This window comes from Helianthus annuus, chromosome 15 (genome assembly GCF_002127325.2).
Source record: "Helianthus annuus cultivar XRQ/B chromosome 15, HanXRQr2.0-SUNRISE, whole genome shotgun sequence".
Lineage (NCBI taxonomy): Eukaryota > Viridiplantae > Streptophyta > Magnoliopsida > Asterales > Asteraceae > Helianthus > Helianthus annuus.
Genome location: NC_035447.2, coordinates 174,294,569 through 174,437,380, shown reverse-complemented (window position 1 = coordinate 174,437,380; position 142,812 = coordinate 174,294,569). Strand labels below are relative to the sequence as shown.

Genomic DNA, 142,812 nt, shown 5'->3' with positions numbered 1-142,812 from the left:
AAGAGAGCAGAGAGTTGAAGAGGGGAACTGTTGGTATGTGTGGTTGATTGTATTTGAGAAGATGAAGTTATAGTTGAGATGAGTTTTATGTGTGTTGAGGGATCTTCTCAATTGCAGACAACAGAAGGTAGGATAAAATGATGTTAGCGGCTGAAAGAATGAAGGAATTCAAGGGTTTGTGCCATTAAATAGGTAGGGTTTCTAGTGGGCTTTGGGCTTGGACCCAAGGCCCACAAGCCCAATCCCCGAGTTTAGTGGCCCGTCAACTTATACTAACCTGTTTCTCCAAACATTATCATAACTTATAATATTAAGTCGAGAATACTAAAAATTACGTTGTAACTCGATATTCGACGTGCATGTTGTCGGTTGAATTAAAACGCGTAAAATTTGACTCGGTCGCCGTCTTAACTCGTTTTTCGATCCGTTTTCAACTACGAACATTAAAATTCGAAAACAAAGCTAATTATATCGTAATATTTCAGTTTTGAGTTAATACATATGTCAGATGCTTCGTTTTATTGCCAGTGCGTATCTGATTTCCGCGTTTTTCGTTCTCGTTTGTGTTTTGTGATATTCGAAAGCGTGTTATTTTCACAAAACCACATTCAAATGTAAAGTTATATATGTAGAGCTCGTATTTGTCGGAGTTGTCAGTATTTGTACAATGTCAGTTCGTTTTCGTTTATCGTTCAGCAGAATTACCCAAAATCACCGTACGCGCACTGTGACGTCTGATAGGCGTTCCTAGGCATTCAACAAGCCTAATTAAGTTAATTCCTGTCTTAAAACACTATTTATTATTGCCTTAAACGTTTGTTAATCGCGTAATTAGGAACCGTTAATTACCGGTTGTCACAGCAGAAGCCTGCAGATGTGGTTCGCAGACTACAGACATTTACATCTGAAAAAACAAACAGCACCTAACTAACTAACTACGACACAATATTAGGGCAAACAAGCTTAATGAATCAAGATGTCTGTACAAAATAAACAAAAAAAATTGGGACACTTGGCACAATATTAGGGCTTCCTAGATTCACTTTTGGCGGGAAAATCATGGGTCGCTTTTCAGTGATGCGGGATCCGAATCCAACTTTTCGAAAAGTGGATCCTTTATATTCCATTTTCTCATAAACTCATCATCCTCTCCATCCTATACCAAACCCTAGACGCCACATCTCCACATCTTCATATTTCTCAATCAATCTTGGTGTTACTAGATGATTTTGTTGTCGAAGAAACCTTAATTGGAATCAACTTCCTGATCTTGCCGCTGCAACTCTTCTTGCCTCTCAAGTCGCCAATGTTGAAATTTCTACTTGGAATCGCACGTCCCTGATTTGATTTCAGATGGTTGGTGTTGTGTTTCAGTAATTGGTTTCAATACTTTGATTTTTAGTTCTTTGTATTTTTTTACTGATTGATTTCGACACATTCATGCCAAAGATTAGGGTTTTTGTTCATCGACATGTGGTATTTGTTCTTTGTCTTAAGGTAATTTGATTCCGTTCGTTCCTATATGTTTGAAAACTTAGGTTGGATTCTCCCTTATGCTTATATTCCTCAATATTGCAACCCATTTTCAGGTTATGCAGCAAATAGGTAAGAATTACAATCCATTTATCATTTTGTGGGTGTAAATATTTATGATTTGAATTGAAATCGCTAATTTTTGTGTGTAGCAGGATACATTAGTGGAATGGCTTCTTCGTGAGGTGATTAATGAGAAGTTTTGGCAGCATCTAGATCTGAAACATTATACTACCTTACACTTAATTCTGAATAAATAGATTATATAACTTTATATTGGCATAACTTCTTGATTCTTGACTAAAGTTCTGGGCGATAAACAAATTTTTATTAAAAAGAACAATATTTAGAGATGTTGACAGCCCGGATTGTGCGATTTTGTAAAGAGAATGATGGGCTGGCATATATACATGTTGACGATGAAGCGGAGCACGGTGGCGGAGTACAACGGAGACATGGGTAGTTTAGGGTTTTCATGGAAGTTGAAGTCAATGAAGAGTTTTGGTCAGCAGAAGAAAAAGAACGATGATTATTATTATGATGATGATGTTCATGATGATGATTCAGGTGTATCACCTTATGGTGATGATGGTGGTGTTTATGATAGGAAGATGACATCATCTTATGGTTCTGTTGAAATGTTTCTAACTATTTCAAGGGAGTTGAAGCCTTCTACACCTGCTAGGGTTAGTAAGGTGTATTATATATGTTGTTATCTTTAATTTCAGTTTTCAGAATTAATTTATGTTTAATGATGTATCTGAAATTGAAGTTATTGTTATGTTCTAAATGTGCTTAGGTTATATGTGTGGTGTTTGATGTATTTAGGGGGGAAAATATTGGCTAAATGTTCGCCGTATGTATACGTGTGTATAGAAGTGTGGCGCTTTGATGCGTTTTGATCCCAAAAGCTGATGTGTGATATGTATATGAGGATTTTGTTATCAAAAAATATACTAATATTATGCGTTCTGATCCCATCGCACATTTTGCGTTTTGGTAGGCACCTCATGTGAGTACATTTCTCGGGAAAGCTGGTAACTTAGGTCTTGAAGTGTTAGGCACACTGGGCAACAGTATGACAAATTTAAACGCTAATAGTGGATCTGTATCCAATACGGCTTCAAGAGGAGATAAAGTATCGGTTTTAGCATTTGAAGTAACTAATACCATTGTTTAAGGGTCCAATTTGATGCAATCCCTTACCGAAGAAAGCATCCACATCCTTAAAAAGGAGAGTTTGCATTCAGATCCAGAGAGTTTGTTCGGGTTGGAAATATGTGGGCTGGCATATATACCTATTGACGCACATTATGACAACAATAGAGGTAAAAAGTCACACATTTGATGACAATTTACAAGGGTTATCAGGTTCTTTTATCCATCAATTTCTTTTTTTAAATGGTTAGAAGAAAGTTCTTAAACTAATTTTGATGTCTCTATGTTCTGTACTGGCCCTTGGTAATTTTTTCTATTATTCAGGTGATTTAAGAGAAAACACACTGCTCTAGAGGCTGGAACTTCAGGTATTTTACTACATGCCCTGTTATATCTAGACACGATCGTCGTTCTTTAAGTTTGAAGATCTAAAACAATCATGTTTTTTTTTTTGGAAATAAGGTTGTATTATATTATGTTCTTACAAGTTTTATGGTTATCAGCAAACGGTTGCGGGCATCAGTCACATTTCATTTGGTGGAGAAGAATCAGTATCTCCTAAGAAGACACTTTCTGAGGCTAAGCAGCGGGAGTTAAGTGGTACATTAGATAAGGAGTCAGATTCAACGTTGAAAAAAACCGTTTTCAAATGCAAAGAACAAGAAACTTAGTGGACATAACATATTTGCACCACCTCATTCAACTTCGCCCGTTGGCTGCGTGCGCATTGGTGTTGAGAGAAAGCATAACGATCAGTGAATCTACTCCAAACAATGTACATAATTCTTGCATATTCACTTACATGCTTAGATTTATTATCATATAAAGCACACACAAATAGCGTGAATAACATTGGCACATTAATCACATTAAGTTTTACTTTAGACAACTGGAATTGAGGCTGCAAGATGAGTGAGGCAATCAGGCAAGGCAGAGTGAGTAACAGAGTAACATATCAAATAGCATGGTTTATTAATCGTATAACACAGACAGCCCTAATTGACTCATTCATTAATAAATGAGTCAATGCTATCATCTTTAATATCTAATGTAAATAAATTGTAATGTGATATGACCCTAGGCCTTACACATGAAGACCATTAACAGTCTTTAAAAACAGTAAGCTGAATGTCCTACCTTTTTTAATTATTTTTACGAGTATTAATATCTGGCTTCTGAAGTGGTTCTTCAATCATCAAGTAAAGAATTGTCTGTCACCTTTCGTGAATATTAAGCATTCTATTTACATTAAAATCTGTACTGTTACAGATAGCATGTTACACACCAGCATTACTTAATTTTTTTTAAATGGACTTTTAAAAGTATAAAACTATCTGTCATGCTTTTGCATCCTTGCACCACAACCACTTCTTTAACTCTAATATATTGACTAGATCTTTACCATTATTTCACCGTATTTTTATGTAAGTGGGATTATTGTTAATAATAAATAGGCTTTGTTTTGTCAGACAAATGCTGCAGAACCGGTGAAGACGGCAAAAAAGATCCCGAGCCAGAAATTCACAGAGCTTTCTGGAAACAATATTTTCAAAGGTGACGACGAGGTGCCAGCATCGACAGAAAAACCTCTGAGCTCAGCAAAGCTTTGAGAAATGAGTGGAAGTAACATCTTTGCTGACGGGAAAGCGGAATCTAGAGACTATCTAGGGGCTCGCTAGCCGCCAGGTGGAGATAGTAGCATTGCTTTGGTTTAGGTTCTAACACATTTGTTTTTAGTATCATTGTTTCTTTTTCATGTCTTTGGTAGTTGGTACTTGGTGGTGCTATTCATATGGATTTGACTGTGGGTTTGTGGCTCTTTATCATCTGTTTTTCTTAGCGTATATGATAGTTTATGGACCCAGTATGTGTTCTTTTGGCTAATTGGTGCGATTATGTTCATAATTATGTCTATCTTCCGCATGGTTTACTTTTTTTTTTTTGTTCTTTTTTAAGGATTTTTTTCATCACTCATTTTGTATATTCTTTAGTTTTACTTTTTAGGGTTATTAGTTTGTTTTAACATATTCCTTTTTCAGTAATGTGTTGTTTTAAGATGAATTGTAGGTAGAGTTGGGTTGCTGATGAATTATGAAAAAGATATGGGGTTTGTGAAACTGTTATTGTCTTTTTGATTTAATGTCTAACTATTAACTTAATCAAGCACTTACTTTAATTGTATATTTGTGGATGTTTTATAATTTGTTTTGCTTTTTGTGCTTTTGCCATGTTCTGTTACTGCTTTCTGTTTGGTAAACTGGTTCTTGTGGAAGAATTCTTAAGCATATCGCTGGCAATAGAGACGAGTTCCCTGCTGTAGTTGGTGGTCGAGCTAGGTTCCGACATTCGAGGTATGTGTTTGCTCTAAATCGTGACTTCATCAAGAACATGATTAAGAACATGATTACTGGTAACTAACATTTAGCAAGTGGCAAGAAGATATGTTTTCCAATTTATAGCAAGTGCTCATGTATCCTTAAGTTTGATAGCGCTACAAAAAGCAACATCACCCCAAACTTATGTGCCACTCGATGATATCAATGCACGGATCATCAAACTGTTGGATACTCATCTCTAAATACACTATTGGTCCATTGCAACGTGTTATTTTTATCTTTGTTTAGACCAATCTGTTATAATGTGCACGTGCCGTGTATATCTCTGTATATGTTTTGGTGTAGTTTCTATTAGAATAATTTGGCTTTCATATACAATGACATTATGAATTGTGTGTTTTTAGTGTTTACATTATATTAATCGAAATCGTTTAAATTTTTACGCACCATTTTCATGTTGTTGGTTGGGTCGATTTGACAAAATCGTTTTAATACTGTTTTATCTTTATTTAATTTAAAAATTCTATTAACAATTATTCAATGTCGTGTAAAAGTTAAATGAAATAATATGTTACATTTTAATAAAAGTACATGTTTATTAACTAATAAAATTAAACTACCCGGGAAACAGTCCCGGATGATAACCTAGTGATCACATAAACTTTAAACTCCAATTAAGAAAAACTTTAAACTCCAATTAAGAAAAAGAAAATTTAAACTGCATTTGAAAAAAGGAAAAAAGCTAACTGGAAAAAAGGAAATAACTCCATTTAGAGGAGGAAGGGTCGAACTTTTGACTCCTTCACCTTGAGACGCAACAACCACCAAACCAAACTCAAATTTGATTTTCTTTAGCTCAAACAATGTATATATATAAAAGTAAAGGTGGTGGTTGTAATGTGACAAACACCGACTTTTTGTTTTAAGATATAAGGTAATAAGGAGGTTGGGGAAAGTTTGGCATATGATACACCTATACACGTAACACGATCATCATGAGTTGAAAGGTTGTTTCTGAGTTTAAAATACGAATATCTTTTAGGTAGAAAATACCGTAATTAGACAAAGAAAGCATAAAGCTCCCAATTATATATTACACACATATCTATATTCTTTAATATAGTAGTAATATTAGACCAAGTGGAGAAATATATTAACAAGAGATCAAATGACATTGTGTATTCATGAGAGATGAAATTAAGGAGTGGGTGATGAAAATAATTATCTTTTGGGTAAATTACTTTTTTAGTCCCTGTGTTTTAACTACTTAAGTTCAAAAACAAAAAGTTTAACGACCTGAGTCTCTATAAGCATTTTCTTTAACCATTTGAGTCCAAATTTCTAACACTGTTAGAATTTTTTATTAAGTATTGTTAAATGACCAAAATACCCTTATATTTAAAAAATAAAAAAATCTCTCGCTCTCTTTAGCGATGGACATGTGGCATCTTATATTCGTTTTCAGATCTTCTGTCAATGGCAGATGTTGGCGATGGAGGTGAAGAGGCCTGTAGCCCTAACTCTCTCTCTCTCTCTAGGAAGAAGAAGAAAAGGAAAGAAGAAGTGGAAGAGAGAAAGAAAGAAAGAACAGAGATATAAAGGTGAAAAAAGAGAGAGATGTTTTCTTATTTTTTAAATATAAGGGTATTTTTGTCATTTAATAATACTTAACCAAAAAAATTTAACAGTGTTAAAAATTTGGACTCAAATGGTTAAAGAAAATGTTTATAGTGACTCAGGTCGTTAAACTTTTTGCCTTTGGACTCAAGTAGTTAAAACACAGGGACTCAAAAAGTAATTTACCACATCACAATTAAATTTCTTACTCTATCTCTTTAATTACACTAAAAAACACCATCTTTTTTCTCTACTTTTCAATTAAATAATATTTTTTATACTTTTATCATTACATTTTCACTTACAACCACTTTAAAAAAATATTAAAAAATTACAGAGGTAAACTGTATCTTCTCCAAATTTACTGATGAATAGTGACTTTTTCTCTATTTTTCTCTCTTATCCACTCACAACAATTTACCACCCTCACAAATACAGATCACACGAATGTAAAAAATCCATAAATAGATCACCATGAGATTAAAGAAATACTCCAACAATGTATAATTCTATTTTCCCTTTTAAGTATTAATTAACATTGTGATTATTATCATGTATAACTAACCTAATAATAGTTGCAAAATAGCAACCAAATTTCAAATTGTTCCACTAAGGTAACTCAACTTTCATTTGTTGTTCCAATCTTGGGTAAATAACATGTCAACAAGTTACCACTAGATGTGTCATGTAACTTTTTCCCATATTTTTTATGCTTACAAATGAGGTTGATTTTCTAAAACAAAGACACCATAATAATAAGAATGCCAAACCATAGAATTTCCCAAAAACTTCATCCTTGAATAATGAAAAACAAAGCAGGGTTGGTTGCTGTCTATCATCATACTTCAACCTTAAAAGTCATGAAATAGCATAATGGCATCATCAAGAATCATAAAAGAAGCTTCTAGAACCTTCCATTTGTCCTGCACTTTTTTGCGCATTTTCGCCGCTTCATCCCCTTCCTTTAAGCTTTTTCCTTTAAGCACCCGAAGCAACTGCAAACACATTTTAAAGAAAGCGTAGCTTATTATCAATACCACCATTGTTATTTTTACAAATCAACAAAAACAAAGGGGAAAATGAAGTTGGAATACATACATCTTGTGCATGATCAAGCTCATGTACAAGGCGAAGTTTTAAGTTGAGCGCAGCATGATACATGTCGTCTAAAACTTGTTCCCAAACGGAACGTTTATTCAAATCCCACAACATAATCTCCATTTTCTGAGCTTCGTTTCCAACTCTCTGAAACAAATCAACAAAAGATCTTGAGGGCAGCATTATACTTTAGTGTTTTTTCTATATTTATATTTTTAATAAGATTATACCATAGTTGTTAATGGCGAATAGCGATAAATAGCGTGCGTCTATTTTATAAATAGCGATACACTAGAAAAAAAAAGTTAAAAATTTATATGTATATTATATCAAAATTCCCTGATATATATATATACTATTTTGCATGTATATTTAACAAAAACCTAAAATCCGGCTATTTTATAGCTATACTTAATTGCTATTTGTATTAAAAATAAATAAATAAATAAATAAACTGTTGCTATTATCGCTATCTATCGCTATAACCCTAATAGCGAGCCTAGACGGCTAGACCTATGCGTTATAGCGATCGAGACGCTCGCTATTGACAACTATAGATTATACAAACAATATTCTTATATATTAATAATAAAATAATAGTAATAATAATAATATATTATTATTATTACTACTACTCCTCTTATTATTATTATTATTATTATTTATAAAGCTGTATAAGGGGTTTTAAGCGTCTGAAAACACTTTGGGTGACATTCAACCGGACTAATTTAGGCCAAGTTTCAAAATTTTACAAATAGATAGAATACAACCCGAAATGACAACGCTTTAAGACAGTACCTCAAGATTCAAATAATCATCTTTCCATAGCTGAAAAAGAATCTTCAGTGCATCTTTCTTTTCAACGAATGTAGTGCTGGATATCTTTCAAAAGGTAAACATAAGATTATTTACGAACGAAAAAGAAACATCATTAAACAAAAGATTCGACTACCTTATCTGTCTCAATACGCCGTTCACGTTCAGATAGCAACCTGAATATCCTATAAGCCTCCCTTCCATATTTTTTCAGCACAATGGATTCAACCTGCAAAACAAGAAATGCGTAGGACATTAAAAAGTATATTTTCTTTCCTCCATTATAAAATAATATTTTAGAGAGAGCAAACCTCCTGGGCTTGAGCCTGATAAATGATTTTCTTCAAGTCTGCAAATAACAAATATAGTCAAATCCAAATATATTAAAATAGTTAGTTTTTTTTTTAAAAAAAACAGGTGGCATTTTCAACCGGTTTACTTAAAATGAGTCAAAAGTTACTGGGTCAAACTGAAAGTCAACTAAAAGGGGAACGGGTCAAACAAATGTAAAATGGGTCAAACTGTACCTATGCTATATGTTTCATCAATCCCGATCGTTGGAAGTTCGCAGCCCAATTGGACAAGGGCGGCCCGAACACGCTCTAAAGTCAAACTTCGACCTTCTTCAGTCTTCATTGCTTCCTCATAGATGGTTTCCAAGAGAAGCGGAACTGTAAATCGCACAAATATATTACAACAACCACCACAACCGTATCCGTCAAAAACCGTAAAAGGCAACCAACCTGTTTTTTCTGTTTTCACTCTAGTTTCGTCTTTTCTACTTGCCTCAAATATTGCACTTAGAACGATGCCAGCTACACTATCCACACGTTCCGTCACATGGGAAACACATGACTGTAGACCACATATAATAAAAGAGTTAAAGACAATATATATACACACACAAAATTTACGAAGATATGTGGGAGGAGAAAAACCTTATGGCGTAGACGCCGTATGAATTCCTCAAAATTGACACGCCAAAGTATTTCTTTACGTTCATTTGTTTCCCAACTCTCTGTTTCAGCTTCTAGCTTACGCTGTAAAACACCGTATGTGTCAGGTGTTGATAAACTTAAAAAGATAACGATACACGTTTTTTTTTATAAAAAAAATTATAGAGATGATGACGGACCTTTTCCCCAACAATGTCTGTAATGGAAGATTTTTTGCTATCTTCATCGTCAAGGACCCCACCGATCAATGTATCTGCCTCAACTAAAAATCGCTGTGATTCCATGGGAGCTGCGGCAGCTAACGCACGCGCCTCTAAGGTTTGTGTAGCATCAGCTATCTGAAAGAAGCAAATTCACAAGTATGGCGAATGATGACACAAATAAAAAATAGAGAAATGCCATTTTCGTCCATGAGGTTTGGCCAGTATTGCGGCTTTCGTCCAAAGGTTTGTTTTTCCGCATCTCGATCCAAAAGGTTTGAAATCTTGTCATTTTTACATGTTAAGTCAGAGGTATTTTCGTCTTTTTTGTAAACTTAAAGGGCAATTCGGTCTTTTTGACTTTATGTACTAGCATTTAGCATAATGTACAAGTATTCGAAACCCTTTAAATTAACAAAAAAAAAAAAAAAGACTTGACTTAACGTCGAAAAATGGATGGAGTTAACGAGCTGGATGAAAATGGCAAGATTTCGAATCTTCTGCATCCAGATGCGGAAAAGCAAACCTAAGAGACAAAAATGGCATTAAAAAAAGCCCTTTTAGTATGGCTAATTATAGATAGTGAACCAGTTGTTACCTTAGACTTAGCTCGTTTCTTTGCACCTTCCTCTAGTGGTTCAAGAAACGGTTCATGTGCAGGGCACCTTTCAATATAACGGGCCTGAGCAAGTTTACTGAAGTTTTCATGTACCACATTCGTAGCACTGCTATTTTCTGCACGGTAATGAAAAGTTTTAGCGTGTGTTAAAACTATTGGAAATCTTGAAAAAAAGATTACAACGGGACTAACCTCCGCTTGCCTTATGTTTATCCTTATATCTATCCATAGTTTGATTCAACGATAACCTACCGTGTTGAAGCAACCCTTCGAAAATCTCCGCACACTGTCGGAAACAAATAAGTGAGGATGTACAGAAAGGACGAAAAGAAGGAAGCCTGACTACTTACATCTTGACCGAATTCATCTGAGACGATGGATAAGAACTTAGGGAACCTCATGTGGTGGATGATATTGTCGGGCAATGCCATATACTTAGTCATAATCTTTGGCGGTTCCCCGAATCCACCTGTATAGACATAACTATCATCCATTCATTTTACTAAATGATTTTTTTATTTTTTATTTTTTAAAAAAAAGAGTACCTGGTTGTTGAATAGTGAAGGCTTGAACACAATTATGGTGAATTAACACAAGTAAAGCGTCGGTAACTTTCTGTTTAGTGAGTTCCGTGAAGCGTGTGACTTCAAGTTGCGATAATGGTCCTCTACGTAGTAGACATTCACACACTTTCTGCAAGCATCCGTGATTATATCATTACTCAACGATGAAAAACGTAATGAAAAGTTAAAGGTAATAGGTTTGATATGAACTTACACAGACGATATCACCGAAATAAGTGGAGATGATGTGCGCCGCAAGTTTGAGCCCATGTGGTGACAACATGTCCGACAAAGAAATTTGGACTAGAGTCTAGTAGTCTGTCTAACCACCACACAGAATTCTATTCATATAAGTTTGATTACCAGTATCATAATACAAACATATCGAACGATTACGAAACCAGAGCCTAAAACAACAAACAGATAAAACCTGCAGTAACTAACAACAATGTTCTCATACAAGGTACAAGTCCTGAAATCTTAATGGTGCTTTTGGTTCTTTTTGCAAGTGTAATAATTTTTTGTACGTGTTTGTTTAAAATTTTCCAGGTTTTAATTTTTTTTAGTACTATTTCATTTATCATTTATTAATGAGAAAAATGCAATTTGCGTCCCTGTGGTATGTCCCAAACATCAACCTGAGCCCCTAAATTAAATTTTTGGATGTTTGAGCCCCTGACCTTATAAATTCATAACACTTTGAGTCCCTGCCGTCAGTTTGACTGTTAGAGGCAGGGGTAAGACCGTCTTTTGACATATATTAATAACACTTTGCGTCCCTATGGTATGAGTGAAATATCAACCTGAGCCCCTAAATTCATTTTTTGTTTTTTTTTCTTAAGAAATCTAATAATTCAAATTAAATTAACTCTTTTATTTTTTTAAAAATGCAATCTAATAATCAACTCTTTTTAAATAAATGCAATATAATAATTAAATGTATCCTATATATATCAAAGATCCACAAGCAATTGAGTTATATTCATTCATAATAAAATTCTCGATAACAAAAGACCGTAACTTACAGACTCGATAACAAAAAACCGAAACATACAATACAGAGACGACTCGATAACAAAAGACTCGTAGTTGGTGTTTTGCGTAGTATCTTTACGTCCGCAGCCATTCAATCCAAAATTGATCCGAAACAACAAAAACATTCAAACCAGAATCAAAACCAAAACACATTCAAACAAGGAACACATTCAATCCGAAACTGATTCGATACAACAAAAACATTCAAAACACATTCAAACAAGGAACACATTCAATCCTAAACCCACAAGAATTAAAATCCACAAGAATCAAAAACCAAAACACATTCAAAACCAAAATACCCAAATAACTCTAACTGTTATAATCGAATCAAACAAAAAACAAAAATCAAATGAGGAACACATTCAAACCAACATCAAAACCAAAACACATTCAAATGAGGATACCCTAAACCCACAAGAATCAAAATCCACAAGAATCAAAAACTAAAACACATTCAAAATCAAAATCCACTGCACCCTGAAAAGTTCCAAACTTTGATATCAGAAAACAACATGCACACCCTCTAAAGTTTAATAATCACTAATGATGGTGTTGAGTGGATGACAAATTCTGATTATTTAACGAAGTAATAGTTAAAACTAGTTAGCTAACCTCTAAATAAATCACTAACGGGATAAACCAAATTAACCCCAAAAGAACAATCATACCAATAAATCACTAACAGGATAAACCAAATTAACCCCAAAAGAACAATCATTCCAATCTTTAACTGAAACATTCAAATCAATCCCCCAAAAAAGTCAACGTCCACCAAAGAACACACAATATACTAAATTATAAATCAAGAAAACAAATACCCACTAAATCAAATGTAAAAGAATCAACATTCTGGTGGAATCTTTTAACTGGATCTCCAAATTTGATTGAAAAAGAAGTCAACATAATATACCCCGGCCCATATGATGATGAAAGAAATAGATTAAAAGGGGTGAAGATTTTGAGGGAATTGTGCTTACCCCAACACTGATGAATCCGGTGAAGAACAGAGATGATTGGTATGCTTTGTCGATGAATTCGATTGAATACACAAGTTGTATATGAATCGTGTGAAGAGGAAGAAACGAAAGGATGAAGGTTCGTATAAATAAAACTATAATAAATATTTTTTGATATTATTAAATTAAATTTAAGGGTAGATATTAAAGGGTGGAGGGTATTATGGACTTTTCACAACGGTCAAACGGTCAAACTGACGGCAGGGACTCATACTGTTATGAAATTAATACCACAGGGGCTCAAACATCCAAAAATTTAATTTAGGGGCTCAAGTTGATGTTTGGGACATACCACAGGGACGCAAATTGCATTTTTCTCTTTATTAATATTATAAATACTTTTAAATTACAAATTACGTATATGTTATTTGTATTTGTTTTAACCTTTTTTAACAATTAATTTAGCGTTCTTTAATCTTTTTAAAAAAAATTGAATATGGAGTTCTGTTTAATTTTTTTGTTTACATAAGCTATACGAGTGCCGGTATCATACCTCGACCATGACGAACCGAACCCATTCCTACAGAACATTGGTACTGGTATCGGTATTATCGGAACCTATATTCATTTTTATGGTTTTTTGATCGTCGTAAAATAAATGGTGATATCTAGGGGTGGCAAAATGGGTGGGTTGGGCAGGTTTGGGTAATGGGTTAGGATGGGTTTAGGTCAAGATGGGTTTTTGTCAAGATGGATTTGAGCATGATAGGCTAAAAAAATAAATAAATCAAAAAAATCAAAAATAAAATTAAAATAAAAAAAATTATAAAAAAATTAAAAAGATCAAAAAAATCAAAAAAAATTCAAAAATAATAATAATAATAATAATAACTTATAGCAGCCTATTATCTTCTTTGCAAAATACAATTAGCATAATGATCCAATTATAACCTTAAAACTTGAAAAAACATGACATACAACCTATGCAGTTAATGCGGTAAAATATCGGATATCGGTCAAGGACCGATATTTGAAATATAGGTTATCTCGGTGAGATATCGGTGGGATATCGGTAATTTTAATATAATGCAGAATTTATATATATAGCAATTTAACACCAATAATTCAGTGATATATCGGTTATATCGGTGATATATCGGTTATATCGGTCAAATATCGGTCAATATCGCCGATAATATTTTGACCGATACTTGACGCCGATATTTTACTAAGGGATATGACCGATATATCACTGATATTAACTGCATAACATACAACAAATCAGAAAATGAAAAATGAAACAAGCAACTTAACTGCTGTGTTCTTTATAATACAAACATTAAAAAACTTGACACAACTATAAACAAAAAATAAAACTCACTCAAACTCAAGAACTGCAAGAGTGCAAGACTATGACACACTAAAACAACCAAAATCATATCTTCTTTTTCTTGAATATTTAAAAAAAAAATATCAATATCTTTTCAAGTTAAATTTATTTAACCACATTCAAAAATTACTAGTTGTGATAATGAGATACAACTTTTATGCTCTTTCCCCTAACAACAAGCATAAATCATAAATGTATGAATATAAGTCAGATTATCAGATTATGTTTAAACCACCAAATATTAACTTCATAATTCACTACGCAAATTAATTTTGTAATATCAAAATAAAATTATCCACTGAACAGCTAAATCGCCATAAACGAGACAAATTAAAGCTAAACTTCACCAAACAAAACTCAATTATATCACAAACATAACAAACAACAATGAATCAAACAAGTATGTACTCATTGAAGTATACAGTTCTAAGTTAACAAACTCAAAATATAATAATCTGCTCAATCACTAGCTAAAGTTCAGCAAACACGAATCGCAAATAAAAGCAAACACATAAGCAATTACAGAACTGATTTCAGATTAATAGATTTAACAAAAAAAAGGCTGCTAAAATTAGAAAAATGAAATAAAAATGTGATCGATTATACCTTTCCAGATCGTTTGAGGTGAGCGGCGGGCTGGCGGCGATGGTCATGAGCAGGAGCGGTGGTTCATGGTCGGAATATGGTGATTTAGGCGTGCTCCGAATACGGTGTTGGTTGAGAGGCCGGAGTTGTGTTGGTCGAAGATGGTGGAATGGAGGTTGTAGGATGGTGGTGATTTGGGCGTGGGAGATGAGACAAAAGAAGAATGCGCTGGTTTTAGGGTTTACCCAGAGAAACCCATCCTGACCCACGATGTTATTTTGTTATTTTTTAAAGTTACCCATCTTGACCCTCTTAACAATTCTTGTTAACCAACCCAACTACTACAAAAATAATACCCATCTTAACCCAAAGTTGAATGTATGGTTGATTTTGCCTTTTTTTGGATTTTCTCTTTCAGTTGATGCAACCTAATGACCCAGAGAGGGGTTTAAGATTCATTAGTATACCTATAAACAAAATTTATTTAATAATTTCATTATGCGACCCAAAAAATAATTTCTTTCTATTAGAATTGGATACCAGCAGCAATATGAATAGGGTTTGAATATTTCTCACTGGAAGCGGTTAATGATCCCAATTTGGGGCGATTTATTTGTAAATTTTGTTGGTTGAATTAAAAGCTCAACTTAAGACAAACATGAAACAGGTGAATCATTATTATCCTACAAAAGGGCTTGTTTACTGATCCATAAGTTTCGTGGGATCAAGTTGTTTGACTGTTTGCAAATTACAATGAAGACTTTTAGGGTTTATGAACCGGATTAACAAATTAGGGCATGTTTGGCTTAGCTTATTTAACTCAAAAAGGACTTTTTTTAAAAAAAAAATGATTTATTGACTTATGACTTTTTGAAACGGAGTTTTTTAAAAAGTGTTTAGATTAGCTTATGGGAGTTTGGCTTAGTTTATTCATGTAAAATGACTAAAAAGGACACATATATATTAAAATGACAAGTTAATGAACAGTAATAATAATAATAAATAAATATTAAAAATTTCCTATATAAAAAGAGAAAATATAAATGAATGAATAGTATTGGGTACCAGTACCGGTATCAACTTTATCAAACTCAGTGTATTTTCGGTATCCGTTCGGCACTGGTATTCATCGGGTTTTACTCTCAAATACCGGTGCCGTACCAATACCAACTGTATCAAGCCATACTGTACCAGATATTTTCGGTACCGGTACCCATTTTTGGGGATTTCGGTAACCGTATTTTCAGTACCGGTTGGTACTGAGCTCATCAAATCCAGTAGCAACGTAGCAATGCAAGTAATTGCACAGTTGTAAGCTGTTGTATGCAAATAAGAAAATTTGTAAGCTAAAACTAAGGCATAGTTGTTAAAAGCCATCGCCTCTTGCGCCTAGGCCCAATTTCCTAGCAAGGCGAGGCAATTGCGCCTTAAGTCAAGACAATTGCGTTTTAATTCTCCGAGTGATGGTTCATGCGCATATTCCAACGAGAATCCTAGATTCTGGAGAGTTTCCGGCCAAATTTTGGCAAGATTCCAGCTAGATTTCTACTTTTATCTAACGAAAACTAATTTTTCTACAGTAATCAACTAGCATTTTATAACTTTTGGTACTAAATAGACGATATTAAATGTTATATGATAGCTTTATTTTTATTTTTATTTTTATTTTATTTGAAGAATAGTATTAGTTTTCTAATATATAAAAATATATATTTTTTTTGTTGTGCGATTTTTTATTCACAGGCCCGAGGCGAGACCTATGCGCCTTGAGTGCGCCATAATCTAATCAAATCAAACAAACCTGACCTTGTGTGGTAAATGCCATAATAACATAAATCAAACAACCAAGAACAAAACAAACAGAATCAGCCGGAAACAAGTCTGACCTTGTGTGTGGAAGGAACGAAATCAGCAGCAGCAAAAGAACGGAATCAGCAGCGTCGCCGGCCGGAACTGTTGTTAGGGTTTATGAACTGGATTAAGAAATTAGGGTTTTTACAAAAAAAAAAAAAAAAAAAAACTAGTAATAAAAAATAATAAAAATAAAAACGCAAACCTGGTGGGTGGTGCAGCAGCAGCGGACAGCCGGAGATGGTGAGTTGGCGTTAACACTGCGGTGGCAAACGTCGATGATACTACCAGGCATTGGCAAGCACATCTTATTTGGGCTGTTTTTTTTTAATCATTGGGATTTTTTTGGGCCGGAAAGGATGTCTCGGCCCACTCCATTCTTTCCTTTCTAAATATTAGGGTTTAACTAAGGGGCTGTTTGTTTTTGCTTAAAAGGTCTGCAAGGACCTTATGTCTGCAGGCGGGCAGACATAATACATTGAAGACTGTTTGTTTAAAAAAAAATAAGATCTGAAAAGGGCTTATATTAGCTTAAAAAAAGCACATGTACAACATCTTCACAAGACCTATCAGATCTTCAAACATATCACCTCCCCAAAATCAGACTTCATCCCAATCGTTCTCCTCCGGCCTCCAAATTTCCGCCGCCACAGCTCCTCCACCTTCTCCGGCGCAGCTCCTCCACCTCTCTCTTCCTCTGTTGTCGTCTCTCTCTCTCTTCAATGTCTGCCACCATGTATATTGGCCGGTCGGAGTTTCAATGTCTGCGATTGATTCCGATCAAGTTTCAACCTGATTCGGTGAATTTTTACATTGTTTCGGTTGTGTTATGATGTGTTTCAAACACTTTTAGATCTGATTAGGCTTGTTTCAGTTTGAAGATGAATATAGGGTTTTGCAAAGAGATGAAGCTCTGTGCTTCTTTTGTGTTTTGCAAAGAGATGAAGCTCTGTGCTTCTTTTGTGCTTCATGGCGGTGGTGTGATGGCGGAGGTGGTGCGGTGGTGGTGGCAGAGATAGAAAGAGTTTCTAGAGAGAGAGAGAGCAGAGAGAGCTTGTGTGGTTGAAGTTGTTTTTGAAGAAAAAAACAAACCCCTTATCCTTGCAGACTGCAGACATTTGGGCCACATCTTCTCTCGCAGAAGCCTGCAGATGTGGTTCGCAGACTACAGACATTTACATCTGAAAAAACAAACAGCACCTAACTAACTAACTACGACACAATATTAGGGCAAACAAGCTTAATGAATCAAGATGTCTGTACAGAATATAAGGGGTGGTGGTGTAGTGGTGGTGCGGTGGGGATGGTGGCGGTGCGATGGGTGGTGGTGGTGCGGTGGGGATGTTAATGGAGGGGGAAGAGGTGGCGGTGGTGAGAAGGGGGAGAGAGTGCAAAGTTTATAGAGAGAGAGTGGAGTTTATAGAGAAGGTGGCAAATGACCATTTTGCCCCTGAGGAAAAGGACAAAATAACAGGCTTTTTTTGAAAAATTTGAGTTGATTTTGTTTTTGGACCAAAATGGCACAAAATTGAAACCACATGGACCAAAATGAAAGTTTTGGACTAAAGTGGAAAAACTGCCCAAACCTCAGGGACTAAAATGGCAGTTTACTCAAAAAATAATGTAAGAATGTTTTATACGGCAATAACTTTTTTATACATGATTATTTTTCGAGAAAAATTACACCATAAAACTTAGCGTTTTTTTTATCTTTCCAACGAGTATACTGTTGACATACTTTTCGAAAAAAAAAATTAACTGGGTTTTATGGAGTTTTTATAGAACTGGGTGTTTTATGGCGTTTTAGACTATGTATTTTCATGGCGTTTTTCTGAACTAGGTGTTTTTATGGCGTTTTAACTAGGTATTTTCATGGCGTTTTTCTGAACTGAGTGTTATGGCGTTTTCAACTGAGTTTTTCCATGACGTTTTTCTGAACTAGGTGTTTTATGGCGTTTTTAACCGGGTATTTTGGCGTTTTATTTGAACACCCATTTCATGTGAGTGAGTTTTTTGACAATATTACCCCTTGGTGTAATTTAGCATCAATGCCACATGTCACCACCAAAATCGTTCTCACCGTTCTCACACTTTTCACCGTTCTCTCTAAATCCTGACCCTATATATATATATATATATATATATATATATATATATATATATATATATATATATATATAGAGAGAGAGAGAGAGAGAGAGAGAGAGAGAGATAGAGAGAAAGTATAATGTACTTTAAGGCTTAACCTACATTAACATACATGAAAAAAAATATAACGTGCGTTATTATCATAGAACGTGCGTGATTATAGTCCCATGCGTGATTATGTGGTCCCATGCGTGATTATACCCCTGATCCAACGGTTACCATTGTCTCCTACATGATGTATGATAAGGCTTTTTGTATGTTAAACTTACTCTCTCTCTCTATATATATATTAAACAACGAAGATAGTATATATAAAAATTAAAAGCGGACTATTCAATCAAGATGATAGAATATTACAACCACAAAGTTACAAGCACAAATCAAAATTACACAAAGTAGTCCATGATATTGTGTTGAATTTTGCTCCATATTTAATCCAAGCAAACTAGCTCACCTAAAAGATGTCGGATACACACACCAATTAACCCAATCTATCAAGTTGAACTTCACCCTATTTCGAATCCAAACAAAAGTGCTCACCTTGATTTCTTCAAAGATATTCTCCAGGTTATTTTTGAGGTTATTGAAGATGAAGTCATTTCTCGCTTTCCAAATAAAACCACAACGTCACTAAGATAATGCATGACCCATTTCTTTGAACATTTTGTTGCCTCGAACTCCATCCTTCAGATTGAAGTCTTTCTTTAACCGATATCCTCTGGATCCACACCTAGGTTACACCACTCATTTTACTGGTCTTCAAGTCTCCATCGCAAATTTGCAATTAATATGCGATTAGAATATTTCAACGCCGACTCACATGCATCACAAACCTTGGTTTGACATGTAAATGTTCCTCTTCACCAATGTCACTTTTGATAAGATACTTGAGAATTTGATAATGGTTAACTTGTTTTTCATTGAGCACATTCCATACAATATATACACACGGTTTACAATCCTTCCTAAATATAGGAGATATGATTTAAATCATTTACAATAATTTACTAAACTAAATTCCTTAAATCATGGAAGTCTATCACCCCCCCCCCCGGTCAATCGCACAGGTGGGGGACCAAAGCGTAGCATGGAACGGAACCGATCAAAGAACGGACGTGGAAAGCTCTTGGTAAAAATTTCAGCCACCTGAAGATTGGATGGAACGAACTTTGTATGAAGACGACCCGATGAAACTATCTCTCGAACAAAGTGGTAATCAATGTCGATGTGCTTAACACGCTTGTGAGACACGGGTTTTGACTGAGAAATATAGCACTTTTATTATCACACATGAGTGTTGGACGATCTGTTGGCAGTGCATAAAGTTCTTGAAGAAGATGAGTTAACCAGATGATCTCTGCTGTAGTATTTGCCATGGCACGGTATTCGGATTCACAACTCGAGTGAGAAACAGTCGGTTGTTTCTTTGCACTCCAAGAAACTAAATTCCCTCCTAAGTAGATTGAGTAGCCATAGGTGGAGCGCCGTGTTTCAACACACCTTGCCCAGTCGGCGTCTGAGTAACCAACTAGTTGTGTAGTGGCCGGTTTGGAGAAAGAAAGTCCAAACGTAATGGTCCCCTTAACATATCGTAGAATACGTTTAACTGATTGAAAATAGAGACGGTAGGGGCCTGAAGATGCTGACTTGCCTGATTTACTGCATAGGATATGTCTGGGCGGGTAATAGTGAGGTATTGTAGAGCTCTAACCAAGGACCGATATAGAGTAGCATCATGAAAGGGAACTCCTGTGGATGTGAAGGTTTCAGATGTGGATAGGGGAGTGGCAGCTGGTTTGGAGTCCAATAATCCTGCTCAGGCTAAGATGTCATGTGCATATTTCGCTTGGCTTAGAAAGAGACCTGAAGATTGGTGTGTAACCTCAAGACCCAGAAAGTAACCCAACGAACCAAGATCCTTTAGAGAGAATTCCTTGTTTAGACGAGAGATGAAGGCTTGGATGGAGCCGATATCATTTCCTGTGATGATTATATCGTCGACATAAACTAAAAGATAAATTAGCATATGATCTTTCTTGAAGATGAAAAATGATGTATCAGACTTACGAAACCATGTTGTAATAGGAAGGAACTGAGCCTTTGAAACCACGCACGTGGTGCCTGCTTAAGGCCGTAAAGGGCCTTTTTGCAGTCGACACACATGATGCGGATGGGCGGAGTCAACGAACCCTGGTGGTTGCTCCATGTATACTGTTTCGGTAAGAGTGCCATTTAAAAAGGCATTTCGGATATCTAACTGACGCAATGGCCAGTCATAAATAGTGGCAAGAGCAAGAACAACCCGAACAGTTGAAGGTTTAACGACCGGATTAAAGGTGTGAAAATAATCAAGTCCGGTAATTTGAGTGAAGCCTTGGGCCACCAACCGGGCTTTGTAGGGATCCACAGAACCATCACTTTTAAATTTTGTACGAAAGATCCATTTGGAACCGACAACGTTTGTGGCAGGAAGTCGAGGTACCAAGCTCCAAGTTTGATTCTGTTGAAGAGCAGTGAGTTCCTCTTCCATAGCCTTGACCCATTGATGTTTGGAGGCAGATTTGAAACCTTTGGGATTGTGTTCGGAAAATAGAGCATGGTGTAGAGTGTCAAGAGTGGTAAGATCGGCATGATGTTTGGTTTTAAAGATGTCGTGTTTGGAGCAAGTCATCATCGGATGAGAGGGTTGCGGAATGGGAGGTGGTGGTGTAGGATGTTGTGGTGAGGGAGGAGAGTTGTTGAGATGATGAGCGGATAAAGGTGGGGAGGAGTTGTAGTGATTTGGTGAGGCTGGAGTTGATGGAATAGGAGAAGGTGGTGGATTAGGTTGGTGTGTAGGTGGGTTAGGGATATGATTAGAAGGTAAGGAACATAAATTGCATGGGATGGAGATGTTATGTGTGCATGGGGTAGGTGTGGGTGGAAGAGGGTTTTGGTGAGCAAAGGGGATGGCAGGCAATGATTCATCATAATTGGAAAACACCAAAGTTGCCTCATTGACAGGAGGAATTTTTCCACTAAAAGGAAACACATCTTCATCAAATTGTGCATGGCGGGTGATATAAACATGGTTTGCAAGAGGATCCAAACATCGATATCCCTTGTATTTTGGGCTATAACCGATGAAGATACATGGGGCGCTTCGTGTAGATAGCTTGTGCTTGGCATAATCCCTTAAGTAGGGAAGCACACGACAACCGAAAACTCGAAAGTTCACATAAGTAGGTGGGTCTCCATATAGCATTTCAAAAGGAGACTTGTACTTTAAGATGGACGTTGGTAGGCGATTTTACATGCTAGTTGATTTTGAACAAAGAGTACAAAGGTTAATAAAACATTGCAAATTTCCGATTTATGAGTGAGTGGATACATCCATGTGAACCTAGAATAATCGTCTATAAAAACTGCATAATAATGATATCCATCGGTTGGCACAACGGGAGCGGGTCCCTAAAGATCACAATGTATTAAATCAAGAGCATGCAAACTACGTTTATTATTCAACTCAAATGGTAAACGATGTGTCACATCCCAACCGATGGCGGAATCATCGGGGCATGGAACTGAGCGAAACAGATTGTCCAGAAGTTTCCACAATAACTATCATTACTATTTAGTTTAATTAATACGTCCCATACCGTATCCCAAATAATAAAACAAGTTATTACAGATAACGACCAGTCAAATATTCTGTTCCGACAACTCAGATTTAAATATAAATAACAAAATTGTTTGTTTGCTCCTAAAGACCCCTATATTGACCAAGACAGACAACTATTTGTTGGGGGGCTCTAGAGCTTTATTCTAGCCTCGCTTTCCTAGCAAGCAACATCTTAAACACCTGTCACATACGTTAAAATAAAGTCAATACATATAATGTAAATGTGAGCATACAAGTTTGATAATAGCATATAGAGTTCGAAATAGTTTACGCATAACCAGCACGTACACAAAGGAAAACGAAGCATGTTAATTATCGACATGGACCTATCGATACCAGTGACGGCGGGTTGACTGTCTGAGACAGTTTGCAATACATCTTTACCACCGTAACACATGCAAGTAATTGTCCTTAACAACCCCCGTGTGAACGGGTGCTGAGTCCAAACTATAGTACTACGTCGTTAAGGCAGGTAGACAACATTCCACATGTAAACATAACAACAAGCATTCATTTAGTCACGTAATACATGCATAAAGGTTAGCGTATAAAGCAATTGAGTAGTGTGTTCGATTGTGATTTTAGATAAGTAACGTATGTAACACCCAAAAGTGCTAAAGCAAAAAAAGGCTTCGAGTATACTCACAGCGATTGATTGATGGATTGAAGGGAGCGCTTGAGAGTAGGGTTAGCTTGAATAGTCCGATAGCATAGCAATGGGTAACGTGTTAAATGGAAACAAGTGATAAGGGGTCAAACAGTCTGGTCGATCGAACTGTAGGTTCGATCGAACGGGTTGTTCGTTCGGTTGGACAGTCCGTTCGGATAGCCTATTCGATCGGTTGGTCTGTTCGAGTGGATTGTTTCTTCCTTTGAGTAGGATGTGTTTGTGTATGATGGCTTGTCCTTTTGAAGTTTTCGTTGTAGTATTTGAGAACACTGAAGTGTCCTTACTTTTCAGGTCGATCGATCGAACGACCTGTTCGATCGGCCGACTTAACCGATCTGTTAGGAACTTCAGAAATGGGTTCTCAGTGGGATGTCACCTGACCGGACAACATGTTCGATCGGGTGGCACTCCAATACGTCGAACGAGTTGAAAATCGATTAAGTGTTGAAGCATAGTATCTCATGATCCGATGAGTAATGTTATCAAACAGCTCGTTCGATCGAACATCACCTCGTTCAATACTATACTTCATGAATTTGTCCAAGTGTGGGGCCATATGGTAGTCGATCGGCTGGCCTGGTCGATCGGTTGACATGTCCGATCGGCTGGGCTGTTTGATCGAACGGCCTATTCGATCGGTCAACATTCTGACCTGGTCGGCCTGTTCGTCTAGCACTTTGGCTGTTTCTGATTGTTTGACGTTATATCGAGGCATTTTGACAACGAGCTGAACCATGGCACTTTCATTCTTACTTGTTTCCCCTGCTCGGACAGGAATGACCCAAGTCCGACCGGTGAACGGTTCGGAACGGTAGTTTAACGTTTAACCCGGAATCGGTGAACCTCGTAGATAGAATCCGAATCTTGGACCACACAACCATTAGAATGATTGGTGAGTTGGCTCAAGCTCCGTTTCTTCCGGTTTGAAGGCGTTTAGTGTAAAAGAGTTGAAAGAAAGTTGGAAATCCTTCTTTCAATCCTTCACACCCTGTAAATGTTCAGATCTGTGATAGATCTTAGTTTGTTTATGTGGAAATCGGCTAGATCCAAGTGATTCTTGGTGGATTGAGACCAAAACATGAAGTTCCTGTAGAACACCATGATGACATCATCCTAGAATGCTTAGATCTTGATGATTTCACGGTTAGAAACCAAGATTTGAAAGATAGAATGGTGTAGGAGTGTGTATTGATCAAGAAAGTACAAGATTTAGGATGAAAACTTCCCGAAATCGGAAGAAATCTGAGAAATAGTGGAGAGCACGAGTTGGTCGATCAGAGGGTTTCCAAAAGTGGAAAGAATGACAATGACAGGCCTATTTATAGGCTTCCAAAAGGGGAAAGGGCTGGCCGATTGGCCAGGCTTCCCGATCGGACAGCCTGCTCGATCAAACAACCTGTTCGATTGGCTGGGCTGTTCGATCGGCTAGGAGCCTGATCGATCCACAGCCTGTTTCGAGTGTTCGGTGCGACGATTTCTGATATTTTGATTTTGATTGAAGACGATACGAATACGATAGAGTTTCCTATTCAAATTACTTTTAATTCCAACTACTATATCTACATACAAGCATCTATATTCCATATTCGATTTCGATTGAGTTCGATTGAGTTTCGAGTTTCGATTCGATTGATCACCACACGTAACATAAAGTACACATGCACAAGTAACACATAAGGCACACACACACGTATAATAACACCAATTTCACATAATTCGAGTTTCGAGTTTGATTGATGATTCAATTAGCTTGATTATTGATTGATTAACTTTATCGCATTGTTACTTCCTACTATTCACAGTCGTAAAGCGTTTCGCATCGATTAAACATTCGATTACTTCGATTTCCTTGATTAACACCACTTACTCCACATAATACAAATAAAACATAAAATAGACTAACTATAGTCAAAGAAGTCAAACTTGACTTTGACTTTGACTTTCGGGAACACGGGGTGTTATAGCCTCCCCTTGTTTAGGGAATTTCGTCCCGAAATTAGGCTCGAAGCTACACAACACCATGAATGATATTACCAATTTCTCACTTCAGATCTTCATTTAAACAACTGCGGGTACTTAGCCTTCATGTCGCTTTCGAGTTCCCAAGTGAACTCCGCGCCTCGTTTGCCTTCCCATCGGACTTTCACGATAGGGATGCGCGAGCGTCTGAGTTGCTTGGTTTGGTGATCCCAGATTTCGACAGGCTTTTCCACGAAGTGTAGCGTTTCGTAGACCTGAAGGTCGTCGAGAGGTACAATCAGATCGTGATCAGCTAGGCATTTTCCGAGGTTTGACACATGGAAAGTCGGGTGAACGTTACTAAGTTCCTCCGGTAGTTCGAGTCTGTAGGCGACTTTTTCGATCCTTTCAAGAATCTTAAAAGGTCCAACATATCGAGGCACTAGTTTCCCTTTCTTGCCGAATCGGACCACACCCTTCCAAGGTGATACCTTTAGGAGTACGTAGTCGCCAACGTCAAATTCAAGGGGTTTGCATCTTCTATCGGCGTAACTTTTCTGTCTATTCCTGGCTTTCGAAAAATTCTCTCGAATCTGGAGGATTTTGTCAGTCGTTTCTTGTAGTATCTCGGGACCGGTTAGTTGCGAATGACTGATCTCGTGCCATACGATAGGCGATCGACATCTTCTTCCATATAAAGCCTCGAATGGTTCCATTTGGATGCTGGCATGATAGCTGTTGTTGTACGAGAATTCGACTAACGGTAGGTATTTGTTCCAACTACCACCGAAGTCTATGACACACGCACGAAGCATGTCTTCAAGTGTTCGGATCGTTCTTTCACTCTGTCCATCGGCTTGAGGATGAAATGCGGTACTTAAGTTAAGCGACGTACCGAGAGCTACTTGAAACATTTCCCACAATCGCGAAGTAAACCGAGCGTCACGGTCTGAAATGATGTCACGAGGCGTACCATGATTACAAATGATCTCGTCGTTGTAGATTCGGGCTAGTCGTTCTACCTTGTAGTCTTCCCGTATTGGCAAAAAGTGGGCTGATTTGGTCAGACGATCAACTATAACCCAAATGCTGTCGCGACCTGATGGCGTGGGCGGAAGTTTGGTTATGAAATCCATAGCTATACTCTCCCACTTCCATATGGGGATTGGAGGTTGTTCGAGTAAGCCATAAGATCGTTGATGTCCAGCCTTAACTCTTGCACAAGTCAGACAACTTCCAACATAAAGAGCGATATCTCGTTTCATGCCCGGCCACAGTACTTGTAGCGAAGGTCCTGGTACATCTTATCGGCACCGGGATGAATAGAGTATCGGGACTTGTGGGCTTCGTCCATTATAACCTTTGGCAAAACGGTTCGCTTAGGGATCCAAATTCGGTCCAGATAATAGAAAATCCCATTTGCAAAGCTGAGCTCCATCGTGATAGATTCTCTTCTTCTTCAAGGTGCGTTCGTTAAAATAAGCATGCTGGGCTTCTCGGATGAGGGTTTCGAGATCATGCGGGGCTTGGGTATTGCGAATACTGAGCAAATAACTCCGTCTGCTGAGCGCGTCGGCAACAACATTTGCCTTGCCTGGGTGATAACGAATCTCACAGTCGTAATCATTAAGAAGTTCTACCCATCGGCGTTGACGCATGTTAAGTTCTTTCTGATTAAAGATGTGTTGTAAACTCCCGTGATCGGTGAAGATCGTACACTTGGTGCCATACAGGTAGTGTCACCAAATCTTCAATGCAAAAACAACTGTGCCTAGCTCGAGATCGTGGGTTGTATAGTTCTTCTCGTGGATTTTAAGCTGACGAGATGCGTAGGCTATAACCTTGTCCTGTTGCATGAGAACACAGCCAAGACCAAGGTTGGAAGCATCACAATAAACAATGAAATCGTTGTTTCCGTCGGGCAACGTGAGGACAGGAGCATTGCAGAGCATATTCTTGAGGGCTTGAAAGGCAGACTCTTGTTCAGTTCCCCAAACAAAAGGCTTGTCTTTATGGGTAAGGGCGGTAAGTGGCACAACAATTTTAGAAAATCCTTCGATAAATCGTCGATAATAGCCCGCTAGTCCGAGAAAAGAACAAACTTCAGACGGGTTCTTAGGCGTCATCCAACTCTTAACTGCTTCAATCTTCGCGGGATCGACATGGATACCTTGACTATTAACGATGTGACCTAGAAATTGAACCTCCTCCAGCCAGAATTCGCACTTGGAGAACTTGGCGTAGAGTTTATTCCCCTGGAGTAGCTCGATAACCAAACGTAGATGTTGCGCGTGTTCGGTCTTCGACTTAGAATAGATCAAGACATCATCGATGAACACGATGACGAAACGGTCTAGAAATGGCTTACACACGCGATTCATCAGATCCATGAAAACCGTGGGTGCGTTAGTTAAACCAAAACGCATAACAACGAATTCATAATGGACGTATCGAGTTCGAAAAGCGGTTTTGGGGATGTCCTCTTCTTGAATGCGCAATTTATGATAGCCTGAACGTAGATCGATCTTCGAGAAACACTTGGCACCTTGCAACTGAACAAATAAGTCATCGATGCGAGGTAGAGGGTAACGGTTCTTGATGGTTAACTTATTCAACTCCCGATAGTCGATGCACATCCTGAACGACCCATCCTTCTTTTTGACGAAAAGGACTGGCGCGCCCCAAGTAGAGGTGCTCGGGCGAATAAAGCCTTTTTCAAGCAATTCCTGAAGTTGGTTCGAGAGTTCCCTCATTTCGGATGGCGCGAGTCGATAAGGTGCTTTAGCAACATGGTTAGCTCTAGGAATAAGGTCGATTCGAAAGTCGATATCACGACTTGGCGGTAGTCCAGGAAGATCGTCAGGGAACACCTGAGGAAATTCGCGGACCATTGGGACGTCTTTGACTTCGGCCTTCTTTTTCTTTTCCTTCTCCGCTACTATAATGTTAGCCAAGAAAGCTCTGTATTCCTTGCGGAGATACTTGCTAGCTTGGATACATGACATGAGCTTGAGACCTTTCGAAGCTGTTTCACCATACACACATAATCGATCACCATTCGCGAGCGAGAATCGAATCATCTTATCAAAACACACAACTTCAGCATGATTTTCGCGAAGAAAGTCCATGCCTACTATGATGTCGAAACTTCCGAGTTGCATTGGAATAAGGTCGATTGGGAAGATGTGGTTGTTGAGCTCGAGGGTACAATCACGAAGAACAGAGTTAACGGCGACAGTTCTTCTAGTAGCGACTTCGACTTCGAATGACGAAGGGAGATAAGAGCGTTTACGACTAAGGAGCTTCTCGAATTCAAACGACACAAAGTAGTTATCGGCTCCAGTATCAAACAAACATGATGCATAAATACCATTCACAGGGAATATACCATTAACCACGTTGTTGTCAGCTTGGGCTTGACGGGCGTTGATGTTGAAGGTTCTGGCACGGGCTGCTTGTTGCTGCTGCTGAGGCTGCTGCTGCTGGGGCTCTTGTTTCACAACCCTGTTTTGGCACATGTTTGCAAAATGGTTAGGATCACCACATGCAAAGCAGACTCGAGTATTGACCGCGGGTGCTTGAGCTGCAGGTTGGCCTTGAGGGGCTGGGAGTAGAGCTTGATGAGCGGCGTCTTGAACTGGGGCTTGATGGGGACCATAGCGACAATTAGAAGTGAAATGACCGTAGAGGTTGCAGTGAGCGCAGAAACGACAGGCGATTCCCACCGGATGATGATATGAGCATGTCGGGCAGAGCGGGTGGGGACCTGTGTAAGCACGCTTTGCTGGCAGTGCATTGGTCACTAGAGCTGGTCGGTGATGAGATTGCTGCTGAGCCGGTACGGCTTGCAGTAGGGCAGCAATTGTTGTGACAGCACAGTTCTTGTTGCTGGAGCTGTTGTTGTTGTGCTTCTTCTTTCGGCGTGATGAGTTGGAGGGTTAAGCAGTGGAGTCGGTGGTTGGTGCAGTAGTAGCTTGATGCAGAGACTTGGATGGCTTATCCCAGAAACTAGCTTTTACCCGCTTGTCATTGATCTCGGCGGCAAACAAGTAAGTCTCTTCAATTGATGATGTCTTGGCGGCATGAACAAAGTCGGCAACACAATCAGGTAGAGCTCGAATGTACTTCTTGATGGCCATGTCTGGCGTCTTGACTTGATCGGGACAGATAATGCTGAGCTGCTTGAAGCGAGCAGTTAAAGCAGCGTTGTCTCTGTTCTTCTGCTTGATGTTCCAAAACTCGTCCTCCAGCTTTTGGCGTTCATGGGGAGGGCAGAATTCGTCCATCATGATGGCCTTCAGCTCTTCCCAAGTCAGCTCATAAGCTGCGTAATTTCCGTGTTTGTTTCGCTCGGACGTCCACCAGTCTAGAGCTCGGGACTGGAAAACGCCGGTCGCATTGTGGGTACGGAGATTTTCGGGACAGCCGCTTTGGCGCAGAGTGACTTCAACTGAATCAAACCTTTGAAACATGGCGGTAGGGCCATCTTCTCTGGTAAACTCTTTGGGTCCGCATGCCTTAAACTGTTTGAAGCTGAAAACGGTCTTGTTAGCGTCCTTAGGAACTTCAGTTCGCGACTCCTCAGACGATTTTCTGACATTTTCATACACCTCGCTCACAGCTTTTGCCACTTGCTTGGCAATGATAGCAGCGAGACGCTTGTCTCTCTTTTCCTGGCGGGTAAGTGGGGTTCGGTGTCCGGATGACGACATGGTCTGCAACAGACATCGTCGTAGGTCTCAGACACAACAAATCGAATCTCACCTCACACGTCTACTACTTACTAAAGCTTAGGAACACGTCGAAACAAGTACCACATAAACACATAGGCACATAACCACAGATTCATGTAAACACAGAAGCACAGAAGCACATAGCGCACAGATTCATAGAAGCAGATTGGGCACAGAATCACAAAAGCACATAAGCACATAGGCATTTAATAACCGATGCTGTCAGAATACAGAAACCTATCATTCAAGTTCGCGTGTCGTTCGTGTGTTCGGTCGCGATTAGCATATCGAGTAGCATCGTATAGTCGTATAGCATGTCGAGTAGTATAGTATAATCGTATATCGTAGCGTGATATTGTCTAGAACTGTAGCAACTTGTTACCGTCTTGAGATAGAAGGGCAATGCGAGTCGTGTGTGCCGGTCGAAGTAATGACAATAATCGAATAAATCTCAAAAATTTAAACACATAAACAGGTAATTACATATAAAACACATAAAATCGACGAATCATCAGAGTAAGCAGTTGCGGGCTCAGAATCGAAACACATAAAATCGAGAGGTAGATTGTTTGCGGCTAATAGACATTGACTACCCAAAGTGGTTCGACTATTCACATTAGACTTGTCGTCACATTTCGACCTTCAGGTTCGTGTTTCTGCCTCGATTCTTGGGCATTCAACACGCATTCCTTAGGTCATACTCGTGAGTTCAGGTCGTTGGAGTCCGTCGAGGCTTTGGTGAGATAAATAAAATCCGAAACAAGTTGTCAAGGTTAGGGTTTCACCCCTCGCTTAGCAACTTCTTCCTTGTTTTTGTAAAATATGAGGAGATTATTCATCAAAATACGGATTTCACTCCTGATTTGGTATAATTCTCCTCGTTGGTTCTGAAAAATGGGTGAAGAAATCATTGATGAATTGATAAAATCAGCATTGGTCAAGTAATTTAGTCGAGAGTTTGCGGTTTTCACACCTAATCCTGACTAAATCGCTTGACTCTATTTGAAAATTCGAGTGTAGTGATAGCGAAGAATAACAGGATATAGCACATACGCTTGGTCTATTGGTTCCTGACTATAGTCTAGGTCTCTAAGACAGCGACCCGGACTAGGTCGTGTCTTGCCTAATTCCCTATAGTTATGGATCTGATACCAATCTGTCACACCCCAACCGATGGCGGAATCATCGGGGCATGGCACTGAGCGAAACAGATTTTCCAGAAGTTTCCACAACAACTATCATTACTATTTAGTTTAATTAATACGTCCCATACCGTATCCCAAATAATAAAACAAGTTATTACAGATAACAACCAGTCAAATATTATGTTCCGACAACTCAGATTTAAATATAAATAACAAGATTGTTTGTTTGCTCCTAAAGACCTCTATCTTGACCAAGACAGACAACTATTTGTTGGCGGGCTCTAGAGCTTTATTCTAGCCTCGCTTTCCTAGTAAGCAACATCTTAAACACCTGTCACATACGTTAAAATAAAGTCAATACATATAATGTAAATGTGAGCATACAAGTTTGATAATAGCATATAGAGTTCGAAATAGTTTACGCATAACCAGCACGTACACAGAGGAAAACGAAGCATGTTAATTATCGACATGGACCTATCGATACCAGTGACTGCGGGTTGACTGTCCGAGACAGTTCGCAATACATGATTACCACCGTAACCCATGCAAGTAATTGTCCTTAACAACCCCCGTGTGAACGGGTGCTGAGTCCAAACTATAGTACTACGTCGTTAAGGCAGGTAGACAACATTCCACATGTAAACATAACAACAAGCATTCATTTAGTCACGTAATACATGCATAACGGTTAGCGTATAAAGCAATTGAGTAGTGTGTTCGATTCTGATTTTAGATAAGTAACGTATGTAACACCCAAAAGTGCTAAAGCAAAAAAAGGGTTCGAGTATACTCACAACGATTGATTGATGGATTGAAGCGAGCGCTTGAGAGTAGGGTTAGCCTGAATAGTTCGATAACATAGCGATGAGTAACGTGTTAAATGGAAACAAGTGATGATGTAACACCTCGAAAAATTTCGTCCAATAGTGTCTTGACACGTGTCATAAGGGTCCGGTATGTGAAAACATACTTTAAAGGGACTAAAAGTGACAAACAGTGAAAACTATGGAACGTAAGGGTCCAAAGTGTCAACAATGGATAAATAGACTCTATGATAACCCTACATAATGTTCATAACCTTAAACGGATGGTTCATGGATCATACGACGCGGAAATTGCACAAAAGTGAGGTATTGCAAACTATAGGGGCCAAAAGTGTCAACATGTTTAATTTATACCTCTGAGTGAACTTTTGGCAGACCCGAAGCTTTATAATGCTAAAATATACTCACTAGAATATGTGGTAAAAATTTCATGAAGTTTCGTCAACGTATGAGAAAGTTATGGCCAAAACCGTACTTGAGGGACTAAAAGCATCAACGTCGAATTTCATGGCTTTTCGGTTGAGCGCAAAGTTATCCGAGGACATTACCATGTTGGTAAATGTCCTAAGGTTCTTAAAAACCAAGATTTAGGGTTTACGCGTCAAGATAAGCAGCCAAAACCTCGCGTGCGAAGACAGGGACTTAAACTGCCAACGTTTGAAAGTTTTGGGCCTGCAGAACCCCAGGCGGCCCGCCTGGGATACCTTAAGCGGGCCGCGTGACCCCATCAGAAGCAGAAATTCGCGAATATTGTTGTTTGGGTCCGAATTTTGAATGGGAAACACCTCATACCACCTCTAAAATGCACCAATGGATGGTCTTGCATGCCTAGGCTACTGGGGACTCTCTACAACCTCTGATTTCCTCTTTAAAACAGATCAAAGATCATTTCTTGGGCATTTCCTTTGTGATCAAGAACTCTCAAATTGCAAGGACAACTCTCAAGACTTTCTGGAGCATTTCTGAACATCAAGGCCACCTCCTAGAGTTAGATAAGCTTCAATAGGACCTTTGTAAGCTTCTAATTCAGTCTCTAATTCGTTCTTGCATCGATTATTAGTAAAAGTCAAACTGTTGTTCTTATACTTTGACTTTCTGATTAAACGAGTTTTACTCAGTCATTTCTCAAATTGAAACCACAAATATGTTGGTGTTTATGTGGGAAACAAACCCTCAAAAGGGTATTCTCTGATTCCCACTCTATGCATGCTAATTGTCGAGTCAAAGTTGTTTCTAAAAAGTCAACAGAAATGGTTTTTTTTGTGAAAAATAGCTTAGATGGTAATGTAAAGGACATGCAATCTGTTTGATCATCATAAATAACTCACAATGAGTATAAGAATGTGTTTTATCATAATCAACTCGACAATCTTTGATATAAATACGAATCGGAACCGAAAGTCTTGTAAAACGACTTTTTCGTAGACTATCGATTCGGATTCGTACATGCATGTTGGAGATCTGTTTTGGAGAGAATTTTAGACCATTTACATTTTGGTTAAACTTTCTGGAATTTTTGTATCTTGAGTCTATGCTTAGCCGATTCATTTGCATGTTTCCGATTTATGCTTAAAGTTGACTATTTTGCCCTTTTTGATATAAAACGTGATTTTTGGAAAAATGAAAGAGTAAAAATCTTTATTTCTAATATATAAACTTGCACCGAAAATTTGAGACCAGTTGGTGGTCCAGATTTTGAGTTATGGCCATTAGCGTAAAACTATGTTCTTAAGTTACATAAACGGCCCTTTTCGCGTATAACCTATTTCTGGCCACGTTTTGATATAATACTTGTTACCCACTGATGTTATATAATATTTTTGGATTTTTGGTGATTTTTATTTTATTTTTGGCTGATCGGTTCATACATCGCTTAGTCGATTCGGTAATTGCCGGTTTTGACCGTTTAAGCCATAAAATGAGTTTTACACATCCTTTTGACCCGAAACCTTTTTCTACTGATTGTATACGTTAAATAAATTGTTTTGAGCATTCTGGAAATATAAAAATCTCAGCTTTTCTGTAAAAACCCGGAACGGCTCTAAAATCGTATTTTTAGCGTTTTTTAACGCATAGTAAGCGTTATACCCATTTTATATATATAAGACTTATACCTACTGATGTGTTTAGAGTATTTTTATAAAATTTCAGTAAGTATAAATATTTGATCTCATATTTCCAGTTTTGACGTTTTTAGCCCTTGTGAAATTACCAAAATACCCCTAAGGTGCATAGTTTGACTTTAAATGATAATTTTCATAAACGGGTCATACCCCACTGTTATAACATGACAAATTAAGTATATTTACTGTATAATTAGACCCGTAACTCAGATTTCCAAATCGACTCTTTTATAATCTTTTAAATGACCAAAATGCCCTTATGAGGCGTAAATTGAGTTTAAATCCATTCGGGGCATAATAGAACATAACTTACTGATATTAGATCATATTTAAAGCATATTATCTCAGGGAACTTGCATTTGACTCTTTTGGCTACCCGTAACGCCCTTTTAGCGTTCGGTTCGGTTTACGTAACTAGTTTGCGCAAATTGACCGAAACGGGTCAAACGTTATCATTTTTGTCTCAAAATCCAGAATGTATTTAGTATACCCATATTATACAAGTATTCAAACTTGTCGGGTCAAAATCACATTCTATCCGGTCTTTCGCTTCATCGTGCGCTTGAACCGTATATTTCCTTAAAACTAACCGGTCTAAGCTTAGGCTTAAATAAAGATCCGTTAGTATTCTAATTGGTCATTTATACCATCATTCCAGACTAGAGCCGTCCGGTAAATTGTACCTACGCTTACTTAAGTGAATACGGCTGAGTTATTATAATTCTTGTTATTTAAGACAGGAGCTAGCTCAGGTAAATACTCTTAACTTATTTTCCCTATTACGGGCTTGGGATACGGTAATAATTACCGCATGGTCAGGTATGGGATTCGAAGACCAATGTGTCGGGAAATCCAAATAACCTGTTTTAATTCGTATTGCTTGACTGAAACATTGGGGGTTAATGCGACCGTGTCCTGGATATCCTTGACTCATTAAATGCAATGGCCACGACTTAAGCACGGGCTGTAGGCATACACCTGACAGATGCTTTATGCTATTAATTGATTATACCCAATAAGGGATTCCCAATAAGGGAATAGTGGTGTGTCGGTTAATCTTGAACCGGCATAGGACCGGGCCCCGTATGTAGAGCAAGTTATGTAAAACTGATAACATGAGATATAGTTTGTCCCAAGTATAAAAGATTAATGTTGCCTTGTGCATCTTAATCAAGTGTCAAAATAGTTTTGTGCCTTGTGCGCCTAAACCAATTTTCATAAACTCTTTTCAAATGAGTCAGTTGAGTGTATTTACCAGTGAAAACTGACATATTTTCCAAAGTCTAAGTGACAGGTACAAGTACGTAATAGGCTGGAAGCTGCTCAGGGCGTTAATAAGGAATCTTGCAAGTTCTAGGCGCCTAAAGTCTGTTGAATAATATTTAAGTTTTAAGATCCGCCTGTGGATCCTCTACTTTCCGTTGTAATACTTGATATTACTTTATATTCGGATTGTAATATATTTATCTTTTGCTTCCGCTGTGCATTTATATATTGTGTTGTTTGTCTATGATGATGCCAACTACGTCACTATACTCCCCACCGGGCCCACCGGTGACACGTGGAAAATTGGGGTGTGACAGGTTGGTATCAGAGCCAACATTGAGTGAATTAAACACTAGCTTTCGTGTTTGATCTCAATGACACAATTGCACATTCCTAAATCTTCTGAGTCTAGACTTAACATAGGAATACTCCCGATTCTAATCTGGATAGAATCTACTGCTTCCGATTTTTTTTTATATTGGATATGTCGCCAAACGAAGAAGCCGTAATAGGAGTTCTTCACACCGGAGCCCGAGATGCTGAGTCTCGTACCGCGGCTAAAATGGAACGAACATACAAGGAGAAAGCATTCAGAAATGAGATGAAGAAGAAACTCCTTTTACTGAAAATCGTTTTCCTTATTAGTCCTTATAAGGACATAATTGTGTTTTAATGCCTACGGGCCAAACTTATTTAAAACATCCATTAGTGATGTAGTGCCTACGGGCCAAACTTATTTAAAACATCCATTAGTGATGTAGTGCCTACGGGCCAAACTTATTTAAGACATCCATTAGTGATGTAGTGCCTACGGGCCAAACTTATTTAAAACATCCATTAGTGATGTAGTGCCTACGGGCCAAACTTATTAAACATCCATTTGTGATGTAGTGCCTGCGGGCCAAACTTATTAAACATCCAATAGTGATGTAGCGCCTACGGGCCATACTAATTGTCATATAAGACGGAAGGCAGTGGTGGTCTATGACTCCCTGTCAAGAAAAGGTAATGAACTTTGATTCACACCTAAATGCCTCGATCCCAGACGATCATGGCTTATAAATTAAACTTATCCGCGTGACTAAGCCTTTTGTGCTATTACTAAATGCCTTGATCCCAGACGATCATGGCTTATAAATTAAACTTGTCCGCGTGACTAAGCCTTTTGTGCTATTACTAAATGCCTTGATCCCAGACGATCATGGCTTATAAATTAAACTTGTCCGCGTGACTAAGCCTTTTGTGCTATTACTAAATGCCTTGATCCCAGACGATCATGGCTTATAAATTAAACTTGTCCACGTGACTAAGCCTTTTGTGCTATTACTAAATGCCTCGATCCCAGACGATCATGGCTTATAAATTAACTTGTCTACGCGACTAGGCCATTTGTGCTATTATTAACTTATAAATTAGGATTTATGATAAAATCCTGAATAAAATAAATATCCTTCCTTCCCTGCCAGTAGGCATTTTTAAAAAGAATCTTAAAGGTGAAATCTAGCCTACGCGGCCAAGATGGTGAAACCTACCCAAGGGATCCAGATCCTTGTTAACGCCTAAGAACGTGTTAGCACTCCTGACAAATGTGATTCGATAAATCACAACAATCAAACTTATATTGGATTCTTCCAATTTTCTTATCTAGCCCAGTGATATAGAAATCATGGCTTGTGTCATCCTATAGTATGATCACATTATAAACATCCGATAGTGATGAAGTGCCTCCGGGCTAAACTTGTTGTCCGATAAGACAACGACAGTGGTGGTCTTTGACCTCTTGTCTAAAAGTGTTGGACCAGGTCCAAGCATAATAGTCGGTAGGATCCATGCGATCTAGACTAATAGCATCTGAGAAGATGATCATATTATAACCATCCCTCACGAGGGGAACGCCCACGGGCTATGCCTATTGTCCTAAAGGACAAAAGACAGTTGAAGTCTACAACTCCCTGTCAATAGAAGGTAATGAACGTGATTCGAACCTTAAATGCCTCAATTCTCTAGAATCATGGCTTACAAAAATTTAGAACTGTCCTTGTGACTAGGCCTTATGCGCCACTTTAATATCCTCAATGTTTTATAACTAGGATAAATTATAATGGAAAATACTAATTAAATATAACCAACAAGTTAACCAATATGGTTTATATTACCATGGTTGATAAATCGTCAAAGATGATGATTCCATAATAATCTCTGAATAAATCATTGTTAATAATTATGTAGCAATCAAGCTACATGGCTGGATTAGATGAAGTTAACAGTCGTTTGAAGGAGAGCAATGATACTACCAGAATTAGTGTAACTGGAGCAGAACTGCAGGCAATGATAGATTATGCTGTTACTCGAGCTCTTGATCGACAGAATGATGAATCAAATGATACCCACTCCAAGACTCTATCTATGGCTCGTAGTAAGCCCCCTCCTGAAACGCATGAGTCCAGGAAGGACGATGATCATGACTTGTCAAATCAAAGGAGTATTCCGTCTAGTCAAGTTGTGTTTCATCAAGAGGCACCAGTTAAGACCTGTTCATATAAATATTTTGTCTCCTGCAAGCCCAGAGACTTTACAGGAGAAAATGGGGCCATCGATTGCATGACATGGCTCGATGAGATGGACGCTGTTGTTGACATCAGCAGTTGTGCGGAGCAAGATATTGTGAAATTTGTTTCACAATCATTTAAAGGAGAAGCGTTGGCATGGTGGAGATCATTGCTCCAAGCCACGGGGAAAGCTTTACTCTACAACTTATCTTGGGGCCAATTTGTTGCTTTAGTCAAGGAAAACTATTGCCCTCAGCATGAAGTAGAAAAGATAGAATCAGACTTCTTGACTTTGGTCATGGAAAATTTGAATTGTCCGGCATATGTGACAAGTTTCAACACTATGTCCTGCCTAGTTCCTTATCTAGTCACCCCTGAACCTAAACGCATAACGCGTTTCATTGGAGGCCTAGCACCAGGGATAAAAGGAAATGTTAAAGCATCTAGGCCAACCACATATAGGTCCGCGGTGGACTTATCCTTATCTCTCACCTTAGATGCAATCAAACTTAAGTCTGTTAAGGCTTCTGGCGAGAGAAGAAGAGAGAGAGAGGAGGAAAACTCTCATCAAACTAACAAGAAGAAGAAGGGAAGCTCGGAGCATGGGAAAGATTCCGAGTTTAGGAAGAACTCGAGTCAGTCTGATAACAGACCCAAATGCAATAACTGCAAAAAGCAACATTGTGGAAGATGTACAATAGACCCACGCGCTAAATTGTGTGGAATTTGCAAGACCAAAGGCCACAAAACCTTAGATTGCAAGGGGTTAAAGAACGCCACATGCTACAACTGTAACGAGGAAGGGCACATCAAAACCAACTGCCCAAAGCTTATAAAGAAGCCTGAGAGGCCAGGAAAACAAATGCATGAGTCTTCCGGATGAATGCCAGGAAGGATAACTATATAGCAGGTACTTTTCCTTGTCAAGCAGTTTATGCAGAAATTTAATTGATGCTAACACATGTGATTCAATAATGAACGATCACTGTTGAGAACTGTTGTCTCCGTCTTAGTAGGGCTTCGGTCATTTTATACGAAGAAGGAACTGGCCGATGATACTTTAGAAAATGCTCCAACAAACCTTAGATGGATATTTTATATCTAAATAGGAATCACTCTTTTCTGATATTCCTATGGCAAGCTTTCAAGCTACCTAAATTCTTTAATATAATAAAGACAGATGTGACGTTTTGATTCTCTGTCAGAAAAGTAATGGACTAGGTCCAAATCTTTAATGCCATTGATGGTCTTTTGCGACCTAGGCTAAGTAGTATTAATATATTTTAAATAACGTTCATTAATAATGTTAGTGCTATAATAGCATGTATAGGTGATTGACACCATGGTTAGTATATATTAAGGCCATCAGAGTGAAAAATAGCAGTTGTTGGATTTCAACTAAGAAATTGTTTTATTGGTATTAGGAACCAATATCGAGTATGGCAAACTCGGGTAAGATAACAGTCAATCGCGCCATTGATGACGCGACACATGCTAATGATGCTGGAATTGTAAACCTTAGAATTTCCAAAGATGTTCTTCAAAATATGATAGACGCAGCCGTTGGAAAAGCTGTGAAGAAGGCTGTGAAAAAGTTAAAGGAGCCCCATGCTGCTCGGTCCAAGTTTTATCTAGGACCACATTTCCTTGCTCTTAAGGAGGATCTCGTTCATGCCTCGGATGCAAAGGATGAACTAAAAAGGAAAAGGGAGGTAGATAACTCCCAGAGTTCTAAGAAAAAGAACAAACAAAAGTCTGACAAGAAACCAATATGTAAGACCTGCAAGAAGCGCCATTATGGGAAATGCAGGTTCGAACCAAGATCCAAATCACAGCCTAAGGCTTGTGGGATCTGCAAGTCTAAGGGACATAAAGCATTGGACTGTAAGGACATGAAGAATGCAGTTTGTTTTGGCTGTAATGAGAAAGGCCACATCAAGACTACGTGCCCTAAATATGTCAAAGGAAATGCGGCGGAGGAAGTAAAGCCAAAAATTGAAAGCGCCTAAAATGCCTAAGCTGGCCCATAAATAATGACATCAGGTACAATTCCTTGTCGTTTTATCCGTAATTTAAATGCTAAGAGTTTTATTTTGGTTCGGATACCAGTAAATCCTTCATAAACCATAAGCTTAGGAAACTTTATATTAGCCACAAGGTATAAATTACCAAGGAAACCTTAGTAACCGATTCTCCTCGTATCGGCAAGGGATCATTCCGAAAGATCTAAGAGTACTCTTTCTTCGCATAGAATACGACAATATATGTTATTTTAATTATTATTTTTCCTTTTTTTTCTTCTCATTGTTTTATATCGCCTGCGAATGCCAAACTATGTTTGATAAAAGTGCCATATGGGGATTTGCGTATCCTAGTGTGTCCCATAGATTGCTTCCATGCCTGATCAGTATGGAGGTTTAATGCATGGGATCCCCGAAGATATCCCAATAGTCATATTGTACTAAAGTCGACTAGTAGTATTCAAAGAAGATATCATATATAAAAATGTCCTTATAAGTATCTCTACTTAGGGCATCTTTGCAATGGTAAAAGGAATGTGTCATTTATCTGACACCGACAGCGATAGATGAGCCAAAGCCTGAGAGTACGGAAATCTCTGACATCTTTATGTGTCATAATTAGCTTCCTTATAAGAATTACCATGTTCATCTCTTGAGAGGCAAGTAGAGTTAAGACCTATATCCCATTTCGGGTTATTCTATTATGAAACCTTCAAGGTAGCTAGTACCATCTTTGGAAGAATCGAAACCCCGAATAAGTAGGTGTTAAAATAAAGGATTCATATAGCCTAACTCGATATCCTGAAGAAATCGGTATTGTTAATTAAGAAAGAAGGTTCATTCTGCTTATGCATTGAATACCACAACCCAAATTAGGCAACGATTAAGAATTTCCATCAGCTGCCCAGGATCGTCGATTGTTCGACTAACTGAGAGAATTAACTATCCCTTAAGATTAGTTTTACGTAATGGTTGGAAGAACCATTTCACATTAAGATAAGCATTTCTATAATAGTGATGTATAAGTATCAAGGCTACTCCTTTGGAGACCTTGCTTAGATGGAATGTTAATTATCTATTGCTAAATAGAAGATTGGTAAAGTCCAATCATCCGGTCTGATAGTTGCCTTGGAAACAACGAATAAGATCAGGCAAATCCATGATCATCTGTAAGATTGCCGGTTTTGGCAGAAAAATCAAAGAGTTGTGAAAATAGCAACCCTCCTAAGTCCTTGTTAAGAAATAAGGTTCATCAAAGACATCACTCTGGAAGGATATGCCAAATTAATAAGTATCAGGCTAGTTAAACTCTGATTATATATAAAAATCATTCGAAGGAATCGAATGTATCATAGATCATATAACTTATGAGCTAAAAGCTTATTTAAGGAGCTTGGTGGAACTCGCAATGTATTACACCCTAAGGATTAAGGGTTATGTTTCACCAATAAGTCAAGAAGCACTATCACATAACGGTTGGAAGACTTGTGATATAATGATAAACCCGTGTCGAATGCGGATCCAAGGCGCAAAGATTTCCACTTAGAAGTAGGTGATAAAGTGTTACTTAAAGTATCGCCCTGGAAGGGGGTGATGTGATTTGGTAAGAAAGGCAAGCTAAGACCGAGATACAAAGGACCTTTCGAGATTTGTCGAATGTGTCGGGTCAGTCGCTTATAAGTTGAACTTGCCTGAAGAACTTAGCGCTATTCATAATGTGTTCCACATCGGTAAATTGAAGAGTGTTTCGCGGACGAATCACTGGATATACCGCACACAGATATGCACATAGATGAGAGTTTGAAGTTCGTGGAAGAACCATTGTCGATTGAGGATCGACAGGTGAAGAAGCTTCGAAGGAAGCACGTGCCTATCGTTAAAGTCAAATGGGATGCCCGTAGAGGTCCCGAAAATACGTGGGAAGTGGAATCCACGATGAAAGAGAAATATCCTCATTTATTTCAGTAAATCTCGAGGTCGAGATTTCTTTTAAGGGGGTGAGGATGTAACACCTCGAAAAATTTCATCCAATAGTGTCTTGACACGTGTCATAAGGGTCCGGTATGTGAAAACATACTTTAAAGGGACTAAAAGTGACAAACAGTGAAAACTATGGAACGTAAGGGTCCAAAGTGTCAACAATGGATAAATAGACTCTATGATAACCCTACATAATGTTCATAACCTTAAACGGATGGTTCATGGATCATACGACGCGGAAATTGCACAAAAGTGAGGTATTGCAAACTATAGGGGCCAAAAGTGTCAACATGTTTAATTTATACCTCTGAGTGAACTTTTGGCAGACCCGAAGCTTTATAATGCTAAAATATACTCACTAGAATATGTGGTAAAAATTTCATGAAGTTTCGTCAACGTATGAGAAAGTTATGGCCAAAACCGTACTTGAGGGACTAAAAGCGTCAACGTCGAATTTCATGGCTTTTCGGTTGAGCGCAAAGTTATCCGAGGACATTACCATGTTGGTAAATGTCCTAAGGTTCTTAAAAACCAAGATCTAGGGTTTACGAGTCAAGATAAGCAGCCAAAACCTCGCGTGCGAAGACAGGGACCTAAACTGCCAACGTTTGAAAGTTTTGGGTCTGCAGAACCCCAGGCGGCCCGCCTGGGATACCTTAAGCGGGCCGCGTGACCCCATCAGAAGCAGAAATTCGCGAATATTGCTGTTTGGGTCCGAATTTTGAATGGGAAACAGCTCATACCACCTCTAAAATGCACCAATGGATGGTCTTGCATGCCTAGGCTACTGGGGACTCTTTACAACCTCTGATTTCCTCTTTAAAACAGATCAAAGATCATTTCTTGGGCATTTCCTTTGTGATCAAGAACTCTCAAATTGCAAGGACAACTCTCAAGACTTTCTGGAGCATTTCTGAACATCAAGGCCACCTCCTAGAGTTAGATAAGCTTCAATAGGACCTTTGTAAGCTTCTAATTCAGTCTCTAATTCGTTCTTGCATCGATTATTAGTAAAAGTCAAACTGTTGTTCTTATACTTTGACTTTCTGATTAAACGAGTTTTACTCAGTCATTTCTCAAATTGAAACCACACATATGTTGGTGTTTATGTGGGAAACAAACCCTCAAAAGGGTATTCTCTGATTCCCACTCTATGCATGCTAATTGTCGAGTCAAAGTTGTTTCTAAAAAGTCAACAGAAATGTTTTTTTTGTGAAAAATAGCTTAGATGGTAATGTAAAGGACATGCAATCTGTTTGATCATCATAAATAACTCACAATGAGTATAAGAATGTGTTTTATCATAATCAACTCGACAATCTTTGATATAAATACGAATCGGAACCGAAAGTCTTGTAAAACGACTTTTTCGTAGACTATCAATTCGGATTCGTACATGCATGTTGGAGATCTGTTTTGGAGAGCATTTTAGACCATTTACATTTTGGTTAAACTTTCTGGAATTTTTGTATCTTGAGTCTATGCTTAGCCGATTCATTTGCATCTTTCCGATTTATGCTTAAAGTTGACTATTTTGCCCTTTTTGATATAAAACGTGATTTTTGGAAAAATGAAAGAGTAGAAATCTTTATTTCTAATATATAAACTTGCACCGAAAATTTGAGACCAGTTGGTGGTCCAAATTTTGAGTTATGGCCATTAGCGTAAAACTATGTTCTTAAGTTACATAAACGGCCCTTTTCGCGTATAACCTATTTCTGGCCACGTTTTGATATAAAACTTGTTACCCACTGATGTTATATAATATTTTGGGATTTTTGGTGATTTTTATTTGATTTTTGGTTGATCGGTTCATACATCGCTTAGTCGATTCGGTAATTGCCGGTTTTGACCGTTTAAGCCATAAAATGAGTTTTACACATCCTTTTGACCCGAAACCTTTTTCTACTGATTGTATACGTTAAATAAATTGTTTTGAGCATTCTGGAAATATAAAAATCTCAGCATTTCTGTAAAAACCCGGAACGGCTCTAAAATCGTATTTTTAGCGTTTTTAACGCATAGTAAGCGTTATACCCATTTTATATGTATAAGACTTATACCTACTGATGTGTTTAGAGTATTTTTATAAAATTTCAGTAAGTATAAATATTTGATCTCAGATTTCCAGTTTTGACGTTTTTAGCCCTTGTGAAATTACCAAAATACCCCTAAGGTGCATAGTTTGACTTTAAATGAAAATTTTCATAAACGGGTCATACCCCACTGTTATAACATGACAAATTAAGTATATTTACTGTATAATTCAGACCCGTAACTCAGATTTCCAAATCGACTCTTTTATAATCTTTTAAATGACCAAAATGCCCTTATGAGGCGTAAATTGAGTTTAAATCCATTCGGGGCATAATAGAACATAACTTACTGATATTAGATCATATTTAAAGCATATTATCTCAGGGAACTTGCATTTGACTCTTTTGGCTACCCGTAACGCCCTTTTAGCGTTCAGTTCGGTTTACGTAACTAGTTTGCGCGAATTGACCGAAACGGGTCAAACGTTATCATTTTTGTCTCAAAATCCAGAATGTATTTAGTATACCCATATTATACAAGTATTCAAACTTGTCGGGTCAAAATCACATTCTATCCGGTCTTTCGCTTCATCGTGCGCTTGAACCGTATATTTCCTTAAAACTAACCGGTCTAAGCTTAGGCTTAAATAAAGATCCGTTAGTATTCTAATTGGTCATTTATACCATCATTCCAGACTAGAGCCTTCCGGTAAATTGTACCTACGCTTACTTAAGTGAATACGGCTGAGTTATTATAATCCTTGCTATTTAAGACAGGAGCTAGCTCAGGTAAATACTCTTAACTTATTTTCCCTATTACGGGCTTGGGATACGGTAATAATTACCGCATGGTCAGGTATGGGATTAGAAGACCAATGTGTCGGGAAATCCAAATAACTTGTTTTAATTCGTATTGCTTGACTGAAACATTGGGGGTTAATGCGACCGTGTCCTGGATATCCTTGACTCATTAAATGCAATGGCCACGACTTAAGCACGGGCTGTAGGCATACACCTGACAGATGCTTTATGCTATTAATTGATTATACCCAATAAGGGATTCCCAATAAGGGAATAGTGGTGTGTCGGTTAATCTTGAACCGGCATAGGACCGGGCCCCGTATGTAGAGCAAGTTATGTAAAACTGATAACATGAGATATAGTTTGTCCCAAGTATAAAAGATTAATGTTGCCTTGTGCATCTTAATCAAGTGTCAAAATAGTTTTGTGCCTTGTGCGCCTAAACCAATGTCACACCCCGATTTCCACGTGTATCACCGGTGGGCCCGGTGGGGATTACCGTGACGTAGTTGGAGACATCATAGTCAAACCACACAATATATTAATGCACAGCGGAAGCATAAAGATAATTATATTCAACTATTGTTCGTAATATCAAATGTATTACAAATAGTCGAAAGGTATCCACAGGGGATCAAATAATAATATCGAAAAGTATTGTTCAACAGACTTTGACATCTAAAGCTTGCAAGACTTGAATAATGATGCCTGGAGTAGCCAGCCTATTACGTATAGCACCTGCACTAAATCTTTTGGAAAAATACGTTAGTTTACACTGGTAAATACACTCAACTGACTCATTTTGGAAAATGATTGAAAATTTATTTGAATGCACCAGGCACAAATTCTTTGACACTTTGATTAAAATGAACAGAGGCAAAATTAATCTTTTTATAACTTGAGACAATCATAATTATGATCTTGTATACAGATTTACATGTTCGTTGTACGTTCAGGGCCCGATATAGAAACCGAGTCATGATTAATAGACACATCACAAGTATAGGCCCACTGAGCGTGAGATACCGTTTCCCTTATGCAACTGGCAGGTGTATGCCTACACCCCGTGCACAAGACGTGACCATTTTATAATACAATGATGTCAAGGATATCCGGGACATGGTCATTAACCCCTAAAGGCTTTTATTTCAAACAATACAGATCAAACCGGGTTACCTCAATAACTTAATCACAATCCGATTAAATATTCAATACCCGACCAAGCGGTATTATTATACCGTATCCCAAGCCCGTATAGGGAAATAAGTTAAGAGTATTTACCTGAGCTAGCTCCTGTCTTAAATAGCAAGAATAATAACTCAGCCGTATATTCTAATCAGTAGTCGCAAGTACTTTTACTGGGCTCCTAATCTGGAACGAAGGTTTTATCAACCTATTAGAATCCTAACGGGTCCTTATAATAGCCGTAGCTTAGACCGGTCAGTTTCAAGGAATAGTTATGGTTTAATCGCTTGAAAGGCGAAAACCGGGAACGAGAGGTGATTTCGCCCCAACAAGTTCAAAGACTTGTTTTATATGGGTCTTACATTCACACTCTGGATTTTGGGGTCAAAACAATATAGTTTGACCCGTATCGGCTAATTCATGTAAACTAGTTACACGCGCCGAACCGTACGCGCAAAAGGCGCAACGGGTAACCGTAGGAGTCTTACGCTTGTTTCCTAAGTTAATATGCCTTAAATAGGTTGTGGTATCAGTAGGATACCTTCCGTAATGCCCGTAACGAGTTTTAGTCATTTATACACCCCGAAGGGGTTTTTCGGTTATTTTAAAGATTCTTAAAGGGGTTTATGAGTTCTACAGGGAATCTGAGTTTCCCGACCAGTTTATAAAGTCTAAAATACTTTATTTATTATTTAAAATCAGTAGCAACTGGAATCGGGTCAAAAGACCTTATAGAACTCAAGTTACGGCCCAAAAGGGTATATTCGGTATTTACCGAACCATAGCCATAACCGTAGGTTATGAGCAGGGTAAAAATGATTAAAAATCTTTAAAAATCCCCAAATATTATTTTACAACAGTAGGTAAAAGTTTTGGTGACAAAAACTTGGCTTAGATGGGCGTTACGCTAATTGCGCCGTTTATTACTAAAGTTTATTTACTTTGCGCATTTTAGCATAACTCTCATTCTAGACCTCGGATTGACGTGAAACTTTAGGGACATGCTTATAATTTAGTAAGCAAGGTTATGGTCCGTTCGCGCATCCGAAATACTCGTTTTATTTTTAAAAGGCCGTTACGGTCAACTTTTAGGCGTTTAACGGAAACGCGTAAAAGACTCGGACAATCAACGAACCGGTTACAGAGGTTTATTCCTACATGTAACCCGGTCTTAATAGTGTCCAAAGGCATATTTACATTACTCTAAAACGGGTCAGAACTGAAGTCAAAGCAAAAGTCAAACTTTTGCGACATTCGGCTCCGAACCGGTTCAATATAGCAAATGGTCGATTAAAACGAGCGCAAACAAGTTTATATACTTATTATCATGTTTTATGAGTGTCTAAACAGGTTTCATAACATGTACATTACAGATTACGCAAGATTCATCAAAACGACATTCTGTTGACTTTTTATATGCACGTTTGACTCGACATTTGACATGGTTAGAGTGGTGATCAGGGGAAACCCTTTTAGGGGTTTATTACCCACATAAATACCAACTCATAACTACCTTCGATTCGATTTGCGACTGAGTTATCACGGATTTATCTTAAAGTCAAACCGTAGTTACGACGGTTCGCCTTTAAGCTAATAACTAAGCGAAAATCAAACTACAAAGGAAATAAACGACTTACAGAAGTGGGTTCTTGCTTAGGGGACTCAGAGAAGTCTTGAAAGCTTAGAGAGTGCTCAGATGATTGAGTTTGAGTTGTGATGAAGTTATGAGCACAAGGAGTGCTATTTATAATCAAACATGGCCCTTAGGATCATCACAACTTGGTCTAAGGTGATCATGGATCATGGGCAGGTGTCCCTACATGTTATGGGTCGAGTAGGGAACGTTCATAACGCATTAAATACCTCCCTACCGTACCATGGCCCTTAAGACAACCAACAGCCCATTTTCTGTCGCTGGGCACCGCTTACGGACCGTAAAGGTCAGTCCTTGCGGTCCGTAAGACCTGGGCGGAACAAGCCAAATGACCGCATACCCTTGCGGTCCATAAGGGTTACCCCTTGCGGTCCGTAAGGGCTGACTGAGAATCAAAAATACAATCTTTTTAAATCTAAAAATCATGATTACGAAATCTTCGTAATTAATTATCTGACCTTTCGGGTTTTGAAGGGGCAACTTGAATCTTTTATAATCATGATCAGAATCTTTGTAATTAATAACTTGACCTTTCGGAACCGAAGGGGCAACTTGAATCTTTTATAATCATGATTAGAATCTTTGTAATTAATAACTTGACCTTTCGGAACTGAAGGGGTAACTTTGCGAATTGGCCCTCGGTTATTTACGATAAAGGGCCTCGCGTTATTTATATGAATTATTAAGTCCCCTGGTTATTTTCAATATTATCTAAAAGGTCTTAACCTTTATTATTGACGCTTTTAACCCCTCGTATACGAATTTGATCATAACTTTCTCGTTTTAAAACGGAACTTTGCGAAATTTATATATCATATTCTAGTGAGCGTATTTTACTGTTACGAAGCCTCGGGTTCGTTAAATGGTCACTCAAAGGTATAATTAAACATGTTGACACGTTTAACCCCTGTAGCTTGTAATCTCTCACTTTCTTTCGCGTTTCGTTTCCGTACGATCCATGATTTATCCGTTTGAAGGTACGAGCATCATTTAGGGATACTATAAAGTATATTACCCTTGATTGACATTTATAACCCTCGAATTTACATACTTTCAAGGTTTGTCAACTTTAGTCCTTCAATGCCACGTGTAAACTTATGACACGTGTCGGCACATTATTGGACGCAAAAATTTCGAGGTGTTACAACCAATTTTCATAAACTCTTTTCAAATGAGTCAGTTGAGTGTATTTACCAGTGAAAACTGACGTATTTTCCAAAGTCTAAGTGACAGGTACAAGTACGTAATAGGCTGGAAGCTGCTCAGGGCGTTAATAAGGAATCTTGCAAGTTCTAGGCGCCTAAAGTCTGTTGAATAATATTTAAGTTTTAAGATCCGCCTGTGGATCCTCTACTTTCCGTTGTAATACTTGATATTACTTTATATTCGGATTGTAATATATTTATCTTTTGCTTCCGCTGTGCATTTATATATTGTGTTGTTTGTCTATGATGATACCAACTACGTCACTATACTCCCCACCGGGCCCACCGGTGACACGTGGAAAATTGGGGTGTGACAGATGAGGGGTCGAACAGCCTAGTCGATCGAACTGTAGGTTCGATCGAACGGGTTGTTCGTTCGGTTGGACAGTCCGTTCGGACAGCCTATTCAATCGGCCGGTAGGCTCGATCGGTTGGTCTGTTTGAGTGGATTGTTTCTTCCTTTGAGTAGGATGTGTTTGTGTATGATGGCTTGTCATTTTGAAGTTTTCGTTGTAGTATTTGAGAACACTGAAGTGTCCTTCCTTTTCAGGTCGATTGATCGAACGGCCTGTTCGATCGGTTAGGAACTTCAGAAATGGGTTCTCAGTGGGATGTCACCTGATCGGACAACATGTTCGATTGGGTGGCACTCCAATACGTCGAACGAGTTGAAAATTGATTAAGTGTTAAAGCATAGTATCTTATGATCCGATGAGTAATGTTATCAAACAGCTCGTTCGATCGAACATCACCTCGTTCAATACTATACTTCATGAAATTGTCAAAGTGTGGGGCCATATGCTAGTTGATCGGCTGGCCTGGTCGATCGGCTGACATGTCCGATCGGCTAGGCAGTTCGATCGAACAGCCTGTTCGATCGGTCAGCATTCTGACCTGGTCGGCCTGTTCGTCTAGTACTTTGGTTGTTTCTGATTGTTTGACGTTATATCGGGGCATTTTGACAACGAGCTGAACCATGACACTTTCATTCTTACTTGTTTCCCCTGCTCGGACAGGAATCACCCAAGTCCGGCCGGTGAACGGTTCTGAACGGTAGTTTAACGTTTAACCCGGAATCGGTGAACCTCGTAGATAGAATCCGAATCTTGGACCACACAACCATTAGAATGATTGGTGAGTTGGCTCAAGCTCCGTTTCTACCGGTTTGAAGGCGTTGAGTGTAAAAGAGTTGAAAGAAAGTTGGAAATCCTTCTTTCAATCCTTCACACCCTGTAAATGTTCAGATTTGTGATATATGTCTTAGTTTGTTTATGTGGAAATCGGCTAGATCCAAGTGATTCTTGGTGGATTGAGGCCAAAATATGAAGTTCCTGAAGAACACCATGATGACATCATCCTAGAATGCTTAGATCTTGATGATTTCATGGTTAGAAACCAAGATTTGAAAGATAGAAAGGTGTAGGAGTGCGTATTGATCAAGAAAGTACAAGATTTAGGATGAAAACTTATCGAAATCGGAAGAAATCTGAGAAATAGTGAAGAGCACGAGCTGGTCGGTCAGAGGGTTTCCAAAAGTGGAAAGAATGACAATGACATGCCTATTTATAGGCTTCCAAAAGGGGAAAGGGTTGGCCGATCGGCCAGGCTTCCCGATCGGATAGCCTGTTCGATCCGCTAGGTTGTTCGATCGGCTAGGAGCCTGATTGATCCACAGCCTATTTCAAGTGTTCGGTGCGACGATTTCTGATATTTCGATTTTGATTGAAGACGATACGAATACGATAGAGTTTCCTATTCAAATTACTTTTAATCCCAACTGCTATATCTACATACAAGCATCTATATTCCATATTCGATTGAGTTCGATTGAGTTTCGAGTTTCGATTCGATTGATCACCACACATAACATAAAGTAAACACGCACAAGTAACACATAAGGCACACACACGTATAATAACACCAATTTCGCATAATTCGAGTTTCGAGTTCGATTGATGATTCGATTAGCTTAATTATTGATTGATTAACTTTATCGCATTGTTACTTCCTACTATTCACAGTCGTAAAGCGTTTCACATCGATTAAACATTCAATTACTTCGATTTCCCTGATTAACAACACTTACTTCACATAATACAAATAAAACATAAAATAGACTAACTATAGTCAAAGAAGTCAAACTTGACTTTGACTTTTGGAAACACGGGGTGTTACACGATGAGATTTCGACAATTGACAAGGGGAACAAAGACTGTGTTTCGGTAGCAACGAAGTAACAAATAAACTACCATTGTTATGCAATTTAGAAATAACGTCATACGACACATGACCAAGACGTTTATGCCACTTTTCAAAGGAGGCTTTGAGATGATGAGACGAATGGGATGCCATGAAGGCCTGTTGTCCTTCACATAGAATATAAAATCCATTGCCACATGTTCCTTTTGCTAGGATTTGCTTCGTGAGGCGATCCTGGATATAGAAAAAATGATTAGAAAAGAGAACATCGACGGGAGAATCATGTGTAAGTTGGCTAACCGAAAGTAATCGTTTGGTGATACGTGGAACAACTAGAACATTTTTTAAAGGAATGTTATTTTGAACAGTTGTATTACCAATATGGGTGACAGGTAAAGAGGTTCCAGTACCGAAGGAAACAAAGTTTTTACCCGTGGCACCATGGATATTGGCAAGATCTTCCGAAGTGGGAGTCATGTGGGCTGTCGCTCCGGTATCGGTAGTTCAATCTGGATGGTTTTGAGTCACGTGGCACTGAGCATGGAATGCTTGTGCAAGATTGGCATCAAGGATGGGTGCACGTTGTGCGAAGGTGGAAAGATTTGGACACACGTTTGCATAATGGCCATCCTTCCTGCATAATTGACAGTGAGGTGGACGTCGAATACGACCACGACCTATGCCATGAGAGCGACCATGATTAGTAGAATAAGAGGATTGAAAGATTGCGAGATAAGTTATCAGATTTGACGGATTGGGCCATGAAGGCTGCTGGTGGAGTGGAAGAAACATTCATGGGTTGAACAAAAATCTCATGATTTTCGGCTTTGGCAAGGAGATCACGAAAGACACTGGTACCGGAGAGTGCACGGTGGATAGTGGAGAAGTTTTGAAACTCATTTCCTAGTCCCCGAAGGAACCAGTGTGACATTTGTCATTCTCGAATGGTGGATGGCCGATGGTGGCAAGTTGGTCACACAGAGATTTAAACTTGCGACCATATTCGGCAACAGTGGCGGACCCTTTTTGCATCTGTCGGAGGGTATCTTGAAGAGTGTAAACACGCTCCAATGAAGAATTGCTGTAAGCATTTTCGAGAGCGAGCCAAATGTCTTAGGTGAGTCCGATGATTTCAGTCATAGCTTCTTCGGAAAGAGAGGATTGAATGAGGATGCAGACAGTTTGATCCTTTTCTGTCCATGTGGTAAAGTCGGGATTAACGGAGGTTTTGTCATTGACAGTGATGTTTTGAGGAGGAGTCGCAGTGGACCGGTCAACATGATCGAGCAACCCTTGAGAGGAGAGAACAGGTTGTATTTGGTTTTTCCATGACAGGTAGTTAGTGGGAGATAATTTAATGGGGATGAAGTGTAGTAGAGAGTGAAGAGGGATGGTTGTTTGTTGGCTGGAAGTCATGGTGGGAGGAGGAGGAAGAAGGGACGGTGACCGAAAAGGAGAAAAGAGAAAGAAAAAAGATCGCCCAGGAAATTAGGCTGATACCATGAGAATTTGATAATTGTCAACTTGCTTTTCATTGAGCACATTCCATACAATATATACACACGGTTTACAATCCTTCCTAAATATAAGAGATATGATTTAAATTATCTATACAACCTAATAAAAGCCTTAATTAGGGGACACATGTCCACCTCCTAGGGCCTCTAAATCTCATTTTTCCGCCAAAAAGTTCATTCTCCTCATTTCCCTTGAATAACCCGACACGGGATCCAGCAACGAATTCGTGTCCTCATTGTTCGGACCATATTTAATAGAACAAACCGATCAACTTTTCCATTCACCTTTCATCTCTTATACTCTTTGTGATTTTAGGGTTTTTTTACCTTTCTATCGTTCGATTCTTCATCAGATCTAATAACGATTCTTGAAACATCGACGGTATGTATGTTATTCCTCTAATACGTAATCTTTGAATCTGTAATTTTATTTGTTCTTATTACTGATTTTACGGGTTTTTTTTCCTTTCTATTGTTGGATTCTTCATCAGCTCTTATACTGATTCTTCGAACATCGACGATATGTATGTTGTTCCTCTAATATGTAATCTTTGAATCTGTAATTTTTTGTTCTTATCACTAATTTTAGGGTTTTTTCCTCTCTATTGTTCGATTCTTCATCAGCTCTTATACCGATTCTTCGAACATCGACGATATGTATTTTCTTCCTTTAATAATACTTAATATTTGAATCTGTATTTTTTTTTTTTTTTGTTATCATTGAATAATCGAACAGACAGGGTACATCTTCAAAACCATTAATCATTATATTGTAAATGAATATGAATTTCTAATAATATTCTGAGAAGTTTTTCGATTTTCTTAATATATTTTTGTTTATAATAACTCCATCAGATTGTTGTTTTCTTTTTATTTTAAAATTTGAAATTTTGTAATATGTAATCTGATTCGTTATTTTTTGTAACCGTTGTTTGTAGGTTTTGAATGTGACGGAAAGTTCATCAAGTAATTTATGTTTATCTTTTACATTATGTTTTGTACTATAACTTTTAATTATTGTGTTTGATATGTAGATCTGTATAAATTTTTGGAAATTATGTATAATTTTTTGATTGTTATGATTTGTTAAGTATTTTTTCTGTTTAATATGTTTATTAGAATTTCTTCATGTAAAATTTTAATTCTTTTATGTATAAAATTTGTTTTCTTATGTTTGTTGAATCTATTATTTTATATCATCTGTTTTATTATTTTCATTTAATTTATCTTTTTAATCGTTGTTTTTTTATTGTTTATGTTATTTGTCTGTTCTACATGATTGTTATTTCTTAAAATTGTTTATGTTTATTTTAGATTTTTTGTTTATGTGTTTAGAATTTTATAATCTGTATTGTATTCCTTCTATTCATTTTACTGTTTATTAATATCTTATATTTTTTTAATCAGTATCAGGGAGCCATCTTTTTATAGGCATTTGAATAGAGCCGATGAATTTCTTATGGTAATTGATAATATCTAACATCAATCATATATATCTTTTTTGTTTTCATTAAATTCCTTTTATTATTATTTTTTGTTTAATTATACTTTAATTTCAATTGTTTGCTTTATAAGGCTTTTCCCTCTTACTGAAATTTGAAATTAAGATTGACATTTTTTTTCTAAAAGTATCACAAACTAATGTGAGAAATTTGAAATTAATGTGATTGACATTTTTTTTTTCTAAAAGTATCACAAACTAAGAACTAATAAAATCTTAATTTTTTTTAATTTGAAATAACTAATAAATAATTTTCTAATAAAATGCAAGAAATTTGAAATTAATGTGATTGAGATTTTTTTTTGGAAAGTATCACAAAATTAGAAACCAATGAAATTTTAAAATTTGAAAATTTGAACGTATATCTATAAAATTGGAAATAAGTTACATATTTGATTTCTAATAAAATGTTTAGAAAGTATCACAAATTAGGCAACAGTGAAATCTTAAAATTTTAAAAATTTGAACTTCTATCTATAAATTTAGAAATAAGTTACAAATATGATTTCTAATAAAATTTGAGAAATTTGAAATTAATGTGATAAAGAATTTTTTTATGGAAAGTATCACAAACTAAGAACTAATGAAATCTTTAAAATTTTAAAATTAGAACTTATATCTATAAATTTGGCAATGAGTTTCAAATTTAATTTCTAATAAAATGTTAGAAATTTGAAATTAATGTGATTGAGTATTTTTTTTGAAAATGTATCACAAACTAGGAACTAATGAAATTTTAAATTTTTAAAATTTGAACTTATATCTATAAATTTGGAACTAAGTTTCAAATTTGATTTTGATAATAAATTTAATAGGTAATCAAATATGTAACTGATATGATACTTGAACGGGAAAAGTTGTGTGGGGTAGAATGTGGTTTCAACACATGCATTTTATAGAATCATTTATTAGATAAAAGATACAATTTTTTTCAATATATGTGTCATGCTTACAATATGTAATGGGAGAGATAGGATGTGTTTACATGATTTATTGCACTTATCAACTTAAAATTTGTTTGTGTTAAATAACTATGTGCATGTATACATAAGTAAAATAAATATATAAATAGGCGGTTTGCTCAAACTACCAAGTTTGTTTACTAGAGCTCAGATTTTAATGTTCAAGGTTTCCCAAATTGTAGCGAATTAATTTGGTTTGTTTTGATCATAAAAATATGAGAAATTTGAAATTGATGTGATTGAGAAATTTTTTGGAAAGTATCATAAATTAGGAACCAATGAAATCTTAAAATTTTAAAAATTTGAACTTATATCTATAAATTTGGAAATAAGTTACAAATTTGATTTCTAATAAAATGTGGGAACTTTGAAATTAATGTGATTGGGATTTTTTTGAAGTATTACAAACTAGGAACTAATAAAATCTTAAAATTTGAACTTAAATCTATAATTTTGGAAATAAGTTACAAAATTGATTTTGATAATAAGTTTTAATAAATTTTTTTGGCGTTTGAATGATATATTATTCTGATTTTTACCTCCGTGTACTAGATTTTGTTTTTATATTGCGAAAATATTTGGTCGATTGTATCGCAATTAGGGTTTTGAACATTCATGTTTGTTTCAATAATGTTGTCTTATTGCTATGTTGATGGTTTGATATCCATGTTGTTCTTGATTTGATGTTGTGATAGCCTCTTTAATTGTTGCTAAAATGGCACATTTTGAGTTCTGTACTTTTGTTTTTTCTCAAGCCAGGTATTGTAATATGTTTCAAATTAGGTCATTTTTAATTCTGTAATTTGTTAGACAATTTGTACGAAGTTTTCTGGATTTTCTAATTAGCTAAATTTGTTTGTTAAGAACCTAAAGTTGCAAGCTTCTTTAATTGGGTGTTGAAATCGCTGGTGTTAACGTTTGAGATCTCGATCTCTCCAATACAAAGTGTGTGCTGATAACTTTGTTTGTGTTAATAACTTTCAAACTGTGCCTCTGGTGAGTAATAAATGCAGTTTTCTTTACGTCTTTCAACTTTTGAATTATGTTAGCATCACTATGTATTATTTACCTAGTGTATGACATGTACAATGATAATGTTATATCCATCCTTGAAAATACATGTTTAAGATTACTTTTTTGTCATTTCTAATTTAAGTTTGTTAAAAACATTTGTTGATATAATTTGTTAGTTTTTAGTATGATTAGAAGTAGTGGTGTGAAAATTAATTGTGTTTTTTATTTGTAGCAGCATGTGCCACCTTTTGTACATCCATCAAAGTTATCAAATCCATTTGATCTCAACGAATTACTTTCAGTTAACAGTAAGTTTTTTTTAATTAATATTGGTTGAGCATTAAGTTTTAATCACTATAAATCTATTATTGAAAAAAAATTAATTGTTCTAAAATGCAAAAAGAAAATGTCACTTTGGTTTATACTTCTCTTTCAGGCTTAAATAGCCTTTTGTTAACAAAGAATGAGACATGTGAGAAGGGTTTCTATTTCATGACGGGTCAATTTGGGTTATAGCTTGAACCTAATAGCATAAGTGGGTTAATTTTTGCATATTGGGGCCAATTTTAGTTATACTTAATTAGTAATTGGTCGGATAACTTATTTTAGCAAAAAAGGAATAATGCGAGGTGCGTTAAATGCCATCAAAAGTGTACTTTTAATGCTTGCCTAGGTACAACCTCCTAATTGCTTTATTTTTAAAATGTAAATTATTATCATAACTTGGTGTCCGTGTGACTGGATTCATCGGTTTCATGTCGAGTATCAACGTTGGGTCCTTAACGAGATTACTGAAATGTTTTACATATTCTACAGCACCAGCACCCCCGTACCTGATTAGGTATGCCAGATGAGTTAACAGAGCAAAATTTGTCCAAGTTTTATAAAAAGTTGGTGTGTCAGCTTACAAAGTCTAAATATGTATATGCAGTCTTCGATTGGATTGGATATATGAGTTTAGTGTCACATTATTGACTTCAAGTAAGCAAAAACAAATTTATGTGCTTTTCTCATATAATGATATGTTTCACAGTATTAACATTGCGAGATTTAACCAACTTTTAGTAATTTCACTACAATTCTTCGGGAACAATTTATAAAGAAACACTAGCAATAGGAAGGGGATGGTTTTTAACATCCTATTATTTCAAATGAGGAAAAGGTCATTTATTGTTTCACTTATTTTATCAAACCAGCATCCTAATACTACTATATTCTTGATTTGTAAACTTCGTTTTAGTTCATATGAATAATTTGAGTTTGATTATGATCCTGAATTTTGATCTAGGGTTTATAATTTCTTCATGGTTATGTAGTAAAACCATATTTAAAGTGGTAATCTAAACTTTATTGATGTAATTATAGGATAGGTGGTAGCGATTTGGAGATGAGATTTTGATTTTGGTGGAAAAATGTTATGGTGAATAGTTTTATTTGGTGGACCTACTCTGTGTTTACACAAATGGCTGAACACAAACCCTAAACTTCATTTTCATCGCCATTTTGACTACCTTTCTATCCACAATGGAATAAGGTTCAGTTTCAATCTCCTATTTATTATCCCATTTTCAATTCCATGTTGATTCACTATTAGCAATTTATGTTATTTTGCAATCTCGGTTTGTTTGTAAGGTCTTATTTTGATTAACGAACCTTATTTGTTCTCATGATTTTATTTTAAGTTATTGCAATATAATTTGAATTGTAAGTGTTAAGTTTTTGTTATAAGATCGGAAATTATGGATCTGATTTGCATTCATGTGAATGTGTGTACTTCCTCACAAATAAACGGTATTTGTATTACATTTTTCAATCATTTATTGTTTCTTTACAGGTTTGTTAATCGCCTGAGTTTGATCAGTGATAAAGAAGTCGTTGTAAATGATTAGCAGGGCACAATGATCGTAGAAGAAAGCCAACAACTTTATTCGCCCTGTTTTTGGTTAGATATCAAAGATTCATAATTGCTTTTGTTTCCAAAATGGATTAGTTTGGTGACGGGTCAAAACAGGTTCAGGTCAAATTGTGTAAGTTTTTAATGTGAGTCCAAACGGTTGAATGGATTGTGTTGACCTACCAACAAACGGTTGGATGGGTTGGATTGACCAAAGACATGGAAAAAGGAACTTTTGACATTTAAGGTTAACCTTATAACTATTGTAATTGAGGTCTAACATGCTACTTATTACTAAAGTTGCACCAATTTTTTCTTTTACGTACTCTACAAGTTTATATTAACTGTTATGTTTTACTTTTCATCAAAAACTCATATTTGATATTATTTATTCATTCTAAAGATGGCCTGTTGACCTTAAAAGTGAAACTCCACATACATTTTTGCAACAGTTGATCTAAACATGGCTTTTAAAGTTATATCTTATTGCTTCTTTCAATGTTAATATCATGATCTAACCGCCAAATTAAAGTAGTTTTCGCTTCTCTTCAAAGCTTTACAACTTCATGATTTCTTATTATTCTGAGATCCAAACATATTAAATATCAAATTAAAGTAGTTTCCACTTTCCACTTCGGAAAACTTTACAAGTTCATGATTTCTTATTATTCTGAGGTCGAAACATATTTGACCTCAAAAGTTAAACGATACAGTTTCTTGATACTAATTGGACAATAAATTAAACTGGACAGTTTCTTGATACAAATTGGACAATAACTATAAAGAAATACAACTTTTTTTGACTTTTCACTTTTGAGGTCAACCTCAAAAGTCCCATATGTAGAGATGAGCGTGATACCGGTACCGAAAATACCTATACCGAAAAATCGCCAAAACTGGGTACTGGTACCGGTACCGAAAAAGTTTGGTACGATGTCGGTATCTGAAGGTAAAAATTAGTATTTTACAGTTGGTGGATATCAATTTTGTATAATAAGTAGTATTTTAAAGTTTTTAAAATATTTGAAGTATTTATTTTTTATTTCATGACGTATTATTTATTCCAAAACAAGTTCATGCGTACAGTTTGTTTATGATCAGTTTAAAGGTAATTTTTTTCAAAAAAAATAAAAAACATATCATTCCTCAACACCGCGAAATTCGCGAGTATTAGCACTAATTTACAATAATTTACTAAAATAAATTTCTTAAATCTTGGAAGTCTATCAATACTATTCAAACCCGTTCTCCAACCAAGAAATTAAACATTTAGGGATTGTTTTACATGTTTGATGCAAATAAAATTAGTAAACATGTTAATCTAACTTCCAGGTGAATTATTTTAGAAAGAAACAAGAGAAAATTACCAATCTAGTCAAGACTTTAATCAAATTACCAATCTAGCCACCTCATGCGTTCTTGGAATGCCACTCACATGTATGGTATGAGTCTTTCAAGCATGGGATGAGTCCTTGGGGAGAAACCAAATAAAAAATAGACACGTGGCCACAGATGCATGGGATGAGTCTGCGGACGCATGGGATGAGTCTTTCAAACATGGGATGAGTCTTTCAAACATGGGATGAGTCCGCGGACGCAAGGGATAAGTCTTTCATGTGTGGGATGGGATGAGTCTTTCCACGTGTCAGTTGGGGATTGGCGGACGCAATACTTGGCCATGCAGACGCATCAGAAGACTTGGGATCTGTGAGTGGCCTTCCAAAGACGTATGAGGTGGCTAGATTGGTAATTTGACTTGTTGATTATATCATAAGAACAAGGGCAAAACATAAACCCTAATGATGTAAATTTAATCATGAACAATAAAATAAGAGGTGTGTACCTGATTAACCAGTCACCACACCAGAGAGGGAAGTAGACGTCATGTTCGTCAGATTGGTCTGGTTCCCCTTTAGGATGTATCTTCTTGATGGTAGTACCGAGTTCTTTAGGGTTGAAGAACTCGTAGTAATGGAGAGAGAGGAGGGGCAATATTGAGTGTGATGTTATGAATGTCTAACCCTAATCCCTCTCTAGTAATCTCCTTATATACACCCAAGGGGAAACCCAATTAGTTAATTAGGGTAATCTGGCCCATCAACAATTACCAACTAATTTATTATAGGTTTTAATATATTTTGATCCAAATAATATAAATGATTATAATGGCTACACAATTAAATATAAATATAATAATTATATTTAATCTTACATGACTTTTTTCTTGGCTAATTTTATAATTTTCTCAAGAAACAAATTATGGTCGTCTTTGTGGATTCCCATCATTGCACCTCATATCCCCATTGACAACTATTTTTTTGTCTAGGGGCAAATAGATGGAAAAAAATTGCTTTAAGTCAGTTTATCATTTATAAATTGTATTTTTGAAATTAATATAAGAATTAATTACAAGGACATCTCTTGTGGTTTACTACTGGTTTGCTCATATTTGGTTACTAGTTTTTTAACTTTACAAAATTCTATGTTTAGCCCAATAGTTTGCAAAAACATAACACCATTGATTTTTAAGTAGATGTTGACTAGAATACTCTACCCTTAGATTAAACAAATAAAAAAAGTTATAGAAATATCAAAACAAAATAGATGGGACCCTACCCATATCGGTTACCTGTCCCATCAACCACCACCGGTTGTCGTATGTCACCGCCTATAAATTATGCGCGGCCAAAATGTTTGCTCATCAGGTTCTCGTTCGATTACCATGCATACCGGACCGGGGATTCTCACTGTTAATAATTTTTACAATACAATATTGGCAATGTCACCTATATATAGTACGTAGTCAACAAAACCAAAATTGATACAATTTGTTTTATATAAATTATAAGGATCTAATAATTAATTAGTTGGCATATCACAAGTTAACAAATGGTGTGGGTCATCATGAAAATTGATACTAGAAGCAAATATCTATCACTACACATGTCCCACTTTTCCTCCTTCCCCTCCTAATCATCATTAACTTCCTTTAAATTCAAAATTCCTAACTATTTTAACACATAATTGGATTTCGTCCAATTTAGTCTGCTTTCATTTCGATTTTTGGTGTTTGGGCCCACTCTAACTCTAAAATAATAAGTTTATTATTTTTTTAACGACCAACGAATCCTTCAAATGGGCTACTGGCGAAATTCACCACATCGGGATACACTCGCCTCCGAACCGGGGAAAACCCTCACCTAGGGCCGAAGCCCGTGAACACTTTTTCGAAGGCACGACAGTGCGGTGAGGTAAAATCCGCTCAGTTCAAGGATTGAACTAGCGATCTCCACCTATTCGCTTAGTCTACCATCATTCATTACCAGGTGCTGCAGAAAATAATGAGAAGGGCAGGAATCGAACAATGATTGAGAGAGGTCATTGACGTAATAAGTTTAATTAGTACGCGGCTTTAGAAGTGCATAAGGGGGTCACTTGATTGATCGATGAAACAACTTTTTTGGTTATTTTTTCATTTAGCACCTAACTCACATACTCTTAAAATTACTCATTTGTTTGCTAAGGGGCTTAAACCCCCAACTTCTTCATGGAAAGAGACACATTTTTTTGTGCGTCTTAGTACCGAAACAACTTTTTCTGCTAAAAGATGATAATCAAATGTATATTTGTTCTAGCTGACTAAAAGAGAGAAAAAACTAAAAATGACAAAATAAAATACACTGTGTTTTTTTTTGATGTGGAATAAGAAAATGCAATTTTCTTTTGTTGAAATCTTCTAGTTGCATGTGACAGGCTCAAAGGTGAATCACCAAGAAAAAATAAACTTAATCTAACCATAAATAAATTCTTACATGAGAATATGGACAAACAAAACCTTTCTCAAAGTTTATAGTTGTTTCTTTTTATAAATACTTTTCAACAAACGATGTTGGTCCTGATCACACAACAAGACCATTGGCAATGGCTCGATTGGCTTCAACACTAGTTGTTTCATACAATGGCAACTCTTGCATACACCGATCCATCCCAATGGCAGTTAGATGGTCCAGTTCAAACAGATCCGAGCTCGCGTAGCTCGAAGCTTCATCATCATCATCATAATTAACATTATCTTTAATCAAATCAAACACGTATTCAACCTTCCTCTTGTAACTCTTCAATATATTCAGACGACGGTTTTTCTCTGCAGTCGAATTGTTGGCAATTTTAACCGCCAGGGGACTTCCAAGCGGCTGAGAATACTCGTTGACGATCACGTTCCCCCCTGGATAAAACTTAACAGACCTTTTCAACTCGGTAGTTTCCATTCCCCTAGAAGACGCGTGTGAAAACGAAGATGTTGAAGCCGATTTAGGTTTCCTTTTTGTATGAACTGTATCCTCATCGTCACCTCCATTGTACAGCGATGGAACCTTGGATCTCTTTGTGCTTGTCGTACTGAAAAGCGAATGAAAAAACGTCGCTAACCGACTTCCTGGTGAAATCGGCTGCTTGCCTGCTTTCTTCAAGTAACCGTAGATCTTCATAGCTCTGGATTTCATCTTAGCCTTCGGTTTCTGATCTTCGGATCCAGCATACATAGTTGTGTTCATCTCTGGCGTGTTAGAATTGTAGTTACAGTTACACTCTTCATATTGGCTAATGGTTGTAGTACGGATCGGTCTAGGCCTCGCTGTAAATCCGTATATTGTTTCAGCTTCATGTCTAGAAACAGAAGAGCCGCGGGTATTAGAAGAGTTGATGTAGAATGAACTGCTTTCGAGACCTGTAGCTGATTTCCTTCTAAGCGGCACATCGGTGATAGTTTTGTAACCGCCATCATCAATGCTCTTTCTACTCCTCATCACTGGTTTTCTATCATCTCTTTCGTCTATGGATCGGGAGATAACGTCAAGCAACGTCGATGAGAAAGACGGATACTCTTTACGGCCTCTGTCCATTATCGATATATAGCTAGCAGTGAATGGATACAAATGTGATCAATCACATTTGCATTTGGATTTGGATTTGCAACAGAAGTGAAGTTTGCTGGAGAGAGTAGCGGTGAAGTATGAATGAAGGGGGAGTGACAGATAGATAGATAGATAGAGACGCTTTTTATGATGTGTACAACCAAGTGTAGCAGCATAAGGAGGGAGGGAGGGAGGGAGGGAATTATAATGGTGTACAATTTGTCTACCCTAAGTTAAGATTTTTTGTATTCTTTTTTTTTTTTTTTATATTTTGTTTTAAATTCTAGATGATTCATAAATGTAGACCAACCGTTGTGCTATGGAACTTAACGTAATTCAACCTCATAAACAACCGTGGTAATTAATATAAACCTAAAAGGATGATGGGTATAATAAGTTGAGGCAGGGTACAAAAACCAAATGTCAGAGTCACAACAGTTTGAATGTTCACTTGTCTCTCTCCGTACACTTTCAAATTGTACTCTTCAATTTTGCCAAACTAAACTATTATATTCGATTCTTTTCGTTTTATAATCCAAATTTAATTGAGTAGATGAAAGTGTACTAGGCCTAGGCCTAGGTTACGGATATTTGTTTCAAAGAATCCTTTGTGTGAAATATGATGAATGTACGTCGATACCCACTTGATCAGATAGTTATGGTTTTGGGTCCCCAAAACACTCACTTCTTCTTTGCTTGCTGCAACTCAAATCTAAGCTTGGGAATGCTAGAAGAAGCGGACTAACCTGTGTTAGTTGCATTTGTAGACGTGACTTATCATGATTTTTGTATCTATTTTACTACTATCATGAATTGATTTATATATATACTGTGAGAACCGTCAGAACAAGTTACAATGAAGATTGAGGTTTGCGCAACAAAGAAATTAAATTTAGTGGCTACATAACATAATTTGATGTCATACAAATTTAATTGGGCTAAACATTGATGCTGAGGATTTGAATTGTTGGGCCGCCATTAATTAAAGATTGACCATAATTTGGGCTTGATTAATAAAAGGATTTGATGGGTTGTAATGAGGAAATCTGGGCCATCAGTAAATCACTACAACATGGGAGTTCAAGATTTTGGGCATTCACAAATCACAACTACTCCGCTGTATCTCATATGTTTTAAAAATTAAGGTAAATCAATGTCTAAAAATCATCCCTTTTAACTCCATATTAGAATTACCAAATCTACACCCTACTTTTATAATTTGTAACATTGTTACCCTAGTTTCTTATATATAAAAAGCTGCTATTTATCTTTCATCAAATTATTGTGAATGTAGAATGTAATATAAAGATAAAAATGATGGATAAGATGTGGGAGTTTTTTTTTTAAAAAATGAGAGATAAATTTTGAAAAGAGTGGAAAACTTTCTTTATTTGCTTAGGCCATCCGTAGTCATAAAGCCCCTTGTGGGGCGTTATGCGACACGTGTCGTGCCACGTCACACGGGGGCTTTATGGGGCGTTATATCACTAGAGTCCGTAGTCATAAAGCCCCTACCCATCATTACCTAATTCTTAATTTTCAATTTTATTAATTAATTAAAAAAAAAACTTTCTTTATTCTGATTGGTTAACATTTGAAAAGCAAACCCCATAACGCCGCGATATCTATAACGCTTCCCTCATTTTTTTGCCCCATAACGCCGCCCGTCGCGGTGTGCTAGGCGTTATGGGGCGTTATGGCCCACATAAAACCCCTCATGGCGCCCCATTACAGATAACCTTAGAAGACGAAACTTCATTTCTGTCACTCACTGAGGTTTTAACTTTTAACCCATGCCTAGATTGCATATGAACTCGCATCGACAAACTATGATGATTGATATCTTCAGTGAGGTGGATATGCTACTTGCGAAATCATACAAGCCAAAGCCATTGCTGGCTGAAATCATACAAGCCAATAAACATATCTTGACATGTTTGATCAAAAAATGAATACAAGGAAGACGATGATATATTAACCTATGATCACAAAGTTTTACTCGAGACCAGTTTAAACAACATAACTACCTAGCCAGGCGCTTATCAGTAACCAAAATGAATAGGAAAGTCACTTATAAACATCATTCTTCCATAGAAACCTATACCATCCGGTGAACTTTAACCTGCGACACAAAATAAATATAGTCATGTTCAAAAGAAGACGGATAAAGTTAGATTGAATATGTGTGCGCAATGAAATTTACATGTTGGTTAAAGCTCTGGAGCCATTTGTAGAACCGCCAAAGTCTCTTGAGAAAGGTTTTCAAGTCTTTCCATGTCTTTGAGGGCATCATGTACCATCTTTCCAGCCTTATTGTGAGCATAAGAGGCAGCAGCCTCTTATTCCAATACTGCGTTTGCATTCCAAGGAGGCCTAACATTGTAAGTATTATTACGATTATCATAGTGATTTGGCATAGCCTCTTCTTTGATCCTACCATTCTCCACATTTGTCTCATGTAACTGTTACATATATGATATAATAATGGGTAAATGACATGATAGTAGTGTAAACTCAAGTCCATGACTTAGCTCTTATGTATATTAAAGAAAGTACATTTGAAAAATGAAAACATACCTAGAACCTGTATGCCTACGCGATGAGCCTTGGCTGTTTGACGCGTTACAACCTAAGTTACGCCACTTATCCTGAAAAAGAAAATGATATGTAGATCGATTGATGCTAAATCTAATCTATACATCATGAGACAATATATGGCTAAAACATAACCATTGTGGCGACCATGTTGTTGGTTGGTATGAGTGGGAATATACTAGGTATGAAGTGGCGGACCCAGGAATTATTTTCCGGGGGTGCGAACAAAGGGTTTTACCAAAATTTTAAGGGTGCCCGCCCACCCAAGCCAAAGCTTGGTCCGCTAACAATAAATATCCAAGTTCTACTGAACTTAAAATTAATGAGAAAGAAGCAAGAAAGAAAGAAACCTTGAGATCGACATTGGATCGATTAATGAGGCAATGAGCAAACTGATGATCGTTGAGGATGTCCTTCCATTTGCCGGTGCCGTACTTGTATACTCCGGCAGAAAGAGCCGCTTCTTCCTCCGATGTCCATCGCTTCTTTGCCTTCCCCATTCAAATTCAAAAAAACCCACAAACGGCTTCCTAATTGATGATGATGGATGTTGTCAGACCAAACAAACAAGCCTGTTGGGTTTTCAAGGACGGTTTCTTTTATAAGTAGCCAGGCCCAAGACTCCAAGACCATCATCATTCATTTATCTTTTCAACAAAAAATGCTACTCTATAATAATTATTAATCTAAATTCATATATTACCATTACCATATTAGACCATTTCTACTGCTAATTTCTCTATCCTTGAGCGTTTTGTGCCATGTGACAGCCCAGTCAGCAATGGAACATTTTCTAAAATGAGTGTAATCGGGATGCAGGCATTGTGGTGTAACAGAATTAAATAAAAAAAAAACCATAAAAATGTTATTGGACAAATGAAGCTTGGAAACAGGGCCAAAAGAATTGAAGCAGGGCGTTTAAAATAAAACGCCAAAACCATTTTTTGGAAAAAAAAAACGCCCTGGGGGTGGGTGTCTCGGCGTGGAGGGGCGTGCTTTATTAAAAAAACGCCCAAACATTAAACGACTACGGGTGGTCTTACCATACTATAAATTAACATATTACCATTACCATAATTTCCCATGCTGTAAATTAGTAACATTGTAAAGTTTCATAGTGTTGTAACCTATGCATAGGAGGATTTTCAAAAAAAAAATATTGATTTTTCACTTCAAACCCAAAGATTTTCCTTTTTTTATTTTTTGCAATTTAACCCCTACAATTTTTTTATTTTCAACTTTGGTCACTATACTTTTCATCTTTCGCAAATTTTTCGTTTTACGTTTCCTTTTAAATTTTGCAAGTTAAAATGACACAACGTACGTGTGGGGTTCAGCATTATTTTCGTCTATGTTTCTCGTTATTATTAATTTCAAGTTGTTATTACAACTTGGTATGCACAAGCTACAATGTGCAACTCATTATGCCTCATGTACAAGTCAATTATACATACTCTCTTTCCACCTTTTCAAAAGTGCAGATGTATTACCCTCTAACAACTCTCAAAATTTTCCCGACGACAAACCATAATTGAAACCCCAAGTGAGCGTGACAAAACTTGAAAAACTTAGCGGTTAAAAAAAACTTGCCAGTTGATAAACCAACCCTCACAAAAATACATTTACTAAACTCGTAAATAAAAACCAAACCATTTGGGATCAAGACCCAAGCATACGCGATAGAAACCGCCACGAAAATCGAGAAAAATGCACGATTGAACGAAAAAGGCGGCCGATGACATGTGTCACGACATCGCGCCACATGTCAGACCTATGCTGGACACGTGGCAGACCTATGCCAGGTCGACCGCCCAGGCGCGTCTCGCAAGAAACCCACATGGGCTATATAAAGGCCGGTTTGGGACAGTTTCAGTGCATCAGTTTCGATCGAAAATCGATACTTCCTCCTCTCTCGAATTACCGTTCTAACACCTGAACCCCTAAACCTCGAAACTCTGCCCCGTGAGAAGTGTACGGAACCTAATCACTGGTACGATACCCTGTCCGATTGATTTGAAACTAATCAACGGATGTCAAAGTGCTGCCTGAATAAGACTATATTTTTTAACTACGTTGAGGTTTTGATCTCGTGATTATCGTTAACGTTTGAATTGGGTTACTACCCTAATACAGGTTGCATTGTGTGTTTATTTAGGGACCCAGGACTTAAAACCAGGAGGCGAAAACTAAAAACCCTATTGTGCAATGTGAGTCATTTTGTTTTTTTTCAAAAGATTTGCAAAACCCTAAATGTTTTCAAGTTGTATTTATAGTGATTAAGTCTTTGTATTCTTAAATTACAGTCGGTAGCCCGGTATGTGAGGTTTTGTAAACAATACTTGATAAGCTTTACTATTGGACAAATGGTTAGCCAATAGTAATATGACCGCGGTCACTGAAATGAGCGAGTGACAAATAATGTGGGTAATTGAAATATATAAACAAATGTAAAAACTCTTAGTGCTGTAATTACAATAACGTGTTTTTTTATACAAATTGAATGAACTCACTAGTATTTTTCGCTGATCAAATGTTTTAAAACACGTTTCAGGTGATTTACTGTAAAGAGAAGGAAATGTGGTATGAGGCACTCAAGCTTAAATAAGTAGCTATGTAACCTGAATAAAATGTGTGTGTTTTTTTTTTTTTTTTTTTTTTTTTTTGTAAATTATGGGTTTATCTATGTGAAAATCCTTTATGTAAATATGGGTTTTATCCCACCATTTTGAAATGAAAACTACAGTGTTTGAATACTCTGATATTTTTCCTGACACCCGATCCAATGATGTAGGGTTGAGCATTTGGTATTGGGTACCGGTACCGAACCGCACCGGGTATATTTGATACCGGTACCACTTCCCATTTTTCCCGTTTTTCGGTACCGGTACGATACCGGTATTTATGGGTAAAACATCGGTAAGTACTGGTACAACTTTTCCCTGTTTTTTGGTAATTGTACTTTTGGTACCGAACGGGTAGCGTGCTCATCCCTACTATGATGTGATGATAACTCTTGACGGTGTTGATAATGACTCTCTAGATTTTGGATTCTAGAATACCTATGTACACAAAATACATGTTGTCGTAAAAGCGAAAGTCAGATTTGTCAGCGAATCGGAGTGCGTCGAAGGGAAAGCGAAGCAGGTCGTGGTCTACGATGGGAAGGAGAGGGGAATGTTGGTTGTTTGTGCGTACTAATTGATTTTGAGTAAGGGATTAAAAATGGGCAATGGTAAATGGGTAATTTCATAAGAAAAAAAAGGAAATATGCACATTAATTTTCTGTGTTGGGTAAATATGTAATATAGGATATTAGAAGGAAGGATAAAAATGTATAAAAATCCCATAATTAACTTGATCAAGAAATAGAATAAGATAAAAGAAATCTGAAATTAGGGCAGCGTTTAGTAAAATCCAAAAATACGATTTTGATTTCTCGGACTCATCACCCGTAAAGTTAAACCCACCCACCCACCCCTATTTACATACATTCAAATCACACTCACTCTTGCCTGCTGTGCTTGCTTCTTCTCTGTAAATCTCCTCAATTTCTACATTTTAGATGGAGGCTGCAGCGTATAACCCCCGCACAGTCGAAGAAGTTTTTAGGGATTTCAAAGGTCGTCGTGCCGGAATGATCAAGGCTCTCACCGCCGGTTAGATTCATACTCATTACCCCTTTCTTCTGTTCCTTTCTTTATACAACTAAATTACCCACTTTTTACTTTCCAATTTCTTGCAGAGGTTGAAGATTTCTACCAGCAGTGTGATCCTGGTTAGGGTTCTTTTTATTCTACCCTTTCTTTTACTTTAATTAATATTTTTTTTTCTTGCATGTCAATTTCATTCACTTGGTTTAAATTCAAAACCAAGTTTCAAGGTATTCGTTTTACCGAAAGCATCTATTTTTATTAGCTCATAGCATTATCGAAATGGTATCTTACATTCTTATCTATATTTATTTTTTGTTTTTGTTTTCGTAACTTTATATAATATTAAATCTATACTATGTAATGGGTTATGTGGGTTTTGTTACAAACTTGACAAATTTGTAATCTTGCGAGTTTGTACAAATTTGCCAATTTTTGTGGGTTTGTACACTATGTGTAACATATGTTTGGTCTTTGGATGAATGATGCTGTTTTGTAAAAATATATAGTTTTTTTTTCATTAGGTTAGGTTTAGATTTCTGTAAATTTTTTAAATTGAGATCTCTAGTTCTTTATGAGTCTTTTTGCGATACCCATAAGGAGAATTAACGGGTACTATCTTTAGGTTACTTCAGTTGGAAGTGCATTTGTATACGAACACAGATAACCGTTTTGAGTGATTGCATATGGTTTTGAAGTATATCTTTTAGAGTTAATTGCCCGGATGGTCCCTGCGGTTTCACGTTTAGTCCCCACCTTTTGGAAATAGCAGGTATGCTCCCTATGGGTTGTCATTTTGTTACTCGGATAGTCCCCTGAATATATATCAGGGGAGGGGACTATCCGAGTAACAAAATAACAAACCAAAGGGAGCATACCTGCTATTTTCAAAAGGCGGGGACTAAACGTAACCACAGGGACCATCCGGGCAATTAACTCTATCTTTTAGAAGCATCTTTTTTCTTCTCTTGGCCTCTCTTTAAAATCTTTTGCAATAGATGATGTGGTTTTTGGAGATCTTCGCAGCTTTTTTGTAGTGGCTATAATTCCTTTTCATTTAGTAACAAGAGGTGTAGGCTATGCATTTGTACATTACATCAGTATACCAAGGCATGAATCTGTATTTTTCTTGACCTTACTGTTAAAGCTAGTCATGATTTACACATGCTTAGTATTTGACATGAAAACTTGGTGGCTGCAGCCTACAGGCCTTTTTTGCTTCCAAGAATCTCATTACTTGTGTTTTTGTGCGACGAGCTAATAAGCTGCACACTGATAAATATCTCCATGTCTTATGTGTTGTTGTCTTAATTACGTCTTAATTACCTCTTCAATTTCACGCCTATTTTATTCATGGTACATTAATATTTTTGTCTGTTTTGTGTGTTCCATGTTAAACTTTTTTTGCAAACTTTTTTGTGTTCAGAAAAGGAGAATTTGTGTTTGTATGGTTTTCCAAGTGAGCAATGGGAGGTAAATTTGCCTGCTGAAGAGGTCCCACCAGAACTCCCGGAACCAGCATTGGGTATCAACTTTGCTAGAGACGGAATGCAAGAAAAAGATTGGTTATCGTTGGTTGCTGTTCATAGTGATGCTTGGTTGCTTTCCGTCGCATTCTATTTTGGTGCCAGATTTGGCTTTGATAAAGCTGACAGGTAAATCTGTTAATCATTTATTGTATCCTAATACAAAAGAATATATGTTTTTTTTGTTAGCTAATCAAGTAAATCTGTCATTTTTTTTTCGAGTTAATTGCCATTTTAGTCCCTGTGGTTTGGGTCATTTTGCCAGTTTAGTCCAAAGGTTTTATTTTTAACATCTGGATCCAAAAAGGTTTCATCGTTGCCATTTTGGTCCAACTGACTTAACTCCATCCACATCTGTTAAGTCTGCCAAGGGCATTTTTGTCATTTCATTTAAAAGAAAAAGCAATAAAGAAAAAAGTTTTAATAAAAAGAAAAATGAAATGACAAAAATGCCCTTGCCAGACTTAACAGATATGGATGGAGTTAAGTCAGTTGGACCAAAATGGCAACGATGAAACCTTTTTGGATCCAGATGTTAAAAATGAAAACTTTGGACTAAACTGGCAAAATGGCCCAAACCACAGGGACTAAAATGGCAATTAACTCTTATTACTCTTTTTTTTCTGTCTTTGCTGATAATCAATTACCAAGTGTTTTGAAACTTATTTATTGATGCAGGAAGCGTCTGTTCAACATGATAAATGATCTCCCGACAATATTTGAGGTTGTAAGTGGTGCTGCAAAGAAAAACCAAAAGGAGAAAATCGCTGTATCTAATCACAGTAGCACCAAATCCAAGTCAAACTCCAAAGTGGTAAAAATGGATCTTATTACTTTTCTTTGTGCTTGCAATAGTTCAATTTAACTGATTGATTTTTTCGTTTTTGGTGATTACGCAGCGGGACCCAGATTCTCAGGGGAAGTACCCGAAGCAGCAGCCGCCACCACCGCCAGTAATGAAAGACGATGACGAGGAGGAGGAGGAGGATGACGAGGATGAGCATGGAGAAACCTTATGTGGGGCCTGTGGTGAGAATTACGCATCGGACGAGTTCTGGATTTGCTGTGACATTTGTGAAAAATGGTTTCATGGCAAGTGTGTGAAAATCACTCCAGCAAGAGCAGAGCACATTAAGCAGTACAAGTGCCCTTCATGCAGCAACAAAAGAGCCCGACCGTAATCTTTTAACTGTCTACTTTTCTAACTTATGTGGTGTTTACTGAACTTGTTTCGCATGTGTATTTCGGTTACTGGACCTCAGTTGCTGCTGCTGTGTAATTAGGTCAGTAATGTCGTTGAAACTAAACTTTGCATCATCTTGTTAATCCAAGAATTTTAAATCTCTCATAGTGTTATGCTTTTTTAAGCAGAAGTAAGCATGCTCAGTATGATCAAGATATCTTTAGCTATGATACATTTAATTACTTGGTCTTTTAAACACTAATTATATTTTAGTCTCTCATATTATTACACTTAAATCCCTTTATTTTAATAAAATTATGGCTAATTAGTTATACTTATCCCTTTCCACAACAAATTTGTAATTATTTTACGTATTCTTGTCATATTTTATAATCTCTAATGTTTTAAAAAAATCAAAATGCGCCGTGATAACCTACTCATTTTTGTCGACATTTCGATAGTTGTCTTGGCCAGTATTGTTGTGCGGATTAAAATGTACTAAGTAGACGATGTATTAGTGTACAAGTGATTAAAGCAATGTGTCCTATCACATTTCAAATGCTCAAGACTCTCTACGTTGTTGTCATTAGTATCAATTTAACGATATTCTAACCCTTTACACTCTCATTTTCGTTTGATTAAGATTGTTCACCAATTTGTTCCGGCGACTAGATTAAATTCCGAAACCTTGCACATACAGGTTTGATATGAGCTTTGTTCGTATTCTGTATGTTTGTGTATTTACTTAGTTGTATGGATGGCAATCAAACCCGAACCCGCTGGGTAAACCCGAAACCGACACATTTGGGACGGGTTTGTTTTCGGTTAATCGGGTTTGGGAATAGTTTTTATTTTTTTTCGTGGATTTGGGACGGGTTTGGGATTTAGTAATATACCCGTTTACCCGACTCAATTATCCGATAAAGTGTACCCGTTTACCCAATTGTATACTTGATATAATTTCTTTTATATTATTCAATATGTATATATATGATACATCCATTTTTTACACATATAGGTATTCTATTCCGTATACATTGTAGTTATTTGATATATATTTTTATGAGTGGGGATCCTACGGAAAGTGTGTTTTTCCTAAAAAGTGTAAAAAGTCATAAAACACAATAATTTCAGGCATAAAACACACCTAAAACTCACAAATAATAGAATGAATATTACTAAAACACCATATTCAAACTCTAATAGTCCATAAAAACTGAAACACACCATCGTAGAACTATGAATATAAAACACACAATGCTAAACAACATAAAGCACAATAATATTTGTCATTCCACAATTAGAGCCTTAACATCTAAAACACAACACAAAACCCACATACATGATGTTTTAGTAATCTTCATCATATTATTTGTGGGTTTTTGGTAGGGGTGTTCATCGAATCGAATATCGAATTTTTGAATTATTCGAATCGAATTATTTGAATAATTTTTATTTTCCCTTGAATTCGTATTCGATTCGAATTCGATTAAAACTTATCGAATTCGATTCGAATTCGTATTCGAATAAAAAACCCAATTCGTATTCGATTAAAAATTAGAATTCGAATCGAATTCGAATAAGTTCGAATTAATTCAGATTCTTTAAAAACATTTAAAAAACTATGAAAATGAAACATAAATTTTAAAGCAGTCATAAAACACGATATCACATTAAAAAGTTTCAAATAAAGTACCATAAGTCTAAAATTCAAAACGAGAAGTCGGGAATAACCACTCCAGATTACAAGCTAATATTTTTATGGTTATAAATCTATTGATAGATTTGTTACTTAGGTTTTAGTTATGGGTCATGTAGTGGGTTTGGTAATTGAAAATTTTAATACTTGGAAAAAGATTTGAAAATAATTTATAGTATAGCCTAATAAAAGTTATATATGCATTATATAAAAAAAATAATAAATAAAAATGTATAATTTTTATTCGAATCGAATCGAATTTAAAATTATAAATTCGTATTCGATTTACTTGAGTCGAATTGAATCGAATTCGAATTCGAATTCTTTTAATCGAAACGAATTCGTGATAATCGAATCGAATTTAAACGAATTTCGAATTTTTCGAATTCGAAACGAATTCTGAACACCCCTAGTTTTTGGTGTGTTTTATGGTTGACATTATGGTATTTTATGACTTTTTACACTTTTTAGGAAATTTGGACTTTCTGGCCAACTCCTATCCATATTTTTATAATGACTATACAAAATATAACCGGTTAGTAGTTACCCGATAGATACCCAATGGGTTTTGAGATGAGTATACCCAACGAGTAATCTTTTTAAATTAACGGGTTTACCCGAAACCCGCGAGTATACTCGATACCTGATGGGTATTTACCCGCTAGACACCCGACGGGTTTTGGGACGGGTTTGGGACAAGCTTATCTAATTGGTTATATTAAAAAAAACTTTATATAATACCATATTCAACAAAATGAAATTTTAGTTTTCATAAAAAAATTATAAAAACGTTTTTAGAAACATTTGCGTTTTCATAAAACTTTTTTTTTTTTTTTATAAAAACGTTTTCTTAGAAGTTTTGTAAATAAGTTTTCCACCAACAAACTTTTAGGGAAAACTTCATAATCTAAACATAATATATCTTAAAAACTGAATACCAGATTCTGTTGCATTTTTTTAGTGATTATAAGTTCAAAAATACTCTTATAGATAATATTAGTTAGTTGAAAAAAGCGGTTATTTAATTCGTTGGTTTATAGGTTCTATATATAGTATAACTCATTAATTTCAATTTTCTGTTGTGTATAACTTTGAGTTATTCTTCTACGCTCACACTTAACATTCATCTTATTTATTAGTCAATGGTTTTGGAGCTTTAATATTCATCTTTTCAGATCTTTACACAGGTATATATGTTTCTAAAACAGGATATATTGTTTCTTTTATATTATGTTTAACTGTGAACGTCGTTTTTATCCTGTATTATTTATAACGGTAACATGATAAAAAGATGTAACTAAAATACTTAACATTTTTTTTTCAATTCTCCAAACTACTCAAGCTACTACTGACGTATCAATTAAAGAGGAGAACAGAGAAGAAACTCATCCTCCAAAGGATTTAACAATCAAACAGGAAGAGATAAAAGTAATTACGGAGGACGTTGATCTCGATGATGATAAGTGGTGGTTTGACAATATAGATGATATCCTTGAGATGTTTAAGCCGTATGATTTCTAAATTGATCTTATCGTGATGCAAAGTATTTGACACTTAGGCTTTTAGTTTTCAACTTTTATATTTAAGACTTGTATTTCCTTATTCGTGTACTATTTTATATAACTTTTATTTATGTTTAAGACTTATTTTTTCTTATTCGTGTGTTACTTTTTTACGTAAATGGTTTTCTTGGCTGAAAGAAATGATCTTCATTTGAGATTACATCCCATAGCAACAAGCAATGTTGCTATAACAATGTTGCTAAAAGATTTAAAATTAAGATAAACTTTCAGAGATGTATCGATATTTAAATTAAGATAAACTTTCAGAGATGTATCGATATTTAAAATCTTTGAAGAAAATCAAAACTCGAGGAAGGAGAAACAAATTTAACATATACCATTGGAAAAATTACAAGTTTTGTTCTTTATCTTTATATCACTTTTCAGGCGATGTCCTTTTTAACGAATGTTAACAGGCGGTGTCCTTTACTAGGTATTTTGTTGCAAGTTTAGTCCGTTACACCCAACCCAGTTAAAAAACCATGTTAATTGTTGACAGGCGGTGTCTTTTACTAGGTATTTTCTTGCAAGTTTAGTCCTTTACACCCAACAATTAACAGAGTTTCTTAACTAGGTTGGTTGTAAAAGATTAAACTTGCAACAAAATACCTAGTAAAGGACACCGCCTATCAACATTCATTAAAAAGAACACCGCCTGACAAGTGATATAAAGATAAAGGACAAAACTTGTAATTCTTCCTAGATAACTATTAATGCTCTTTTGATGGCCTTGAGTGCGCCTTATGCCAATTACAACTATGGTTTAGAATCATGGGGAATGGAAGATTTGCATACATGAACCATGTATCTGTTGTTTCATGTGTCCGATTGGGTTAGGCAATTTTGTAATAACGAAACCATATCTCACTTTGTAAATTTGGATTAGACATCCCAAATGTTTTCATAATCAATAACCATAGACAAAATTTCATTCATGTCTTCTACAGATTCATCAGGTTTAAGATAACAAACAGAAATTTAAACTCAAATCAGAGTAATCAAAGATCTGAATTCATATCTTCGTTCAGCTGTCGCCCGGAAGAGATTTGATGATGTCAGAATCACCTGCGATATATCATCACAAGGTCAAAAGTATGTTCAACTAAATAACGGAAAAAAACAATTGGTGATTCAAGAATATGACTGATACCTGCATCGATGATGCTAAGGCAAGATACACGAAAATACTTTCCACATGCTGTCCCAAGATCCACATTGTCTAAACACAAATCAAAACAACGTTAAATCACAGCAGTATAGATTTTGTCATTTTGACAAAGCTGGTCGTCATGGCTCATAAATTCTTAGCCAAGCTTGAGCTCATTTCTGCTAATTAAAGTAAACAGGCCAAGCCGAGCTGGCTCATTTAACTTCGAGCACGGGCTCAACTGGGCTCGTTTATAGTCTTGAAAAAATGCCCAATGAATTAGACATGTACTAAGCTTAGTTTGATGTTTAAGGGTAATGTGTCATTACCTGGTTCAAGTAAATCATGGAAACAAACTATATGTTACAACCTACAACCTGCTAAGGTAATACAAATTGTGTCTACTTAGATTGGCATAAACTAATGTTTCATAAATAAATAAAAAAATAAATCAATTTTGGCAAAAAGCATAGAAAGCTCAAAACTCTATTTAACCATAATGTGAAGCAAAAAAATATTAAACAAAAGATGAGAGTTCACATACTTCCGTTGTAATGATGAACCCCAACTTTGGCAAGCATAGCGTAGTACTCGATTTCGGACTTCCTCAAGGGAGGACAATTGTTAGATATGATAATCAGCTTGCCTGCAGTTTGCATCCAACCAAAACAATATCAAGTTACAACCTTCAGTGGCACAAGATTATCTTAAAAATCCTGATACACACACACACACACATTTTTGTTTTAAATACACAAGATTATCTTAACAACAACACTCATAAATTTCACTTTGTTGCCAGAAGCAATCCAACACAAAAACATATATGATATTATGCAAACAAAATTACCATTAGCAATTAAAATAAAAACTAAAAGTGCCAACAGTCAAATTGTTGTTACGAATTAATATTCTGGAAGTGATTCATGAAAGGAAAAACTGAAATGAAGAAATGTGTATACCTTTTGAGCTCCTGAGAGACTCAAGCACGGTCTTGTATCCAAGAGTGTACTTTCCACTCTTCATGACAAGAGCCAGCCTGTTGTTGATGCTCTCATGAGTCTTCTTCTGCCATCACATAATAATACAAATCATCAGAATCAATGATCAATTCACACACACACGCGCGAGCATATACAGATGTGTATTTATATTACCGTCTTCTTGCCTGAAACCATTTTTGATCAACGTCCCTCTGCTGTTGTTGAGCTAGGGTTTCTCTGCGGCGGCGAACAAGATGACACTGAGTTTGCTGCTTATTATGTGATAGGTATTTAAATGGACCGAATAGCCATTAGATTATTGGGTTTTGTTTTTAGGCCCAGTTTTATAAACTAATTTTGGGCTTTTTTCTATTTGTAAGTAACGCATAAATAACCATGAATAAATAACCGTTTCTATTTTTTTTTTAACAAAAAGCAAACGTTTTAAAGCTTGTCTAGATGCATCGTTTATATTAATCAAACCAAGGAAGAGGGAAGAACCCACTATATAAAAGGGTTTAAGGCCTCGATGTTAGACACACTGGATGGATCGAACATATCACTTCTTGATAGGCCTGTAAATGAATCGAAGTAGGTTTATTTCCCATAAGAAATAACTTTCAATTCATTGGCACCACTCAATTAGGAGTAGCTATATTTCCCCTAAGAAATAACTTGTAAAATGAATGCTCTAAATTGTTTCGAAACACCACTAATGAAAGTTAAAGAGGCATATAGAGTTGCTTTACATTAGAGTAGGGTTGTTCTTGAAAGTGAAAGTTACAACTTTCATTGGTATATACATTAACTTTCATTGGTATATACATTATTATGGATAAATAGGTGATATATCTTACTCATATCCTACGTTATATTATTATTTAAATGATTCCACTTGGGTAAGAACCCAATGTCTCCCTCTAAGTTCACACGAAGTGCAGGCGCGGAGAGGGGAGGGTAAGCCCCTCCATGCCACCCACACCACTCCTCCGCTCTTGTCCTTGGGCATTGCCCCCTCCCAATGTGGGATTCTCCACAGGCATTGGGCTCTTCCAACCTTGACCCACTTGATTTTTTTGGGCTTTGCCCTTGCCCTCCCCTTCCTTTCACCACCCATTCCCTTTTGTAACGTGGAGGGCAAAGCCCTAAGGTCTACGTGCCAGGCCCTTACCCTTATCGTCATGACTCCATAATCCATATAGTCTAAAACATGTAGCTTTACTAAATGTGTTACCACCTAATTAACTTATTTTTCTTATTCAATATACTTAATTAAGGGTATACGTTTAAACATCCATACAAGATTATTTAATTATTATGTGTCGACAAATTACATTGTCTGCAAATCCAAAGAGACAAAAGCACAAATAAATACATTAAACTTTATATTTGCCGGAAGCATGAAATAGTATTTGTAAAGAATCCAGAACCGAAGGAATTTAGCATGAACCTTAGAATCACAAAAAAATACATATGAAACTGGCGCTATTAAAGTAGACCAAGTAAGCAAATATGGCACATTAACTACGTCACAAAGTATATCCTCAAATAGGACGGCTGACTTATAAACAAGACAACAACATTGTGATTTCCTTGCATCAATATCACAACTTGTCATTGTCGAAAAACAAACATGTAAAACAACGGTTTATCTGTCACGTTCTTCTTATATTACAAAGCCAAGCGAATATGCACTTGTGATTCTCAGATTCGTCTTTACTTTATGTATATATTCAATATAAAGGATAATATAAATATAATGGTATGTAAAGAAAGAAAGAAAGAAACACACTCTAGTTGCATGCAAAATGAGGAAAGTTGGCTCACAAGAGATCATAGATGATGATGATGATGAAAAGGTGGTTTTAAATGATCAACCATTGTCATTCTTTAAACTTTTAAGCTATGCAGATGCAGTCGATTACACGCTAATGGCGTTTGCATCTTTGGGTTCGGTTATTCATGGCCTTGCACAGCCACTTGGTTATCTCCTACTAGGAAAAGCCATAAATGCGTTTGGTAACAATATAAATGATGATGTTGCCATGGTTAAAGCCCTCAAGAAGGTAACCATATAACAACTTTTGGTGCCCTTTTGTGTCTTTTATTAGTTTAACGGTTCGGTTTTGGTTTCAGGTTATACCATTTGTATGGTACATGGCTTTCGCTACGTTTCCAGCTGGAGTTATAGGTGAAGCTTTTAAATTAGAAGCTTGTAGTTTTCACTTATGCTTAAAAAAAAATTAAATAAAAAGACAACCAATTTTGTGGTTCTCGAAACAACTCACCCCAATATATACAAGGGATTGTAAGAAAACTTAAAATATACCAGAAAACTTCAAGAAATCATTTGTAAACAAGATAATTTTTTGTTTTTTTAATTCTTTTTATATGTTATTGATGTTTGCCAAACCAAATGTATGTAGTTCGCTAGACACATACATGTAAATCATAAAGTACTTACATATAGTATGAGATACATATCGTGAGCTACGTAGCTTTGGCGAATTGCACACACATATGTATGTATATATATATATATATATATATATATATATATATATAGTGTGACGTTAAACGGAGAACACTAGAAAGTTGAGGAACCGGGAACCATGCATTTAACATGTTAAATATATATCACAAGAATTCAATTTAAAATAATAAAAAAAAATGTTTTATATTTTTTTTCAAAGCTTCTGCATATAAAGATGTGTATGGTTGAAGATTACCTTATATCGAAACATTTGAAAGGTTAAATTGGTTATCCGAAATAAAAATATTACAAAATGTCTTAATATGTTCGGTTTGGTTTGGTTTGGAATGTGCAGAAGTTGGAGGGTGGATGTATGCAAGTGAGAGACAAGTTACGAAATTGAGGTTAGCATATCTGAAAGCAGTTCTTAAACAAGAGATAGGTGCTTTCGATACAGAATTGACAAACGGGAAAATCATCACCGGTATTAGTAGTCACATGAGTATAATACAAGATGCTATTGGCGAGAAGGTACTTACTTACTACCCTTAGATGTCACAATATGTCGCGCATCCGGTTTGGGTCCATTCGGGTTGACCCATAACACTTTCTATCTACAACTTTCCGTTCTTGTATAAATATTGTCGACTACAAAAAAATACATAGTTCCAATAATAATCTAAGTTTTTCAAAAGCAAAATAATTACAAGGTTTTATGCATATAAAATTGTGTTTGGGCAAGCCACCCTCATCCTGCCAACCCGTTTTGACGCGTTGTTTTCTGTTAAGCTATTTTTTTAGTTTAACATGTATGTATGTATGTAATTGTACACAGTTGGGCCATTTTCTGTCATGTTTCGCCACCTTTTTTACGGGAGTAATAATAGCTTTTATATCATGTTGGGAAGTATCATTGCTCACCTTATTGGTTGTTCCTATGATTCTCATAATTGGAGCCACTTATACAAAGAAAATGAACTCCATTTCAACCACAAAAGCCACATACCTTGCGGAAACCACAATCATGGTCGAACAGGTAAATTCTTATCCTTTCCATCACAAACACGTTTTAGATCGAGGTGGTAGTGTTTTGAAAGTTGAGTTGGATTGGATTGGATTGTTTACAGACGGTTTCTCAGATCAGAACAGTGTTTGCTTTTGTTGGAGAAAACTCGGCGATAAAATCATTCTCAGAATGCATGCAGAGACAATTGATTATTAGCAAAGGAGAAGCGTTGATTAAAGGAGTTGGAACTGGAATGTTTCAAACAGTGACATTTTGTTCATGGGCTCTCATTGTGTGGATTGGAGCCATTGTTGTTGTAGCCAAAAGAGCTAAAGGAGGTGATGTTATAGCAGCAGTCATGAGCATACTCTTTGGAGCCATGTAAGAATCAAATTATACATATATATTATATGCATATATGATTTGAATTATTATTATTATTATTATTATTATTATTATTATTATTATTATTATTAATAATAATAATTATTATTATTAGGGGAATTGGCCTGTAATAATCCCACCTAGACCGTATTGGCCGTTAATAATCCCACCTCAGAATATTCCCCCAACCAGTCCCACCTTTCACCTATTTTTCCTACAATGGTCCCCCGTTAAAAAAACTTAACGGAGTTAAGCTTTTTTTCCAAATTACAAACAGATTTTTTAGGGCTTTTGATCAGAACGATGATATGAGTCCATTGATGTAAAACTTACTTCGAAATGGTGCTCCAAGTGACTTGATTTTGGTTAATTGGAAATTTAAACACCCGAATTGAAGCGCCGTTTTCATCGTTTGGAGCACCGTTTCGAAACAAGTTTTACATCAACGGACTCGTATCGTCGTTCTAATCAAAAGCCCTATAAAATATGTTTGTAATTTGGCAAAACGCTTAACTCCGTTAAGTTTTTTTAACGGGGGACCATTGTAGGGAAAATAGGTGAAAGGTGGGACTGGTGGGGGGAATATTCTGAGGTGGGATTATTAATGGACAATAAGGTCTAGGTGGGATTATTACAGGCCAATTTCCCTTATTATTATTATTATTATTATTATTATTATTATTATTATTATTATTATTATTATTATTATTATTATTATTATTATTATTGTTGTTGTTAATGTTATTGTTATTGTTATTGTTATTATTGCAGATCAATCACATATGCAGCACCCGATATGCAAATCTTTAATCAAGCAAGAGCAGCAGGGAAAGAAGTGTTTGAGGTGATTAACAGAAAATCTGCTATAAGCTATGATGGAAAAGGGAAGACACTTGACAAAATTAATGGAACTATTGAAATTCGCGATGTGCATTTCGCTTACCCATCACGCCAAGAAAAACTAATTCTTCAAGGCTTTTCGTTATATATCCCAACCGGAAAGGTTGTCGCTTTAGTAGGTAGTAGCGGCTGCGGGAAAAGCACCATTATTTCTCTAGTGCCAAGATTTTACGATCCCGAGAAAGGTTTGCATCCACCCACACCTAGAGTTGGCAAGATGGTCGGGGCGGGTCGGGTAATGGATAAATACACTTTTTACTACGTTTTTTGCCCCTTTTTTGTACAATAAATATTTTTACAACTATATTGTTATAGTTATTGAAAAAAAACGATTCAGAAGGTTCTATGTATTAAAAACAAACTATGGGTGATTTTTTTACCAGTTAAAGATTAAAATAGCTCATATTGATCCATTTGTAAGTAAATGGGTTGTAATTGCCTCCTATATCCACATAAGTAAAAAAGGCAATTTCAATCCATTTACATATGAATGGGTTAGATTACGTTTTATTTGTAACAGGGTATATATGTCAAAAGACACCCAAAATGTGTTTTAACACATAAAACCTTGTAAATCATTTTCTTGAAAAAAAAAAGACAATTACTGAAAAAGAATAATGGATTTTAATAATCTTAACTATTAATCATTGTCCGGTGCAGTTCCAACTTAAAAAATAGTCAATGGTGGTCCCACATTTTCACATATTGTAAACCAATGGACCACCACTAGTTATTTTTTAAGTTGGGACCGTTGCCGGCCAACAGCTAATAGTTGAGATTATTAAAATCCATTATTCTTATCGAAAACAATTGTAATCAGTTTTGACAAAATTTATAAAAAGTTCAAATACTTTGGACAGAAGGGGGTTCATGACAACCCGAATGAGAAACTTGCACGTTTTGATCCGTAGCCCAACCTGACCACACATTTTTGCCACTTTTAGATCATTTGTTACTAAAAATATTATATAAATCTCGTGACGTTTAGGTGAGGTGCTAATCGACGACCATAACGTGAAGGATCTTAATATAAAGTTTTTAAGGTCAAATATAGGAGCAGTTTCACAGGAGCCTGCGCTCTTTTCGGGCACAATCAAAGATAACATGAAAGTAGGAGGAAACAAAGACGTCGATGATGAACAGATCCAACGAGCATCAGTTATGGCAAATGCACACACTTTCATATCCCAACTCCCAAATCAGTACCTAACAGATGTAAGTTTTATTAAGTAACTAACTAACTAACCAGATAATTTAAATTTGCTGACATGTCCATGTGTATACATACTTAAGACGCTGACGTGGATTTTTGTAATAATAAGGTAGGACAAAGGGGTGTACAGTTATCAGGAGGCCAAAAGCAGAGAATCGCTATTGCGCGAGCCATATTAAAAGACCCTCCGATTTTGTTGCTTGATGAGGCAACAAGCGCGCTCGATTCAGAATCTGAAAAACTGGTTCAAGATGCCCTTGAGAGTGCAATGAAAGGAAGAACAGTTATTTTGATTGCACACAGGATGTCAACAATTGTTAATGCAGACATGATCGTTGTCGTACAAAATGGACAAGTTACAGAGACGGGAACTCACAGAAATTTGCTAAAAACCAGCGAATTTTACCGCAATTTGTTTAGCATGCAGAATATCAGTACAGAAGCCGAACCGAGGTTGGTATTAGACCCTTTTTTTTGCCAAGACTTTAGATAAAACACAACCCGAATCTGCCATATGTATTTACTGATTCAAATTGTGTTGCTTAACAGTTCTGTAAATCCCATTAAAGAGACAGAAATAACAGATCCCGTTAACGAGACGGAAATAAAAGAGCAACAGGCTTCTGATCAACTTGATACGCCTATAGAAACGAACAAGCTCCTTAAAGATACTCCCAAGAAAGATGAACAAGATGGAAGTGTGAACAAAGATATATTTTTCAGAATCTGGTTCGGTTTGAATAACCAAGAGTTTATAAAGATTGGTGTAGGCTCTTTTGCTGCTGCATTTTCCGGCATTTCAAAACCGGTTTTCGGATTCTTTATTATAACCATCGGAGTTGCATATTTTAAAAGTGGGGCTAAAGAGAAAGTTGGATGGTATTCATTGCTATTTTCTGCAATCGGCTTGCTTTCGCTTTTCAGCCATACTGTGCAGCATTATTTTTATGGAGTAATCGGAGAGAAAGCGATGACAAATCTTCGACAAGCTTTGTATTCAGGTACTTCATTCAATCAACTATCCTCTATAGAAACAGGTTGATTAAAGTTGTGTTTTTTCGCTAACGGGTCAACGGGTGATATTAAAAAAATGAGCTTAAAAGGAGATGGGTCAAACGGGCCGAAAGTTGTCCAAAGTGTTTTTTAATGCATAAAACATGTGTGACCCGCCCATTTAAAAGGAGATGGGTCAACCCGGTCTGTTTTGGCCCATTAATCAACATGTGTGACCCGCCCGTTTGTCACCTCTATATGTAAAATGACAAAAAGTTGTGTATTTACATCTTGCAGCTGTACTAAGAAATGAACTAGCATGGTTTGACAAGCCCGAAAACAGTGTCGGTTCGCTAACCTCACGAATCATAAATGAAACATCCACAGTCAAGACCATAATATCTGACCGGATGGCAGTCATTGTGCAATGTATTTCCTCGATATTAATAGCAACCGTGGTTAGCATCCAAGTCAACTGGCGGATGGGTCTGGTAGCTTGGGCAGTTATGCCATGCCACTTCATAGGCGGTTTAATTCAAGCGAAATCCGCCAAAGGATTCTCCGGAGACACGGCTGCAGCACATTCAGAGGTCGTCGCACTTACTTCCGAATCAGCAACCAACATAAGAACCGTTGCTTCGTTCTGCCACGAAGAACGCATACTTGAGAAGGCTAAATTGTCGCTAGACTCGCCACTAAAAAAGAGCCGAAAACAAAGTTTATGGTATGGATTGATTCAAGGTGTGTCCCTTTGCTTATGGAACATTGCTCATGCTGTTGCATTATGGTATTCAACCGTGTTAGTCGAAAAAAAGCAAGCGAGCTTCGAAGATGGAATCCGGTCATACCAGATCTTCTCCCTAACCGTACCTTCGATCACCGAGCTATGGACTCTAATCCCGACCGTTATCTCAGCCGTCAATGTACTAACTCCAGTGTTCCAAACCTTAGACCGAAAAACTGAAATCCAACCCGATGAACCCGAGAACCCACCTTCCAAGACCATCATCGGTCAAATCGAGTTTCAAAACATCGATTTCAGCTACCCATTACGTCCGGAAGTGAAGATACTTGATAACTTCAGCATGCGAATCGAACCGGGGGCAAAGGTGGCTCTCGTAGGACCAAGCGGAGCCGGAAAGTCCTCAGTGTTAGCTCTGATATTAAGATTCTACGTTCCATCAAAAGGAATGATATTAATTGATGGAAGGGACATAACAGAATACAATCTGAGGAAACTAAGGAAGCAGATCGGGTTAGTGCAGCAAGAACCACTGTTGTTCAGCAGCTCCATCAGGGACAACATATGTTACGGAAACGAAACAGCTTCCAAAAGCGAAATCATCGAGGTTTCGAAAGAAGCAAACATTCATGATTTTGTAAGTAATCTGCCAGACGGGTACGACACAGTGGTGGGAGAAAAGGGGTGTCAGCTTTCGGGTGGACAGAAACAAAGGATTGCGATTGCTCGGAGTCTGTTAAAGAGGCCTGCGATCATGCTTCTTGACGAGGCAACTAGCGCGCTCGATGCAGAGTCGGAGAGAGCTGTGGTGAGTGCGTTGGAATCGATCAACAGGAATGGAACCAGTGGGGTGCAGACTACACAGATTACGGTGGCGCACCGGCTTTCGACGGTTGTACACTCGGACACCATAGTTGTTATGGAGAAAGGTAGAGTGGTGGAGATGGGTACACATTCGGATCTGGTTGCAGTATCTGAAGGTGTTTATTCAAGATTCTACAGGATTCAGAGCATGAGGTAGAAGAGAAACAAGTTATAACGGTACTCAATGTGCACGGGTGGGCATCGTATGTTATCATGTCATATGCTACTAGGAAGGAAGGAAGTTAGTTATTTATAACAACGTTGTTGTTTTATAAAAGGGACTCTAAGGAGTTCATTTCCCATAACCAATGAAATTCTCATCTTTGATATTGTCATAGTGGTTTATAAATTAATATAAATAAAAGAGTTAGATTAATGTCAATTTTACAATTTTAATTTTAATATATTATCTAATCTCTAATAAACTATATTCCAACTAATATAACTTAGGGATATTAGATTTAAATAACTCTAATTTTCATCAATTGGTCGATAACACTTCCAACTTTCGATATGTACCACACCAATCCCAACTTTCAACTTATTACCCGATAGCACTCCTACACTAACCCATCACTAACCCAGTTTGCTCACTTCAACTGCCATGTCATCAAAAAAGCCAAGTCATATGCAACGTCAGCTGCCATGTTATCAAAAAGCCAAGTCAGATGCCATGTCAGTTGCCACCTCAGCTGCCATATCATCAAAAAATTCCAAGTCATGTGCCACGTCAACACACAAGTGCTACATCAGTAAAAAACTAACTGGGTTAGTTTTTAGCTAGTTTGGAAGTGCTATCGGCCAACAAGTTGAAAGTGGGATTGGTGTTGTACAAATCGAAAGTTGGGAGTGTTATCGGCCAATCGATGAAAGTTAGGGTTATTTAAATCCAATATCCCTATAATTTACTACAAGTAACTTCTATTTTGTTTAATTGTTATTACATCTAATCTCTAATAAACTATTCGCACTAATATAGTTTACTACACGTAACTTCTATTTTGTTTAATCGTTGTTACGTTTAACTACAATTACCACATTGCAATTTTTTTCGTTCTATTTTGTTATCATTAACAAACAAATATATTTTACTACAATTAAAAAAATGTAACTGAATACAGATAACGATTAAACATAACAAAATACAGTTATGCCTTTTATATTAATGTATATATTTTAGATTTATAATGTTATGAATATTTTTTAATAAACTTAATATATTGTACAATAATTAACTAATACATTAAAAACTAAAATATATTATTAAAATATAACGTTGTAGGGTTTTTTTTTATCTAAAATTTGAAATGATTTGTATGTTGGATTTTGGATACTTAAAACAAAAATCTTTATCGTTGATTCAAATATGTCGTAGATTCTTCAATATATTAGATGAAAATTATTTCATTATTTCATTACCTTATTGGCTAAGGATGTAGAAATAATAAAAAAAAGTTTCATATATAATTGATGAATGTTACGAGCTCTTTACAAGCAGGTTAGGTCTTACTTAAAAATAAACAATTTTCATTATTCAACCAGTGTATACACGGGAGTACAAAAGGAAATCATCAATCTAGTATTTTTTTTTTGTATTTAATAAAAATGTTGAGTAAATTACAAAAATTGTCATTTATATTGACACCTGATTGCAAATTATGTCTTTTACCTTCAAAAAGTACAAAAAACGTACTCGATGTTTGCAAACACTTGCACGTTACGTCCTTTGACCCTGACTTAGTTAATTTTTTTGGTTAAATCTAACCAGGTGGATCCCATCTGAGGGCAAATTAGTCTTTTACCAATTTTTTTTAAGTATTTTAATAAATAAACAAAATCAAATTTAAAAAATTTATATATACACGTATACCATTTATTTCATATATGCCTATTCTCTATCTATCTCTCTCTCAACCTTCACTCACCACAACCATACTTATATGATTATAATGTCACACCCCAACCAACGGCGGAAAGATCAGAACGAGACAAAATGTGGATGTTCAAAACTTCATAACATACTATTGATGACAATAATTAAAACAACAATTTTTCATTTCATTTCTAATTCAAAGGTACAACGTTTGAAACAAAATTACAACAACTTGTTCATAACATAATCAAACAAAAGGAAATACAAAACATGGATATTAAATGTGTTTCTAATCCACCCTAAGTAGATTTCTTCAAGCATCGCCATACCTTTCCTGCAACATGTATTAAAGTATATGTCAACACAAAAGGTTGGAAAACATACAAGTTTCTTTTTACATAGCATATAATAAAAAGTTTCTCAAATCCAATATGAAAATTCATGTACTAAGTTAAATTACATACTAATATGCACAACCTAAGTGTCAAACCAAAGATTACACGTGAGTAAACTAGACGAGTGAGTAAACTAAGAACAAGAAAATAAATCTTCTAATTCACCAAGACAACCAAGTGAGTAAACTAGACGAGTGCATTTCAAACATGGATAATGTTTGAAGACTTGATCTAGTTTGTTCACTTTGTTTACTTGAAAGATGTATGGTGACTTAGGAAATGAACTAACTAATTTGCTAAGTAATCAAGTGAGGTAGGTGGTACCATAGTTGTAGAACCTAAGTCCCATTGCTCACACCTTTAACCATAACACAAATTCTTCAACACTGAAGGTTGAAGTCTTTGTTTGGTTTTTTACTTACATAGAGACCGCTTGGGGTCTTTGAAACATAAAGTAAAAAGGTGTTTTCTAGAATGATACCTTAACTCAAGCCCCTCAACATGTAGATTAGATAGGGAGAAGGTTTGGTGCATGTTCATCCAAGAAAGACAAGTAAAGGTTGAAGTAAGTTGAAGCTTAACAAAAAGGAATTTTAATCTTACTTTGGACCTCAACAATGGTGATGTACCACCTTTGTTTACCTTGGTAAACAGTAGGTAACATCCCTAGAGGTTATCTAAGTAGATTGAAGAAGAAAAACAGAAATAAATGAAGAAGGAAGTGAGTTGAAATCTCAACTGAACACTAAAACTTTCTTCTCAAAGTTGCAAAGATTCTTGAGAATTCTTGAGTGTTTGAGAGTATAATAAGGTTGTGGAAAGTGAAAATGTGTTGGAGGGGGCTTGGTTTTATAGGTAAGGATTAGGGTTTCGGCTTAAAGAAGGTTAGAAGGTGATTGGAGAAGAAAGGAGGTGGAAAAGGGGTCAAATCCACGAGGTAGAAACAATTTTGCCCGCTAGACATGGCTTGCAGACCGTAAGACTTATGTCTTGCGGTCCATAAGGCATGTTGTATTTAAAAAAAAATCAATTTTGGACCTTGATGTTTGGTGGTTTGTCTGATTATGCAATATCCTTAAGGTGTTAAGTGGTTTAGGGCATTTTAAGGTACTTTAAGGCATTTATATCCTCAAGGTGTAAAGTATGATGTTTGGTTTCGTATATAAAACACGTATTCGAGATTGATTATGTATCATGTGTGTACGAATAAACAAGTATCAATAAAATGAAATTTCCATTATGATCAACGTCACGAGATTACAAAGATTGAAATGAAATACGAATACAAGCTTTCTAAAAGTATAAAGTGTGAAAATACGAAAGGTTACATATAATGAATGCATATATGTTACATATATATTTTGTGTAACGCCCTGCTTTTTCATACTTTCCATTATTAGAAAGCTCGCCTTGTAATGCTAGTTTTGGAAATCTTGTATTATTGTAGTCGTCTTTTCGTTGTAAAATCCGAGACTTGGATCATAAATAAAATTCGTATTTCTTTAAATTCACCTTCTACATATTCATACATGTTCATACGTTCGAATTCATTGTACATCGAATCCTTATTTGTAATTCATACTCATACGATACTTATTCACGATACATGTCCATGCTTGTCCTTAAATTGTTGATACTTAAAAACCCCTAATAATATACTTATTTATACAACGATTAATCATCTAATATGTGACATATACTTGTCACTTACAAACTTGTTACATACTTATACATTACACTTTTTACCTAGTTAAATCATGTTTTATTTCATATTTTACCTTGTTACAAGTTAGGGGAAACATTGTTGCATATTATTACACAACTTAATTAACAAAATTACTCATTATAATGTTTTAAAAATAAAAAAATAAAGAAATATGGCAGCCCCAATTCAGCAAAATTCAGCCCCATATGGTTGGGTTTTGTGGGCTTGTTTCAAGGTTTAACCCCTTCTAAACACTTCCAAAACCCAACCCATTGAAACCCTAATCCTTCCCCCTATAAATACCACTTATAACCAGCCTCCCTACCACTTTTGCAACACTAAAAACTCTCAAAACATCATCCAAACCGTAGCTGAAAGCAAGGGTTCGAGCAGATTGACACCTCTTCACGAAAATGAGCATAACTCACTCAATTCTTATCCGATTCACTCAATTCTTTTTGCTACTTCTTTGTATTGACCTTAGCTACGTTTCCATGGGTTTTCCCTGGAAAATCAGAGCCTGGAACGTCACCAAAAGGGCTCCAAAGTTGACTGATTTTTCTGTTCATGTTTCAATCTTTGATAAACTTGTTTAAACTTGAGGAAACTCATCTCAAACCTATGTCCTTATGCTTATAACCACATCTATGGTTAGTTAGGCTTAAAAACAAGGTTGAGACATTCAAAATCAGAGGTATAAATGATGTGTGTAAAATGCAACATATAAATTACATCAAATGAGGCATAAAACTAACCCTTTTTAAGTACTAATGTTGGAAAAAGAGTGTTTTGTCTTCCTTTTGTATTTTCAGGATTAAAAGAGCTCAAATTTACAAAAGAAGCAAAAAGACAGCTAAATCTAACACAAATACAAGAAAAGGAACATAAGTGGATTGCCCGACCCCTCAACGGCATCCTCCCAAGCGAAATAGAGAAGGCAGAAGACTGAACACGCCCCGTGCTCAGCCAGCATGGGGCCGTGCCCAAGAAGCAGCAGAAAAGACAAACCTATAGAAGCTTCTATTGCCCACCACGGGGTCGTGCCCAGTGAACACGGGGGCGTGGCGAAAGTACACCAGGCGCATTAATTGTAATTGCGAATTACAATTAATGAAGAGAGAGAGAGTGTCAGACAGGCACGGGGCCGTGTCCAGCGGACACGGGGCCGTGCCCAGCCTTCTGTTTAGCCTATAAATAGGAGTGCTTGGTTTCATTGCAACTCGTGCCTTGGCACACCACCTCTCTCACACTTCATCCACCACCCACCACCATCACAACACCATCATCCACCACCATCATCCATTATCCATCATAGAGTGTGTGAGTCATCTCGGGATCCAAGATTGATCGTAAGAGTTCTTGACAATCAAGGCCATGTTTTCCTAAGTCTCTTACATCACTTGGTGAAGACAAGTGTTTAGTATAATACTTTTTATTTTTAATCTTTTGCACTTTTTATTTGGTTTTGTATTAATGACTTTAATAACTAGTTGCTTATGTTGAAGGTGATCTTTCCTTATCGTTTGTCCGTGGTGTCTTGGTATTATTTTACTGTCTATATAAAATAAAAGATTTTCACCATTCATATCTCCACGGTCTATATGGAGGTATGTTGACTACCTGGTCGGGGGTTAAGGGAACGGTTTGGTAAGGGTCTTGCCCTTGTTCAGCGTTTAGAGGTCCTGCAAGGGACCTGGGTCAAATTTAGTAGGATCTCCTTCAATGCCCATAGGTATTGGATGGCGGGGATCCAAACTCTTTGACCCCCTCATAAGTTAACTACTATTAATACTATAACCCGGCTATTTAGGACTGTATCCATGCTGACTCAGACTACTTAGTCGAGGGTAACGTCACCTCCAAAAGAGGGGCCTACCATGATTTGCATTAATAACTTAATTCATTATCTTTCAATAATCCGACCCTTTAGGATTGTATCCTTGCTGACTCAAACTACTGGGTTGAGGGTAACGTCGCCTTAAAAAGAGGGGCCTACTACAATAACTAAGATAATCTCTTAAACAAGTGCAAAAGTGCGAAAATAATCAAAGGTTATACTAATACACGAGTCGGATCCAAGTGATTCATCTTGTCTATCTGTTTTTATTTTTATTTTATTTTTCAGCATTTAGTTAGTTTTCATTTTCTTAGTTTAAAAAAAATCTTTTCTAACTTTTTAATTTGATTAGACGTTGAGGATAAACCGGTACTAAAAGCTCTTGTGTCCTTGGACGACCTCGGTATCTTACCAACACTATACTACGTCCACGATGGGTGCACTTGCCCATATGTGTGTTTAGTGTTAGTGAATATCGTGTTTTATAAATTTAAAACTTGGCTAAAAGTGTAAAAAGGGCTTAAATATACATCTAAAATATATACACACTAGCAGGCATCAATAAACCTCACAAACTTTCTGTTTTGTTCAAGGGTTTAGCCCACAAGTGATGTTCAAATTCAAGACTTGATTTTTGTGTGATTTAGGATTAACTTGGGTTATCCTACTTAAAAAATCCACACATTACTTGATGATTTCTCTTAGATTAGTGTTTAATATTCTTGTATTATTTATAGTTCATAACCTTCCTTGTATGTTTTTACATCAAGTGTAGTGGTGAACCATAAGAGGTACCTAAATGGAAGCTTGTTCTTCCTACCTCCTACATGAATTCTATGACACAATAGAGGTACCTAAATGAAGATTTATCTTCTACCTCATGCTTGACTAATGGACTAAATAATACATATAATACTTATACATATATATACTATTCGAATCCTTGATGATGGACTTGTGTTCATTCGTCAAGATATTAGAATAACATCATCTAAGACATAAGACTTGTTACGATTCTAATGAGTATATTACTCATGAAAACATTAACCCTTGAGGTTTTATAGTATCAAGAACAAGTGCTTGGTGTTAAAGGATGATTACTTTCGAATACCTATATTCTTGTGTTTTAACTTCCTAAATCCCTACACGAACATATTCAACCTTCTAACCTCATCAACTTCGTCACATTGGATAATTGGAAAGCATATGCAAATTTTGTGAGTATACTCGCAACCCCCTTTTTATGTTTACCACTTTTTGGGGTGTAACATGTTTAACTATTAAACTACACTTAAACTTATTCTTTATGCAATGCACGAAAACAATCCTTATACATGAATACAATGTTATGATACTTGATGCTTACGTGGACCATACTTATGTGATATGTTTTAGTCATTAGCTTTCATAAGCCTCAATTTGACATGTATAGCGCTATAGGAGTAACGCACCGCCCCCTTAAACTTGTGGTCATGTCGAATTAACTAAACTTTCTTGCGTAAACAGAGGATTGGTTAGAAATATTGCATGCCATGTTAGGTTGATCTTGTATAAACAAAGTTGTCATGTGGATTCGTTTTTAAACTTTATACTTATACTTATTCATAAACTTGTATACTTGCCTTTGCTTTTGCATTGAATTGTATTTTAAACATGTTACAGGTTGAGGATTGATGGTGCTATGAAAACGGACTAGCAAAGATGCCTAGATACTCACTTAGACATTTAGGTTTAAAGTGTTGTATCAATTTTGTTATTATCATGTTTGAACAATGTTGTTATTTGAATTCTTGTAATGTTTTGACAATTTATCTATGAAATGAAATCGGTTGAATTAAATATCGTCACAAATACTGTTATGAAGTCTCTTGCAATCTATTTCGTCTCACTCCGATGTTTCCGCCATCGGTTGGGGTGTGACATTTTGTTATTAGAAAGTAGGATATCTAATAATAGTAGAGTAACATTTGTATAATTTATAAGAAAATCGAGATATATAACAAAGACATTTTTTTATACTTAGAATTCTTTTATTATTTATAAAACCACTCTCACATTAGATTCTTTATCTCTATCTTTATCTTACTCATAAACACATATTTTATTGTTTAATCTCAATTTTATGCATTCATAAAATTATATAGATAGATGAATAGTCACTTCCTAAATATAGAGGGTCACTGTTGCCTTTTATGAACTTTTTATAAATTTATATAGATTCCCAAAGATGTACGTTTTAGTTATTTTTTCTATTTTCTATATGTTTATCAAGAAAGTGGCTTTTAGAAGCTCTAATTGAATGTTATTATAGGCTAACAATAATTATTTCATGTATGAAAAAACTGTGTATTATAATAAAATAAGATGTATAGAAAGCGAGTTATTTCATGTATGAAAAAATGGCTTTTAGAAGCTCTAATGTGAATGTTCTTATAGGAAACAAGAGTTATTTCATGTATGAAAAAACTTTGTGTATTATAATAAAGTTAGATGTATAGAAAATGAGTTAATTCATGTATGAAAAACTTTGTATATTATAATAAAGTAAGATGTATAGAAAAAACGACAGTTAAAAAGCTGTTAAATCAATATTATTATTGATTAATATATGTTTTACTTAGAGCTTTGAAGAGTTATTGTAACAACTGATACTAAAATCCATAATTAGGATGGTAATTAGCTATTAAGGAAACCCTAATTAAGAAACCCAAGTAAATCTGCACTAACCCTAAAATTTCCAGAACAATCAGAATCAGGATCAGGGCCCCTAAAACTCAGGGGGGGATAAACCCTATCCAACGATTATCCTCATAACTATTTGTAAAATTCGAAAATTGAAAAACTGTCGACACAGCAAGCCTAGTTACACACGTAGCTACCCTATGAACATAGGTTGCCACTCGCGTAGCGCGACACCTATAGGGGGTACCCCTCGCGCTACGCGACGGTGTCAAATTTCGGGTATAAATAGAGGGGGTTGGGACTTGAATTCTGTCTTTGAAACGACGTAAAAACTCGCTGTGTACGTCAAGATATAGCAGAAACAATACAACAAACACACACAATTCACGAATCGCTGCCGCAATCAGGGTATAACTCGATCGCTATTACGATTCAACGTCCGATCGATTATAACTATCCAACGATAGTCCAGGTGCTGCTCAATTGAGCTTGTACTTTGATTATTCGTCGTGATTTCGACTTGAATATTAGAGTGCTGTTCGAATTCGGACTATGCTTTGTTATTCGTTGTGAATCCGATTGAATTATCGAGTATTGCACTGATTAATCGCTGTGAAGGTTTAATCTCGTGAATTGACGTAACTGCTATTAAGTTACCTACCTAGTTGTGTGCACTAGGTTACAAGGATAAATCAATAGGCTAAGTTCTGCCTGTATAAGTCTGCAATATATCAAGGCTTATCTGTAGACTAAACTTTGGCCGTATGAAACTGCATGATTATAATGTGAGTCATTCCTCTTTTATAAACTCTTTTCTCACAGTCTGTGAGTCATTCTTCTTTTTAAACTGTTTTCTCACAGTTTGTGAGTAAGTATTACAATACCTCAAATTATTTTCAAAGTGTTATAATTACAGGGATTAAGTCGTGGTTATCTTAACCGCTGGTTAGTGGGGTATTGTGCACATTACTAATTTCTCACCGTTAGGCAATAAGCCCTGACATGGGTTAGGCTAATAAGACCTAACAGTGACAAAACGTCACTAATTGGGTGACTGGACCCAATAGTGGTATGACCATCGTCACACGGGTGGCAAGACCAGATATTAAATAAGATACTGCCATAGTAATCGCTCCTATGCTGTAATTTATAACTAAGGATCGTTTTATAAAACTTGAATGAACTCACTTAGTATTTCCCGCTGACAAAACCTTTTTAAAACACGTTTCAGGTAATCAGAGTATGTTGGAGTAAGAATTGGATCCGGCACCGAAGGCATCAAGAAGTGGCTTATTCTATTAATTAAATCAACTTAAGAAATATTGTTTTTATTAAAAGCTACCTTTGTAAAACATGGAATTTATTCCATCTATTTAAATAAAATCTGGTGTTTTCTAAACTCTGATATTTTTCCTAACTCACGGTCCTGATGAAATTTCCGCTGTTTTTCAAAAATAACCACCGGTACCACGGGACTGCTCACGGCACCCGATTCCGTCCAGGGTGGGTCGGGGGTCGTGACAGAAGGTGGTATCAGAGCCACTGTTTTATGCCTATAAGTGTTGTGATAATAATACTTAAACCTAAATACAAGAGTTAGGAAATTGCTATTAACTGGTAGCACATCTGATATCATACCTTAGTAGAAGCTAAGCCACTCGTTTAAGCAGTTAGGTGTTATAATAATACCTAAGTTTAAACAGAGAATTAGAAACTTAATATTATCTGATAGCACTCTGAATAATATTTAGACTTGAACTTAAGAATTTCGTCTTAAACATAACCTTCAAGATCAAATTACTTATATAAGTATAATGCAATAGATATTGGTAAGCTATAAAAATAACGATTAGCAGGTAATAGCACTTAGTTGCTGTTTATTTTTGTTTCTTGATATTTAGTACAGAATAAAGATATGTATGGAAATACAAATTTCCTTGACTCTACATAAAAGCCCTATTGAAATAGACACTTTTAAAACCTTGAAAAGATACTATTTATGGGAAATAGAAAATTTTCTCCGGCAAGACTGGGTATGGTGTAGCAGACTCTCCAGTTTACCCGGATATACTGAGATTACCTCTCCGGCACGAACCGGGTAAGCAGGTATATAATATGTCAAACAAGTGACAAGATTTCCCTAAATAGTATTATGATCAGATATTTGATTGGGTTTTTGGAAATATGACTTTGTGAATACGTTGACCTGATAAATGGTATGTTTATTTCAACATGTGAAATATGTGATTATATAGATAGGTATATCTATAAGGAAATCCAAAAACCATAAGGATTGACAATTTGAAATAAATCACTAGTATCTGTGTCTAGATTTCTTTATCAGGAATCTCTTTTCCGATATCAAACATTATTCCGATTGATCAATTGTCCCGTAGCTCGTTTGACAAAACAATGGAAACCCATTAAGTTGGGACATCATTAAGAGTAAAAGAAATTCTAAAAGAATTACCATATACGATTTACGCAAATAAAGTTGTGCTAATACACAAGAAAACACATGAAACTTATTAAATTATATGTCCACAAAATCTGAAGATTGCGCTAATCTCGGATTTAATTATTCATTTATTTAAAATTATTTATATTAAATTTGCCTGATTAATTTATTCTATATAAGCAAACATATACTCAGATAATGATACACAAATTCACCTCCTATTCTGATATACTCCCATTTAAGTTTATGTTAGTTTCATTATTTGTAATAATATATCAGTATTTTAAATACTCTGGTTATTATCAGGAACAGATATTGAGTAGCCTAGCCTTAGTTAGGCATGGACTGATCACCTATGCTTAAACAAGGCAGCACTAACCAATATCCAACCATAATAATAACCATTTAATGTATATAAATTAAGTTATCATACTTATTTATTCCAACAGTCAAAAAGAACATTGTGAGCATTTACATGCACTCTTAACCTTGTTAAGAAAAGAGAAATTGTACGCCAAAATCTCGAAGTATGAATTCTGGCTACAGGAAGTGCAATTCTTAGGTCATGTGAAAAATCACAAAGGTATCCATGTGAATCCTTCTAAACTAGAAACAATTACTAAATAGAGGTTTCCGCAAACAGCCATAAAAGTTCGAAGTTTTCTAAATTTAGCTGGATACTATAGACAAATTATTAAAGATTTTTCTAAGATAACTAAACCCTTAACTAAGCTAACCTGTAAAATAGTTAAGTTTGAGTGGGGACCTAGACAAGAAGAAGCTCTTAAGATAGTAAATCAAAGGTTAACAAGTGCTTCACTTTTAGCATTACCAGAAGAAACTGCAGATTTTGAAGTATATTGTGATGCTTCAAAGAAAGTATGCCTTCAGGCACTTGAAAAAGCACGAGGAAAATTATACAACCCATGATTGAGAATTAGGAACTATAATTTTTCCCTCAAGACTTGGAAACATTACCTGTAGATACAATCACAAAAAGCTAAAGGTACGTCTTTGGGCAAAACGAACTAAACATGAGGCAAAGAAGATGAATGGAAATCCTAAATGAATACAACTGTGATATCCAGTATCACGAAGAAAAGCAAATGTAGTTGCAGATGCTTTAAGTCGTAAGCAAAAGTGAGTCCATGCTCTTAGATTAAGATCTACGGTTAGATTTAATGAATCGAAGACGATGCTGAAGGAATGAAAGGACAAGCCAAAGAATTAAAACAAGGAAGTAATAGAATTTGGAGATTCCCTAAGAAAACAATTGGATACTAAGCAGGGAAAATTAAGAAATAAGATTCTAGATAGATCTAGGTATACCATGTACCCAGGTAACAATTAGATATACCAAGATTTAAGAAATAACTTTTGGTGGATAGGAAAAAAAAAATGGACATAGCCAGTCATGTATCTAAGTGTCTCACTTGTTCACAAGTTAAGGCAGAGCACTAGAAACCTTCAGGATTACTCCAACAATTAGAAATGCCTATATGGAAATAGGAACTCTTAACAATAGATTTTGTTACTAAGTTACCCAAAACCAGAAAAGGTAATAATGCGATTTGAGTAATCATGGATTGATTTACCCAAATCAGCTTATCTTCTAAACTATGAAAGAAACCCTTAGCATGGAAAGGTTAACCAAGTTATACGTAGATGAAACAGTATCCCTACATGGAGTCCCACTCTCCATAGTATCGGATAGAGATAGTCGATTTACTTCTCATTTCTGGAAAAGTTTTCAGAAAGCAATGGGAACTCGACTAAATACTGCATATCATCCACAAACAGACGGACAGAGTGAAAGAACAATACAAACTCTAGAAGACATGCCCCGAGCATGTGTAATTGACTTTGGTGGTAATTGGGATAGCCATTTGCCATTAATTAAATTCTCCTATAACAATAATTATCATTCAAGTATCAAAACTGTCCCATTCGAAGCACTGTACAGACGCAAGTGCAAAACTCCAGTTTGTTAAGCAGAAATAGGGGAAAGTTAATTATCAGATCCTAAAATTGTACAAGAAACCCTTGACGAAATAACTCAAATCAAGAAAAGACTGAAAACAGCTCGAGATCGTCAGAAGAGCTATGCAGATAATCGTCGTAAACCTTTAGAATTTCATGTAGGAGATAAGGTACTTTTAAAAAGTTTCTCCTTGGAAAGGTATAGTACGATTCGGTAAGAAAAGAAAGCTAAGTCCGAGATACGTTGGACCATTCCCCGTGATTCAACGAATAGGACCAGTAGCTTATCAGTTACAACTACCAGAGGAATTGGCTGGAGTACATGATGTATTTCATATATCCAATCTCAAGAAATGTCTATCAGACAAATCCCTGGTAATACCTCTTCAAGATATAGCGGTAAATGAAAAAAAATAAAAATTCATAGAGAAACCATTGGCTATCGAAGATAGAAAAGTCAAATTTCTCAAACACAAACGACTAGTGTTGGTAAAAGTCAAATGGGAATCCAAGAGAGGACCAGAATACACTTGGGAACTGGAATCGGAAATGAAGAGAAAGTATCCTCATCTATTCCAGTAAATCTCGAGGACGAGATTTTTCTTAAGGTGGGGAGGATGTAACAACTGACACTAAAATCCATAATTAGGATGGTAATTAGCTATTAAGGAAACCCTAATTAAGAAACCCAAGTAAATCTGCACTAACCCTAAAATTTCCAGAACAATCAGAATCAGGATCAGGGCCCCTAAAACTCAGGGGGGGATAAACCCTATCCAACGATTATCCTCATAACTATTTGTAAAATTCGAAAATTGAAAAACTGTCGACACAGCAAGCCTAGTTACACACGTAGCTACCCTATGAACATAGGTTACCACTCGCGTAGCGCGACACCTATAGGGGGTACCCCTCGCGCTACGCGACGGTGTCAAATTTCGGGTATAAATAGAGGGGGTTGGGACTTGAATTCTGTCTTTGAAACGACGTAAAAACTCGTTGTGTACGTCAAGATATAGCAGAAACAATACAACAAACACACACAATTCACGAATCGCTGCCGCAATCAGGGTATAACTCGATCGCTATTACGATTCAACGTCCGATCGATTATAACTATCCAACGATAGTCCAGGTGCTGCTCAATTGAGCTTGTACTTTGATTATTCGTCGTGATTTCGACTTGAATATTAGAGTGCTGTTCGAATTCGGACTATGCTCTGTTATTCGTTGTGAATCCGATTGAATTATCGAGTATTGCACTGATTAATCGCTGTGAAGGTTTAATCTCGTGAATTGACGTAACTGCTATTAAGTTACCTACCTAGTTGTGTGCACTAGGTTACAAGGATAAATCAATAGGCTAAGTTCTGCCTGTATAAGTCTGCAATATATCAAGGCTTATCTGTAGACTAAACTTTGGCCGTATGAAACTGCATGATTATAATGTGAGTCATTCCTCTTTTATAAACTCTTTTCTCACAGTCTGTGAGTCATTCTTCTTTTTAAACTGTTTTCTCACAGTTTGTGAGTAAGTATTACAATACCTCAAATTATTTTCAAAGTGTTATAATTACAGGGATTAAGTCGTGGTTATCTTAACCGCTGGTTAGTGGGGTATTGTGCACATTACTAATTTCTCACCGTTAGGCAATAAGCCCTGACATGGGTTAGGCTAATAAGACCTAACAGTGACAAAACGTCACTAATTGGGTGACTGGACCCAATAGTGGTATGACCATCGTCACACGGGTGGCAAGACCAGATATTAAATAAGATACTGCCATAGTAATCGCTCTTATGCTGTAATTTATAACTAAGGATCGTTTTATAAAACCTGAATGAACTCACTTAGTATTTCCCGCTGACAAAACCTTTTTAAAACACGTTTCAGGTAATCAGAGTATGTTGGAGTAAGAATTGGATCCGGCACCGAAGGCATCAAGAAGTGGCTTATTCTATTAATTAAATCAACTTAAGAAATATTGCTTTTATTAAAAGCTACCTTTGTAAAACATGGAATTTATTCCATCTATTTAAATAAAATCCGGTGTTTTCTAAACTCTGATATTTTTCCTAACTCACGGTCCTGATGAAATTTCCGCTGCAATGTTTTTCAAAAATAACCACCGGTACCACGGGACTGCTCACGGCACCCGATTCCGTCCAGGGTGGGTCGGGGGTCGTGACAGTTATGATATTAGACTCAATTCTAATTTTAAAGGTCAATCCTACCCACAATATCTTGGCCTGTTAACTGCACCCTTATCTTAGCCTATTAAGTGCACCCACGGTGTTTTGTGTACGCAACAAACTGTGTGGACTACATATTAAGATGACCATCAATCACACCTTTACCTATTGCTATCACAGACGGTTACACCTTTTAACGGGCACATAGTATATATATACCGGTGATATCATGGAACTCAGATTACTCTATACATGTGTGTTTATGTGTATATATAAAGAGAGAAAGAGGACTGATATGATAAAAAAGGCCAAAATTCATGAGAATGATAGAAAACCACCATATAATATCGTGTGTATAAGGGAAGATGAAGTGGGAAGTGCAAATAAGTCAAAGGAAAAAAAGAAGATGCAAATGCTTTTCACATGCCAATGAACATGCACATGTAAGTCACATACAAGTTCTCCCATCATTTTTAAACGTCCATAAATTTTTGGGCGTCATTAATATATATATATATATATAGGGTGGGAGTTGGCTACAAAGTCCATTTTTTCTACAAAGTGTAAAAAGTCATAAAACATCATAATGTCAACCATAAAACACACTCAAAACCCACAACTAACAAAGTGCAGATTACTAAAACGACATATTTGTGGGTTTTGTGTTGTGTTTTAGATGATAAGGCTTTGATTATCGAATAACTAACATTAGTGTGTTTTATGTTGATTATCATGTTTTGTTTTATATTCATAGTTCTACGATGATGTGTTTGAAATTTTTATGGACTGTTAGGGTTTGGATATTGTGTTTTAGTGATCTTCACTCTATTATTTGTGGGTTTTGAATGTGTTGTATGACTAAAATTGTGGTGGTTTATGACTTTGTACACTTTATAGGAAAAATGGACTTTGTAGCAGAACCTCAACATATATATATATATATATATATATATATATATATAGGGTGAGGTTCGGCTACAAAGTCCATAATTCCTAAAACGTGTAAAAAGTCATAAAACACTATAATTTCAGTCATAAAACACACCTAAAACCCACAAATAACAAAGTGAATATTACTAAAACACCATATTCAAACCCTAATAGCCTATAAAAACTTCAAACACACCATCGTAGAACTATGAAAATAAAACACAACATGCTAATCAGTATAAAACACAATAATGGTAGACATTCCATAATCAGAGTCTTATCATCCAAAACACAACACAAAACCCACATATATGAAGTTTTCGTAATCATCATTATGTTATTTGTGGTTTTTTTGTGCGTTTTATGGTTGACATTATGCTGTTTTATGACTTTTTACACTTTTTAGAAGATTTAGATTTTGTAGCCAACTCCTAATACGAGTATAATATTGCTATATTTAAAAAAAGAAAATAAAAAACCAAGGCGCATAAAACACAACGGACAAAATATAAAACACCATGTGTAATTTGTGGCCCAAAATGTTACGTGTAAAATGACGTATGAATGTAAAAACACCATGTGTAAATGTTAAAAACCATGTTTAAGCTAAAATGCATGTTGAAAATAGACGCTATTTAATTAAGTGAAGTTAGTTATGTTCTAGTTTACCTTGAAAGATCGAGCTAAGCATTGGTTCTTAACCCTACCATCTGCAAGTATCAACGTGACACCCGTTCGTCTTTGCTATTAATTGGGTCTTGAAGAAAGCTTCACATTACTTCTAGTCCTTTCTAAAATTTTCACCCTTTCTTATGTCATTCTCTTCGTCTATGTATCAATGGAATTTGAAAATTATAGGTTTCAATGACTTAACTTATAATGTGTTATGGGGAAAGAATCCAATAACAAATGAACATATGGACTAATTAATAAACTTTAATCATAATTATTGCATGATGATAAAAAAACGTAACAACATATTCTCCTGAATTTCTTCTAATCTTGTGCATAAGCATCCAACATTTGAATCACTTTTAAGTCCTTCTACCACCTTTCTTCTCCTCCTTGCTCCTGCTTAGTAAAATGAACACATCTTCAAACAACATAACCATTAATATTAAATGCGATCTTTCGTTCCAAGGAAAGGGCGAGATCATACCTTTGGACATGATCAAGAATCACATGTCGTGGTCCAGGTGGGATTTTTATGTCTTGCAGAGCCCTAATTAATAATTTGATATATGCCAAGAAAATAAGCATAAGTTTGGATAAAGTTAATAAAAGCAAGAATTTCAAGAGTTTAAACTTGCTTGTCTGTGAGCTGCGGCAAAGTGTTGTCGGTTAACAAGCCAATTTTGAAGTTCTTTTCATATTTCTCAAGACCAAGGCTAGACAACATGGCTCTAGTTTCATTATACATCACATCTTCACCTCGTGGTCGTATGAATATCCTACTTACCTGCATAAGTACCGGCTTAAAGTTAGGGGGTGTGTTTGGATGTGCATTTTGAAAGTGATCATTCAAAATCCAAAGATCAGAATCATATTCCATTGAAACAAACATACTAAAGAATATAGTGTTTGGATGTGCTTCTATTGCTTAAAGTAAAGTTGTAATATTCGAATAATCAAATGCTTGAGATTTAGAAAACAATCGAATTATGTAATGGTATGTTTATCCAAACACTAAAAACCGACAATTGCAGCTTCAAATGGGAATACTCAAACAATCATTTCTCCTAAGTGATATATTTACCTTAAAGAGTACACCTTCACATAGCGCGAAGAAAACACCAGCTGTGATTACATTCGCGTGACTGTTACCAGAGCCACTAACCAAAGAAAACATTACCCCAGAACCAAAAGCGGCTACCATACTGCAAGTGAATCATACATTAATGCCCAAACAAGGTAGTGTTTTCATATGCACCAAATGCAACATATAAATTATATCAAATAAGGTATAAAATCAACCCTTTTGTGTACTAATGTTGGAAAAAGTGTGTTTCTTTGTATACTTTTGATTTTCAGGATTAAAAGTGCGTTTCTTTGTGCACCCCCCCCCCCCCAAATTATTTCATCTAAAAATTTAAAATTATATAGGATCACCCCCTCCCCCCTCCCCCAAATTATTTTGCCTAAATATTTATACAATATATAAATTGGGTCCCTGACTTTCTGCCTCCCAAAACTTTTGGTCAAGCTCCACCACTGCAGGAATGTCGTAATATACATCTACCTTGTTTGGACATCTTCCTTGCCTCTTAATCTTTTCAAGACACTGGATATGCCTGCATTAACACCCGAAATTACAGCGTAATTACGGGCATGTATTAAGGGCCCACCTGCAGGAGCCTATAAATAATACAACAATATGCGTTTAGACTTTAAAAGATGTATACGAAAGAAATCACATGATTCTGAGCAGTAAGTTCTTAAACAACATAAAACGTACACTCACGCTTTTGAACACGTAAAGTGTAAACCCATGTTAGTTAAACCAAACCCAATGCAATGCATTTATGACATGGATGATGAGTTGGAGGAGAGAGAGAGTAGAGAGAGGGTAGAAATGTTCTTGCTAAGTGCATGCATTTGTAGAGATATAATGAGGTTTATGAGTAGTGAGTTATTAAAGAAAGAAAGTAAAAGAGGAAAGAGAGTGAATAGGGAGATGATGTGGCAATTTTTTTGCAAGAATCTTGATCTTGCATTGAAGATGGTCTTATAAAACTTTACAAGAGAACCAATTAATAGATGCATTAAACATGGATTCATATGAAAAAGAGCTATTGTATAAAATTAGGTGCAAATCACAAATCGTTAACTACCCGAGATTGGCTTCCTACAACTCGAATCAAGCTAATAAAGAGGTCGATTATAAATTGGAGCTCATATTATAAACAAGCTTGAGCTCACAGAGTTTATATTTATTTATTTATTTTTTAACAGTAAATTTGGATCACTGACGGACGAGAACTTATATTTTAAGTATGTAACAATATTTAGATTTGGTAAACTTAATCACAACAACCTGGGATTTCTGGAAGGAAGCCATCGTATTTGGGCTGACGGAGTCGTCGGGAGGTGGTGCAGTGGAGGAGGAGTCTTTGGCGAATGCACCCGTGAAACCACTGAAGATTGCGCCCTTAGCGGCGCCAGTGAGGGTCACCACGGCAGCCTCAACCGGTAAAGATTGTTTGGCGAGCCAACCCTTGAACCCATTATGTAACTCGTTGTGTTTAGTTTCCAAGTATGTGATTGGGTTGTGCATCTAGAGATAATTTTGGCCTATGAACAACGAATTACCTTGCAATCCTGACCCCGTTGTAGCTATGTAGAAGACGAAATCCCGAAGCTGGCCGGTGCCGGCTTTAGTTTGTAACGAAAAAAAATCATAATTATATAATTATGTATTGCATAGTTGTATAATACATATAGTTTGTCGACATTGGTTGTTGGATATAATATTTTAAAATAAAAAAGTTACGCGAATGTTTTTTTATAATTTTCTTGGATTGGGCTTTTAGAGCAGATAAGAGTGTGGAGATAGAGGAGTACTATATTCATTATTTTTTATTGTTTATTCTACGTGTTTTATATAATGAGTTGATTATTTGTTTCGGGTGTTTGTAATTAATCCAGCTTGTAGTCTAGTGGTAAGGAAAGTTGAGTTCTTTAATGGAGATTTAAGTTTAATCCCTACTTGTGTTACTTTGTAAATTTGACAATTATGGATAGAGACTAGCCTTCTTGCAAAGATGTCAGGTTCTATTCTGAACCCATCCGAGTTTTCGTCCCACGTATATTTAAATGGTCAATGAGCCAAGGAAAGCTTTTGCTTGCAATAGATTAGGATCTTTAATATTTCATGAAATCGTGTTTATCAAAATCATCTTCGCATAACACTGTTTTTTTTTATATTCAGTATTGTGTGTTTATTTGTTGGTTGAAATATTTAAACATTATCATTTGTCTTTTTTTTAATCATAAGTCATTAGTGCGATTTTAACATTATGCTGCATAGGGCTGTAAACGAACCGAACGAACACGAACAAGGCCTTGTTCGTGTTCGTTCGTTAAGGAAATAAATGTGTTCACGAACGGTTCATGAACACTTACCGAACGAGATTTTATGTCCGTGTTCGTCCATTAAGGAAATGAGCGTGTTCGCGAATGGTTCACGAACACAAACGAACACAAACAAATTTGGCAAACTCGACGAAGGATAAAGATAGATGGCCCAGAGAGTAGCACTCGAACTTGAATCCCTTATTGTGGAACGGAGGTCGATCGTATTCGTGGATGTAAATAATGAGAAATGAAAGGGAAATGATGCATAAATAAGGTGAAAGTGAGTTTCTTAGTTTAATTGTTATGGAGAGAAAAATGCCCGGATAGTCCCTGTGGTTTCGCCTTTTTTCACCTATAGTCCCCAACTTTCTAAAACTACCTGAATAGTCCCCAAGTTTTCAATTTTTGTTCCCGGATAGTCCCTGAAACGGATGGGGGTTAGTTTTTGGTGTTAAGTAGGTGTGAAATTACTAAAATACCCCACCTTTTTCCTACCCCACCCCAACCCCCTTCCCCTTTCCCTCTTCTCTTTGCCTGCAACAATGAAACCACCACCAACACCCTCTCTCTGGCCACCGACCACCCCACCTCAGCCTTCACCGTCATCATCCACCCTCTCTCCGGCACCACCCGCAGTCATCACTTTCGTCGGAACCACCACAACCACCGTCAAATTAGTACCAATTTGACCGGATTTTCTTTGAAATGTGACTACGTGCCCATCTAGAATTATTCTCGCTAGAGTCCTGAAAATCGAACGATAAGCCACCGGCTTAACCGTTCCGGCCGGTAACAAGTAACTGGCAAGAAGGAAAAGAGAAAAAAAGTAAATAAACATAAGGTTCTCGTTACCGGATCACGTGCTAACACCCCCACACTGAATTCCCGGTTACCGGATCTTAGGTGCCGGCGCCGTTGCCTCTGGTTGCTGCACCGCCTACAGCCACCACCGCCTCCACCCTCCACCGCCTACGACTACCGCCTCCACGATTGATTTAGGTACAATCTTCCATGATTGATTTGGGTTTTGGAGTTTGTGATTGATATTGTGAGGAATTTGCAGTTGATTGAGAGAATTTTAGGAGATATATGAAGATGGATGAATGGGTTTTTGGATTTAAAAGCTCTACTTTCTTCACCATTTTCTATGATTCGCTCCACTGTAATGTATTTATTTTCCAAAATTTTGAGTTCATGAAATTAATATATTTTATGTTGGAGCCTTAATTGAACATGATCTATGCAATTCTTCGTTTTTCCGGTGAAGGGTGATGGTGGCAGTGGGGGTGAGGGTGAGTCGGAAAAAAAGAGTGGCCGGAAAGTGAAATAATGATTTAGTTTAATGAAGAAGATGCCCAAATAGTCCCTGTGGTTTGGCCTTTTTAAAGAAAGGGTATTTTTGTCATTTCACGCCCTCTTAACTGAGAAAACTAACTGATGTTAGGCACAGGGACTATCCGGGAACGAAAATTGAAAACTTGGGGACTATTCAGGTAGTTTTAGAAAGTTGGGGACTATAGGTGAAAAAAGGCAAAACCACAGGGACTATCCGGGCATTTTTCTCTAAAATAAATAAAAGTTTAATAATATAAAAAGTACAATCTTCAATTGAAACACAAGCATACGAACATAAACGAACGCAAATCAACGAATGTTCACGAACACCTTACCGAACGTTCACGAACACAATCGAACGAACAGGACCTCTGTTCATGTTCGTTCATTTAACTAATCGAACGAAATTTGTTGTTCATGTTCGTTCGTTTATTAAACGAACGAACATAAACGAACTTCCCACCGAACGGTTCACAAACTGTTCACTGAACGTTCGGTTTGTTTACAGCCCTAGTGCTACATGTTCAAAAACCAATGTTTAATTATACAAAAACTTTAAAAATTCGTGTATAGATAACTTATTGTATTGTTTTAAGTACGATGTTACTTATAAAATTAGAATATAAAAAACTTTCTTGAGCTCGGAAATCAGTGTCAGATGATAACCTAGTACTATAATAAAGTAAATCATATGGGGACACAAGGTGATCTATGAGGTTATCTCAATTATTTTTCCGCTTAAATAAATGGATATAGATAAGGGTAAATTACACTTTTCGTCCTTTATGTTTATATCACATTGCAATGGATAGCCTTTAACTTTAATAATTACAGTCACGGTCCTTTATTAGGAAAATTCAATACATCTTTCATCCTTTAGCACAAACAAGGTTAAAATTTTCAGTTAAGTTTATTCACTTAAGGGCAATTTAGTCTTTTTACTAGTTATTTATAATATAAATAAAAAATAAGATGAAATATAATTACCCTTTCTATCTTTCATTCTCACTCTCCCAAACACTTTGAACTCGTTCTCTCTCAATAAACCAGCAGTCATCAGCATCAAACCTCCAACAACCACCAACCCACCACTAGATCTGAAGATGTCGAAGGAAGCGAAGAAGACGGTGCAGGAGTGTGTGTCGGAGTTCATCAGCTTCATCTTCCCAAATTCCGCAACCCTAGAACACCATGAAACCCTATCTCAACTTAGCCATCTCTCACATAAAGACACACGCATCCCTCATTTTTAGGGTTTCTCTGTTACTCCAAAGTCTTCAATTTCATGTTTTGGAAGCTTCAAATCTGAACCCATTTGTCGTTTCCGCTAAGGAATTTTTTGGGAGTTTGCATCGTATGTTACAGTCCGCCATTGCAGCCAATCAGAGCTTTTAACTTCAGGTTTCTATTTTATTGTATTTTGGATGGTTCTGGAGGATTCTAGAGGTTTTTGACGTGTGATTTTGGTTTGAAATTGGTTGCCTTGTGGAATCTGAGATTATTTGTTTGAGTTTTATGTTTTTTTTGTTGATTTTGCTATGGTTTTGTGGTTCTGTTATGCCGAATTTGCTTGGATTTTTCGTTGAGTTTGTAGAATATTTTGAATTTTTATGCCTTGAATTTGCTTGATTTTTTCGTTGGATGGTTCTGGAGAATTTTGTTGTTTATAAGTTTTTGAAGAAATGTGTGAAATGGAATGTAATTTGTTTTTTTTTTCATGGAAGGTTACTTAATTTTGTTGGTGTTTGCTCAATTTTTTATGTGTTGAGCTATGTTTTTGTTTTTATAAATTGTAATTTCGTGAACAGGGGAATATAGTGGGGTGGGGGTCCATGGTGGTAGGATGATGGTGATTTAGGGTTGAAGAATTGGGGAAAATGTATATATGTAATCTTTTTATTTTATTATTAAGAAACAATTTAATTAAAAGCATGAAATGGTAATAATACCCTTAAGTGAATAGACTTAACTGAGAATTTTAATCTGGTTAGTGCTAAAGGACCTATGGTGTAACGAGTTTTACAAAAAAAGGGACTGTGACTGTAATTATTAAAGTTAAAGGCTATCCATTGTAATGTGATACAAACATAAAGGACGAAAAGTGTAATTTATCCTATAGATAATTAATATTTGTTAATAACATTCAAATAAAAAATATATTATTAATACAAAAAATTTATCTTTTATAAATAGATATAGATATAGATAATCTATACTATTATAAAAGGGAGAAGTAATTTTGCATGGCGTTCATCATTTTATGCAATATGTACAAATAATGAATGCTTGATTTCTTCCGAGGATAAAATTGTAAAGAGTACAAAATTTTAAGACACTGCAGGGGTATAATAGTAAATTCAACCTACACCCCATACTCACAACCCCCAAATCCATTACTTCTTTGCCCTCAGGAAACCTAATAGACGTCCCTCAATCAAACGGAAGAGTGAATGTCAAGCACCCAAAACGTCCAATTTCATTCAATACGCCATGAATCTAATCGATTGAAACTCCCATGATTGCTATATCAGTAAACGAAATTCACCACCAAATGCTAGGAATCATACCGTCGCTCATAAATGTACAGGAAAATTCAGTGGCATGTTCTTGATCTTCTTCTTTCAGTGGCATGTTCTTGATCTTGTTCTTTGACTTGGGCGGTGCAGTGGTCTCCTCCGTAGACGACACATGATCAAACAAACATACAAACTAACTGCATCATAATTCTTCTTCTTCATCATCCCAATCAGTCAGGTATCTCTTCATTCTCACCCTTATTTATCCCCAATTCATCTTTCACTTTTACTCAATTCACTTCTGATTATCCTAATTTCCATCATTACCAGTTTAATAATTAATATTTTTCATGTTTAATTTTAAAGATTCAGTCATCCACTTGTCAATTTCTGCTGCTAATTCTTCGTTAATTTAACCCTAATTTGAACTTTTCATTGCATATGTATACGAATTGTTGATCAATATGTGCATATAGAGAGAGAGATCAGAACTCAAATTCGGGAAAATAAGCTCAAAGAAATTAATTAAATCGATTTAAACCCTAATATTAGAGCCTGTATTTGAAAACAACTGAAAGCATTGTTTTGAAGGCTTCTGATTTTAGTTTTTGAATATTATTATTATTTTTTTGTATTTTTTGTAGTTAGTAGGTATACTGGATTGTTAGAAATCTGGACTGATTGTTTTACTTTATGATGTTAGATGCGGATCAGGAAGGACAACAAGGGCCTGTACTTTTTTTTTGTACTCTCTTACTTTTTTGCTTTATTATGTCAAGATTTTTGTATTTTTATGGTAATAATTTGCTGGTTTTTTGGGCTAGCACAACAAAAGCATCTGGTAAGAATCAAGTTTAACCAGTTGATACCCCTAATCGATTGTTGGTTTATAATTTCCTCATGACCTTTGCGTCGTTTTTTTTCTACTTCACGAAATCAGGATCAAGAACTGCATCACATAACTGGTAAGAACAACAAAAGCATGTTTTTTATCGTCTTTTAAAAGCCTAACAATTTTTCTTTTCCGTCAATTACAAAATACCAGAGTCTATATTGTATCAAATTAAAACAAGTCTTAACAGTAACATCAGGTGACATTTTCAACCAAATTGCTTTAAACAGGTTGATTGGGGTTATGCGTCTTTGCTAATGTAATAAATCAGGTCGAACTGATCAAAAGTTTTGTTGAGTTATTTTTGATGCACAAACCTATTAAATTCCTGTATTAAAAATGTGTAAAAATAACAAATAATTTTAATTTGTTTTTTTCGTTTCAATAACACCATTCTTGTAAAGGTTAACTGATTAATGGAAATATACAAATTGTCAATAATTTGATTTGTGATGATAGTAAAATAACAATAAATATGTCTTTCATGTTTACAGGTTAAGCTGTCAGGATCTGTAAGTAGTCAATACCTTGCTGCTTTGCTTATGGCTTCCCCCCTCACCCTCGGAGACGTACAGATCGAAATTATCGATAAATTAATATCTATACCACGCATTACAGTTTACAGGATCTGTTACCATGACTCTTGCTGTCGTTGCTCTCTATGCGGATGGCCCTACAACCATTGGAGATGGTAGCCTTAGGAAACATGACCTTTCACTTTTTGCTTGCTTGGTTCAAATCAACTGCTTGTTTGCCTTAAGGCTTTAGTTGACTAACTTTTAGTTTGATTGCATTGCATTGCATTGCAGACAACCGTTATTTGGCGCAGAGAGCATGACATACTCCAGTTAAACTGCGACCTTTGTTTGGCACAAGTAACATGACATACTCCAGCTCAACTGTTCATTGTATGTTAAAATTTTCTTTTGTTTAAGTAGTAGCCTTAGTTTATTGAATCAAATTTCGAATCTGTTGAATGGGTTAAAGAATCTGTAGATTGACTCATTTTCAATGTCAAATGCTGCACTTCCAAGGAGCATTAAGGATCATGAGTGAGTACAGGATTTAAATATGTGGTTTGTTTTATCTGTTATTGCTTATTTCATGTTTAAAGCTTACAAATTGATTTTGTAATTTTTAGGCGAATTATATGGCTGGGTGACCTTAATTACCGCTTTAATTTGTCGTACGAGGAAACATGCGATTTGATTTCCAAAAATGCATTGCTAGAGAGTGATCAAGTAAGTTATGATATTACCATATTCGTAACTTTGATTTTCCTGTACAAATCGATTATGAGGTTGTATGCGCTAAAAATACACGTTGAAAAACTTTTGACCCCTTTGGCCCGTTTCATTTTTATCCAAAATTCTTAGATTTTACCCATTTGACCCGTTAGCTAACAAAATACAAACCGACCTGACCCTTTCATAAGTAAGCGGGAAGAAATTACGAACCGTAGTTAACAAGCGCATCGAAGTTTTCCCTTATAAATTTTGAGATTATTTAATAACATTACGATAAATTTATAGCTAAGACTAGGAGGTGTGTTTGACGGGTGGACAGAAGGCGCATTTTCCACTGACTTACAAATACGGGCCGAATTCAGATAAATATTATGGCGAGGATCCTAGAGGTGAAAGGCGTACGCCCACATGGTATGAGTTTTCTTTAGAATATGTTATATATTTTATTGTTAATTATTATTCTTATGAATTAATCTTTTGTTTAATTGTTAATTATTCTTATGAGTTTTCTTTATTGTTATACATAAGTTGACCGTATTAGGGGCTTAATGATTGCAGGGGTTGATGTTGGGCACCAGTTCTTTTCACCATGTGACATGGTTACTGTAGGTTTTCATAACCATTGTCTCAGTGGAATTGATTACATTGGGGCAAGTTTTCAACAGGTAATGTATTCAACTAGAATAACTGACTTTACATCTCTGTTGTGCTTTTACCTTAGAGATCTTGCTGGTAGTGAATCTTGGAATGAACAGTGATGTTTGATGACGGATACAGGTGTGGTTTCCAGCAACTGAACCGTTGGATGTCATGTCGGCAAACAGGGGTGGTTTGCGCGGTGGAAAGAGATAGTTAGATACCCGGAAAGGGTTGGTGAAGTTGGGAGTGTAATCGGGTGAGGTCGGAGACGGGTGAGACTTCGGGTCAACTGTGGTTAACGCAAGTAAACAGAGTCAGATTTGGTGCTTATATATATACACACAACTTACATATGATTCTTTTTATTGCTTTAAGATTTCAACCATGTAACCACCTCGTATTGTCGACTCCGCCGAACGCCCGGGTTCCCATTATTTCAAATACTTTAGCTGTTTTATGAATTTGGTATTAAAAAAGATTATGTAAAATCGACCAAGCAACGTGCGCCAAAAGAAACGTAATTACCCGTGGTCACGCGCGGGCATTCCCGCTATAGGCATAAAGTAGTCAAAACTGTACACTAGATACATGTGAGTTAATTGGACTCCTCTTCTCATTTATAAATTATTCTTTTAACACATTTTTTTTAGATTTGAAAAGATTAATATTTTTTGCAGTTTAACGTACCATAATGTTACCATCTGATGTAGTTTTTGTTTTTATTTTTTAGATCGATGTAAATATGTGTCTATATTCTCTTGACAATATTTCTTTTGGTTGCTATGCTATACTGAGTGCCACTGCCGTACTAAACCGAACTTATAGCGACCTAAAGCCCAGTGCATAGCATGTGTATTTTTACTAGTATTTATTAAGAAGATTCAAATAAAAAATCATCTTATTTTAGTACATAAATTTTATCTTTTTATCGTTTACTATTTTGTTCCTCATTGATGTTTATCGTGTCTTTGCTTTATAAGAGGCATTATAAAAATTGAATTATATACTTTGTCAGGCAATGCCCTTTACCCAAAAAAAAATTGAATTATAATAAAATAAGCATATAAATAACCCATGGGTTCTACTAATGTTTTAGACTTTTAATATAAAATTATAAATGAAAAATACAAGTAATAATAACCTATAAAAATAGTTTATGTTAATACTTTAACAATCTATAATATATAATCTTTTTATAATAAAGGGTTGAGTTTATTTTAGAACTTTAAATAATCGCAAAACTTTCAAAACTCTTAAGAAATAATCAGTTAATTTATACAATAGATTTTAAGAACTATATGACATATTATTTAAATTACTATTTAAAAAAAAAACATTTATTCAACATGTGTAGCACACAGGTCACTGATCTAGTATTCTATAAAAAAACAACTTCTTATTGTATGTACATTGAAGACATTTTTTAAGGTACGTAAAATATACCAGGTACACAAAAAAAGTCCGCCTATGTCATGATTGTAAGGTATGCATGAATTTGCGATGTTGACTAACATATAAATATTATGAAAGAAATGTAATGTTAAAATGATTGATTTTGTCCTCTCAAGGTGACATTTGACGGTTTGAAAGAAATGTAATGTTAAAATGTTTGATTTTGTCCTCTCAAGGGGACATTTGACGGTTAAATGGTGCATTTGACAGTTAAAAAGTTGGTTCAAATCCAAATATAGATATTGATATGTTTATCTAAAAAAGATTAGGAATTTTTCGTTTAAATGAAAAAAAACAAATCTTTCTTGGGTGGTAAAGTGAGTTATATTTCTTTTTGGGGTGGTAAAGTGACTTAAAAGTCGGCAATAAAGATGAGGAAATCTTTAACAATATCCCTATCCTTACTCTAATATTTCAACAAAAGGTTCAATCACACTTCTCTAATATTTCAACAAAAGGTTCAATCACGCATTCACGCTTCACGTGTTCTGTTCATGTAGTTTTCCATTAGTCATTGAAATAGTCGATGTAAACTAATATACTTTATATGATAACTAGGTTATAACCCCGTGTATTACACGGGTTAAGTAAATAAAATATCAAATAGTTAATAACAAAGATTTAACAATTATAAAACGATATTTTAAGACACTTTTTCTGATATCTGAACAAAATTTTGTTTTATTTATGATCAAACTTGTGATGTTTGTTAAGTTTATAATTATATAACATTTGAACCATCGATTAGTAGACAAACTGTATCATTGACTTTCTCACGACGTGAACCCAAGTTTTATTTAAATAACAGTAGTCTTAATTTAGCCAATTAGATAAACTTATAGCTACAAAATAATATTTAAATTATTTAGATAAGTATAAATTATCGTTATTATTGACGTCTCCTCCTAAAATGTTTTATAGGCTTTGACTTTCTTATTAGACCACCGCCACATTTACTTATGAGGTAAAACATATCTTACCAATCTGTTAAGACGAAAACCCTATTTCAAACCAAGTTGATGATTAAATAATCAACATTACACCTGTTTATTAATGTGTTTACATTTTACACCTGGTTATTAATGTCTTTACATTTTTAACGAATTTCATTTTGCTTTTTATGTATATATTGGTATTAATATAATTAATATATTGTTGTTTATTAGTCAAACTGATGATTAATTGCTGAGGTTTAAAGTGGTGATACTCGAATTTGGTATAAATGTTTTTAAAACAAATATTAAATTTAATAATTTAAATTGAATAATAATTATCTACAATTAAGTAAGAGTAGATGGTTTAGAATAATAACCTAGTAATTAATATAAATAAATAGTAAGATAATTTATAAAACTTTATCCGTAATTTCTTAAATGTTTGAAACATATATTAAATTTAATAATTTAAATTAAATAATAATTATCTATAATTAAATAATAGTAGATGGTTTAGAATGATGACACGTGTCTTTTTATTTGTTTCTTTTATTATATAGTAAGTATAGATAAATATAGTATAAAAATTAGGTTAGAAACCATGTATTAGATGGAGTTGGATTAATGAAATATTAAATGATAAACAATACGTGAAAAGAAAGAAAGAATATAACCTGCACATGTTTTTTGATTCCTTAATATTTTATATCCAAAATATTATATAATCTAATAAATATGAAAAACAAAAGGATAACCGATAAAAAAATAATATTCATGTGATTAAATAGGAATATGTGAGAATTTTGATTTAAATCTATATGCATATATATTTTAATTTTGAAGTTACTTACTGGTGGATATTTTGGATTATCCGTATCCCAAATAAGATAAATGAGCCGTAATTTCATAAATATTTGAAAAATATATTGAATTTAATTTTAATTAAATAATAGTTATCTACCAACTATTTATTTAGGCGGGAAAATACAATTGAGATCGCCCCATAAAACGCCATGTGTCCTCATAGAGTTTACTTTATTATATGTATAGATAATAAGAGTTAAATGCCATTTTAGTCCTTGTGATTTTGGCCATTTTGCTAATTTAGTTCAAAGGTTTCATTTTTAACCAGTGGGTCTAAAAAGGTTTCACAATTGTCATTTTAATCCACTGGGTTAACTTCATCTATTTTTTCTGTTAATAGAGAAGGCCAATTTGGTCATTTTGTATGTAATTCTGTAAACTAAAAAGGCAATTAAGCCATATAAAATGACCGAATTGGCTTTCTCATCAACAGAAAAAATGGATAAAGTTAACCCAGTGGACTAAAATGGCAACTGTGAAACCTTTTTGGACACACAGGTTAAAAATGAAACCTTTGAACTAAACTGGCAAAATGACCCAAACCACAGGGACTAAAATAGCATTTAACTCTAATAATAATATGGGTATGTCATTGAAATACTCAACCTAAAATGATATATTTTATATGATAACTAATATTAAGCACCCCGTGTTGCGGCGGGGACGAGCACTAATGCCATACTACCGCCGGCGATCACTAACACTGAAGTTGCGGTGTATTAATGCGAAGAAATTAAATCAAAACGTAAAACATAGAATAAAATAACTAAGTTGATTTAGGACTCGTGCGTTACGATGAACCCGCGTCTACTTTTTCCCGTTTGACAGGTTCATCGTAATCTATATATAATATATATCATTACCACTATACAAACCATAATGTATACATTACAACAACTATTGCATCAATATGTTGTAAATTATATTTATACAAGATTTTGACTAAATTAATTAGATTATTATAAATAATAATAATTACAAATAAAACAACACAACTTTGAATTGATCAAACCGATTGAATATGGTAAGATAATAAAACCATTATTTGATTAGGTTACAACCACTTAAGCACAATTTACAACCATACATGCATACAAAACAGATTGAATTTGGTAAGGTAATGAAACTATTATTTGATTAAGGTACAACTACTTAAGCATAAATTACAACTAAACATGCATACATGGTAAAGTAATAAACTATTATTTGATTAAGGTACAACTACTTAAACACAAATTACAACCAAAGATGCATACAAATGTTCCAAAATAATAGTATATTTATTTGAATAAGATACAACTTTTTAAGCATAAATTACAACCAAACATGCATATATGGTAAGATAATGAAACTATTATTTGATTAAGGTACAACTACTTAAGCACAAATTACAACCAAATATGCATACAAATGTTTCAAAATAATAGTATATAAATAAATAATATAGTATCTGGTATATTTTATATGATAATAATATAATATAAAGAAATAAAAAAAATAAGAAGTTTAAGTAGTCATCAGAGAGAGAAGTGTTCAATAGAAAAACAAGTTAATTTGTTACCCTTTGCTCGTTTGGGTCGGGGTTGTGTGGTGTATTGGCCTTTTGCTCGTTTGAGTCGGATGTGTTTGTTTTTATAAAGTTTTCTTTTCAAAAAAAAATAGAAAAACAAGTGAGAAAGGTAGTTTCATCCAAGAGAAAAAAACTCAACATGCACATGCTATGAAACATGAACATGCAAGTCACATGTCATTCCCCCAATTTTTAACGCCCATAATTTTTTATGTGTCATTTGTTTAAAAATAATTATACCGTAAAATTGAGAGTCTTATGACGCTTTAATGCGAGTACTATATTGTTATACTTTAAAAAAATCGAAAACCTAGTTATGTATTACATAATAGACATAACATAAAACACAGTGAGTATCAAACTAAAAATACAATCGATGACAATAGATAAAAAGACACAATAGACCGCACTAGATCACAATGGACATACCCTAAAACACAATGAGTATCAAACTAAAATGCAATAGAAACTAGACTAAAAACACAACAGATGAGAGTAAATAAACAACAAAATGGACAAGATACTAAAACACAATGAATAACATACAAAAACATAATGGACAACAGTCTAAAACACAATAAACAAAAGAATAAAACACAATTGACAACAAAACAAAAACACAATAAACAACGGATTAAAACACAATGGATAACAGACTAAACACAATATATTGAAAAAAACTCACCCTGTTGAAAAACAAAATAAACAGAACTGACGACACAATGTATAGAAAACCCAAATATAACACATTGTGCTTAGGGATGTAAACGAATCGAAAGTTTAGCGAACAGTTCGGGAACCGTTCGGCGGAAAGTTCGTTTATGTTCGTTCGACTAGCTTAACGAACGAACACAAACAAAAAAATCGTTCGGTTAGCTTAGCGAACGAACACAAACACAGGTCTTGTTCGTTCGACTACGTTCGTGAACGTTCGGTAATATGTTCGTTTACATTCGTTTGATTATATCAAAAAAATAATAAATAATAAATAATAAACCTTTTATCTAAACATATTGAAAACTTGAAATCCTATTTTTTCTAGGTTAGCTAAAATTTGGACATTCTTATACATTTTTGGGATAATTATGTCTAAATTAGTTAAACTTAATTTATCGTTTGGTGGTTTAGTAGACTTCTTGTATTTTGATTTATCATTTGATGGTTATATTTAACTACTTACATCCAATGTTTAAGGATAAAGATGTTTTTAATTTTTTATTTTCAAGTTAAATGTTCTTTTGCGTTTGTTTGTGTTCGAGACCAGTGTTCACGAACTGTTTGTGAACAACTGAATTTCCTTAACGAACGAACACGAACATAAACTTATAATCGGTATGCGTTCATGAACAGTTCGCGAACATTTTAATTTCCTTAACGAACGAACACGAACATGGCCTTGTTTGTGTTCGTTCGGTTCGTTTACAGCCCTAATCGTGCTATACGTTCTGATAAAAACACAATGGACATATCCAAAATACGTTGGGTTATAACTTTTGATAATAACAAAATGTATAGAAAACCCAAATACAACACATTGTGCGGAGGAACGAAACCGTGCTTGTATGGATACATGGTAGAAAGCATGGTATAAAAAACTAGATTTTATATAAAATAAAGAAAGAGTGAATGGTAATAGAGAGTATTGGTTTTTAAAAAGTTAGGTGAAAAGGTTATATTTATAGAGATTTTTAGGAAAGACTTTTTTTAACTAATATGACCGTTCAATGGTCAAGTTTTTGAAACAACAATAACTTTGGTGTGATTTTTTTCGCGAGGGAGTAGGGATGAGGATTTGGTACCAGGTACCGGAACCGTACCGGGTATATTCGGTATCGGTACTAATTTTTCCTGTTTTTTGGTACCGGTATTTACGGGTAAAACACCGATAAATACCGGTATCGGTACTGAACCAGTATATTCAGTACCGAACGGGTACCGTATTCATCCCTACAAGGAAGGGCATGCGGACACATATAGCGTCGCCTCTTTTGGTATGCCAATAACACCCCAAGTACAGAGGGTCTAAAAATTACATGTGAAAGAAATGTTGAGTAATCCCTCCTTTTCATCATCTTGTGGGTCAACTGTCTGTTGGAGTCATCCCTGATATCCGTGCTTCTTTAATCATTCATAAATAAATTAATATTAATATTAATATTAATAATATAAAACCGAATAGAAAGAAGTAAAAATAAATAATAAATAAAAAGAGCAACCGAATAACACCAACGTACGATTAACCACTCATTCGCTTGCATTGAATCGAAAGCGATTTATGCGGCATAAGCACCGCACATCCTGCAAATCGAAGAATTACATTCCATTTCATTTGTTGATATATAGTCCCCAGATGTATATCTCCTTCCTTTGGCTTCGATAATGGTATAAACCCAGGATGCCCCCACACAATTTGATTCTGTTTCTCCACTCTTTAGCCATTTCCATCATGTATTTATACCTCCAAGGTACCCCCCATTCATCCTCAAATTCACCCTTCCTTCCCTTCAATTTTTGAATATTTCTTTGTTGAACAACAGGAATCATGGGCCGGAAGAACAGAGGAATGAGCAAAAGAAGCCCATGCCCATCCAAAATCTGTAACAATTCCGCTGTTGTTGTTGACCCCACTTGTTTTTCATGTACAACGTTCAATATTCTTGCTCCGATATACAAGCGCCTTACGTATGAGGTAAACCTAAACCCCTGCCCTGATTATTCATCATTTGGTGTTTTTGTTTTGGTTCTGATTTTGAAGAGATATAACAAATGGTTTGGAAGAATAGGGTCGGGCTTGCAGAGAGAGTACTGTTCGGGCCTATTGGTTGAGTAGAAATGAGAAGATCTTATACTTGTTGTTGCGACAACGTTCCTCCATTATATGTTTGCAGGTTTTCATCTTTCCAACTTTATGAATTGATTATTACTGAAACTAATTTATCTTAACGGTCAGACATATTTCTCTTTGAATAATCAAGGGGTGTTTCCGATATTAGTCAAAAGTTAAATCATTAAAAATTGGCTTAAAATAGTTGATCATTACACCTATGCACGTTTGAAGGGTCTTGCTAAACCGACACCCTAAAAGGGGGTTTTACCGAATCATTTCATCTAGTATACAGGCGTATTGCCCCCTTTATACGGGTGTATACAAGGGTATACTCCTCAAATCAACAGTGGGTTGATTACCGGCCCACTATTGATTTGAGCAGTATACGGGTCAGCCTAAACCCGACCCGTTTTATTAAATGGGTCGTGTTAGTCAACCCAAACCTGTTTATTTTCTGGTCGGGTTGGCGGGTTTTGTCAAGAATTGCCGCTCCTTTTGAATAGGGGTGTTGGTAAAGTCTTTCTGGATTTTAATCAATGATTTGAAAAGTGTTACTGGTGTCTGGTAGGAATTTTGGGTTGACAATGAGGAACTTGTGGATATGTATGACACAAAGCTTGGGGATGCAGGTTATGTCAGTTTCAAGCTTCCACGAACGAATAATCGTGGGGATGGTACGCTTTCACTGAAATCGCATTTCTTGATGAAGTTTTGTGTTGGACCTCATATTGTTATATACTTTTGACAGGCTTGTTAACTGCTGTCCATAAAGACTACTTTCGAGTTATCAACCATAGAGAATTCCTCTTCAACGATTTTGGAGACCGGGTTGCTCAGCTTTTGCACGTTGAAGTAATTGCGCCCTTTGCACAATGCCGATCCAAGAACATGTGTCGTGAAATGCTTATAGTGAACACTCATTTGTTATTCCCGCATGATTCAAGTCTGTCTTTGGAAAGACTGAGACAGGTGTACAAAATCTTGCAGTCTGTTGACGCTTATCAAAAAGAGAACAATCTTGATCCTTTGCCAATTATTTTATGCGGGTAAACTAACATGATCGTTAGTCTGTCTTCCAAGTTTAAGCTTATTGTGTTAACTAACGGTTGTGCGTTTTTTCAGTGACTGGAACGGGAGCAAACGAGGTCATGTTTACAGGTTCTTGAGATCGCAAGGATTTGAATCATCGTATGATACAGCTCATCATTATACAGATGCCGATGCACACAAGGTCAGTCAATATCTTTACAATCTTTTGTCATTGGTCCGTACTGATCGAACTAATTTGTTTATCATGTATGCAGTGGGTTAGCCATAGAAATCATCGTGGAAACATATGTGGTGTAGATTTTATATGGTTTCTTAATCCAAACAAATATCGAAAATTACTAAAAACGAGTTGGAGTGAAGCCGTCTTTGGGTTGTTCAAGGTATGATATGTGGTTTCTTTAGATCTTTACCAAGTTGTGCATGTTTGTGTTTGGTTCTAATCAGGATTTTTCTATTTATAGTATCAAGTGAGTCGGGCCTCACTAACGGACGAAGATGCATTTGCATTTTTGAAGGCGGTGAGCAACGGTGATCATATTACGTACACGGGATTTTGTGAAGCATTGCGTCAGGTATTTTAATAGCAAAAGATGCATATAAATATATAATATACCTTTTTTTGTCAAAGTCATAAACTTGAGCTTGTATTGTTGTTTCAAATGCAGCTTAATCTTATAGGTAAAGCGTATGGCCTTAGCGAGGAGGAAATCGAAGACGTGTGGCTCCAAGCAGACATCGATGGAAATGGCGTTCTCGACTACAAAGAATTTCAGCAACGGATATGGAATCCAATGTGGAGTGATCAAATTGAAAGCCCAAACCAAGACGAAGAAGACAGTATGAACGGTACGCGTGCCACGATAGGATTGGATGTGAAAAAAGCAGAATTATTTCCAACAGAAACCGAAAATGGATGTTGGCCAGAAGACTATTCTTTATCGGATCATGCCAGCCTTACGGCTGTGTTTTCGCCTATTAGAATGACGAGCTCTCGGCTGAATTCTTTGTAGTCTTGTTCTATTTTTGAAGAAACGAAGAGTCAAATGACGATATGGACCGCTCTCGGCATGAGAATGTTGAAGTGATCATCTTTGATGGTGTGGGGGGTATACTGGGAAACATGAAGAAAATAGAATCTAGCTATAGGATGGATTCTGATTGTTCAGTATATGTATTTGTATAGAAATATCTAACAAACACTTGAAAAGACGAAGAATGATACGAAGAAGATACATGAAACTATAGAATATATTTCTTATAAAATCTTATAAAATGTGTTTCGAGATAAGATAACCCGACTCACAGTCTAATCAACGGTTATGCTGAGTATAGTAAATTTTATCGGTAGACTCTAGACTCGGTTTCTAAACATTATCAAATCTAAAACTTAAAGTTTTCACGTCATATATCAACTCAAAAGTGCAAAATAACCGTTCTTACTTCAATGTTACATCCTTTCACAAATATCCCTCGGATTGTAAGTGTTTTTTTATATGTTTACGTTCTTCAATTGGTCTACGTTTTGGCAATATGTTTTCATGTTTATTTTTTATGTATGTTTTTAGTTGATCTAATCTTTGTCATACATAATACGTTTTCACGAAACGGTTCGAGTTACTTTACGTTTCAACGTTGCGGCAACATGAGATACCGTTTTTTTAACTTAAAAGGAATACTATTTTTTTACGTGCTTTAAGTACATTTCGTTATAGCTACAAGTTGGTTTATAGTGTTTTGACTTATTTTATGTATGCTTTTAGATGGTCCAAGATAGGAGTTCGTGGAGACGTAGGATTAAGGTTAAAGATTTTTAGGAGAGAGTAATGAGGTGTCTGAGATTTTTAGGTTAGGGGTTAATTTTTTTTTTCTACTTTTCGGGTGGACCTTACATGTGTTTATCATCTTGTGTGTATGTGTGTGTGTATATATATATATATATTGCTTTAGGGACTATAGTTGTGTCTATCTTCTATTGCTATATCTGTAGTTTTGCATTGTTTGCTTGATGTTTGGTTTCGAGCCGGGGGTCTTTTTGGAAGCAGCCTCTTTATCCATATGGATAGAGGTAAGGTTTGTCTACATCCCACCCTCCCCAGACCCCACCAATAACTTTGTTATTGTGGGACTTGCTGGGTATTGTTGTTGTTGTTGTTGTTTTAGATGGTCTACATTTTAACGTAAATTTTACTCGGAAATGAGTCAGGTTAGATATTTGATGGTAAGAGGGGTAGGGGCGCCCATCACCCATCACTCACTCATCACTCACACCTTCCAATCAAGTTCCGCCATGTCATCAAGCATTATTCTATCACTAGTGATAGATTTTAGTGGAAATGTCCATCACTCACCACCACACCCAACAATTTCCCTCAAAACCAACAATTTCCCTCACCGTCGAACTTCTTCACGGGTTAAAAAAATAACGCATTTTCAATTTCACGCGTTATAGATGTGGCCGGCGTCGGTGTTATTTTTTTGATCACACATTACCAGGACCGAACACGGGGTGCCCCAACCGCCTAAACATTCGAACTACTTTAACTTTTCGACGCCACAGGTCAAAAAATACTAGTTCTACCTAAAATCAAAGAAATTAAAAAAGAAAGAAGAGAGCACGTCAGTGTTCACCTCGTTCGTCCTGATCGAAAGGAAACAAAATCGAGTCATAGATGACGCGTTAGATAATAGATATGGTCTCATGTTACATAATTTACTTTGTGTGACGTGTCTTCATTTGATTAGCAGCCTCAGCTTTATCTTCCACATCAAGCCTTCGTAAACCTTGTTCCGATTCTACCCTTGCTCCACAAGCCCACAGTTTCTAGAAACGTGTGGTTTTATCGTAATTAAGACCCATAATAATCGTCAAATTAGCATACGCGGTATATACACAGAATTAAACAGACCTCTTCTCACATTCACTTTCCCCTTTTCCCCACTCCCAACACCCAATCAAAAAATCACTAAAAAATTTGCAAAAATTAATGGAGGTGGTGGCTGCAAAATCACTTCCGGTGGGCTACCGGTTCCGTCCCACCGATGAAGAACTCGTGAATCATTACCTACGGTTGAAGATCAACGGCTTCGATAAAGAAGTTAGTTGTATCCGTGAAGTTGATGTCTGCAAGAAGGAGCCGTGGGACCTACCCGGTTAGTCCTTTCCTCTTTTGATCATGTTCATATTTGGTGGTATACTCATAGTAATTGCAAGGTTGTAAGAATCGTTAGGCGCTAGCTAGTCTGTCGGTGGTTAATGACTCGCGATTAATCGGGATTAATTGGATTGTGATTTTATATGTAATTTTTAGATTTACATGTATATACACACATGTATTATATGTATTTTGTTTAAGTTAACATGTTTTAACCATAGTTGTCAAAGGCGCAAAGGGTGAGCCTTCGGCCTTAATGCAAGGCCCTTAAAAAGCGAGTGCTGTTTTAGACGAGTCGTCTAATATAAAAATTAGTGGCGGAGATATAGTATAATGAGGGGTATCACGGGCTACGGCTCAATCTCATCTTCGTAGTGTATTTTTTTTCAATTTTATACAAAGGTTACATTTGAACAAATACGAGGATACCCCTAAAAAACAGTATACTTTAATTTATTAAAACTCCAAATTTTTATAAACCCAAACCTTTTACAACATCAAACTTGTATAATAATTAAGCACAAATTAAGTATGATATAATTGAAAGAGGCCCAATTGATAAACATAGCCTAAGCACTAGAACAAATTTTTATTATTATTGTATGAATTGCATGATAAAAATAATTTTTGGGATACCACTAAATAAATGGGCTAGCTCCGCCACTGATAAAAATACAGTTTTTAGTGATTTTAGACATATTTTAGGCTTCTTTAGGGCTAGTTTAAGTTGTTTTAGGTTGTTTCCAGCTTGTTTAGGGTTCTTATAATTGTTTCAAACATGTTCAAACGATTAGATTTTTGACTGGAATTTCGTTGGAATTTGGCCTGAAATGCGCCCAAGAGCCTGAAAGTGGGGCTTTTGAAACAAAGCGAGAAGGCTGGGCTGGGCCTAAAAAGTGGGCCTAGGCGCGTGCCTGGGTGAGAGTTACAGAGGTTTTAACACCATCTTCGACCCATATTCTCAAATAGATAGGATTAATTGCCGGAATTTATAGGTTTTGGTCAAGAATCTGGATGGAATCGCTAGACGGCCACCGATTTTTGGCCAATTTGGACTGGATTTGACCACTGTTGACCGTCTACTGATTAATTGGCCGACTAATGAAAATTACTCGGTAAACCTAGGACTAGCAATTAATCGGCGACTAATTGGAGGCTAGTCGGGCTTTTTACAACCATGGTAAATTGACCTGAATAAATTGGTTGCAGATTTGTCGGTGATTGAGTCCATCGACAACGAATGGTTCTTCTTCTGCCCGAAAGACCGCAAGTATCAGAACGGACAGCGGTCGAATCGCGCTACGGTGTCTGGGTACTGGAAGGCTACTGGAAAAGATAGAACGATCAAGACGAGCAAGGGGAACAATTTAATAGGGAAGAAGAAGACGCTTGTGTTTTATACGGGTCGGGCCCCGAAGGGGGAACGGACTCATTGGGTCATCCATGAGTATACTCCTACTGAAAAGGAACTTGATGGTACCCATCCTGGACAGGTGTTGTAATTGTATTATATTATTATTTATGTTAATTGTATTTAATGAAATGTGTTTTTTAGGGTTTAGGGTTGATCGTTTTGATTTTGTTATATTATTTGCAGAGTCCGTATGTGCTTTGTCGTTTGTTTAAGAAGCATGATGGGAAGGATGAAAATAGTGAAGGTTTGGATTGTGCTGATGTTGTTGATCAGAGTGATGGGTCTCCTCCTTCGGTTGTAAAGTCTTGTATAGAAGATGGTCAATCGGAGCCCGTAACTCTAGTTTTGACGGGTCAGCCGAACGCACAACCTTCAAGTAATGGAGTTTTGAAACTCGAAGATCCTGATGGAAAAGATGATGCCTTTATGTTTCTTGATTGTCAGGACCATGACATTGATCACTCAAAATATCCAATGGTATGTGCCTATGTTTGTTTAAATATATACGAGTTAATTGCCCGGATGGTCCCTGTGGTTTCACGTTTTTTCACATTTAGTCCCCACCTTTTGAAAATAGCAGGTATGCTCCCTATGGTTTGTTATTTTGTTACTCGGATAGTCCCCTGAGTAGATGTCAGTTAGTTTGGAAATAGCAGGTATGCTCCCTATGGTTTGTCATTTTGTTACTCGGATAGTCCCCAGAGTAAATGTCAGGGGACTATCTGAGTAACAAAATGACAAACCATAGGGAGCATACCTGCTATTTCCAAAAGGTGGGGACTAAACGTGAAAAAACATGAAACCACAGGGACCATCCATGCAATTAACTCAATATATACATAATCAGAATTTGTAGCTTGCTGACTATTTGATTCTGATTTAGCAGCCAGTTTTGGGTCTAGAAGAAGCTCTATGTTACTGGGATGCGTCAGCAGAAAATTTCGATTCAAAAATATTTTCGCCGTTGTATTCTCAGACGCCATTAGAACTTGGCCATGCATATGATGGAATTGTAACCGATGGAAATGAACAAAACGGATTGCAGAATCAGTATGCAACAAATGATATGGAGTTCTGGAGTAAAATGCTAGTTAAATCAGAACAGTCTTCTTTCAATGATTCTGGTTGGGGTTCATTTGCTCAAACTTCAATACCTGAAGTTCATATTAAAGAAAATGAATATAGCAGCGAGTCCGATGGTGAAGTCATGCAAAAACAGGTACGAGTTAAACACATCTTTTAGAAAGAAAACATTACTTGTAAATTACTCTACCTATGCAGTCAATATCGGTGATATGTCGATATCACTAATATATCGGTTATCGGTCCCCATGTAAAATATTAGTGTCAAATATCAGTTTCTGATATTATCGGCGATACTGACCGATATTTGACCGATTTACCCGATATCAGTACTTTTCTTAGTTCTACCATTTGTCTCTCTTCTTATTGCTGCTATTAGTGTTTGAAGTCTTAATTGTTAGTGTTTAATGTCTTAACGAGTTCTTACTTGCTACAATTGTTAAGTGTTTTGCAAGTTGCAAAAGGTTAATTGGGGTAACTTTGTAGAATAGTAACCAAGTTTCAAAAGTGTTCCAATTAGGTCATTCAAGTTTCAAAAGTGTTCCAATCAAGTCACTCAACATTCATTATTCATTAAAATTAAGTGTTTTTTCATCCATTTCATAGTTAACCGTGGTGATGTGGATTTTTGTTTCTTTTTTTCTCTTTTATTTGATGCTAACGTCGAGTGATGACGTGGATTGTAACTTGTTTTTTTAATTTTTAATGTAATTAAATGGTTTTTATTTTTAATAAATATAATTTCATATATTAAAATAATTCGACCCCAGCATGTTATGCTCCATTTATTTCTTGACACGTGGAAAAAAAGACATAGCTCGATTTGAATGTTAAGCTATCTAATTGTGACAAAAACGACACCAGTTACCTAATTAGAACACTTTTAAAACTTGGTTACTATTATGCGAAATTTTCCCAGGAGGGTTAATTTGTTAATGGTAGGAGAGTATACTAAATTGCTATATATATAAATTCAGCATGATATTAAAATTACCGATATCCCACTGCGATAAAGATATCTCAAATATCTGTTCTTGACTGATATCCGATTTTTTACGGCATTAACTGCATAGTACTATACTAACTTGTGGCATCTTGTGTTTTGTATTAGCCTTTGAGTAGGGATTTCTCTTTCGAAACCGGAGGTGGTCAAAGTAGCCAGAACAACGGTGCAGGAACTAATTCTGATTTGGGATTCAAAATCAGGAGTCGCCCTGAACAAAGTGTTGCCAATGGTGCAGACGTTAATGATCAAGGAACTGCACAGAGAAGAATTCGTATGCAAACGAAACTACAAGGGCACAATGGGATCAAGGAAGGCCAGAGTGCTAATGATTCAAGTTGGAGTGTGAAACCAAAAGCCGATTTTCTTGCAGGAATTCGTGTGCATATGAGTAAGGTGCTTTTGGTTGTGGGGTTGGGCGTTGGTATTGCTAGTTTATGGAGATGTTTAACATACTGATGAATCGTGTAGGGAAGAAGAGTTGACTGATTAGTGTGAGTTAGTAGGCGTATTATGTTCATATGTTCCCTTTTTGTTTTTGTTACTTTTAGTATGGTAATGTTTAATGAAAAGACTTTGTTAGGTTGCTGTGTATGCTCCAACTGTGACCGACTGAAACTGATGAGAATATCGTATACTAGATAACTTAAAGAGTAAATTATGTTTTTGGCCCCTTTGGTTGTATTACTTTTACTATATTAGCCTAAAATAAGAATTTTTAACATATCTGTCCCTATGGTTTCTATAACTAACTATTTTGGCTCCTAAGTCTAACCATTTTAGCCCCCATGGTCTCTATAACTAACCATTTTGGCACCCATGATCTCTAGACTTAGGGGCCAAAATGGTTAGTTATAGGAACCATGGGGGCAGATATGTTAAAAATTCTTATTATGGGCTAATATAGTAAAAGTGATATAACCACAAGGGCCAAAAACGTAATTTACTCTAACTTAAAAGTAGGTGATTTATACTTCTGATATTGTAAAGAGTAAATTACGTTTTTGACCCCTGTGGTTATATCACTTTTACTATATTAGCTCAAAATAAGAATTTTTAACATATCTGCCCCCATGGTCTCTATAACTAACCATTTTGGCCCCTAAGTCTAGAGATCATGGGGCCAAAATGGTTAGTTATAGAGACCATGGGGGTTAAAATGGTTAGACTTAGGGGCCAAAATAGTTAATTATAAAGACCATAGGGGCAGTCGGGCAGATATGTTAAAAATTCTTATTTTGGGCTAATATAGTAGAAGTAATACAACCACAGGGGCCAAAAACGTAATTCACTCTATTGTAAATATCAAAATATTTTTTTTTGAAATATATTTTTAAAAACTAATTATCTAAAATTGATTATTTCCAATTATTATAAAAAGCCTAACAATAGCAGTAGTAATAATAAATACTCTCATGAAAACTAATACAAACCAAGTAGCTAGAAGTTATAACAATATATTCTTCCAATGAGAATAAATTCCAAAAACTCAATTTCAAAACACAAAAAACCTAGGTGGTGAGCTCCATGATGGCACTCACTATGTCTCCATTGTGAGCCTTGAGAGCCTTGACCGCCTTGGGCCTTGACACACTGGCTTGAGTCATCACCAGATCAATGTCACGTGGCTCAACGCCCGTCTCATCAACTTCCTCCTCTTCTTCATCTGCCTGAGCGGCTGAAGCAGCAGCTGAAACATCCGATTTGCCCATCACTGAACCCATGTCAGGCATTCTGAATTGTTGAGCTGCTTGAGTTTGCAATTGTGAGCTCATATCCTCAATCTTTGCCTCTCCAAATATCACATAGGTTTCCGAGTTTGGGCTTTTGAATACATCCGGCTTTGAGATGAAAAACATGATCTGTATAAACACATAAAGAAACCGGTTTTTTACAATTTAGAGAGATGAAATCCATACCAACAATTAATGTAAGTTCCCATTTCAATGTGGAAGTCTATGCACGGAAATCAAGGTTTTAAAAACCGGTTTATACCGGCCGGTTAAACCATATGCCTGAAACTTGGCCGACACATATCATACCGGCTATGCTGTTAATATCGGTGATATATCGGTCCCCTAGTAAAATATCTGTGTCAAATGTCGGTCAGAATATCGGTACTGATATTATCGGCGATATTGACCGATATATCACTGAATTATTGGTGTTAAATTGCTATATATACATAAATTCTGCATTATATTAAAATTACCGATATCCCACCAATATCTCACCGAGATAACCTATGTCTCAAATATCGGTCCTTGACCGATATCCTATATTTTACCACATTAACTGCATAGCATACCAGTATAAACCGAGGGAACGGCAAAGAAATTGTACCGCCGGTAAATTGAGTTATACGGTTTAAACCGATATACCGGTACTGGGCCAAAGGTTAAAATTTAGAATTCTAATCTTTTATGGGCCCAAAAAGGTGACGATTTACTAGGGCTGGCAAATCGTGTCTTAGCAGGTTTAACAGGTATCTAATAATGCGAACAACAAAAATTTTAAACATGAATACGACTCGTTTAACTACTTTATATCCAATGTCTATAAGACAGATGTATATTTCATGCACCTAGAAGGAGAAATAATGGATCCTAACTTTCAAATTTTGATTATTTTTAAAAACGTAAAAAATCACATGGTGTACTTTTCTGTTATCGTGTCTTAGCAGGTTACCTACAAGGTTAATTAGTCACCCAACCGGTTGAACACTTTTGATGTGTACCATATGCATGCATCATGCAACCCTTCCTAGCAGATTAGTTTATTTAGGGTAGTGTTAGTTTCTTAATTTCTTCTAGTCATGCAGTAGTGAGTAGTTTTTATGTTGAAGTAAAGGTATGAATGAAAAATCGGAGAGTTATCTCAAGTCTTGTTTCTTTCTTGCTATTATTTTCTTCTGAGCTTTACCCACCCACTTAATGGGTTATCTATAGATAAATAAACCAACTGATTGATACATAACAACTTTCTGAGGGTAGATTTAAAAAGCGGTTTGAGTGAAATGAATGAAGAAAAAGTGACTTACATTTTTTGCCCTTTTAATGGTGACCCTGCTAACACCAAGAACAGGTTTCATCCCCAACTTCAACATCGCCTTTCGACTCTTTTTCTCACTCCTACTTTGCTTTGAGCTTTCACTCCCACCTGCTGCTTTAACGATTTAGAAACATAATATTATTCATGAACAAACTAACAAACAAACCTTATACTGTTTTTAAAGAAAGAACAAATATAAAGCCCTAAATGATTACCTTGAGCAGCGTCGTCTTCTTTGTCATCCTCATCGTCATCGGAGTCATCGACGTCGTCTTCCTCCTTAACATCCTCCACCACACCCTCTACCACCGGAATCTCTTCCTGCACATTTTATTAACAACAACAACCATGAAAGAATGATAATTAAACGGATAATAATTTGAACAGCGTACCTCAATCTTCTTCTCGGATTCAATTTCTTCGACGACGGGTCCCGGCATATTTAGAAGCTGAGCAGTAGCAAGCACCGGTGTGGATGGATAATCTTCTTTCAAGGAAATGAAATGGCCTGTCCTGTGGTGGTTGCAGACAGAGATAACTCTTTAGGGTTCCTTTCTTATTGGGCTTTTTTATTGGGCCTGACCCAACAACTAGTTTTTAAAGGATCTCACTGAATAACTAACCATGGAAGTGACAGGTTCGGAAGGGACCACAAACATTCATCATCAAATATCCCAAATGTATAAATACCCCTATAAGGGTGAGCGGGGCACTTCTCGAGGAGGCCTGCGGTGACCCAAGTCCCCGAGCGGGAACACCGCCGCCATTAACACGAGGAGGCAATTCGGTGAATGGGATCGGTGTGTATTTACCGATGAGGGAATCAAAGTTTAAACGGCTATATAGCCGTTATACATTTAAAAAAAAAAAATGCTAACCCCTATAAATACTACCTCTTTAATCTTTTTATTTTTCAAACCCAAAACAACTCTCACCCATTCAACTCATCTAATTTTTTTAACCAATCTTTAAAAAAGATGGATTCCAAGTTCCCGTTTTTTTCTTCCCTGCCGGACTTTCCCGACGATGAAAATTCATCGTCAAGCGATGGTAGTTTAATTTTCTTCCAAAATCTCATCCAACAAGCGGAGCTACTAGACACGGCATCGTCTAGTAAAAAAAATTGTCCGTCGAGATCGTGTGGGAGGCCACGAAACACTCATGGCCGATTATTTTGTCGAAAATCCAAAATTTAATGCCGATATTTTTCGTCAGATGTTTCGTATGTCCAAGTCTTTATTCCTAAAAATTGCTAGTGACGTGGAAGCGAATAACGAGTGGTTTCAAGAGGGCTTGGACGGGAAAATGAAGAAAAGTTTCACGGCGTTGCAAAAGGTTACTTCTGCGATTAAACAACTTGCAACCGGTAACCCACCAGACGAAAACGACGAGTATTTAAATATGGCTGAAAGGACCTCTCGTGAGTGCCTTGAATATTTCTGCGAGACGGTCTGTACAATGTATGCCGGTGAATTCTTACGTAGACCAACGAGCCACGACGTTGCGCTATTGTATCAGGCTCATGAGGAGAGACATCACCTACCTACCTGGTATGTTGGGTAGTCTGGATTGTACACACTTCGTCTGGAGGATGTGCCCCACAGAATTGCGTGGACAATATATGAGAGGCGATCATCAATACCCGACAGTTATGTTAGAGGCGGTGGCGTCACAAGATTTGTGGGTTTGGCATGCGTTTTGTGGCCCGGCGGGTTCACAAAACGACATCAACATGCTCCAACAATCTTCTTTATTTCTTACTCAACGAAACGGAACGGCGCCAAATTGTTCATTTCAGTTGAACGACCACTTATACAAACGCGGGTATTATCTTACTGATGGGATCTACCCTAGCTGGTCCGTGTTTGTGAAGTCTTTTCCATATCCTCACATCCCGAATGAAAAAAAGTTCAAGAGGCAACAGAGGCCGCAAGAAAAGGTGTGGAACGGGCGTTTGGTGTGTTAAAGGCGAAGTGGGGAATACTAAATCGTCCAATGCGTTCTAAAACGGTGAAAAAGATAAGGTCCATCGTGTATACGTGTATTATTTTACATAACATGATTATAAAAGACGACGGAAGGGCGATAGCACCGGTACACATTCAAGATCCTCCAGTCGAACCCGTCTTCGATGATACAGCTTTTAGCGAGCTCATTGACGAAGAAACGCATTGGAGACTAAAACACGATCTCGTTGAGCATCTCGGACGTTTAAATCTACCTCACCTTGAAGTGAGTTCCGACGACGAGTAGTTTGTTTTTTTATTTTTCTCGTTTGAATGTAATTTTTATTTTTAATTTAATAAAATGTCTTTTATTAAATTTTATTTAATTTTTATTAATATTTGTTTAATTTATAAACATGCATAATTACAACAAATAAAAAAAAGAAAAAAGCAAGTCCCCCAAGAGAGGAGTGCCGCCATCAAATTGAGGGTGTGATGGGAGTTAAGAGGGGAGTTGACGTGGCGCGTGCTGATTGGCCGTGCGTAAGAGAGGGGGCTCCCCTAAGAGAGGAGTGCCCCTCTCACCCTAAGTACAATCAAAGTATGTTTTCTCACTAGTCGAACCACATTTTCTCTCTCTAATTCTCTCATCTTCAAATATTTATCCTCGCGTCGGATGATGGTTCCAGTGTAGCCCTCTCACTTCTACGACAAGCCTAACGGTTTACTATTTTGCATGTTCTTAACCACATCAAGGATCCGGATCTAATCTCGAATTTATCCAAGACCAAATTTTGGATTTTAAATTGGCGTCATCGGTTTTCAAACAAACCCATTTATCCATTTCTTGATTTTGTGATCTATGACAACACATACATCTTATGTAGTGGATAACATCTCCGTTACAGAGGTGGACGTCTCTACTGTCACCTTTGTGTCTCCATTCACTATTACGGATTCATTAGTGATAGTAGGTGCAAGAACAAGGGGTGGTGCGACAACCAGTTAACTTGATGATGCGATGTGGGTCGAAACAGTTTAGGTCGAAGATTTCAATGAATTTACTTGAGGGTGTTCGCACCCTCTAGAGTCCCATGTATTCCTCGTGGCTAAGGAAACAATTTTCAAGAGAGACTCATACTTATATACCACTCCAAGGTTCTACCATCCTTGTATGTGGGATAAGTTCACACTCAATTTCTTAAGTTTTTCCGGTCTAGAACAGGTCATTTTAAGCATAGATATATCATTCATCTTACATCCATTTTGGACCCGTCTTAGTTCTTTGTGAATCTCTCATCAAGTCACAAAACCATTAACTAATAACGGGTTTAACAATAATTACATATAAATATTTGTGTTTAAACACAGTGAAAACCTTATTTTAGAGTTGCTCTCATGTGTGACAGTTTGTAGTTGTTTTATCAATAAACAAAGCAAGACAATAAATGATTTCAACAACATGATGAGATTTGTGCGAAATTAGAAATCAAATTATTACAAATGGATGAGAACGAACTCTTGTTTTGATATCATTGTTAAATGAATACAATATCCAAGTAGAATATTTCCTAATGATCATTCTCCTTTTACAAGAAAATAGCTCACACAATTGGAACCCTAAAGTTGTTTTATGAAATTTCGTACATTTGTTATGTGTCGCACTTGCTAAGAATCCATGAATGTGAATATATAGCATATAACTAGCAGGGGCGGCCCTAGGGGTGGGGTGGGCGGAAAGGACCACATATTTCGAACGGCACATTTATTTAAAAAAAAATGATATGTATTTGTAAAAAAATAAATAATAGGGTATACTTATACAAACACCAACATAGGCCCATTACAAAACTATTCTTATGGTTTAGATTAGTTATTAGCCCATTGGCATTAGGTTGTATGAAAAACTAGTTTATATTATATATTTCATTAAGGCCTAAGGGCACGTTTTTTTAGCTCGAATAGGGTACATAATTCTCAGGGCTAGCCCTGAGAACTAGGGTCCTTGTTGTTGGCCCATGTAATCAAACCTAGAAGAACAAATGATGCCAAAACTAGGTCTCAACAGTTGATCCTCAATAAGCAATGCATGTTCTAAGTTCCCTCCAATGACAGTGCTTCTATCAGCTGATTATTCTAAGAACTGATCTTCTCAACAACTGTTCATCTAAGTACTGCTGACTACAAAGACTGAGAAAACCTAACTACTGCTGATTGTCAAAGACCTGATGAAGACTAAGCACCGGTTGAGATTGTGCATTAATGTAATGTCTTTGGTTGGCGGGAAGAGTTAGATCGGCTACCTACAAAGGTTGCTTTGTCGCGGCGACACATACCGGTTGAGAATATGAAGTGTGTTTTTTTGTGAAGATATGGAAGAATCTGCAGAACACCTGTTTTGCGGTTGTGGTACGACCTCTGGCGTGTGGTCTTTAGTTTCTCAATGGTGCGGAATTCCTCCGATTTATGCTTTCACGGTGAGAGACTTGCTCGATTTATATAAACTTGTTAGTTTGAGTAGCGTAAAAAAAGAAGTTCTGCATGGTATTATTATTATTGCTTGTTGGAGAATATGGAGGGCTCGGAATGAGATAGTAAAAAGATGAATGTAGTCGAGATATTCGTGGAAGTAAAGGCTTTTGGGTTCTTGTGGTTTTCCAACATGCACAAGAAGAAATGTATAGATTGAAAAGATTGGTGTAGTTTTAACTTTGTGTAATGGTTTGGTGCAGGCCTTCACTTGAGACGTTGGTTTTTGCTTTTTTGTTGATGAAGTTAACTTAAAAAAAAAAAAAAAAAAAAAAAAAGAAGAATGATTTGGGCATATATATATATCGGCATTTGTTTAAAAATAAATAAAGATTGAAATCATTATCATTAATGTATTACTATGGTTAGTTACGTTAAGTAAACCTGATACATGAAGCCACCATCATATGTGTAACATGGAAATTTAAATACCAAAACAAAAATATAAATGAAAGGTTGAAGATAAATATTAAATTTTACTAATACTAATATATATGTTTAATAGATATACTTGAAGTTTGAATTTCAAAAGGAAGCGTAGTACACAACGAAATAGTTGGAGGTCTGGTATTTTCAAGTACCTACTTTCTCTCTCCTCTATATATGTATTGCCATAATACATACATGTTTGTCTGTTGTTTTGCCACTGTCCGGCAGTTCATGTGATTGCAGGTATGTTCCGTTGTCTACCAGATCGCTTTTGTTTCATCGTCATATTGTCGATGATTTTATTTCCTATTAAACTATTTATTCCTCATCCTATCGTTTTTTGTTGCTTTCTGTCCCTAAAAACTAGGCTGGCAATGATTTTGGTGATTTTTTTTTTCTTTTCTTATATAAAATTAAATTTAGGAGTTGTATTGATTTAGGAATTCATAACTTCATGTAGATTAATATTAGGGTTTGATCATACAGAAAATTATATGTTTTTGTTGTGTTTTTTCCAGCTGTGTTATTTTGTGAATTAAATTAGATATGTTTTTTTTTTTTTTTTCAGCAGTGTTATTTTGTGAATTAAATTAGGGTTTTTGAATTCACAGTGATCGATCATGGTGATGATGAATAATGAAGATGATACATGCTTGGATTCTGGGCTGTGGCATGCTTGTGCTGGTGGAATGGTGCAAATGCCGCGGTTAAACTCGAAAGTTTTTTATTTCCCTCAAGGTCATGCTGAGCATGTTGCCTCTCCGAATGTCGTCGATTTTGGGGATTTCCCACAAATCCCACCTTACATTCTGTGTCGGGTATCCGCCATAAGCTACATGGCGGATCCCGACACAGATGAAGTCTATGCTAAAATGAGACTGGTTCCATTGATAAATGATGATGGTTTTGATTCTGATGACGATGATGGAGTTATAACCGGGTTTGATCAAAACAAGAATGAGAATCAAGAACATGCTAATGCTACGTCTTTTGCGAAAACATTGACTCAATCGGATGCTAACAATGGCGGCGGTTTCTCTGTTCCTCGGTACTGTGCTGAGACGATATTCCCAAGGCTGGATTACACGGTGGATCCACCGCTTCAAAACATCTTAGCCAAGGATGTTCATGGTAACATTTGGAAGTTTAGGCATATTTACAGAGGGACCCCACGCCGCCATCTTTTAACCACGGGTTGGAGCACTTTCGTGAACAAGAAGAACCTAGTGGCTGGTGATTCCATTGTGTTTCTTAGAGCTCATAATGGTGATATCTGTGTCGGGATCCGCAGGGTAAATAGGGGATTCAATAATGGTAGATTTTGTGGGCTCATAAAAGAAAGAGGGAAATTGAGCAGTGAATCTGTGATAGAAGCTGCAAAACTTGCAGCAAATGGTCAGCCATTTGAGGTGTTTTACTATCCAGGATCGGGATCGAGATCGAGCGCTCCTGAGTTTTGTGTGAAAGCTTCAACTGTCGTGGCTGCAATGAGGATTCAGTGGTGCCAGGGGATGCGCTTTAAGATGGCTTTCGAGACGGAGGATTCATCCCGGATAAGCTATTTCACGGGGACGGTTTCTTCGGTTCATGCTACTGATCATATCCATTGGCCTAATTCTCCATGGAGGCTCCTTCAGGTATCATTTTCATTGTTTTTTTGTTTGATATTACTGTTTTTGATCTATGCAGTTAATGCGGTGAAAAATCGGATATCGGTCAAGGACCAATATTTGAGATATCGGTTATTGCGGTGGGATATCCGTAATTTTAATATACAATTAAGACTTAAATGACTAATACCAGCAATAAGAAGAAAGACGAATGGTAGAGATAAGAAGAAAGTGACTGGTATCGAGGAAAACGGTGATATATCGGTACAGATATTTTGCACCGATATCTCACCGGGGACTGATAACCGATATATCAGCGATATAGCGATAATAACTGCTTAGTTTTTGATGTTAACTTGAGTCCATTGGATTGAAGGTATCGTGGGACGAACCAGATTTGCTACAAAACGTGAAGCGAGTAAGCCCGTGGTTGGTTGAAACCGTTCCAACCATACCTGCAATCCATCTTTCACCTCCAAGAAAGAAGCCTAAACTCACCCAACCTCCGGATTTCCCCCTAACTTTATCGCTTATCACCAACAACAACTACATTAATCCCGCTAGCATCCAGGGAGCCAGGCATAATAATAATAATAATAATAATCCTCAATTCGACAACATCCTATCTGGGATGTTGAATGACCCTTTGAGACTATTCCCTTCAACAACTAAAGAAAGCAATGGCAACGTTGAAAAGGATAAGAAAAAACCCGTGTTCATGTTGTTTGGTCAGCCAATTTTTACTGAACAACAGTTAGTAGAGAGTTGGTCTGGTGATGATGGTTCAGTGGTCCTTCCGGTCGAAAGCAGCTCATCTGACGAAGCTGTCCCATGGCTCAATGAACCAAACTCTCATTGCAAGGCGCTCTAATTTCAGAAGAATTGTAGTACTAACCAAAGATGAACCTGTCAGGTATTATTATGCATCTATGTTTCGTGTATTTCATACTCGTTAATGTATGTATGTTCTAAATATAGTTATGTCTTTTCTTTGTCTTATTGCAGTGAGACATCACAAAAGCTAACAAACAATTCTAATGGAAGTAGGAAGCATGTTCTCACTAGTAGCAATTGATATAGTGGCATTTTGTCTCTTTATATTTTTTTTTTAATTTCTAATATTGTTTCTCGGAGTTGTGGGAAAAGTCCTACTACCGAGTTTAGCGGCGAGTACATTTTGCTTTTGCTTTTATTATGTAGCATCTGATACTCGTTTTTTGACGTCTATTCGATTATCGACTGCATTGATCTACACGAGACTTTTTTACTAATCATGGTGATCCAAAGTTCTTTAAACTTTATAGTTTAAGAAAATCAAGATTCTATGCTTTTATGTAAAACCGTTTGAAACAATATTAAATTATTATTTTATTTGAAGAATAATTATAAACGATATTAAGTGTCTAAGAACTAATTATTAATATGGTTAATTGTTTTAAAAGAATATATTGTAATTTTCATGATATCCTAGTGATAGATTTTGTGGTATAATTTTTTACAGTTTTAGTCAGTTTACGAGTAAATATTTTTAATAAAAGAACTAAAATTATTGCTAGTGTGATTTTATTTCATTAGGGGAGTGTAGAAACGTCACGTGAGATACGTCCCTAAGTTACGTAATCCGGTTGGAAGTGGCTTGAACTCTGATCTACAAAACAGAACACTGTTAGGACTCGTCACATGAATGGGTTATTCCTGTAACCATCATCCGGCGTGAGAATGAGTATTCATTTAGGGGAGTGAAAGTATTTGAGGGAGAGAGTTGTTATGATCTTACCTCAAGATGTGTCTTCTATATATACTTTTTGGTGGATTAAGGTTTTCCTGAAAATCGGGGAGTTAGTTGTACGATAATCCCCACTTTCTAGGAGATATTGCAAATCTTCCATTTGCATAGCAATATAGCGATAATATTCTTCTTAATTATGTCGCATTAATGATGGTTTATCCGACCCGGGATGACCGAGTCGGTTTATTCCTCCACATGTCCCCCATTCCGATGCTATGGGAACTTTGCACGGGGTCGGACTTAATAAAAATAATAGAAGTCAGATAAAACAAAAAATAATAATGATAGCGATGAAAAGGTACAATAGGGAAATCAACTGACGGTGTTGGCTGTCAAATGACAGGACCACTAATGAGTACCCGTGTGTACACGTGTCTCCTTGGGCTCCAAATTTGAATTTCGAAAAAGGGAATTTGAATGGTATAAATATGAGAAATCCCTACTCGATGAGAACTTTCCCCAAAAACCGATCGTCATTTCCACTCTTCTCGAAATTCCCATGGCTCCAAAGACTTCCTATCAAACTCAGGCCGACGACGCCTGCTGAAACACTGGTTAACACAAGGACAATCAGTGGGGTTGTTTCGTCTAATGGGTTCAACCTCTTCTTCTACTCGTATTGATGGCTCGAGATCTGCAAAACAGTAAACATCGTTAGTCTCGTTAAGAGGGGGGAAGGGGGTTTTCCCTCTTAACCAGGCTCCGGCGTGAGAATAAGTACTGTTCTGAGAGGAAATAAACAGTGTGTGTATATTGTGAGTAAGGAGAGTAAAAAGATCCTGAACCTGAATGATGAAGGGTCCTATTTATAGCCGGAGGGTGAAGAAGGAAGGAGCAGCTGTGCCAGCTGTGAGCGCGTGCCAGCTGTCCGACCAAGGGGAATATCCTCTTTGTCTGCTCTGTCACGGCAGGTGTAGTGGTACACGTGGCGTCCTTGCATTCGCCTGCGCTGGATACCTCGTACCGGTATTGTCGGTGCTGCTCCCTGAATTGTCGCAGGCCTATGTGGCATTCTGCTAGTGGTGACACGTGTTGTCCTTTATGTCGGATAGAGCATCTTTGGTGCCAACTGTGAATCATCCAGGAGTTTCTAGAAGCTCCTGGAGTGTTTCGTTGACGTGGATGCCTTGTGTGTACAAAAGTGGTGTGGTCCCTGCCATGTAGGCAGGGGATTGGGACCATACCTCTTCAAGTCCCCCAGTCCAGTGTGCCTTCTAGTTGAGTTGATCGTCTAGGAGGGATTCTGGACTTATGAGAGTTGTGGTTTCTGTGCATCGCGTAGAGTTTGGTACATGTAAAATGAACCGAAATGGGCGCGTTGCATGTGTATTTTGTCTTCTGTATCTGGTGGGCTAAATGGACGCATCGCGCGTGGGTTTTGGCCCTTTGAAAAAAGTGAGCCAAATGGATGCATGGCGCATGGGTTTTGGCCCTTTGAAAAAAGTGAGCCAAATGGACGCATGGCGCATGGGTTTTGGCCCTTTGAAAAGTGAGCCAAATGGACGCATGGCGCATGGGTTTTGGCCCTTTGAAAAAAGTGAGCCAAATGGACGCATGGCGCATGGGTTTTGGCCCTTTGAAAAAAGTGAGCCAAATGGACGCATGGCGCATGGGTTTTGGCCCTTTAAAAAAATGAGTCAAATGGACGCATGGCGCATGGGTTTTGGCCCTTTGAAAAAAGTGAGCCAAATGGACGCATGGCGCATGGGTTTTTGGCTTTTGATGTTTCCTTCTGGTGGAAGTTTGGTGGTTATGGGGAAGTGTTTGGTGTGACCGTCTGACATCCCTGTCTTATCGGAGGTGAACAGTTGCTTTTTCAGTGACTTTCTGTCACGTCAGCCGACCTTGTTGTAACAACTCTTATTAAAAGTAATAATTAGAATGATAATTAGTCAATAAGGAAACCCTAATTGAGACACCCAAATAATTCCGCACTAACCCTGAAATTTCCGGAATAATCGGAATCAGGATCAGGGCCCCTAAAACTCAGGGGGGTTAAACCCTAATTGATATTTATCTTTATAATTCGTTGTCTATTTGAGAAATTTCGAAGACTTCTGAATCACCAAAGCTATGCCACTGACTAGGCTAGTCTACAAGCTAAAACGCACCCTTTACGGACCGTAAAGCTTAGTCCTTACGGACCGTAAGCCAACCGGCTCCCTTACGGACCGCAAGGGTCCATGCATACGGTCCGTATGCGAGTCGAATTTTGGGCTATAAATAGCCGACCTTGGCAGTCGACTATTGATGTTAAAACGTCGATCAGAAACCTTCTGTACGTCGTTATTAGGCCGAATTACTATAAATTAAACACACACTACACACGAGGTGCTGCCGCGGAACAGGGTAATTACTCGATCGTTATTACGATTCATTTTCCGGGATCAATATATCCAAAGAATGTCTAAGTGCCGCCCACATTGGGTTATACTTTGTCGTTTGTCGATAATTCGATAAATGAGTTGAAGTATTATACTTTGTCGTTTGTCGTTAATTCGATAAATGAGTTGAAGTATTGCACTTTGTCATTCATTGTGAGAATTTGATCTCGTGAGTTATCGTAACTGCTGTATTGATCACTAACCCTGTTTTGTGTGCATTATTGTTGAAATTAGGTTAACAGGGCTAAAATCATATTCTGTCAGTACTAAATCTGCAATGTGAGTTATTCTTCTTTTATAAACTCTTTTCTCACAGTTTGTGAGTTGTTAACTGTTTACAATACTCCAAATTATTTTCAGAATTATAATTTACAGTGATTAAGTTTATGTAATGTAACAACTCTCATCAAAACTATTATTTCTTATTATATTTTGTCCAATAGGAAACCCTAATTAAAGACCCCTAAGTGATACTGCATGACCCCTAAAATTTTCAGAACAATCGGAATCAGGATCAGGGCCCCTAAAACTCAGGGGGGGTATTTCCTAGTTAGTATTATCCAAACTGTTTTCGATAGAAATTGAATTTTAACGAACCGTCGACTCACCCAAGCTACTGAGACGCGTGGCTACCTCATATCAAAAGTGACCTCTCGCGCCACGCGCCAGGACCAGGTTTCCCTGTCGTGACACGCGAGGGAAGACATTTTTCAGCTATAAATAGGGGGCAGTGGCACTTGAAGTTTGCCGTTAATTCGACGTAAAAACTCAAAATATACACAGAGATATCGTTCGTTTACCACACAACACACACCGATCACGAAACGCTGCCGCAGTCAGGGTAATAACTCGATCGCTAATACGATTCAACGTCCGATCGATTATAACTATCCAACGATTGTCCGAGTGCTGCTCAAATTGAGCTTGTACTTTGATTATTCATCGTGATTTCGACTTGAATATTTGAGTGCTGTTCGAATTCGGACTATGCTCTGTTATTCGTTGTGAATCCGTTGAATTATTAAGTATTGCACTTATTAATCATTGTGAGGGTTTAATCTCGTGAATTGACGTAACTGCTGTATTGAGTTACCTACCTAGTTGTGGGCACTAGGTTACAAAGCTAAATCAATAGGCTAAGCTCTGCCTGTATAAATCCGCAATATATCAAGGCTTACCAATAGACTAAACTTTACCCCATACACTTACAATCAAAGTAGATGCTAATTCTCAGAAAGATCTGAATCATGAAGCTTGTTAATTCAAATACTGCATGCTTATAATGTGAGTCATTCTTCTTTTTAACTGTTTTCTCACAGTTTGTGAGTAAATATTACAATACCTCAAATTATTTTCAAGGTTATAATTA

At 36.3% G+C, this 142,812-nt stretch overlaps 12 protein-coding genes, 1 long non-coding RNA gene and 1 pseudogene across 30 annotated transcripts in view; 7 read left to right on the top strand and 7 right to left on the bottom strand.

Moving 5' to 3' along the window:
- LOC110913057 overlaps positions 1-149 on the bottom strand; it is a 1,276-nt gene extending 1,127 nt beyond the window's left edge. Inside the window, exon 1 of the mRNA XM_035983682.1 lies at positions 1-149. This exon is cut by the window's left edge and continues 314 nt beyond it. The gene's annotated coding sequence lies outside the window, so the exon portion shown is untranslated.
- Positions 150-1,925: 1,776 nt separating this feature from the next.
- Positions 1,926-4,575, top strand: LOC110914662 (annotated as a pseudogene).
- Positions 4,576-7,245: 2,670 nt separating this feature from the next.
- On the bottom strand, positions 7,246-13,069 carry LOC110913055 (DNA-directed RNA polymerase III subunit rpc3). 3 transcript variants are annotated; one of them, XM_022157923.2, is made up of 15 exons: positions 12,912-13,069; positions 11,111-11,218; positions 10,879-11,026; positions 10,684-10,802; positions 10,526-10,619; positions 10,313-10,449; positions 9,694-9,852; positions 9,497-9,598; positions 9,302-9,413; positions 9,086-9,229; positions 8,870-8,907; positions 8,695-8,787; positions 8,541-8,624; positions 7,743-7,889; positions 7,246-7,639 (listed from the first exon to the last, which is right to left on the bottom strand). In XM_022157923.2, the coding sequence occupies exons 2-15, from the start codon at positions 11,177-11,179 to the stop codon at positions 7,496-7,498; spliced, it is 1,590 nt and encodes a 529-aa protein (XP_022013615.1). In that variant the 5' UTR covers positions 11,180-11,218; positions 12,912-13,069; the 3' UTR covers positions 7,246-7,495. The 3 variants fall into 3 exon arrangements, with proteins under 3 accessions (XP_022013615.1, XP_022013616.1, XP_022013618.1); XM_022157924.2 differs by having other exon boundaries at positions 7,249-7,639; positions 11,111-11,214; positions 12,912-13,052; XM_022157926.2 differs by having other exon boundaries at positions 7,249-7,639; positions 11,111-11,237; positions 12,912-13,032.
- A 48,596-nt stretch (positions 13,070-61,665) lies between these two features.
- LOC110914661 (protein BIG GRAIN 1-like B) lies at positions 61,666-62,667 on the bottom strand. The gene has a single exon (XM_022159444.1). It carries the CDS (start codon positions 62,665-62,667, stop codon positions 61,666-61,668), a length of 1,002 nt encoding a protein of 333 aa, XP_022015136.1.
- A 1,861-nt stretch (positions 62,668-64,528) lies between these two features.
- Positions 64,529-65,854, bottom strand: LOC110913054. Its single transcript, XM_022157922.2, has 4 exons — positions 65,625-65,854; positions 65,257-65,327; positions 64,883-65,141; positions 64,529-64,801 (listed from the first exon to the last, which is right to left on the bottom strand). Exons 1-4 carry the CDS (start codon positions 65,772-65,774, stop codon positions 64,778-64,780), a joined length of 504 nt encoding a protein of 167 aa, XP_022013614.1. The 5' UTR covers positions 65,775-65,854; the 3' UTR covers positions 64,529-64,777.
- Positions 65,855-68,755: 2,901 nt separating this feature from the next.
- On the top strand, positions 68,756-71,798 carry LOC110913052 (PHD finger protein ALFIN-LIKE 4). 2 transcript variants are annotated; one of them, XM_022157920.2, is made up of 5 exons: positions 68,756-68,930; positions 69,017-69,049; positions 70,351-70,579; positions 71,129-71,264; positions 71,347-71,798. In XM_022157920.2, the coding sequence occupies exons 1-5, from the start codon at positions 68,837-68,839 to the stop codon at positions 71,629-71,631; spliced, it is 777 nt and encodes a 258-aa protein (XP_022013612.1). In that variant the 5' UTR covers positions 68,756-68,836; the 3' UTR covers positions 71,632-71,798. The 2 variants fall into 2 exon arrangements, with proteins under 2 accessions (XP_022013612.1, XP_022013613.1); XM_022157921.2 differs by having other exon boundaries at positions 68,758-68,930; positions 71,350-71,798.
- Positions 71,799-75,743: 3,945 nt separating this feature from the next.
- Positions 75,744-77,313, bottom strand: LOC110913051 (60S ribosomal protein L30). The gene is made up of 5 exons (XM_022157919.2): positions 77,199-77,313; positions 77,004-77,109; positions 76,586-76,687; positions 76,045-76,113; positions 75,744-75,959 (listed from the first exon to the last, which is right to left on the bottom strand). The coding sequence occupies exons 1-5, from the start codon at positions 77,217-77,219 to the stop codon at positions 75,919-75,921; spliced, it is 339 nt and encodes a 112-aa protein (XP_022013611.1). The 5' UTR covers positions 77,220-77,313; the 3' UTR covers positions 75,744-75,918.
- A 1,504-nt stretch (positions 77,314-78,817) lies between these two features.
- On the top strand, positions 78,818-85,928 carry LOC110913050 (ABC transporter B family member 19). The gene is made up of 10 exons (XM_022157918.2): positions 78,818-79,090; positions 79,161-79,215; positions 79,853-80,028; positions 80,333-80,533; positions 80,625-80,884; positions 81,659-81,972; positions 82,776-83,002; positions 83,110-83,453; positions 83,550-84,001; positions 84,291-85,928. Exons 1-10 carry the CDS (start codon positions 78,833-78,835, stop codon positions 85,754-85,756), a joined length of 3,753 nt encoding a protein of 1,250 aa, XP_022013610.1. The 5' UTR covers positions 78,818-78,832; the 3' UTR covers positions 85,757-85,928.
- A 16,650-nt stretch (positions 85,929-102,578) lies between these two features.
- On the bottom strand, positions 102,579-104,965 carry LOC110914660 (chloroplastic import inner membrane translocase subunit HP30-2). Its single transcript, XM_022159443.2, has 6 exons — positions 104,687-104,965; positions 103,892-104,007; positions 103,409-103,529; positions 102,963-103,111; positions 102,812-102,874; positions 102,579-102,723 (listed from the first exon to the last, which is right to left on the bottom strand). Exons 1-6 carry the CDS (start codon positions 104,924-104,926, stop codon positions 102,687-102,689), a joined length of 726 nt encoding a protein of 241 aa, XP_022015135.1. The 5' UTR covers positions 104,927-104,965; the 3' UTR covers positions 102,579-102,686.
- A 3,100-nt stretch (positions 104,966-108,065) lies between these two features.
- Positions 108,066-112,851, top strand: LOC110913049. Of its 11 annotated transcripts, none has more exons than XR_004880391.1 (10): positions 108,066-108,462; positions 109,728-109,815; positions 110,281-110,542; positions 110,964-111,160; positions 111,279-111,377; positions 111,457-111,521; positions 111,611-111,710; positions 112,002-112,127; positions 112,275-112,381; positions 112,494-112,851. It is a non-coding gene; the product is annotated as an uncharacterized LOC110913049 (long non-coding RNA). The 11 variants fall into 11 exon arrangements; XR_004880387.1 differs by having other exon boundaries at positions 109,473-109,815; XR_004880390.1 differs by lacking the exon at positions 108,066-108,462 and adding an exon at positions 109,359-109,642.
- A 6,557-nt stretch (positions 112,852-119,408) lies between these two features.
- On the top strand, positions 119,409-122,341 carry LOC110913048 (uncharacterized calcium-binding protein At1g02270). 2 transcript variants are annotated; one of them, XM_022157916.2, is made up of 9 exons: positions 119,409-119,641; positions 119,714-119,865; positions 119,960-120,064; positions 120,572-120,677; positions 120,752-121,049; positions 121,126-121,234; positions 121,308-121,433; positions 121,515-121,625; positions 121,719-122,341. In XM_022157916.2, exons 1-9 carry the CDS (start codon positions 119,572-119,574, stop codon positions 122,061-122,063), a joined length of 1,422 nt encoding a protein of 473 aa, XP_022013608.1. In that variant the 5' UTR covers positions 119,409-119,571; the 3' UTR covers positions 122,064-122,341. The 2 variants fall into 2 exon arrangements, with proteins under 2 accessions (XP_022013608.1, XP_022013609.1); XM_022157917.2 differs by having other exon boundaries at positions 119,550-119,641; positions 119,955-120,064.
- Positions 122,342-123,944: 1,603 nt separating this feature from the next.
- On the top strand, positions 123,945-128,299 carry LOC110913047 (NAC domain-containing protein 91). Of its 2 annotated transcripts, none has more exons than XM_022157914.2 (5): positions 123,945-124,203; positions 125,415-125,698; positions 125,803-126,096; positions 126,506-126,838; positions 127,814-128,299. In XM_022157914.2, the coding sequence occupies exons 1-5, from the start codon at positions 124,038-124,040 to the stop codon at positions 128,162-128,164; spliced, it is 1,428 nt and encodes a 475-aa protein (XP_022013606.1). In that variant the 5' UTR covers positions 123,945-124,037; the 3' UTR covers positions 128,165-128,299. The 2 variants fall into 2 exon arrangements, with proteins under 2 accessions (XP_022013606.1, XP_022013605.1); XM_022157913.2 differs by having other exon boundaries at positions 126,503-126,838.
- A 760-nt stretch (positions 128,300-129,059) lies between these two features.
- On the bottom strand, positions 129,060-131,342 carry LOC110913045 (nascent polypeptide-associated complex subunit alpha-like protein 2). Of its 3 annotated transcripts, none has more exons than XM_022157912.2 (4): positions 131,149-131,342; positions 130,972-131,077; positions 130,746-130,864; positions 129,060-129,567 (listed from the first exon to the last, which is right to left on the bottom strand). In XM_022157912.2, exons 1-4 carry the CDS (start codon positions 131,194-131,196, stop codon positions 129,217-129,219), a joined length of 624 nt encoding a protein of 207 aa, XP_022013604.1. In that variant the 5' UTR covers positions 131,197-131,342; the 3' UTR covers positions 129,060-129,216. The 3 variants fall into 3 exon arrangements, with proteins under 3 accessions (XP_022013604.1, XP_022013602.1, XP_022013603.1); XM_022157910.2 differs by having other exon boundaries at positions 130,746-130,870; positions 131,149-131,336; XM_022157911.2 differs by having other exon boundaries at positions 130,746-130,867; positions 131,149-131,336.
- A 4,371-nt stretch (positions 131,343-135,713) lies between these two features.
- On the top strand, positions 135,714-138,584 carry LOC110913044 (auxin response factor 16). Its single transcript, XM_022157909.2, has 4 exons — positions 135,714-135,903; positions 136,272-137,297; positions 137,647-138,183; positions 138,276-138,584. Exons 2-3 carry the CDS (start codon positions 136,281-136,283, stop codon positions 138,139-138,141), a joined length of 1,512 nt encoding a protein of 503 aa, XP_022013601.1. The 5' UTR covers positions 135,714-135,903; positions 136,272-136,280; the 3' UTR covers positions 138,142-138,183; positions 138,276-138,584.
- The last annotated feature ends 4,228 nt before the right edge of the window (positions 138,585-142,812 follow it).

Bases quoted from the DNA above. Each gene is read 5' to 3' on its own strand.
- LOC110913055 (XM_022157923.2), bottom strand. From the start codon at position 11,179: ATGTTGTCACCACATGGGCTCAAACTTGCGGCGCACATCATCTCCACT. The intron at 10,803-10,878 runs GTACTCTTTTTT...ATGTCTATACAG, and splicing joins CTTCACTATTCAACAACCAG to GTGGATTCGGGGAACCGCCA. The intron at 9,230-9,301 runs GTTGGTTGCCTT...TGCGATTTACAG, and splicing joins AGTGAAAACAGAAAAAACAG to TTCCGCTTCTCTTGGAAACC.
- LOC110914661 (XM_022159444.1), bottom strand. From the start codon at position 62,667: ATGGACAGAGGCCGTAAAGAGTATCCGTCTTTCTCATCGACGTTGCTT.
- LOC110913054 (XM_022157922.2), bottom strand. From the start codon at position 65,774: ATGGGGAAGGCAAAGAAGCGATGGACATCGGAGGAAGAAGCGGCTCTT. The intron at 65,328-65,624 runs GTTTCTTTCTTT...TTTCTTTTTCAG, and splicing joins GATCCAATGTCGATCTCAAG to GATAAGTGGCGTAACTTAGG. The intron at 64,802-64,882 runs GTAAATTTCATT...TTTGTGTCGCAG, and splicing joins TCCAGAGCTTTAACCAACAT to GTTAAAGTTCACCGGATGGT.
- LOC110913052 (XM_022157920.2), top strand. From the start codon at position 68,837: ATGGAGGCTGCAGCGTATAACCCCCGCACAGTCGAAGAAGTTTTTAGG. The intron at 68,931-69,016 runs GTTAGATTCATA...AATTTCTTGCAG, and splicing joins GATCAAGGCTCTCACCGCCG to AGGTTGAAGATTTCTACCAG. The intron at 71,265-71,346 runs GTAAAAATGGAT...TTGGTGATTACG, and splicing joins CCAAGTCAAACTCCAAAGTG to CAGCGGGACCCAGATTCTCA.
- LOC110913051 (XM_022157919.2), bottom strand. From the start codon at position 77,219: ATGGTTTCAGGCAAGAAGACG. The intron at 77,110-77,198 runs GTAATATAAATA...ATGTGATGGCAG, and splicing joins TGGTTTCAGGCAAGAAGACG to AAGAAGACTCATGAGAGCAT. The intron at 75,960-76,044 runs GTATCAGTCATA...GATATATCGCAG, and splicing joins CCTTAGCATCATCGATGCAG to GTGATTCTGACATCATCAAA.
- LOC110913050 (XM_022157918.2), top strand. From the start codon at position 78,833: ATGAGGAAAGTTGGCTCACAAGAGATCATAGATGATGATGATGATGAA. The intron at 80,029-80,332 runs GTACTTACTTAC...AATTGTACACAG, and splicing joins AAGATGCTATTGGCGAGAAG to TTGGGCCATTTTCTGTCATG. The intron at 80,885-81,658 runs GTAAGAATCAAA...TTATTATTGCAG, and splicing joins AGCATACTCTTTGGAGCCAT to ATCAATCACATATGCAGCAC.
- LOC110914660 (XM_022159443.2), bottom strand. From the start codon at position 104,926: ATGCACAACCCAATCACATACTTGGAAACTAAACACAACGAGTTACAT. The intron at 104,008-104,686 runs GTTGTTGTGATT...TATTATTTATAG, and splicing joins CTTCCTTCCAGAAATCCCAG to GCTCCTGCAGGTGGGCCCTT. The intron at 102,724-102,811 runs GTATGATCTCGC...TTTACTAAGCAG, and splicing joins ATTCTTGATCATGTCCAAAG to GAGCAAGGAGGAGAAGAAAG.
- LOC110913048 (XM_022157916.2), top strand. From the start codon at position 119,572: ATGCCCCCACACAATTTGATTCTGTTTCTCCACTCTTTAGCCATTTCC. The intron at 120,065-120,571 runs GTTTTCATCTTT...GGTGTCTGGTAG, and splicing joins CCTCCATTATATGTTTGCAG to GAATTTTGGGTTGACAATGA. The intron at 121,050-121,125 runs GTAAACTAACAT...GCGTTTTTTCAG, and splicing joins TTGCCAATTATTTTATGCGG to TGACTGGAACGGGAGCAAAC.
- LOC110913047 (XM_022157913.2), top strand. From the start codon at position 124,038: ATGGAGGTGGTGGCTGCAAAATCACTTCCGGTGGGCTACCGGTTCCGT. The intron at 124,204-125,414 runs GTTAGTCCTTTC...AATTGGTTGCAG, and splicing joins GGAGCCGTGGGACCTACCCG to ATTTGTCGGTGATTGAGTCC. The intron at 126,097-126,502 runs GTATGTGCCTAT...ATTCTGATTTAG, and splicing joins ATCACTCAAAATATCCAATG to CAGCCAGTTTTGGGTCTAGA.
- LOC110913045 (XM_022157910.2), bottom strand. From the start codon at position 131,196: ATGCCGGGACCCGTCGTCGAAGAAATTGAATCCGAGAAGAAGATTGAG. The intron at 130,871-130,971 runs GTAATCATTTAG...AAATCGTTAAAG, and splicing joins AGAAGACGACGCTGCTCAAG to CAGCAGGTGGGAGTGAAAGC. The intron at 129,568-130,745 runs GTAAGTCACTTT...GTGTTTATACAG, and splicing joins CCATTAAAAGGGCAAAAAAT to ATCATGTTTTTCATCTCAAA.
- LOC110913044 (XM_022157909.2), top strand. From the start codon at position 136,281: ATGGTGATGATGAATAATGAAGATGATACATGCTTGGATTCTGGGCTG. The intron at 137,298-137,646 runs GTATCATTTTCA...ATTGGATTGAAG, and splicing joins CTCCATGGAGGCTCCTTCAG to GTATCGTGGGACGAACCAGA.